Genomic DNA, 144,179 nt, shown 5'->3' on the forward strand with positions numbered 1-144,179 from the left:
CTTATAATTTTTAATTGCTTTGGCAATAAAAGCTATCAGCAATAAAGAGAAGAAGTAAAAAAAAAATCTTTCATCCAGTCTTGAAGTAGAACTGAAAGTTACTGTATTTATTTCAAGATACATACATATATGACCAATCATACGCTGGATTTACCAGGCAATTATAAATAGAAATAACTTCTCTACAATATATTAATTCAATCTTACGGAGTCATTTTGAAGATCGTTGCGAGTTCGAATCTCGTAAGGATGTTTGTAAAGTCTACACCTGAGCTTTGAATTAGTAGAAAGTTCCCATAGTGAAGGTATTTTTTTTTTTAATTGGTTGATAGACGGAAAAATGGGTATATGATTAAGACATACAAATTACTGAAGGTTTTTTTTACAAGATTAATACTGATGAAAATTTTCAGAACAGGTCTGGTGGTGGGAGAACTAGGGAGCCATCCTTGAAAACTGAGCAAGGGTGTTAGAACTAGCTTTTTTGCATAGAGAGTGGTGAATGAATAAAATGGGTGACCAGTCTGTTGTGGATGTCATGATTGTGAATGAGTTCAAAGCAAAGTATGATAGATACTACACAAATGGCAGATAGTGATTAACATAACGTTCAGTGCTTACCTTAAAGAGTGTAAGGACTCCATGGAGTAGCCCGTAATATCACTATCACTTCCCATATAAAAAACTATCCATTTTAAAACTTCCACTGAGAATTTAACATTAATAATACAGATATTTTACTCAGCTTCAATATCCTCACTGTTCACCAATATTCCCTTAAATGACACTTTAAAAAAAAAATTTTTTTCTTCCTGATATTACTGATCTCTTTTCCTTTGCTATCCATTGTGGATATTCTCTTGAAAGCACAAAATGTATAAACAGAGGATACCTTTACGGGTTCTTCCCTCTCATTCCCTCTTGCTAATAAAGAATATTTTGAAAAACAAGCTCTTGACTCAGCCCCTCTCAAACCTTCTATCTGGTTAAGATATGTTGATGTATTCTCCATTTGGTATCATGGCCCAGACACATCAGATTCTTTGCTTTCTCACCTCAATAGTTCTCACCCTAGAATCCAGTTCACCATGGAAAAAGAAACTAATAATAGTTCAGCCTTTCTAGACACCTTAGTAACCTGCCTAAAATTTTCATTGCACAGGAAGCCCAGCCACATAGGCAGATATACATTCACAAACTATTGCATCACAACCCCCCCCCCTTTCCCTTCTCAACAACATGGTATCATTAAAACACTAACCAATAAAGCCTATAACCATTGTTCCAGTGAGTGCTCTCTTACAGCAGAACTTAATCATATGCACCACACCTTATCTATTGGCTACAGTTCCCACAGTATAAAAAAATAATAAAAATTAATAATAACCAATCTTCAACCTTCTCTTCAGAAGGATTTTAGTAATGTTATTATCATTCCATATGTCTAAGATACTTCAGAAAAAATAGCCAGTCTTAAAGAAATACAATCTCTGAAGAGCTTTCAGGCTCCACCGAAAGCTTGCTACCCTTATCCATTCTAATAAAGATCATCTCCCTCCTCTGTGCCTGGAGTATATATATATAAAGTGCCCTGTTCCTGCAAGTTGGTCTACTATGGACAGACAGGAAAAGATCAGTTATCTGCTTTGAAGAATTAAAATATATATATATATACAGTATTTATATATAAAAAAAATAAAGACATCTGCAGTCATTACTATAGTCAATCAGGCCTTGCAGACCTACATACAATTCATAAAATCAACTGGGAAAAGACCAGCATGCTCCATCACAGAATACTTTGAGATCCCAGTTAGCATCCTAGGCTACCAACAGATGCCCAAAGATGGAACTTGTTGGTCACAGGTACCATTTTTCATCCACATGCTTCACTTAGTTTTGTGTTGCCTTTGTGCTGATGATGTCTCAGTGACAGATGAAATATTGGAAGAATTAAATAACATATTTAATCCTTTCTTAGTGCTGTTTCACTCCATTAAGCATCAAACATGTTTCTTATCAATTCCTGTTTTTATACTTTAAATGGATGGACCTGTGATAATACTATTTTGCATAAGTTTACATTATAAACAGCTTCCTGAATTAACAATTTTCTTCCAAATCAATCTGCTATTTATCAGATTTTATATTTGAATGTTTTAAGACATTACTAACTGCATCGATGCACCTAAATGTTAGCTTTTCCCCAAGCTTTATTTTCTGCCATCCCAAATACTTTTTACTGACCTTCTATTGCCCACTCTTTCTGGGTAACTATAGCACTTCAGATTAGCTCTACTTACACATTTTTGCATGCTAATAGTGTCAAATTCCTTTATAATATATTCATTGTTAACATAATTCTACCACTGATACCATCTGTTTGCTTGTCTGTTTGGTCTTAAGTCTTTGATGAACTGTTTTATTTGTAACTCAATTCTTGTATCCAAAAATTAAACCTGGTATGAAGACTACCTTGTATACTGCTAATACAGTGTTTTGGCTAACACCAACTTTCCTTAATATTATCTATTCCCATATTTAATTTCACATCTTCAATAAAAAAATTACCTAAATAATTTACTTGTTCTACAAGTTTTCCCATTGGAAATGTAGTTTGTTTTCCACTATCTATTCATACTTTTTGTCTTTTTATTGCTGATTTTAATATCAAATTTGTAATAGCAGTTATTCTATTTAAAGAGTCTTGAATACTTCTACCAAATTTATTTGCATAAAGTAAAAATGCTATTGCCCTGTATAAAGTAAAGCTAACTCTGCATAGAACCCCCATTTATACTACATAAACTACAAGATTTTGAACTTTTCTCATGGCACCTTACTATGTGCCTAATCCTGACCTACAAAACTCAGATTTTTGTTATATTCCAAGATTTTTAGACTATTAGTTATATCAAAAACACTAACCCTGACTATTTTATCCAAACCTGATTTGCTTTACCCAAGTTTTTTTCAGCCAGTTCTCGCCTTGCTTTCCACAATGAACTGAATGTGTGTAGACTGTTGATATAATGTAGGAAGGTGGCTAGTTAGTTTGCTTTTGGATAGAGGACAAATGGCAAATAAATCATCTACATGGTCCATCCAGAAGGAGAATTGTTGTGCCTGAATGGTGAAAAACAAAGCAGCTTCTAGATACTTTAAATAATAATTAGCTAAAGGTGATAACAGAGGATTCACATGGTTGTATCCTCAATCTATTTATAGATATTTTCCCAGTGTCCTGACTGTGTTGCATATTTAAATATCTTCATAACATTTACAACAGTGTTTTTCAGACTTTTTAACTGCAATAAGAAACATATGACCTAATACAGACACATACCAAATTAAAACAAAAGTTTCCCAAAATTATGTACACCATTACTACATATATACAATAAAGTAAAAATAAAAACATAAAGTTAATGATAAATATGATTCTATTAATATTTAAATACATGCTATTCACACTAGCGCTAGCAAGTAAACAACATTTTTGTAAGCACAGCATCCACTCATATTTTATAGTTAGATTTCAACACTTACACAATATCAAAGAAACATGTTTTAAAGCTATAAAATCTATGAGATCAACCATGATATTTTCTATTCTACATCATTAAAAAAATGCTGTGATACATTAAAAAAATAGGACATTAAAAAAATGTCCTATGATAGCATTAAAAAATGCTATCATAGGACAGTCTCAATACAGTTCACAATGGAATCTGTTAATCACTGGCCTCCAGCCAATGTTTAACAGATTCCTTAAGAGTATAATTTAATACTTTGGACAGATTGGCCTGTCTATGGGAAAAGAATTAGTGGACATCAGTACTCCACTAAGTACATTAAACTTCAAAAAGTGGGTTCTCTCTCTCTCATATATACACACACCGAGACTAAATGCAACATCCACTGAAACAATGCTTTATTCAGTTCATAGAAGCAGTTTTAATATGAATGTCTATGTCTCTTTAAAGTACATATTTGGAGGTCCCTTACACCATTAGAATTTAAATCTGAAAGATTTCCTCTTGATTCCAAAAGTTTGAGAGATGCTCATCTGCAGCAAATATCCAAAATGATTACCTACTACTTGTTTGTCCATTCTGACAATCAGTCCAATTTGTTGATAATTTCAAAAAACTTATGTATTTTACACTGACTAGCAGGTATCATTAAATCTAAGACTTCTTTAATGTTAGAACATGGCATTAGTAATGACTAGCCCACATCTCAAACTCAAATCTAGCAACATACTTTGCTCAAAATTTTCTCCAAATTTGCTACAAACATTTTTATCTGTCTATGAAATTCATTTCATACTAGGCTGCTGTCTCCAACAAGAACTGGCCTTTCCTTTCAGCTGCTCTCTAATGACTCAAAAAAAAAATTCTCAGCCTTCAATACTAGTATCCTCAGTGGGTCCAGAGGCACAAATAAGTTTTCTTTTCCAATTTGTCCACATTGGCACCTGAAACTGCTAAGAAGCTTATCTCTGTATTTAGTGATGAAGAATATAACTACTTCCTTCTTTTCCTATTGCCTGAATAAATCACTTTATATCTCACCTGAACCTAGTCTATCTTAGTAACACCAATACATCATCATAGTATTTTTGCAATTCGCTTGCTTACTCTACCTTTCAATTTTGTTGAGGTTGTTCCATTAGTTGACTTTCAGTGTCCTTCCTAATGAAAACAGCAGGAACCTTATTTAACTAGGCAGCACCTCAAACCAGCACACAACTTTTTGTTGTATTATTATGGACAACAAAAATCTGTGATTAGTCCAATACAAAATATATTTCAGTCAGTTACATTTCAAATTGCCAGCCCATCCTTTCTTATTTGGTATCCAAGTAATACCTAATAACAGGCCACACCATGAGATGATGAGGAATGGACATTGGGTCAGAAGTCTTGGTTGGTTCTCTGCATTCCTTACTATGTGGATAACTCCTTTCAGTTCTCTAAATTTGACATATAAGCAATCCCTTTGATGATGTTCACAGAACTAAATAATCAATAAAAATGCTAAAAAAAATCTTTAAAAAAATATAAGAAAAAAATATATTTAAAAGATGTTTTCAGCACTAGGGTATGCTGGAACCGGACTGCATCTTTGCTCTGCTGCCAATAGGATGGTAGAAAAGTATCATATTGTGGTAGTAAATCCTACCATACCATTTTCTTGTATAACACCCCCACAATCCTGTGTTGGGGGACAAAGTTGCTCGCGTCCATAGTGATCCTAAAGCTATACGTGTCCCCTGGTGGCGCTAAATGAGCAACAGCGATAGGTAGGCAGTCAGTCCGTCCTAAGGATCTCCTGGCCAATTTCATGATGTCTACTGAATTTATTGAATATAGTGACTTGCAGAAACTAGAATTTAGAAACATTGGCCCTACATTACGTATTTGTCAATTAAATATTGAATCTATTAGCAGAGCCAAATGCGATTATTTATCGAAATTATTGTTAACCAACAATGTTGATGCGATTGCTGTCCAGGAAACACGTGCTGCTGATCCTGAACAGCTCCTTAAAAGAGGTCACATTCCAAGTTACACTGCTATTGGTGCAACTTATCATGAAGTATATGGAATAGCAACGTATGTGCGAAATCGTCTTAAAGAAGTTTTTCTTCTATCTCAAAATATTGTAGAAAACATACATACAGTAGTGATAAAAGTTCAAGATATTACAATTACGAATATTTATAAGCCACCTGGATCACCTTGGCCGGAAAAAATTATTCCTATTGCTGAACATCCCGCAATTTATATTGGGGACTTTAATAGTCACCATGAACAGTGGAATTATGCTCGAAACAACGAATGTGGCGAAAAACTTGTTGATTAGATCGAACTAAATAATCTTCACTTAGTCTTTGATGCCAAAGGCACTTTTAGATCTGCAGCCTGGAAAAGAGACTATAACCCTGATTTATGTCTTGTGAGCAAAAATAATTCAGGTCACCCTATGCAAAATCTGAGAAGGGTCTTAACTGACTTTCCTCATAGTCAACATAGACCAGTATTAATTGACATTGGCATTTCCATTCCATTTGTAAGATCAAAGCCTATCCCACGCCGGAATTTTAAAAAGGCTGACTGGAATAAATACGCAAATGAACTTGACAAATGTATTCGCTGGATATCTCCAATAAGTAGTAATTTTTATCGATTTATAAGTGTAGTCCTGCTTGCTGCCAAGAAAAGTATTCCTAGAGGTATTAGACATAACTATATACATGGTTGGAGCGAAGAATGTGAATTACTTTATAATGAATATCAGATAAACAACGACCCAAAAACAGCAAACGAACTCCTAGAAAACTTGAATATATCCTGAAGGAAAAAATGGGTAAATACAGTTGAAGGTATAGACTTTACTCATTCCAGCCGTAAAGCTTGGAGCCTTCTTAGGAAACTAGGTGGTAATGCTCCTTTGATTAAAGAACAACCAAGAATCACCCCAGATCAACTAGCTATACATATTAATATATCACGTATCCCAATCAATAAAAAGCATACAAGATATATAAAGAGAAAATTAAAAGAATTTAGTAAGTCTTCACCTACAACTTCAAATTTTGCACACCTTTCACGCAGCAAGACGTTGAAGCAGCCTTAAAGGAATTAAAGCCGGTAAGGCTCCTGGTTTTGATAACATTCATCCAGAATTTTTGATTAATCAAGGAAGAAATGTAAGATTATGGTTAACAAAGTTCTATACTGACATTCTTAACTGGTAAACTTCCCACTATTTTTAAAAAAGCAAAAGTACTTTCAATTTTAAAGCCTGGTAAGCCTAATCATAAACTGGAAAGTTACCGACCTATTACTCTCCTCAGTTGTTGTTATAAACTCTTTGAAAGGCTTATTTATAATAGAATAAGCTCCACAATTTTTAAAAATGTCCCAATAGAACAAGCTGGCTTCAGACCAAATCGTGGGTGTTGTGACCAGGTTCTCTCTTTGGTGACTCACATAGAAGCTGGTTTTCAAAAAGGTTTAAAAACATCAGCAGCATTTATTGATTTGTCAACAGCCTTCGACACCATTTGGAGACAAGGCCTTCTATATAAATTATATAAAATTATCCCATGTAAAACAATAGTCTACATTATTAACAATATGCTAAGATTTATATTAGAAGATTTATAGTGACTATAGGTAATAAAACTAGCAGTGAAAGGAAGTTAAATAATGGACTGCCACAGGGATCTGTTTTATCTCCGTTATTATTCAATCTGTATATATCTGATCTTCCCATCTCTACATCAAGGAAATTTTGTTATGCCGATGACATAGCGATAACTACACAGCATAAATGCATAAGTCATACAGAAGAAATTCTAAAAGCTGAGTTAACTATTCTGGATGAATATTTTAAAAGATGGAGACTCTGTTTAAATAGGAGCAAAACAGTAATATCTTGTTTTCATCTAAATAATAACTTGGCAAGTGTGAAACTAAAAATTGAATTGAACAACATTATACTTCCATATAATACATTCCCTAAGTACTTGGCAGTCACACTTGGCCGTTCTCTCACTTTCAGGCAACATCTTTCAAACTTAGCATATAAACTAAGGACACATAATAATATCCTACAGAGACTCTGTGGCACTACCTGGGGTTCTAGACCTTCTACTCTTCCGACAACAGCCCTTGCTTTGGTATTCTCAAGTGCTGAATATTGTGCTCCTGTGTGGCTAAATAGCCTTCACACAAGGATTATCAATTCTCAATTGAACAATACCTTAAGATTAATTACAGGCACTATTAGATCGACCCCAACATATTGGTTACCTCTTTTAGCAGGCATTATTCCTACAGAACTACGTAGATTGAATTCTTTAGTCCGTGAATTCCAAAAAATTGCTGGTAATCTGAACCTACCTATTCATCAGAATCTGCCAACTCTTAACGTCAATAGATTGAAATCTTGCCATCCATCACTACAAGCAGCAGAAGAACTAGTGCTAAATAATTTTAATCCTTTATCAAAGTGGGAAGAAACATGGAAGGAAAATATGAAAGAACATTTGCATAACATCTTTAAAGGTGATCAAATCATCACAAGATCAGATCTACCTCGCAAAACATGGATGGTACTAAATAGAATTCAGACAAATCATGGCCTATGTGGAGATACTCTCTATAAATGGAACAGACAAACATCTCCAGAATGTGACTGTGGTGCTCCATGACAGACTATGAAACATATTGTAAAAGAATGCACCTTCCATGCTTATCAGAATGACTGGAATGACTTTTTACAAGCGGCTCATGAAGCTGTGACCTGGATTACGAACATAGATCTGAATTTAGATATGTTTCTTTTCCTTATTATAACATATTAAGACTTTTGCTTTTAACTCTATTTTAATTTTCCAATTTCTTGGATTAGATCTGTGTTTTCCTTCAAAGTTTTAACTTAAAATATTTTAAATTCTTCAATTCTGTTAATATATAATGACATCATGATTCTCTTTTTTAACATCATGTTTTTGTCATGAGCTATGTATGTATGTATGTAATCCTGTGTTGTAGAGCAGTGCTTCCCAAACTTATGGATGTAAAGGTCCCTTGGAAAAATTAAAATATTTCGTGGCCCCCATCGAAAAAATATTCGTAATACAGAGATATATTATTATAATATTTATTCTATTTATATTCAATACAAAACATACACAGCGAATATCGCAAAAATCAAATGCAAATATTACATTTTTAGCATCTTACCTACACATTTGACATGGCACATTTAGTCTTAAAACATTTTAAATTTGTTTTCATTATTTCACGGTCTCCCTCAACAAAACTAACGGCTCCCAAGGGGCCGCAGCCCACAGTTTGGGAAGCACTGACTGTTGTAGAGGACAGAAATAGCATGAAAGCATGTTTAATCTTGCAAAACAGTTACTTCGTTTATTTAATTTGAACCAGCTACAATAGTTATGTGTTGTAGATTTAACTTTCATGGACAAAAGACTGCCACATATAAAATTAAAAAACTGATATACAAAGTCTATTTTAACGGGTGTCCTAAGACATTACGTACAATATCCTGATTTTTGATTTTAACAGCTTTAGTCTCAATAATTTTTAATTATTGAGACTAAACCAAAAGAATATCACAGATATTCTTTTGGTTTCCTGTCCTTTTACTTTCAGATTGAAATACTTATATACATGTTTTGAATATAATGAAAATTGATATCTGCTTGAGTAAAATATTGTTATAAGGATTTGGCTGGAGTTGTTGTTCCTGTGATGTCTTCAAAAGTTGGTGATACTTAAGAAAGATGGATTACTGAAAAGGGTGATTATGTGCAAATAATAAACAAATATTTTTCTTAAGAACATTTTATTTAACATAAAAGTTCTCAGCAACAACCAATAATGACAGACATAAAAAGGCCAAGTAACAAATCTAAGAAGTTCTCATTCCTGTATTTGATAATTAATCCTTGAACTGCAAAAATTTCTTTCAAGAATGTTTATCACTTCCTAAAGGAATTTAGCAATCAGTGCAAATAAAGCAACTTTTATGACAAAATTACCAAAATGCTTAAGAGTTAAAAGAATTTTGTTAACAGTCAAATTGGACATAAGGCAAATGCACTTTCAACTCCATTTAATTAATTATTTTCCTATGCTCATTTCACTGGCTTCATCTGCCATAGTCCATCATTCAAATAATGAACATTTTCGACTCCAATTCCTTTATTTACTTTAGCACTACAGAGAGAGAAAAGAACATGCAACATGTTTCTTGTTAGAAATGAAAGTCTGAGCATTAAAAATATCTACTAGCAAAATTTATAACTATAATTTTATTTTTTTCTTTTGAATTTTTCTTTTCCACACATTTTCTTACTTTAGCCAATTACCTATAGAAATTTATCATAAAAAGTGTTACAAATTTTTTTAGAGAAGCAAAAAAAATTACTGGTGCATACAGATACCACTCAGATTGTAAATAAGAGAACATAATAAAAAAAAGCAGTGATTCAATTCCCATCAAGAAACCCATACTTTCCTAAGCCCAATTTAAAAATTACATTCAAAATGAAATTCAAGTAATTTATTTATTATTTTATTTCAAAGAAAATGCTATTTTTCAATGTAATTTTCAGATTTAAAAAAATACAACAATGCCATATCCAGCTGAAAAGTTTGTTTAAAATGAACATTTTTAAAATGAAATCAAGTTTTTACATTTTTTAAAATTATTTCAACAAATGAAAAAAATAATAATAATAATCATGGGAAAACTGATTTCATTTTGAAAATATTCAATAATTTTTAACAAGTTTTTCAACTAGATATGTCACTGTTACACTGTCTAAATCTCACAGGCATTAGTGAGTGAATGATGCACCAATGTATATGCAAACCCCTAGAATAATCATCAGATATGTCCTCATGCATAATATCCACTAACTCCAGAAGCCTCAGGAATAAAGGTGAAGATTTCTTAGAATTGGTAAGTGTAAGAGACCAAAATTATTAATATTAGTGGGAGTTGGTTCAGTGTATTCAGGGAGGACAGATAACACTGACAGGGCAACAGAGTACTGCTAATGCTTGGCAGTTAAAACCAGAGTAGAAATCTCCAGTGGTAGAAGTAACAAGTTCAAGACTTTGGTATAAGATAGAGGTTAATGAAATAAAATTCTCAACTGTGGGCTGCTATAGACCAGGATTATTTGAAGAGGTCCGTGACGTGAATAAACATAAATTGTATGGATATTAAAAAAAAAAAAAAAAGGATGATCATCAGGGCTTGATTTTGTGATGGCTCACCAGTCAGGCAAATAACTTACTTGTCAGTGATAGCCTAGGTATACTCTATCCACGGTTGCCTAATTATATTATAGTAATGTGTTTATTCCTGGATCTGGTCACGTTACAACCTTCTGTTAATGCTGTGACATATAACTACCAGTGTTGAAGCAAAAATGTTAACTAGTTATGTATTAGTTTAAACGCGTGCATAGGCTTATGTGTTCGTCACACATGTTGAATTGGATTTAAACGGTATTGATGCAAACACAGATTGATAAGAAAATAACTATTTATTAACTTAAAAGCTAATATTTCGTTGGTATTATATCCAGCATCTTCAGAGCACACAAACAAAGTTCATTACAAATGCGAGACAACCACAATTCGATATAACAGTCGGGCTAGTATAAGTAATTGCAGCATGCAACACAAGACTAAAGTCCTAATATGGCGCCATCTAAGTTAAAAAAAAAAAGGTTTTGTAAAAAATATAGTAGTCCAAATAGTAGTCCTTGAAACTTTGGAAAAATAGTAGTCTAAAGTTTGAAAAAAAAAAAATTAAAATAAATAAATTTTGATTTGGTCTTAGGATGACTGTCTTCCAAATCTTTGGTAGATTTATACAGCCATACTTGTTAAGGTTTGGAGTATGTTTTAAGGCTTCTGTTGATTCCAGAACAACCTCTCTGACTTGTAAAAGCATCTTTGCAGTACTTTTTTTTTTTTTTTTTGATCCTGTATGCTGGGGTATCCAAAGCATGGTCTGCCAGACCTGACTTGCCATAACGAAAGTGTCGGATATATTTTTTGTGGTTGATGTCCACAGTTCTTCCTGTCTGTCCATAGTAGGCTTGATGACAAGAACAGGGCACTTCATAGACTCCTGGATGTGATAAAGGAGTGAATGGAAAGGGAAAATATACAAACAATTAGATGGGACGGCTATGGGATCTCCCCCCCCCCTTTCTCCTCCCTTAGCCAACTTCTACATAGAACATCTGGAAAAGCTAGCTATCAACACAGCCACTCTCAAACCTAGTCTCTGGCTACGCTATATTGATGATGTATAATAAATTTAGTTTAATCCTTTATCCCAGTGAGAGCAAACAAAGTTTGCGCCAGAAAATATCTTCAGGACTGAATATAGTGTTGTACTATCTTACTCAGTCCTGAAGATATTTTCAGGCACAAACTTTGTTTGCTCTCACTGGGATAAAGGATTAAACTAAATATATTATAGTCTAACCTAGTGAAAAATAAACTTTCAATATTGATGATGCGTTTGCTATTTGGCCACATGGCCCAGACACATTGAATACATTTTTAGTGCATCTAAATAGCCAGCACCCTAAAATCCACTTCACAACGGAACTAGAAGACAATGACTGCCTACCCTTCCTGGACACACTGATCACACGTCTTCCAGAAGGTTCCTTATCATTTTCGGTTTATAGAGAACCCACATACAGGGAAATATTTACACAAATAATCACACAATCACCCTTCTCAACAATATGGTATCTTAAAAACACTAACCCATAGAGCTAGAGCAATCTGTTCCAATGACATTGCTCTCACTGCTGAACTTTCTCACCTGCACCACACCTTCCTAACCAATGGCTATAATCCCCATAAGATAGATAAATTACTAAATGCTACCCAGAAATCCCCCCCCCCACTATCTACCACAGAAGACTACAACAAAACTATCACCATCCCATACATTAAAGGCACATCTGAAAAGATATCTAGATGCTTAACAAACACCAACTGCACACTGTATTTAAACCTTATGTGAAATTGGCAACTCTCATCCATTCACCTAAGGAAAGATTCACTCCTTTATCATATTCAGGAGTCTATGAAGTGCCCTGTTCTTGTCATTGAGCCTACTACGGACAGACAGGAAGAACTGTGGACATCCACCTCAGCGAACACAAAAAATATATCCGGCACTTTCATTATGGCAAGTCAGGTCTAGCAGACCATGCTTTGGATACCCCAGCACACAGGATCAATTGGAAAAAAACAAAAGTACTGCACAGAAGCTTCTATAAGTCAGAGAGGTTGTTCCTGGAATCAACAGAAGCCTTAAAACATACTCCAAACCTTAACAAGTATGCTGTATAAATCTACCAAAGATTTGGGAGACAGTCATCCTAAGACCAAATTAAAATTTATTTATTTTAATTTTATTTTTTTCAAACTTTGGACTACTATTTTTCAAAAGTTTCAAGTACTATATATTTTTTAAAACTTTGGACTACTGTTTTTTTTTTTTTTTTAAACATATAACTTAGATGGCGCTGTATTAGGACTTTAGTCTTGTGTTGCACGCTGCAATTACTTATACTAGCCCCACTGTTACACCGAATTGTGGTTATCTCGCATTTGTAACAAACTTTGTTTGTGTGCTCTGAAGATGCTGGATATAATACCAGCGAAATGTTAGCTTTTAAGTTAATAAATAGTTATTTTCTTATCAATCTGTGTTTGCATCAATACCGTTTAAATCCAATTCAACATATGTATTAGTTTATCATTTTGTGAAGGAAAAAAATCATGTATTTTATAAGTGATACAAGATCATTTATTATTATTTTATTAATAATACCATTTTCTGCTACACTTTTATTTCTGCCACTGATGTGATTCACTTTTATGGAAAAAGCAAACAATTTCTTCTCTATCATTTGTAATCAAATGTTTAAAACATTTAGTATCCTAAAAACTCTCAATAAAGTAAAACCCTTAGGTGCTACATACATAATTATGTTAGTGTAGTTTTGGATTCTGATTGTACAAGGAATGTCCAAAAAGTAAGTTCCATTTTTAACTATTTTCACTGCAGCGCTGCGATCGCAATGGTGCACGTGTGCTGAGTTTGTTGATTCGTTAGCAAGGTGTTGGTGCCATTTTCAGATATTCTTGCAGTGCATACACTTCTTGGTATGAGTTTATAATGTCTAAGAAAATCGAATAACCTGCCGCATGTGAAATTAGGTCAGTTATCCGTTTCTTGAATGCAAGAAATGTTAAAGCAGCTGAAATTCATTGGCAAATTATTGAGGTTTATGGAGAACACGCAATGAGTGATTCCATGGTATGAAAATGGGTAAGATTTTTTAATGAAGGAAGGACAAGTGTGCATGATGATGAATGGAGTGTGCGACCATCTTTAGTGACTGACTATTTGGTGCATTCAGTTGAAGAGAAGATTCAACAGAATAGGGGATTCACTATGATGTCATTCTCACTGCAATTATCAGAAGTTTCATGTTCATGTCTTCATGAAATTGTGTTGGAGAAACTGAATTATCAGAAATTGTGTGCAAGCTGGGTGCCAAAGTTGCTTACAGAACAACACAAAGTGAATTGGCTGGGCAGTGTATTGGAATTCTTGACACACTACCATGAGGATTTGCTTTCCTGAGCAAACTTGTCACCGGGGACAAGACTTGGGTGTCGCACGCAACCCTTGAATCCAAACAACAGTCCATGGAGTGGAGGCACAGCTCATCACTAGTCAAGATGAAACTGAAGACAACGGTTTCCATTTGGAAAATCATGTACACTGTGTTTTGGGACAGACAAGGAATTTTGCTGGTAGACTTCTCGGGTCAAAGCTCCACAATCAATGCATGTATGTACTGCCAAACCCTTAAGAAACTGTGTTGTGCGATTCAGAATAAACAATGTGGCATGCTTACCAGGGGCATTGATTTGATTCATGATAATGCCTGCCCACACACAGCTTGCATAACACAACGTCTCTCCACCTTCACAACTCTCCACTCTCCACCATATAGTCCTGACCTCGTGGCAAGTGACTTTCACCTGTTCAAACATCTGAAATCTTTCCTTCAAAGAAGCAGTCAATACATGGTTTTTGCATCACAGGCGGCAACCTTCTATGATGAAGGTATACAACTCTTGGTGCCCCATTATGATAAGTGCCTGAACAATGGCGGAAATTATGTAGAAAAGTAGTGAAAGATGTCTACTTTAATTTCCAACAAAGTTTTTTTTGTAAGTATATTTTTGTTTCTCTGACAGCTCATCGGAACTTACTTTCTGGACATCCCTCATACCTGAAACATTGTCAGATGAACAGGACCAGCAAAGTTTTATCATAAAGTGTCAACTCGGAAAATGATTGAAAAACATTTAGGTTAGAAATCAATATAATGAAATATTGTGGGAAAATAAATACTTCTTCTCAACTTTTCAAGTTTTAATATTCACTATTAATGGTTTTTATATTCTGCATATTCCATCACTAGGTAATAAATAAGTTAATTACTGCTCTCTGTTGTGTATCTTTTAAGTTGCCATGTTGCAACAATTAACTGATTATCTCACAGTATGAATGAGTGCTCTCTCTAGAGATAAAATGATGCATGCATATCCTATCCTCTCACTGATTGTATTCAATTATGCTCTTTGTAATGATTAGCATTCTCCAACAGGATGCAATAAGTAAAGTAAAAAAACTATTTACAACATACAACAGAATTGGCATTATGTAAATAAAACTGACAATTAAAACCAAAACTTCTCTTCTGATTTTTTTTTTTTTAGCTCATCAACTAAAAATTCTCACTTGTCATGGATAAATAGACAAAGGCATTTTTCAAGTCCTGACTATTATTAAATGCAAAAATAAATGTTAGATTTAAAAAATTTTCTATCTATACATTTTTTATGGCTAACTATTTTAAAAAATTACTCACCAAGATGAAATAATTTAGTTACTGATTTAAAACATTTTATAAAGTTATTTTTTAATGGCATATAGTACTACATTAGTTCCATGTACATTATATTCCAAATTTACTGCCAAAATTTATGTTGTCTGCTAATTACATAGCATTTTGCTGATCATATCTTGTGCCTCTTTAAAATACTTTATTTTAAAGTATTTTCCCAACCTTTCATCATGAGTAAAAGAATTAGTGAGCAAAAAAGTAGAAGTGTGAAAATGATTCGAAAAGTAATCTCAATGGAAGAAAAACTTCAAATAATAAAGAAAAATGAACAAGGCGAGTCCAGAGAAAAGATAGGAAAAGAACACAAAAATGGGTGAATCAACTATAAGAGCAATTCTAAGCAAAGCTGCAGAATACAGAGAGAGAGGAGTAAGGCTGCTTCAAGTTCATCATGCATGCACTCGAAATCAAAGTATTATAATAATTAAATTATAGAGACTTATTTCTACATGGATCAAAAATTGTAACCAAAAACGGATCCCACTAAGCACTGACCTTGAAAGAAAGGGCTATCGATGATGGAAAAGAAGAATTCCATGCTACTGCTGAGTGGTTTGAGCATCTCAAAAAAGAGAAATAACCTACATAATGTTCATATCACAGGGGAAGATACAAGTGCAGATAAGGTGGTGGCTGCAAATTATCCAAAGATTTTGAAGAAAATTGTGGAAGAAGGGGCTATTATGACCAACAAATATTTAATGTCGATAAAACCGGCCTTTTTTTTGAAGCGAATGCCTTCCAAGACTTTTCTGGCCAAATCAGAGAAATCTCAGCCTGGTTATAAAGTCGAATGCAATTACTGATAGCAATATGCAAGCCATTTGGAAGCACATTCTTCCACATTGTGCAAATGATTTTAGAGGCTTTTTCAAATGAATCTAAGTTAGTTAAATCTCATTCTGAGAAATTAAATGATTCCAACCTGATAAATTTAGATGCACAGCAGGAAGATCCTGAAGAATATGAAGAAAATTTAATCACTGACAAGCCCAAAGAGATTTCACAGAAACAAACTAAAAATATTTTTCGTGCAACAGAAGTTTTTAAGCAGCAATGCTTAGAGGCTGACCCTGGTGAAGAGAGAAGCAGAAAAATTTACAGAAGAGTAGAAGAAGCAATAGGGCCATAGTCTGTTGTATGAAAAAAGAAAAAGAATGCCTACCAAACTACATTAGCTCAATTCTTTGTTAAGAAGCAGAATAATAAACTGATATTCTGAATATGTTTTATTGTCTTTAAGCTTCATGGTTTCCCTTTAATTAGGCCCTGAGACATATCCTAATTCTTTGATAAAAAAAAAATTAAGAGTTAAAAAAGAAATTTGAGGAACGAATTATACTTTTCCCCATAGGTTATTATATTTGATTAATGCGCCCGTTTTAAAGAACGCATTAACCGATACATTATTTGCATGTCAAAGAGGCTTTTGCATAATTTGCTGGACCCAGATTATAAGTGATTTCAATTGGGAGAATATAAACTTGAAGGAGGGAAAATCATGCAAGACAAGGGAAAAAAGAATTTACAGAATCACTAAGGCAGTGGTCGCCAAAGTGGTCGATATCGACCCCCAGGGATCGAATAACATTGTTAGGGGTCGATAGAAAAATATAAGACATCATTGTATGGGTATTATTTAATTCGGTTAACTTGGATTACCTCCATCCTGAATGACAACGCAATTAAGAGTGAATCGTGGGAACAGTGACATGAATAGGACCTGTAAGATGGAGCAAGGTCATGAAAATAGTTACGGAGGCCAATCATGTAGGCCAAAACGACATATTTACCAATAAACGGATGTCCGTGGTTCCCGCCCGTGGTACATCCTATATATACCTATAGGAAGATTGTATTATTATTATTTTGTTATCTAAATTAAATTTTATATTTTATATATTATTTATCCCTCCTATCAAATATGTAATGTTAATAAGGACGTCAAAAACAAAAACGTATCCCTTTGACGTTAAGTCAATCAAACATATAATATACTATATTATACATACGAGAAACACTGTAACTATAAAATAAACAATCTAAAAATTCACATAAGCATCTTTTTTTGCTTGTCCTGTCATAATTATGTAATAGTAAAATAGAGGGGGTCGATAAAAAGTCAAGAAACTCTTGAAGGGGGGGTCGACGGTCAAAGAAGTTTGGCGATCCCTGCACTAAGGGATAACTACCTGAAGTAGCATGTGATGGAAGGTACTTACAGTACAAGAACATCGAATCTTGTATAGTATCTGAGAATCTGTATAAATAAGATGACTGTCATGCCTCCAGTTGGCAAGACTGATCATACAGTTTTGACATGGGAGGTGGCAAAACTGATAATATAGGTTTGACATCAGAGGTGGCAAGACTGATTATACAGTTCTGACATGGAAGGTGACAATGAATGTGAGAGCACTGACTAAGACAAGTAATTTTAATATGAAAGTCTTGGAGGTATTCAAATAATGTTCAAAGGAAGCTATCTGACTGCATTCTTAGAATTAGGAGAATAAATCATATGGGAGTTAAATAATGAATAACAATTTAAAGCAGGAGCATAAAAAGAGAATGTTGTGGATGAGAAGATTAGAAGATGAAAAGAATGATGATGAGACAAGCAATATAAAAGATCAGGTTAGGAAAGTAATGGGGGATGGTGAGGATGATAATACTGGCAATGAAATAAAGTTGGCCAAACAGGCCAAGGTAAATCTAAGAGAATTTTATAACTAAGTAACAAGTAAAAGAAGGAATAGGAAAATGTCAGACACAGAAGAAACAGTTGAGTTATTAAGCAGCAAGTTAGTAAGGTATACCTTCCAGGCAGATCCATTAGCTGTCTGGATGCTGAAAGCAAGATGAAAGAACAAAGGGAGATGAGTCAGAAGTATTAGAGCTATTTGCAAGAGCTTGATTTAAATACTACAGTGGGATTGGATAGCATAGTGGCACTAGTGGTGAAGGAATATGCAAGAAAATTAGAAATTAGCTGACCAGACTGTTCAGCTTGAGTTCAATGTGTATGAGTTAATGAATGGAAGGACAGCAGAGCAGTTTTCCATTATGCAAAGATAGAGCTAGGAGTTATGCAACAAATTATAGACTAATCAGTTTCGCTGCTGTGGTCAGATAGATCCTCTATATATATAGAGAGAGAGAGAGGAAATAACATGGTTTTGTTAATGGCAGGTATTGCTATTCCAGTCAACTCCTGTTCTAAGTTGGATAAGGGGAATGGATGTACTATGATACTTCTGGATTCTGCCAAGGTATTGGACAGGATTCTACATTATAGGTTATTCAAACTCAAAAAGATGGTATTACAAAATAAACATCTGAAACAGATTGGAAAGTAGCTGACTGACAGAAATGAGAAAGTGATGTATGGAGATGCTAAGTCTAAGAGAAGGAAAGGAGAGTGCTAGTAGTGTACCACAGGGTTCTGCAGTGGGGCACTGTTATTTAACTTGTATGATATTGGGGATATCGATATTGATCTAGAAGTGATATTCAGTTATGTGCTGATGATGCTATGCAGAGAGATATCTGTAGAGATGCTGTACACTGACTGAAAAAAAGACTAATTCTGTGGACAGATGTTAATAGGAATTTGCTGCCAGTAGTGAATGAAGCCAGAGCCTCCTTAAAGTTTATGGACTACACCACTAAAATGGTGAACACTGTATTAGATAACTGCTAAATGTTGAAAAGAACACTAACTTTTACACACACACCTTATTTTCCCATTTTACAATGCTTTGTATAAAACTACACGTAGACTGTGTGCAGAAGTTATCTAGTTCCAAGGAGGTGGGAAAATTATTGAAAATGGTATGCAGAAAATTCACTGAAAGACAATTCATCAAAAAAGCAATTAATTGAATAAACAACTAATCAAAAATAATTTGTCAAACAACAGTTAATCAAAAAAGCAATTCATCAAAAAGACAAATCACTGAAAACCAAAATTAATTGAAAAATCACAATTCACTGAAACTACAAATCATTACATGAACATTTAGTTTAATCCTTTATCCAAGTGTAAGCAAAAAGTTTGCACCTGAAAATATCTTCAGGACTGAGGTAAGGTAGTGCAACACCAGGCAACTCCAAGCAAAGGTGGACCAAGCGCTCATCACTCCTTGTCTCAATATCTCCCATAATGCAAAGTACATCTCCTTGCAGACATGTATACTGCTATGCATTAAGGGAAGGGCCACTACCCAGACCAGTTTCAACCTTTATTGAGGTCTCGTCAGTGGGAGGCAGACCCAAATGGAGATACTAAGGCAGAAGCAATAGGAGAAATCTTTTACTTGGTTAGACTATAATAAATTTAGTTTAATCCTTTATCCAAGTGTAAGCAAACAAAGTTTGCACCTGAAAATATCTTCAGGACTGAGGTAAGGTAGTGCAACACCAGGCAACTCCGAGCAAAGGTGGACCAAGCTCTCATCATACACTTGGATAAAGGATTAAACTAAATTTATTATTGTCTAACCAAGTGAAAAATAAACTTCCAACATCTTTCTCTAAATCCAGAGTAATTCAATAATAAGGTGGTACACCTGTTGGCAACTCCTATAGGTAAATATAACCAGGATGAGATTTCTCTGATTTGGTCAGAAAAGTCTTGGAAGGCATTTGCTTCCAAAAAGAACTGGTTTCATCGGCATTAAATATTTGTTGGTCACAATAGCCCCCCCTTGCACAATTTTCTTCAAAAATCTCTGGATAATTTTCAGCCACCTTCTTATCTGCACTTGCTGCTTTGCTTGTGATTCGAACATTTTGTAGGCTATTTCTCTTTTTGAAATGCTTAAACCACCCAGCACTAGCATGGAATTTTTCTTCTTTTCCATCACTTTAAGTCGCAAAGTCGAATGAAATTACTGCTAGCAATATGCGAGCCATTTTTTCACACAGCGAGGAAGCACATTTTTCCTCACTGTGTGAATGATTTTAGAGGCTTTTCAAATGAAATGAATAATGTTGTTGAGGAAATTGCCAACATCGGGCAGGAACTGGGTTTTGATGAGACAGACAATGATAATGTCCCAGAGTTAATTAAATCTCATTCTGAGGAATTGAGTGATTCTGACCTGCTAAATTTAGATGCACAGCGGGAAGATCCTGAAGAATATGAAGAAAATTTAACCACGGATAGTCAGCCAAAAGAGATTTTTCACAGAAACAATTTGAAAATATTTTTTGTACAATCAAAGTTTTTAAGCAGCAATGCTTAGAGGCTGACCCTGATGAAGAGAGAAGCAGTAAAATTTGCAGAAGAGGCAACATAGCCATACCATCAGTTGTATGAAAAAAAGAAACAGAATGCCTGCCAAACTGTGTTAACTCAATTCTTTGTTAAGAAAGAGATTAATAAATTTATATTCTGTATAGGTTTTATTGTCTTTCAGCTTCATGGTTTTCCTTTAACTTGGCCCTGAGACATATCCTAATTCTTTTGTAAAAAAAAGGTCGATTAGTGTGTTTCAATTAATTCGCCCGTTTTAAAGAATGCATTAATCGAGGGATTGCTGTATATTCTTTATATGTATGTATATGTAAGGAAATAAATAAAATCATTCCATTTTGAAAAATATATAACATTTTTCCTCCTCCAGTTTTTTTTTCCTCCTGTGCTTAGAAACTTTGAAATAAAAGAGTACACTTGAAGTCTGCTGGACACAAACGGTTGTTCTGTTACAGTTAATCCGTTAACAGCTAGGCAATTGCTGTGAAGGGAATAAAGGCAAAATGCAGCTCATATTTTGATCCATGATTTTTTTTTTTTTTTTTTTTGAGAGAGAGCAAGAGAGAATTTTTTATTTTTTTTAAATCAAAGTGCCGATGAATCTTGGGATTTGCATTTGCAGTTTAATACTTTTTGTTAGTTTTTCAGTAATGGTGTGAAATGACCTGATGTTTTGCAAATTATTTCATGGGGACACAATGTAGATTTAATCTGCAGATTCATTTTGTCACTTGAGTTTGAAAACAAATAAGTTATATAATAAGGGGCAAAAAGGAAAGAACAGAAGAGAAAATAGTCAGTTATTCATAAATGAAAACAAAAATACTATAAAGCATAAAAGCAACAATATGCCCATACAAAGAACAAACTTTAACCATAACTGGATTTAACTAATGGAAGAAACTAATATGGAAAAGAATTCATTGTGATAAAGCGCTTTTGAGTACAAAACATAGTGCCTTGAAATTTAGGAGTGATTACCATCAGGACATGTTTGACAAATTCATCTTTTTATCCTACACATCAGAATATTAAGATTTGCAATTTGCAGTGTAAATACATTAATAATAATCGATCTAGATGGTCCACTAGCAACAATATATTGGCTTGAATGCCTCATCACATGGAACCCTTAAGTTCTTAATTAAAGATACATAATTAAATAATAATAATAATTATTATTAAGTGATACCTGTATACTAGTTATTATGAGATGAATTTTAAGATCAATAATTTTATGATCTTAATTATAAATAATAATTAAGATTTTAAATACCAAATCAGATGATTTGGTATTTAAAATCCTTACAAAAATTTATCGAACTAAATTTCCGGCCTGGTTAGCCGAGTGGTTAGCATATCCACTCTCCAGTCAAAAGGCTGCAGGTTCGAATCCTGCCGTGGGCATTGATGTTTGTGATTGTATGTGAAAATATAGTGGTGGTTGTGGGCGGTAGATGGCATTGGTGTAGATGGTGATGATGGTAGTTGCAGCTGGTGGAGACAGAGAATTGTATAATAGGTGATCACCTCCCTCGATGAGTCCTTGGACTCCCTGGAGGTGTCATGTAATAATAATAAATTTTCAGTTCAATTATATTCAGTGCCACAAAGGAACAGCATGTCGAAATTATATATTGTAATAACTCTTGATTTAATGGAATCTGATAAACTTCGTGATTTAGGAAACACGCTTGAAGTTACCTGTGCAATTCAGTTTTAGTTACAACTGACTCGCTTTTATTGGAGAATTTTGGGAAAGAAGTTTCAAAATGATATTAATATAACATTTAACAACATTTTTAAGTTAAGATCTATATCAAAAATTATCAGTTTTGATTTTCATTTGGCCATTTTTGGTGTGAAAAAATTAGGTAGGACAAAATTTTTTGTCTACAGATAAATCACCATCTACACAATGAAGTAGCAAGTAAGCTTACAGAATAATGTTGTAAAATACAACAAAATTATTATGTCTCGATGACCACCTACTTAGGTTGTCTGCATCTTGGGTAATTACTGAATTACCCAAGATGCAGACAAGGTAATTACTGAATTACTGAATACTTTAAACAATATTTCTTAAGAGAATTACTCTTTCAATGAATTATGAAGGAATTTATAAAATAATCAGTGAATTGTTTTTCAATCAGCTACTTTTTTGCAATGAATTGTTTATTTAAGGAATTATTTTTTCAATGAACTGTTGTTTGATGAATTGCCATCAGTAAACTGTCTTTCAATTAACTGTTTTTGATGAAAATTCATGGAACTATTGAAAAGATCCAGCAGTAGGTAACCAAGATAAGATGATAAGTGGCCTATGGAATTGCATATAAGACCAGGATAGAAGGCATATGGTTACTTTGAGGAATAAAAAGAAAAGATATGACAGAAGCATAAAAGTTAGTAAGGGGATCTGGATACAAATGAGATTTTGCAGCATATGGCAGATGGGAACCTTGAGGTCATCCCTAGAAGATAACAGTATGGTCAGGAAGTAAGTGAGATCCAGGTTCTTCTCATGGCATGTGGTGAGTGTGTAGAATAGGCTACTATTGGTGGATGTGTGTGTGTTCTTAGTTAATATATTCAAATAAAGATATTATAGGCATTTAGGCATATGTGATTAAAATGACTCTCCTCTCAACGAATCCTTGGACTTCCTAGAAGTGCTATAATGATAAAATTCATGTCTAGTTTCTAATCAACTTCTTTTCAAATCGATCTTTTAAACCACTCCAAGTGCAACAACCAGACTACAGTTTAAAATTCTTCCAAGTCTTTTTGTCCTGATATTTGGTCGAAAATTCCAAGCTTTGCTAATCTTTCACTTACCATTCTGTTTAATCGACTATACCAACTCAGTGCAGCTCTGCTTACATAAGTTTAAATAATGTCAAGTTTTCTTTTCTGATATCTTCATTTTCAAAATGAAGAAGAGAACACAATTTGATGCGAAATGGATGATGCACAATATCATCATCCATTTCGCATGGATGATGATATTGTGCATCATCCATTTCGCATCAAATGGATGATGCACAATATCAAATGGAAACTGCAGGTGAAAAAAAAAAGTCAAGGAGAGGAGTGGAGAGCAGATACATGAAGAATATAAGACTCAAACCAGGAGAGTGACCAGTATGGTACGAAAGCAAAACTTCAATACGAGAAGAGACTGGCCCCAAAACCCAAAGAAAAATCCTAAGGAATTCTTTTATGTGGACAGTAGGAGAAGGAATGGAAGAATGACACAGAGGACATAGTAAAGTTGTTTAATGAACGCTTTACTGGGGTATTTCATTCTGGAGAAGTAGGTTTTAATACTAGAGGGGTGCGATGGGTTTAGAAGTACAAGAGGAGAATGTGGTTCAAATATACTGAGTACTCTGAATGTTAAAGCAATGGAACCGGATGAGATTTTGCCATGGGTTTTGAGGAAATGGACGGAAGAACTGACAGCTCCATTGACTTGGCTTTTCATTGAGTCTGTCTATGGGAAAAGTGCCTGAGGAGTGAAAGGAGGGTAAGACAGTGCCATTGCATAAGGGTGACAGTAGAATGGAAAAGTCAAACTATATACCAGTTTGTATTTCATCAGTAGTTAAGATTTTGGACAAATTAATGAGAGATCATAAAGAGTATTGGGCAGATGGGAGTAATGTTATCTGTGAATGTCAGCATGGATGGATTCTTTAAAGGCCACTAGTGTTTTAGTAATCTGATTGCCTTTTATAATAAAGTATTGAGAGCAGTTGATAAGGGAAAGGCATATGCTGTCTTTTTTTTTTTTAAATTTTACAAAGGCATTTGATAAGGTGACACATAATAAACTGATGTTTAAGTTACAGCACATGGATTTAGATGCCAGGTTAGTGAATTAGATTGATATCCATCAGGCAGTCAATTTCCACCAGAGTTGTGTATGAGGGAGCAGTATCAAGGAAGCAAAAGGTTACAAGTAGGGTCCCACAGAGACCTGTATTATTTAAACTTTATATGAATGACATTGTCAATGGATCGCAGGGAGATATTCAGTTGTTTGCAGATGATGTGAAGTTGGGAAAGGTTATTATTTGAATAAGCCCTTCAGGAGTATTTGAATAAGCCAGACAGATGGGCAAAATGAATGAATGGGATTACAGTTTAATTCAAATAAATGTAGTCAAGTCTTGAAATTTGGGATACATAAATGTAGGCTGAATACTTTGTTGGAGAAACTATACAGGAGAAAGTGTGTGGGGGGGGGGGGCCTAGGGATTTTGGAGTGATGATTGATAGAAACGTGAATTTTTGGGGACATACTGCAAAAATGGTGAAGGTAGCCCAAAGGACTGCTGCAATATTGAGAAGGATGCTGACCAGCAGAGACAGAAGAGTTGTGATTCCATTGTATAAAGCCCCGATCAGACCACACCTGGACTAATGTGTTCAGATTTGGTCTTCAGGATTTGAAGGGGATAAATTAACCTTGGAAAGAGCACAGAGGCAGATAAAAAAATGATATCAGGTTACAATGTGAATTATAAGGACAGAATAAGGGAATGTGGAACTGCTAAGTTTGGTAGATAGAAGGAGAGGTGATATGATTGAGACATTTAAACTGTTGAAAGGTAGTAGTTATTACAGGGTTGACACTGGGGAGTTTGTTTGTAATGAGGGGAAAAGGGGCCATTCCTGAATGCTGCAAAAAGAAATCATGAGCAAGAGGGCAAGGAATGGTTTCTTTGCATGGAGGGTGGCAGAACAGTGAAATGCATTGCCTAATACAGTAGTGAGAGCACAAATGGTGAATGAGTTCAAGGAGTGGTATGATAGACTGTGTTGTCTAGAATGGGCTGCTCACAATAAGTCTTGTGACTCCATGGGGGGGGGGGGGGGACAGGTCCCAAATAATATGTTTCTGGCATTAGTGCATCTGTTTACTCTAATTTCCCTCAGGGATTCCATATCTGTAGTTCTCAGTGATTTAATAAATATTATTTTTTAAATTACTGTGCAAATTAAAATTAGCCCAAAGACTGATTTAACCAACCTTACTCATTATATTAACTATTATCATATTTAATTTTGCCATCTTGACTAAAAATTGTACCTGAATAACAAAAAAATGTGTAACCTGACATTGGTTCACTACTGAAAATATACTTGTTATTTTCTTACTTATTTTCATAATTGCAGACTTTTTTTTACTGAGTTTCTTTCAAAGCAATTAGTCTTCAGCCAAAGTCTTCAAGCGTATTGTAGCACATTTCTTTTAAAGGGATAACCTAATTTGTATAGAGTAGGGTAAAGAACTATGCTTAATATCTTCTATTTGAATATCAGTTTAAAGACTATTTTCTTTAATGATATGGTCCATGTAGATCATAAAGAAGCAGAGAAAAAATTAGAAGCTTTCGAAATATAGACCATCAAAAGAATGTTGAAGATACCATGGACAGAGAAAATAAAAAACGAAGATGTTTTAAAGAAAGTAAAAATGAAAAGAACATTAATGACAATAATTAAAGAATGAAAACTTAAATATTTTGGACATCTAACATTCAGAAATTGATATTAGAAGGGAAACTGGATGAAAAAGAGGGAGAGGTAGACCCAGGAGAATATGGTTTGAAGACATTAAGGACTGGACTGGCTTGAATTACCATAAATGTTCCAGAGCAGCAAAAGAAAGAAAAAGGTTCCGTGACATGGTTGCCAACCTCCTTCTGGGGAGGGATTACATTTGAAGAAGAAGATCATAAACATATGATCTTCTTCAAATGTATTTAACACCAAACCTTCCTTCCTGTATGCACCTTTCAATTCCAAATGGTGATTTACAACTTACTATAGTATAAATTATGTATTGCTCTGTACAGGATTTCATTTATACCATGCATTTAGTGTTCTGAACACCTTTTCCTTGATACATTATTCTTATTATAATCCAGAAATCATCATAATTACTATTATGATTTCTGGAATGCTAGCTCAAGGTAACAATCTAGACCTAGCAACTTTTTGGCCTAAATCCTTGTTTTCTTCACCAATTTGTCTTGGCCTTTTCCAGAGTACACTTGCATAAAGCTGTCCTGGAATACTCAATAAGGATATTGCTCTAAAATTCTCATGTTCTGTTTCCTTTTTCTAAAATGGCATGAAAAGAGAGCTAGTCAAACCTTCTTGATTATGCAGTGCAGCCACTGCAAAACTTTAATACCATGATATTGCCTCGTTTTAAGTTGAATATCATTTACTCCAGCTGCCTTTTCACACTTTGGGTTTCTAATGGCATTTTTTTTTTTTACTACATATACTGATCGATACGTGTACTCCAGATTGTATTCATGCTAGATAATTCCCACAATAACCCAGCCATGCTTAGTGAAAACTTGGCATGCTGGTCCCAAGCCCGGATAAATGGGAAGGGCTGAGCACAGGGCTAGCAACCCGGTCTCAGAAAAGAAAAAAAATTTTGCTATGCAAACTGAAACCTTCCAAAATGTGATACCGGATGAAGAAAATAGAACACGAATTGCCACAAACATGAAGCACCTCTGTGAAAGCCCTTCTGGGGAAGCAGAGGTGCAGAAGAAAGTGACAGACACCTTACCAAAAGACAAGCTTAGACTGGGATGTTGGAATGTTAGAACTATGTTTGAAACTGGGAAGACATACCAAGTCTCGAAAGTTCTACAAAAATACAGATTAAAAATAATGGGATTAAGCGAAACAAGATGAAGAGGAACTGGAAAAATCAAATTAAACTCTGGTCACTACTTAATCTACTCTGGGAACCAAAATACAAATGACCACACACAGGGAGTTGCAATAATGATGACAAAGAAAGCTCATGATGCACTAATGGAATGGAACCCAATCTGAAAGAATACTAAATGCTAGATTTAAAGCCAGCAAGCAGAACATCACAATAATTGCTATATATGCACCAACAAATGATGCAATCCAGGAAGAAAAGGATAATTTTTATAACATTCTACAGAGAAGTATAGAAACAACAAATAAAAAATATATGCAACTTATAATTGGAGACTTTAATGCTAAGGTTGGAAATGATAATACAAATAAAGAAACTGTTATGGGAAAACATGCAGAAGGAGATATAAATGAAAATGGAGAGTAACTTATAGACTTTAGTTAGTATGTTCAATCAGCTTGTAACAGGAGGGAGTGTCTTCCAACATAAAAAATACATAAGTGGATATGGATAGCACCAGAAGTGATCCATCAAGGAATTCACCAGAAGTGAATTCCTTGTTATAAGTACATGGTCTGATGTGAAGCATCAGACCATGTACTTATAACAAGGAATTGGAGGAAATCACTCCTGGATGTCAGAGTTAAAAGAGGAGTCAAGCATATTCAGATCACTTTTTCCTAACAGCTACCATAAAAGTAAAAATATTTTAAAATAAACAAACAGTGCACAATAGGAAGAGGTTTTGAATTGAAAAACTCAAAAACAAAGAATATAATAAATTTAGTTTAATCCTTTATCCAAGTGTGAGCAAACAAAGTTTGTGCCTGAAAGTATCTTCAGGACTGGGGTAAGGTAGTACAACACCGGGCAACTCGTTGCAAAGGTGGAGCAAGCTAACATCACTCCTATCTCAGTATCTCCCATAATGCAAAACACATCTCCTTGCAGATGTGTATAATGTTATGCATTAAGAGAAGGGCCACTATCCAGACTAGTTTCGACCTTTATTGAGGTCTCCTCAGTGGGAGCCAGGCCCAAGTGGAGATACCAGGCAGAAGAATTAGCAAGGTCATCTCTATCTATAGGAGTTGCCAAACGGTGTGCCACCTTTTTATTAAATTACTCTGGATTTAGAGAAAGATGTTGAAAGTTTATTTTTCACTTAGTTAGACTATAATAAATTTAGTTTAATCCTTTATCCAAGTGTGAGCAAACAAAATTTGCACCTGAAAGTATCTTCAGGACTGGGGTAAGGTAGTACAACACCAGGCAACTCGTTGCAAAGGTGGAGCAAGCTAACACCACTCTTATCTCAGTATCTCCCATAATGCAAAACACATCTCCTTGCAGATATGTATAATGTTATGCATTAAGGGAAGGGCCACTACCCAGACTAGTTTCGACCTTTATTGAGGTCTCCTCAGTGGGAGCCAGGCCGGTGGTGCACCATTTGGCAACTCCTATAGGGAGTCTTTGGACTCCCTGGAGGTGTCACATAATAATAATAATAAATAAAAGTTATACAATGGAAAAGTACTGCTTATGGAAGATATTGTTACTTGGGATGCTTGCACACCAAGGTTTGCCCAAGGAAAAATAAGAATGACGCATACTGTCATCAGAAAAACCATGGACAGGATTTAAAGTTGGTGAGAGGTTGTCATTTATGTATAGGAGAAAGAGCAGGAGTAAAATTACAGAGTATTCCAGCACTGATGAGGAAATGTGAAGAAAGGAAGATATCAATCATTACAACAACAACATGTAGTGAATACCCAGAGGAAAAAACTGGTAAGCTCATTCGCAAAAAGTTGAACGAAGGGCATAACATGATAGCTTGGTAAGACGTGTTTCTTCACTCAATTTCATCCCATTTTTTGGAATGAAATGAATATAGGCTTGCTTCTCTTCTATAAGATAAATAGCAAGTGAGTATGAAAGATTGTGAAAAAAATATAGTATAGGCCAGGGATTCTCAACCTATGGTATGCATGTCACTGGTGGTACAAAAACAGAGTATAAAATAAAAGGGTAAATTAACATATTTTTTTTACTTGCAACATGAGTTGAGAATTAAAAATGTATGCACAAATATTTAACAGTTCTACTTAAACTATTTCGTGCAACTAAATGAAAACAATTAGATTTTACATTATCATTAAAAACTTTTGTATAATAATATATAAAAATAATATGGAAGTTCAATTTGAATTTAATATGTATTAATCAAATGACAATGACAGAAAGTAACTTGAATATATTTGATCGGACAACAATGGGAAACAGTTTGTCTGTTGTCGTTTGTTTAGCTGCGAGCTGCAGTTAAGAAAGTAGTGGTGTTAGATTATTGTCATTGAATGCGAGATTTTATTTGTGAAATTGTCATATTTATATGTAGTTTGTGCCAGAGGATAGAAACCAGAACATGAATAAGTGGCTAACAAAGGGGTCCTCAAAAAGATTGAAGGGAGAAATGAGTGTAAACAGGGGAAACAATTCTTCTCTGTCAGAAGCCACTAACTTCATTAATATTACCAGCAGCTACAGATATGGTTATAATAATTTTTTGGCAAAAAGGCAGAAAAACAACTTGAAATGATTCCATTATCCAATGACACCGAATCACGAAGAATTTCAGATTTGTCTTCAAATGTTAAGGAGCAGTTAACAGAAAAAGTTCAGGCTAGTAAATATTTTCCCATACAGTTGGATGAAACTACTGACATTACTAGCATGGCTCATCTTCTTATGTATATATTATATTTATAGATGGGAAAACAGGGAAGGAAGAATTCTTGTTTTGTGAACCACTCCCTGCTCGAACAACCTCAAATGAAATATTTTCAAAATTAGATCAATTTATGAAAATGAATGATATAGAATGGAATAAATGTGTTGGTGTTTGTTCTGATGGAGTATGTGCAATGATTGGGAAACACAGTGGCGTTGTTGCAAAAATTAAAGAAGTAGCTCGACAAGCAAAATTTGTACATTGTAGTATTCATTGTGAGGCTTTAGCCGCAAGAAATATGCCTGTTATGATAACAAGCCAAAAGGCTATTTTACCAGCGACATAATTTAAGTTTAAGGGAGATGGTAAATCCCGTATTATTCTACAGCTGGGTACAAAACTCGGATCGAAATCCTAGAGTTTCATGCCGAAAAAACTATCGGCGAGTGCAAGTGTAAGTAATCACTTGGGTAGTACAACACCAGGGCAACTCGGAGCAAAGGTGGAACAAGCTCCGTCACTATCCTTAATATTCTCTCATAATATTTACATAAGTTTAAGGGAGATGGCAAATCCCGTATTATTCTACAGCCGGGTACGAAACTCGGATTGAAATCCTAGAGTTTCATGCCGAAAAAAACTATTGGCAAGCCCAAGTGTAAGTAATCACTTAGGTAGTACAACACCAGGGTAACTCGGAGCAAAGGTGGAGCAAGCTTCGTCACTATCCTTAATATTCTCTCATAATGTAAAATGCAGCTCCTAGGAGATGTATTACTGTTTTACATTATGAGATGAAGTCACTATCCTTCTTTTTGATGAGACCTCAAAAAGGGTTGAAACCGGTCCGGGTAGTGACCTCTTCTCATAATGTAAAACAGTAATACATCTCCTAGGAGCTGCATTTTACATTATGAGAGAATATTAAGGATAGTGACGGATCTTGCTACACCTTTGCTCCGAGTTGCACTACCCAAGCGATTACTTACACTTGGGGTCAGCGATAGTTTTTTCGGCATGAAACTCTAGGATTTTGATGGATTTCGATCAGAGTTTTGTACCCGGCTGTAGAATAATACGGGATTTACCATCTCCCTTAAACTTATGTTGCCGGTAAAATAGCCCTTGGTTTGTTATTGTAGTAATGACAATATATAAGTACACCAGTTTAGCAATTCGTTAGTAGAGGTATGTGTAAGTTCGGTTCACTTAAAACCTTGATATTCCAGGTCTACCTACTCACTGATGAGATCTCAGAAAAGGTTGAAACCAGTCTGGGTAGTGAACTCTTCTCATAATGTAAAACAGTAAAACATCTCCTAGGAGCTGCGTTTTACATTATGGGATAGTGATGGAACTAGCTCCACCTTTGCTCCGAGTTGCCCCGGTGTTGTACTACCCAAGTGATTACTTACACTTGGGCTCGCCGACAGTTTTTTCGGCATGAAACTCTAGGATTTCGATCAGTTTCGTACCTGGCTGTAGAATAATACGGGATTTACCATCTCCCTTAAACTTAAATATGCCTGTTGTTCTGAAGACAGTTTTGAATGAAAGTGTGAGAATTGTTAACTTCATTAAGTCCAGAACTATGAATTCACGACTAGTTTCCATTTTGTGCAATGAAATGGGTGCTGAACATGATTCTCTTTTACTTCAGATCGAAGTTAGGTGGCTGTCGAGGGGAGATGTATTGAGCCGCCTGTTTGAACTTCGTTCAGAAGTGCAATTTTTTCTCTCTGACAAATCCTCAAACTCAGATTTGAATTATTTCACTGATGAACTGTGGCTTGCCTGCTTGGCTTACTTGGCAGATTTATTTTGCCACCTCAACAAGCTGAACACGAGCTTGCAGGGTGCACGTACTACCTTATTCTTGGTACAGATTAAAACTGCGGCTCTTAAGAAAAAACTTGGCTTCATCATTAAAGACATTAATACTGGAAACACATGCTCCTTTCCACTGTCAGATGCTTTCTTAACTGAGAATGAAATTCTTCTTCATAGTGAACTGGCAGTGAATATAAAGACGTATCTTGGGAGTCTAATCACACAGATTTCAAGGAATACTTCCCTGAAAACCTGGCTTCAGAATTTTGGATTAGAGAGCCGTTTTTCATTGATGATACCTTACCAGAAACATTAACTCCTTCCGAGAAAGATGAACCAATCGAGCTCTCCTGCGACGGAAGTCTCAGGCAAACGATCAAGAGGATGGATTTAACAGACTTCTGGTTGGCAAGAAGAAATGAATATCAAATGATCTCAAAAAAGGCTGTAAAATTTCTGTTGGTGTTTGCAACTACTTACCTTTGTGAATGTGGGTTTTCTTCTCTCATTTATATCAAAAACAAGTACAGGAATAAGTTAAATGTTGAACCCGATTTAAGACTCAAATTAAGTCAATTGAAACGAGACATTAAGAAGCTGTGTTTAGCTAAACAAGAACAACCTTCACACTGAAACAAGAATGTAAGTTCTGTAATTAAAAATGTTACATTTATAGATTCTACTGACTAAGTTTATTTGAGAACTGGAGTAGCATTATCAGGAATATGTGTTTGTAAAAATTTGTTTATGTATTCACTCATTATTATTTTAATTTTTAAAAATTACACATTTTACAGAACAATCCATTGAATAGATATTCAAAGAGTATCTGTTTCTCCAATAAATATCTGAATAAAATAATAAATAACTAAATAAATCACTAGTATTGTAGAGAAATGCTTATTTTGCCCCTGGGACCAACAAATCACGCTTTTCCAGAATAAATTTGCTTACTGGTACATCTAATATCCTGAATTAAATATAGTGGTACACCACTGGAAATTGACAAGTATGTGTGTTGTGAGGTGGGGATGGGGAATACCATCAGGACCAGGGGACTTGTAGTATCCAAGCTGTTCAAGAATTCTTCTGATGTCTTTGTGGTGAAAGAATAGAGACATATGAGTAATGTTCTTGATGAAGAAGGAAGTGATCTCTTGATGATTTATTGCTGCTAAGACTGATGCTAGGAAATTAGCTTTATATGTGAGCGATGATACAATAGCACCATCTGGATGTGAGGTGAAAGGCACAGAAGAATAGCAGCTGCATCCCATACTCTTGGTGAGGGACCAGAAGACTTTACTGCTGCTTGTAAAGCTGAACTTGTCTTGAGCCAAATATTGGAGAACAAAGGGCTGTGGAATGGTTGGGGGGTTGAGTAGAATTATGGGTGAAAGCCTTCATTCCGGAAAGAATTATTTCAGTTATTTGGTGAGAACATTTGAAGCAAGAGAACAGAAACAGTAACTACACTTTGGAAAGGAGTAGAAATCGTGGAAATCTTAGCGGTCATCTCATTGGCCATTGTAGTGCCCAAAGGATACACGAGTGAGAAGAGACTGAGAATGACTGGGTGAAAGCTGTTCCGTCTAAGAGAACAAAGTGAGTTATGGTCAGTTACCTAGAGCTGGCTAACATTCACAGCATATATCACACAGCATGATATCACCACCAAACTTACTGGAGGTCTGCAGGGGTTGAAAAAGTTCATGTTTAGTCTCTAGTGCAGGGTTTCTTGATTATGCAAAAAATAAATAAAAATGTCAACCTGGTTTGCCAAGTGATTAACATGCCCACTCTCCAACCAACAGGTTCAAATCCCACTACGGATGTTTGTGATTGTCTATAAGGTGGGAGATGAAGTTCACTACGTAGTGTGAGACCAGTGTCCAGCTTAGTGGAAGTCCTAAGTAGCTTGAAAAAGTTCCATGTTTGATCTCTAGAGCAGGGTTTTCCAGACTAAGTACAACATAAGAAATACAAAAAATAAATAAAAATAAAATAATTTCATGGATGGAAGGTCTCATCCACAATAAAAAAAAAATTATTTTGTTTTATACCAGACCTACAAACGAAAGGTCACAATCTTACAGCACCTCAATACCATGTGTGAGTAAACTCAGATGGAACTTACCTGGAAAGAGAGAAGTAAGAAGAGGTCCAAGGATTTTAGAGAACGGTGAAGACTATCTAGCATTCCGGTGATAAATGGACAATTTGTGTTAGATCATGCTAAGAGCAAATATCTTGGCATTATTTTCAGTCTTGATCAGACTGGAAATAGAGAAGTGCAGCCAATTTTATTTGAGGACACTGACATTCCCAAGGAAAATGATTTCACTGCTTGGGTATGTGGACTGCATAAAATCAATCTCTTAAGAGAAAGAATGAAAATGGCTAGGGTGGTTATCATTTGTTGTCTGTGTCAAAAAAATTGATAGAGACAACAAACAAAGAAATTTTGAGGGAGTATATGAAAAAGAGGAGATTCTAGGTTTGTCGATTTAACATTATGGAAGTCCTTATTGCAACTTGGATTTGCAAGTTAACACAAATTACAAATAATAAATTATCCTATTGAAACACTGAATCAAACATAGAAATGCATTAGTATGCAAAGAAACTTATTATAAAAAATAAAAAAAAGCATATTCTAAAGAATTACAAGCCTGTTCAATATATTTGTTATGCACAATTAAGAAAATCTTTACTTTAAAAGAAGTCATTCTTTGCACTAGTAGTTTCATATGCAAAATAAAAAATAAAGAACTGTGTGCAACAAAAATGTGTGAACTTAAAAGTATAATATAATCATAATAATATAGTTTAAATATGCTGGTTTCCATAAATTAAGCAACAAAGAGAAAAATCAAGCTAACTTGGGTGGGGTATGAAAGTTAGTACATTATGTAAAGATGTGATGCTGAGTGATTATTGTATACCGTGGACTGACACTATTAGCAGTATATGCAAATAAGCCATGGAATAAAAGCAGGCAATTTGGAGTGGTTTTCCATTTCACACTAGAGTGACAACAAGACATTTTGTGATAGCAAAATTCTTGGATATGGGTGCAAAACATTATTTAATTGATGACTTCAGGTGGCAAGCCACTGTAAGACTAGAGGCAAGCCAAAGTCAAGTGGAGGTAGCCAGATAGTTGCATGAGAGTTATTCAGTGGCTCACAGACTGTGGAACCAATTCCAACAGTCACAAACAGCATCCCAGAGATACAGTGAAGGAAGGCTACTGGCTGCAACCAATGAGTGACTGATATCTCCAATTATCTGCTTGTCAAAACAGGAGTGCTATCACAATTCAGCTACGATCTGACCTCACATGGGCTACAGGAACATTGGTATCTGCTTCCATTGTGTGGAGAAGTTTTCACAAAGGTGGACTATATTCTAAGCAACTGGTAGTCTGCATGCACCTATTCCCATGCCACAGGAGGGAACATTGGAAATTGACTAAGTTCCACATCAACTGGAACCAAGAACAATTAGGGTTGGAACTGTTTACAGACAAGTCCTGATTTGTTCTACAAAGAAATATCAGGTGTGCTATGATGTGGAGAGAACAAGGGACATGTTATCATCCCCTCTAACATCCATGAAAGGGACATTTATGTTGGAGGTAATGTTTGGGAATGCATGACCTTCATTTACTTCCTAGCACAACCACAAATGCTGCAAGTCATAGAGACAAAGTCCTGGACCCCTGTGTTCATCTGCATGCAGGAGTAATAGGAAAGACATTTATCCTACAGAATAATGCTTGTCCTCATCAAGCAAAGCCCGTGGACCAATATCTACAAGAAAATATTAATGCATGTATGAATTGGAAAACCAGGTCTCCTGACCTTACTCCTATCAAGTATGTCTGGGATGCTCTAGGAAGACATTCTGCTACTTTCAATCCCATTTCCCAAAACTTTGAGGGACTTAAGAGAGCTTTGCAGGAGCAATGGTTGTTATTAACAACTAAGCTCCTGGACACCATTATAAACAGTATGAAACATTGTTGTGAGTGCTATACCGCTGTGAGGGGTAAGCACATTCCTTATTGAGGAATGTGACAATCTCATTTTGACCTCTTGTTTTTGACCATTGTCTTCATGTACCCACTTGTTAGTGAATTAAACTATTTGCAATTTTGTGGGTGTTTCTTTCACATGTCATATCATACTGCTTTCCATTGGATTGCATAAAAATTCATCATACAGTTCCCGAGTTATTATGATTTTACTTTGTTCCTTAATTTATGGAAACATGGTTGATATTTTCCTTAACTTTCAAGAGATAAGGAAATTGATTAAAGAATGCTATTTTAACATTCATATTTGCCTGATCCCTAAATCCAGGATATTATTTATTATTATAGCCTCAATTATTTTTTTACATTATTTTTTTTCATATTAAACAAATTTTAAATACATACAAAAACTTCATATAAATACTTACATCTCATCTGTACTCAGTGATGTTATTCCTACTGCTAAAGCATGTTGTTTACCTTCTGCCATAATAGCCTTATCAATATATTAAGGAGCCAAAACTTCAGAACTTCTGATGTAATGAGATATTATTATTATTATTATTATTGCATGAGCATTTCCATGAAGTTTGAAGACTCATACCACTAACTCACTAACTGATAAAGCGCTCACAACTGACTGGCAATCCATTCATCTCATTCACCATTCTCCAAGCAAAAAAAAAACTAGTGCTCCCACCCTTGTTAACCACGCTCTTACTCACCTTCCAGGTGAGACTTTGTTTGCCCTCTCCCATCAGTTCCTGTACATTTGTCACAGCAATAATCTCACATGGATAACAGATACCTGCAAAGTATAGTCAGTAATTCAACTATTTAATCTGATCTGCTTCTGTCACCTCACTACCATCACCACTTGTTAAAATTATCCTTCAATAGTCATTCTTCTTTTACTTGCCACATTTCAAAAGAACTATTTGGAATATCCTTTGGCCTGCTTGGCTAATTTCTTCTCATAATCAGATTTTGGCTTCTCATCATACTGGTCCTTTCTTTCCTAAGCCTCATATACTATACTGATAATGAGTTTGCTAATTTACCCTCGGCAACGTTTTTCTTTTCTTTGTAGCTCCTACTTAATAATACTGCTCATCCATTTAACTCCTACGTGATTTATCTTCCTGACATTGGGTATACAGTCTGATACTGCTTCCTTCAAATACCCCATGACTATCTTCCATATACTGGCATCCCTCCCCTGCAGATTCATATGCCAATGGAACTGTTCCAGCTGTCTCTAAGCTTATCATATCACCAGTGGCCCTGTAGTTCAAACACATCTTCTTAACTGAAAATTCCATGTTTACAGCCTCTCAAGTCAAGACCAAATGATCACTCTCTCCAATTGGAGGCAATAGTCACCTTGGTTATGAACAGGTCATCTAATTTGATGATTAGATCCAACACTATCACATTTCAAGTCCTTTCCATTACATGCTGCTTCAAGTAATTATCTTTTAGTAAGTGTATAAATTCCATTTCCTTCCTACCATACGATCTTTCTTTTCCATCCAATTGATGTCTCTGTAGATGAAGTCCCCATAATTACACAATCTGCACTCGTGCTAATTTACTGGTGCATGTCTTCCACATCATCCCTTACACCACCTCCCCAGTTTATAGTAGCAACCAACTGTGTAGTTTGTCCTACTGGTCTCTACTGCAGAACAAACTCATTTCAGGAAATGTAAAACAAAGAATTGTTTTTCATTAGGGTTCAAATCACAGCAAACAAGTCAGCCACTGATACAACCTTCACAAACTTCGGCATATATGAAGGCTATATATTCAAATCTAGGTTCTAGGTTCAAATCCTGTCTAGGAAGGATCTGTATAATGGCTTTTCAAATGAAAGTGATTGAGCTGGTCTCAAATGGGCAAAGTTCTCCCTCCCAGAAATTCAGGTTTTTCACTTTATAATACAGATACAGACAAACCAGCCAGAAAATTGGACACAATTAAAAGACTAAATACACGGACATCATGTATGCTTTTACTTCAGCCATAATTCCAAACAATAACTTAAGGAATATCAACCGAAAAGGAGGGGTGGGGGAAGGCTTAGTGACGGTTTGGTTCATTTGGAATTATTGCTAATGCAAGCAATAAGGCTGCCAGATGCCTATTAACTGCAAGTGTTCTCCAGGTTTCCATCTTGCCCATTCTACAAATTCCTAAAAACAAGCAGAGGAATTAGAAAATTATTATATTGGCATAATTAGTATTGCATGAAATTAAGACCAAAATGGATAATATCTTTTGAAATAACAGGACTAAATAACAATTCTAGGTAATAAACTTGAACAGAAGAAGAGGCCTGTGTAGTTCTGGAAGTGGCATTTGCATCTGTAGTGCTAGGTGCTGCTGAAGAAAGCCATTCTCAGTCTGAATCTAGTTACTGACTAATGGAACATTTTATAACCATTTCTTCGACTGGTTCTGGAGCTAGACCATCTTGGGCATGGGTAAGCAGTTTTTTTCACCCAGGAACTTGGGTTTTTCATCTCATAAACTCAAGAAATTGACTGTAGAACCTCCCCCCCACTAATAATATAGTGTTAAATTTAACGACGATAAAATGGTGAAACTTGCCTGCCTCTCATCATCGAATGTCATTTATAATTAGTGATTGTATTGGACTAGCTATTTCTGACTGGCTACCAGTGGAGATTGAACTGCCCTGCCAATCCCCAAAAGTTAGAGAGGACACTTACTCCTATAAGGAATAAAAGTTTAGCAGATTTATGTAGACAAATTTCAAAATAGGAAATTATTATTATGCTACATACTCTGATGTTATGATGAGAAAGAAGAAGGAAGGGGATTGCTTCTTTCTTCGATTCTTCTTGCCCACACAGAGAAATCATGTGCTAGGTCTTGTGGCCTTTCATGTGTGGATCAGGTATATATATATATATATATATATATATATATTTATAAAAATAAATTTAACTGACTAGAACCCGAGAAAGTATAACAAAAACCTTTAATACATCACGACTAGTTTCATCGGCGCTCCGACTTCTTCAGGTGAGAAATAAAAAACATAAGACATAAAAATAACAAGGTAAAAAACATGGAATTTTTATGTCTTATGTTTTTTATTTCTCACCTGAAGAAGTCGGAGCACAGATGAAACTAGTCGTGATGTATTAAAGGTTTTTGTTATACTTTCTCGGGTTCTAGTCAGTTAAATTTATTTTTATAAATGTATACATCCCGAGTAAATCCTAATTTTAATAATATATATATATATATATATATATATATATATATATATAAACCATATGCTGTTTTGGGTAATTATCTTTTAGCAGTTGCACAAATTTATTTATTTCCCTCCCTGTGACCATTCCTCCTTACAATCTATGTTCCCATGGTTAAAATCTTATCATAATAATTACTTCACCTACATTCTTGTGCTAATTTGCTAATGCAAGCCATTTACATTCCTCCTTATACAGACTGATTAAAAAAGATGGACTCAATTTTGTAAGTCTATATATCAAACATAAAACAATGATGTAAAGTATATTTGATTATACTCACAATAAAGTTTATAGTTGTTCAATGTGCCCTACCCCCTCTGGCTGCATGGATAACATCAAGACAGTAGCTGAATTCGTCTCATGTTCTCCTCCGATACACAAGGTCTGCACGAGCTTTTTCCCTTACACAGACAACCTGTTTGCTCAAATTGATAATTCTGACAACAAATGCTCTTCCTCATTGGCGGTTTAATGTTGAAACGATGATGAAATGCACACTGCAGCAGTCGCCAACTTGGTTTTAATGAGCTCATGAATGCAAAAAAATTTTGTGCTGCACAGTAGCCATTTTGCTCACAACTGATGCTGCTGCATGACTGCGCTAGGCAAGCACTCTAGCAGTAGTATTTCAAATTATAGGACCTCCTCTTTCAAATGTTATGTAGATCATTCACATAAGAGGTATAGATCAAGAAATATAGCCATAAAAAATTGAGTCCATCTTTTTGAATCACCCTGTATTTCCTAGGCTGCAGCAACCAACGATATATTTCATCCTACAACAACCACTGCAAATTTAAATTCTAATCTCCAAACCATCTTCAATGGAACTCAGATTTGCAGGCGTTGTCGATTTCAATGCCTGCAAAACAAAGTTCGGCCTTATTTCCCACAAAAAACATCCATGTTCTTCCAGCTTTATTACCTTTGACATTCAAATCTCTAAGCAAAATGAGATTTCTCTCCTTGAATAAACACATTAAAACCATTGCCTCCTCGACATCAAAAAAATTAGGATTCCTCCTTCGCCCGAGGAAGTACTTTACCTCTGAACAATTATTAACTCTGTATAAATCACAAATTGAGTACTGCTCATTCAATGGACTGGCTAAGATACTACTCAGACTGGTTTCAACCTTCATTGGGGTGTAATCAGCGACAGCCAGACCAGAAGAAATACCAGGGGTTGAATTAATGCAGAAATCATATTTCCAATATATGTAGTTAAAAGGTGTATCGCCTTATTATTAAAATACTCTGGATCAGAGGAATTGTTGAGAGTTTTTCACTTGGTTAAAAATTAAAGTTGCCAAGAAATTATATTCTTGTTTAAAATTCTTTATCCAAGTGTAATGCACAGCAATATACACTTCTTAAAGGAAGTGTGCTTTACATTACGGGATGTTACAGCAATCGATGTGAAGTCATCAACCTCTATATAAAAATAGCCCAGTCATGAAGATACTTCACATGCAGACTTTGTTTGCTTAGCTTGGATAAAGAATTAAACAAGAATATAACTTCTTGAAAAATTTAATTTCTCACAAAGTGAAAGTACACTTTCAACATCTATATATCAATGGCATTGCGTGCCCATTTAGATTGGGTGTGATGTCATGTGGCTTATGCAATCTATGCTACAAAATTCACATCAGTTTATTATTACATGCAACTCCAAGGAGTCCTTAGACTCATCGAGGGAGGGCCTAAACATCGTGTCAAGAACTATCCAACATTTATGCAATGTCTATCATACTTTGTTTTGAACTCATTCATAGTCATGGCACTTCGCTCGGTCACTAGCTTCATCCTCTCCACCCCTCATCACCAAGAAACCCTGGCACTCCGATTTGCATGCAGCAGTAGTAGTAGTCAAGATGGGGTCTTATCAAGCCTCGATAAAGAGGCTTGATAAGACCCCATAAAATAAGATAAGACATCTCTGCTCGTCAAAGTATTCTTCAGTAACCAAGTGATCTGCTTTAGCCACTTCTGCTATGTGCCCCCTAAACTTTACTCCCTATCCACAAACACTCCCAAGCCTCTGGCTTCATCAATTTCCTGGAGTACAGTTTCACTAATGTGGTATACAGCTGGTAATCTTTTCACCCCAGAATGCATAACCTTACACTTTGCCACATTAAACTGGCATCCATTTTCCTTTGCCCAGTCTGCCAATCTATCCAAATCATCTTGCAAAATTTTGACATCTGTATTAACTATTGTTCTATCCACTTTGCATCATCAGCAAATAACTGAACAGTTTCTTTTAGATCCTTTCTTATATTGTTAATGAACAAATTAAACAGTAGCGATCCAAGAACAGAACCCTGTGGCACACCACTAGTCACAGGCCTTCTTTTGGATTCTACTAATGAATAAACTACTCTCTGATATCTCTCCATCATCCACCCTCCTATCCATCTTGTCAACCATATATCCATCCCCAATGTACTGCAGTTAATTGATTAGAATTTCACATGGTATCCTGTCAAAGGCCTTTTGCAAAGTCCAGCAGTATTTTATAATACAGCTGTCACTGTATTATAAAATGTGAGCAAGTTACTGAGGCATGACCTACCCTTTACAAAATAATTTGACCATATGATTGCATTTTTACTGATGTATGAAAGTTTTAAGAGTGCATAGTGCATCAGCACTCGTCTTAATTGGTCCAATGAAATTAATTATAGGATAACTTTAAATACTTTAATTTATCAATTCATATAATTTTAAATATGGAAAGCATAAAGGTCAAATGAACAATAGCTATGCTTCATGCAAGTCGTTGATGTAAGAAGCACAAAGAATTCGGCTTTGTGGTGAGATTAGATTATCACTGGCAAATATTAGAGCGAGACACAGATAATTTGAATTTTGACACAATTTTTAAATAGCAATATAACATGCACAGAAATCAGAAAAAGTAATTGCTTGTGAAATTATTATTTTTCTGGATTGAACCAAAGAAAGGCTGAAATAACTTGTTTTACTTATTTATACACAAGTTCTAACCTCCTTCGACTATTATCATACAATCCGTGAAGGCTATGGCAGAAAACAGGACATTCAGTAGATCATTGATACTGTTTCCCACTATAAATATGGGCAAAAAAAGTTATAAATTATTTATTCTATAAATAGAAAATTACTTGTCTATATCAGTGTCCTAAACATGTCAGTTTATATTCACACATGAAAAAAAGATGAAACTCAGAAAACAACAGCAATTAATGACAAATGACAATGTTCAAGTGGATTGGTTGGCACAATAACCAATCCACAAAAACCACTGGAATGCTAAGAATTTGACCTACAGCAGCATCTATACATCTGTTTAAAGGGATCAAACATGTCCATATTTGTGACCGCACACGAGGGCTATTAACCTGAATGCGATGCAATGTTTGCATGTCAAAAAGTGTCCGCTTCATGAAGCATTAGTATAGTATATTGTGTTTAGGAAGCGTGCAAAGCCAAGAAACAATTAGGGGAGTCTTTAACAGGAATAAATGCAAAAATATAATATCAGTGATATCGCTATTTAGTGGGTGTGCACTGCACACCTAAGATACCCTGAATATATGCCCCTGATACATATAAATACACACACACACACATACATATCAGTGGCGTCGTGTGCTCATTTCAGTTGGGGGGTGCTATTATGTGGGTTATGCAACCCGCGCTACAAATTTCACATCAATTTGACCGTAAGCATGGCCGTACATCTGCAGAAAATTTTCCAGGGGAGGGGAAGCTTGGAGACAAATAATTACATCAATAAATTTTTATAATTATTGATTTAATTAAATAATTATATCAATATACGTCCTTTAGCTTTTTTTGATATAATTATTTGTCGATGTAAACTATAAATACATTATTTTCATTTTGCATCGATTTTAATGATCTTTAATTCTTGGGAAAAAAAAGTATTCAGAATTAATAGTTTTTGGCACAATTTCATATATTAAAAATTGACGGCATATTTTATTAAAAATCAACTAATTAATTAATCATAAATTATTTCAGTTTAAAAGCAAAAAAAATCATAAAACTAACAAGTAAAATAATGTTAAATTACATACACTTATTAAATTTACAATCCACACTTCACTCTGTAACTCACTAGACACAGAAGGCAAACTAACCGGTCACTGTTCACAAATTAGAAAAAGATGAACCAAAAACAGGAAGACGTGTTTTATTGCTGCAATAAAGCACGTGTTCTATGGCTACCCCGCAACAGGCCAACCCATAATAAAATTTTAACACAGACAAACATTCCCAGGGTTGAGGGTGTAAGATTGCATATCTCAATCAATTTTACGATTATAATTTGTGGAAATTTTTAATCGATTATGATGGAAATGTCCCCCCGCAGACGCCCATAAATGTGTGATTGCATTTTATCGATGTATGAAAGTTTTGAGAGGGCATAGCACATCAGCAATCATCCAATGCAATTAACTGCAGGATAACTTTGAATACTTCTGCATAGAGTGGGGGAACAATCTGTTTTAGGATTGATTAGAAAACAACAATGAAGGAGAATGCTATATTTGGTTAGTATATTTGAAATACTCAAAGATGAAAATATGTGAACCATCATTCATAAGACATGTGAGAATAGGAAAGAATAAGTGTGAGTAGAAACACTTTCATTAATGGTAAAGAATAATTAATAATTATCATTTGTGATATGTGTGTCCTATAAGTTGCTGGATAGAGCGAATAACATGATCGTATAAATTCTAAACATGAATAACTGAATTTATTATGGCATAATTTAAAAACAAAACTTATGAGAGAGAGAGTATTGCAGGAATAAATATGGTTTGATGGAGTAGCAAATCATCTCATAAAATTTGTTGCACATGTTATGTGTACTTCTCTGGTTTGTGTATATTTCGCTCCGTTTTCCAAGAATTTTATTTTGTTTACTGAGACTTAGTATGCATAACATCCGATCATTATCGGAATTATCCATACTTTCGGGAATCCTAAATTCATTATTTTTTATTTTATTTTAGTATCATCGGTTCTTCTGTCTTATCAATCTCACACATGCTGGTATTTTGTGGTAGATAATAACATCTTATAACACACAGAATATTCATTTTTATTCAGGAATAGATATTTTTTACTGTTTGTTGTTTCTGAAGACTAGAATAAAAATGTCTCTATACCATTAAAAAAACTTTGCAACCTCAACAGATGTTCTACTGCACAAGCAAAAGAAAAAACAATTAGCATTTTTCTCCTAACATCCACTTTCAAATTTTCAGTTCCAGAGTGTAACATTTGTTCGTAATAAAGCCATCAGATATAGTAAGTGACAAGTGACAACATTCGATTGGATTGGTTGACACAATAACCAATCACAGCCGCTAGGTGCTGAGTGAGCTCAAAATGTTGGCTCACCTAGACACGCCTTCTCAGCAGTTTAAAAATAACACAATGCTAAGAATTTGACATGCTGCATCCTCTTTACATCTTTTCGAATGGCTCAAAGGTGTATGCATTTTGAAAGCACACCCGGGCTATTAATGTGAATGTGACACAATGTTTACATGGCAAAAAAGCGCCTTCTTCATGAAGCATTAGTACAGTATATTGTGTTAAATTTTAGGAATCATGCAAAGTCTGCAAACAATTGGGGGAGTCTTTAATGGGAATAAATGCAAAAATATAATATTGGTGATACTGATATTTTGGATGAGCACCGCACACCTAGCACACCCGGAATATTCACTCCTGATACATATGTATATATAAAATTATAATCCATATGGGTTACATTAAGGAAAGAGGTATTAAATCAGATATTCAAACATGAGATATTAAAATTAAACTCTTTTGCAAAGAGACTTAAATCAACCTAGGGCAGCAACAGCATGAACTCCACAAATTACCAAAATTCATATATTCAGAACAAACACTGGTTGTTGTTATTTGTGATTATGGTCAAACCAAGATTATGAAGTTATATTTAGAATTGGAGTGCACATTTAACTACTATTTTATGAGATAAGGTGGTATATTTCTGGCTCTGATGTCTGCTACCTCAGGATGAGAATTACTTAGAAGAAAGAAGCTTCTACAGAGAAATCCAAATGGGTGAACAAATTAGAGATGTCTAGATAAACAGAGTACATAAATCAGATGTAGCTTCCCACACAACCAGGTCTTATATCTTGCAGGAAGCTTCTGAAATTATTAGTTCAATGTAATAATACAATGAAATAAGAATCAAGGTTTGATACTGACCCATACTTAATAGACAGTTAAACTTAGCATGGATGGAAAATGAAATGCAATGTGTCAGTTATATCAACTAGGTCACTGGCATTTGACATCACACACAGGAAGTTTAACTGCCATGTTTTACACCACTTGACTACAAATCCACTACAGTTTTGCTAATACTGTAGTTCCTCCCCATCTATGGTTTCAGATATCTGTGGTCAACCCCAGTAATTTTACATTGACAAAGTGAAGCCATATAGCTCTTTCTTATGAATTTCTATTAGTAAAGTAATAGAAATTCATAAGTTTTAAATTGAGTGCCATTCTGAGTAGTTCTCAATTATCAGATCAACTGTTGTGATCTCGCAGTACTTGTTCAAGTAACCCTTATTTTACTTGATAATGGCCCCAAAGTGCAAGAGTAGTGATGCTGACAATTCGGATATGCCAAAGAGAAGCCGTAAAGTGCTTCCTTATAAGTGAAAAAGGTAAAAGTTCTCAACTTCACAAAATAATAATAAATACGTATGCTGAGGTTGAAAAGATTCCATTCAGATAACTTTTATTTGAGTATGTTGTTATAATTGTTCTATTTTATTATAAATTATTGTAGTTAATCTCTCTATGTTAGAAGTTTTTCCACTTGGTTATATTATAAATTAAAGATACCAAGAATTTATATACTTGATTTAATCCTTTATCCAAGTGTAAGCAAACAAAGTTTGCGCCTGAAATATAATAGGACAGGGTAACTCGTATCGCGAAGTCAGTAGCTTCTATATATGAGTTGCCCTGTCCTGATTATATTTCAGGAGCAAACTTTGTTTGCTTACACTTGGATAAAGGATTAAACCAAGTTAAACTTCCAAGTATATAAATTCTTGGTATCTTTAATCTCTCAATGTGCCTAATTTATAAATTAAACTTTATTATAAGTATATATGTATAGGAAAAAATCTAGTATATATTTAAGGTTTGGTACTATCTGCGGTTTCAGGTATCTGTCGGGTGTCTTGGAACATACCCCCCCCCATGGATAAAGAATTACTGTAGTACACTATTCCCCCTGTTTCCTTTGTCAATAGACAAATCAACCAAACTTTCAAAGCATCAGCTCCTATAATCCTAAATTCTGATCTCCATTCTTCAATGGAACTCTGATGACCTTGTTAATTTTAATGCTAGTAAAACCCAATCCTGTTTTATACCATTTTCTCAGCTTTCTTTTACCAACACCCAAATCTCTAGACAAGATGGAATTACTCGAAATTAAAATCTCTCTTGGATGCTGAGGAGGCAATATGTTAATGAGGTTTTTCCTTTCACTCAAAGCACTACCATACCTCTGAACTATGCTCTCTGTACAAATCCACCCAACCACCAAATACAGTTCTCACATATGGATATAGTTCTAAGAACTTCCCAAAAGTACTCGACTCAGTACAAAAGAATGTAATCAGAATGAATAATAGCCCATCTACTAATTCACTCCACTATTTCATGCGGATGTTCAGCTTCTGTTGTTTGCATTTTCTATAAATATTTCCGTTTTCCATAAATATTCAACAGCCTTTCAAAACCTTTCTGGTTTTCAATTTCAAAATCATAGAACAAATTTTTCTTCATCTTTATTAATTCCTTTGATTGCTATTTCTGGAACACTCTTCCCTCTTATGTATTTCCTAAATAATACAATCTACAGGTCTTCAAAATCCAATGTTAACATATTCTTTCTTCTCACCTTTCTATCCCATCCACAAGAGGTTGTACAACCTAGTACATTAAGACTGTGAATAGATAGAAAGATAGATACCATTAAAAAAAATAGATAAAAAAATCCTTCATGTTTGCATTATTAACTAGCATTATATTGAGAATTTCTTCCAAATTTTATATGTGAAGTGTCCAATACTATCAAAACTAACATTTCCATCTTCTAAGGCACTATTAACAATATCAATGCACCTAGATCTTGGTCATTCACCACAACAGATTAGCTCTATCCACACATTCTTGAATCACAGGTTCATTTAATAATATATTCAGTTTTAATGATTCTGCTACCAAAGACCACCTATTCCTTCCTTTAATTTTTGTCATTAGTCTCATATCTGCAGGTTCCAGTTCTTTATCAACTAACCTAACTCTCAGATCCATAAGTTAATACTGGTTATAATACTATTTTGAGTACTGCCAATTTAGTGTTTTGGATAACTTTCTCTCCTATTCCAAATATATTTATTCAGCTACCCACTATTCCAGCTATGCTTATTCTATTATCTGTTTTCAAAAAACAATGTGTCACCTTCACTAAAAACTGTGCCTAAATAACTGAAATATTTTACTTCCATAATGTTCTCTACTAAGAATGTAGTTGATATTTTCGATGTTCCTATCAATTTTCATAGGTGTATAATAACATCTGTATACAGTAAAAGGCTGAACTGAATATCTCTTATTTTGATGGCTTAATGCAACTTTTATTCATAATGTGATCTGTGTAGATCATAAATAGCAGTAGAAATGGCATGCACCTTTGCCCTAATCCTACCAAATTTTACATCAAAGTAGAGGCTACTCGTTTTATTTCCAAAGCTGGGAATGATGATACAATGCCCTATAGTTGGAAAGAAAGGAGTTCGAATTCCATACAGGATGTGAAGAACCTTCATAAGATCTTTTCATTGGAAGGTGAATATATATGGTGTCATATGGAGGCAGTTAGAGTAACTTGGGTTTTTCCATCCTTACAAATATGCAAACTGAGGAGAAAATAACACAAACTTATAGCCAGGGCATTCCATTAGATGCAAGACTATTTTGTCACTGCTTATTTTATTTAAAATCTTTAGATTAATTACTCCAGGCATCTAGGATATCATTATCTTCAATTTTTATGCCCTTTATCATCTCAGATTAACATCGCAGTATTCTTTCCTCCATTTCTAAGATTTTTTTTTTTTAACAGATTCCAGAATATTTTGCTGTCTTCATGTGGATGAAATATTGCCTCCCTCAATTAGTCTTTCACTCCCTGGAGATTTCAGATAATAATATTTATTTCCAATTCTTATCACAGCCTTTCTATTATTTTGAATTAGCTACTTTTATTTGTAGAAAGTTTTTTTCATTGGTTACAAAGTAAATTACACTTACCAAGAAATTATATTCTTGTTTAATCCTTTACTTACATCCTTTCTTTCATGCTTACACAGTGATCAGAATACATCATGAAAATTATGGAAACTACCACATTAGAGTCAAACTTTAGTTTAATATAAAACTAAATAAACACTCAACATTTATTTTGGCAGAAACGTCAAAATATTGATGTTTCTGCCCTTTTCATAAATGTCCCAATCAGTGACAATTCTTCTCCTACAGAACAACTTTCTACCTGACATTATGGCTCTCTTCGTCCATGTACTACGTTCCGGTTACTTCATGTGGCAAAATAATTTTTACTAACAAAAAGAAGGTACAGCCATGGGCTCACCACTACCCCCCCCCCCCCAATTGCTAACTTTTATATGGAAGCTTTTGAGTAACATGCTCCCGATCCCTTTACTTTAAAATCTGCAGTTTGGCTTAGATACGTTGACAATGTTTGTGTTACCTGGCCACATAATGGCTATAACAAACGTTAAACACATTCCTTAGCCATCTGAACAAACAACATGAGCGCATACAATTTACTATTTAAACTGAAGATCAGAACTCGCTTCCTTTCCTGGATACACTAGTCACACGTTTTCCTCAGGCAGTCTATCTTTCAATGTTTACCACAAGCCTACAAATACTGGCCGTTATATACATGGTAGCTCATATCACCACCCTTTGCAAAATCGTAAGTCATTAACACTCTAAAAGCAGAGCTATAACAATTTGCTCTAATGAACAAGCTCTTAAACAAGAATTAAAAATAATTAGCAATACATTTATAAATAATGGCTATAACAAAAATACTATTAATAAAGTTCTTCATAAAACTTCATCAAAAAAAAATATAGATTACAGTAAAACCATAGCTATCCCACACATTAAAGGGTTATCAGAAAAAATTAAATTATAGAATTCTGTACCATTATAATCTTAATGCCACTTTTAAACCACCTTTGAAATTAAAAACATATTCAACTCCTCTAAGGATCCCCATTAGCGCAACCTGGAGTCTATTGCACCTGTAACTTACCTTATATTGGGGAAATTGGACGTTCAATCCCTATTGAGTCTCAGAACAAGGAATATTCTGCAGGAATAGCAGGAATGTGTGGTAATTCCACTGCACAAGGGTGATGCAAAGACCAATGTATTCAATTATCGACCAATTGGTATCTCAAGAGTGGTGATAAAGATTTTGAGAAAATTGGTTAGGGCTTGCATTCAGAAATGGGTTGACAGTGAATCTCTACTTTGCAATGAACAACATGGATTTACTAAGGGAAGGTCATGTTTTAGCAACTTGACAAGGGGAATGGATACACCATGATACTTTTGATTTTGGCTAAGGCTTTTGACAGAATACAGCATGGCAGACTACTGCATAAATTAGAGAAAATGGGTCTAGTTTATAGAATATTAGCATGGATAAGAGAATGGCTAACTGACAGATATCAAAAAGTGGTATACGGTGGATGTGAGTCTGCAAGATGTAAGAACTGAGCGCGTCAAAGCATGTTGGACTGCCGAAGAAGAAAAAATCCTCGCCGCTCATGAGATCAAGTTGACGGCTCAAGGGATAAAGAACATCAATGAGGCTTTATTTAGGGTGTTCCCGTTAAGATCTTTGGATGCCATCAAATGTCATAGATGGAAAGTCTTAGTTCAAGAATTGGCAGCCCATCCGTCACAGGTAGGGACAGGTAATATATCTCTGTATCTCCTGTCCCTGCCTCTCCATCTTCCAGCTACCATCCTGCTGTTGAAGAAGAGGCTTCGATTCTCAGACTGACATCATCTCTAGATAATCCTCTGTTCTGGAATATAACCATCAAATTCTTTAATCTCTCATCCGGACTCACCTTCTGGGAATGGATATCATAGATCAGTTAAATGACTACCTCCATGCTGAATTCTCGAAAACACTTGATGCCTCTTCAACATCAGCCTACGTCTCATTCTACAATGAATTTGTCAAATAGGAAGCAGAGGCAGAAGGCCTATGCAGCGATGCAGGCCCTCTATAAAAAGAATAGAGGGCAATGTGCCAAGACCATCCTTGACATTGCATCCCCTCCATCTCTGCCAGACTTCCATGATGATTTTGTTAAATTCTGGAGTACAGTCTTTTCTGCTCCACCTCCACACTTCACTGATGATGACCAATCTAAGATACTGAGGACCATTCCTGCCCTTCAAATATACCAGCCTGTCTCCATCCAGGAGATCAAAGCAACTCTTCCATCCAATTTCTCCGCCTCTGGACTTGATTGCTTTCCTGCAGCTAGGCTTCGGAAGGTGCCATTGAAGATTCTTCAAGACTTATTGGAGACGTTCTCCTTTCCAGTAAAGCAATACCATCAAATCTACACGCTTCAAGAACTATCTTCATTCCGAAGAAAGAAACTTCAAGCCATGCATCAGACTTTAGACCTATTACGATCTCCCCTGTGATACTTAGACTATCATAAAATCTCAGTTAAACGACTTCAGCAACATATACAGCATGATTATAGACAGAGCTTTTGTCCCTTCAGACGGCTGTGCGGAGAATATATATCTTCTTTCTTCTCTCTCTCTCTGATTCCCGATGCCACCATAAACCTCTATATATGGCATCGCTGGACCTCCAAGAGGCCTTTGATAACATCTCCCTTCCTGCTCTCCTTTGGGTGCTGTCTATTGCTGGATGTCCAGAACCCTTTCTTTCCTATGTTATGGAGCTATACTTGGGTAGCTCTATCACTATTGGGTCCCATTCTACTTCTATTCCCTCAGTGCAGAGTGTTCGCCAGGATGATCCTCTATCTCTCCTCTTCTTTAACTGCATCATAGATTAGTTTCTTCACTCTCTTCCATATAGGCTACTCTCTAGGCCAGTGGTCGCCAAAGTGGTCGATAGAAAAATATAAGATATCATTGTACGGGTAATATTTAATTCAGTTAACTTGGATTACCTCCATCCTGAATGACAACGCAATTAAGAGTGAATCGTAGGAACAGTGACATAAATAGGACCTGTAAGATGGAGCAAGGTCATGAAAATAGTTACGGAGGCCAATCAAGTAGGCCAAAATGACGTATTTACCAATAAACGGATGTCTGTGGTTCCCACCCGTCCGGCCGGCGCGGCAGGAGCGAGATTGCAACATGTGCATGGTTGCTTCTTTATTCGAACCCAGTCTCATTTTTGCACATCGACATATAAGTGAGCATTAATGTTCTAAAATTCATCAACATGCATATTAGGTAATATTAAAATTACGTAATAGTAAAATAGAGGGGGTCGATAAAAAGTCAAGAAACTCTTGAAATGGTCAACAGTCAAAGAAGTTTGATGACCCCTGCTCTAGGCACTTCTTCCTTTAATGCTATGGTCTTTGTGGGCGATCTTATTCTCGTAGCCTCTGCTAAGGTAGGCTTGCAGGAACTCCTTGACCGGGCAGTTGACTTTTTCTCTATTTACGGCCTTTCTATTAATGTAGAGAAGTCCTGCTCTTTAGCTCTTATCCCTTCTGGTCGTGACAAGAAGCTTAAAGTCAAGACTATAGAGTTTTCCCTGCATGGGAGGCCATTGCATGCTTTGCCCATCCTGGAAGAGTGGAGATACCTCGGTATCATGTTCATCCCAAAGGGAAGGTCTTCTGTCCCTTCTTTCCTAGAAGCTGGGATCGCTTCTTTGAGGAAAGCTCCTCTCAAGCCCCAGCAAAAACTGTTTCTCCTTTCCCACTATCTCCTGCCTCACTCTTACCACAAGTTGGTGCTTGGTAAGACATATATCTCGGTACTGTCCCGAGTGGACAGGGCTATCTGTTCAGCTATGAGATCATGGCTCTGACTGCCACCTGACACCCCTACTGCATATTTCCAAGCAAGGGTGAAGGACGGCAGGCTCAGGGCTCCATTACTTAGATGGCTGATCCCACACCTGCGACTGTCCATAATCGCGAAGTTAGAACTATCTTCTTCCCCTATCTGCAGGGAGGCTTTCTATAGCCCATTAAAATACAAGAAGACTTTAGGAAGGCTAAAGGCTGATCCCTTATGCCTATCAAGGTACCTTAACTGAGTCGGCACCTGCAGAACACAAGAGATGGGCATCTCTGCTGCACTACTCTGTAGATGGTGCTCCTTTAAAAGTCATATCTGTGCCTCCCCCAGAATGATTGGTAAGGGATGGCACCAGACTCCTCCCTGGGTTTGAGTATATTGACCTTATCAGGACGAGGATCAATGCCTGCCCACTTGAGCCCGCACAGCTCGATGGGGTAGTGGCGACTCAAACTGTAGGGCTGGCTGCCACAGTAAGACATTGTCTCATATAGCCCAGTGTTGCTTCCGCACCCATGGGGTCTGAGTGCAGAGGCATGACGCCATGGTCTCCATTCTGAACAACCGCTTTAAGAACAAAGGTTAGGAGACTGCAGTGGAACCACATTATAGGACCTCCGCAGGTTTGCAACCTGCGGAGGTCCTATAATGTGGTTCCTATAAGCCAGACTTAGCGATTAAAAGATATGGTGACATTTGGGTAGTTGATGCCTGGTGGGAACAGGGCGCCCACTAGCCTATAGTCATAATAATAAGGTAAACTATTATAAGAATAACCAAGATCTAGTTTGTAAGATTACGGGAGGAGTATGGGGTAACTCCGAGGTTACTAGCTCCAAAATCTCTTTACATGACGTATGGAGCGCAGATAGCTATAAAGACTTAAAACAGCTTGGACTTATGCAGAAAGATATAAAAGTTCTTTCCTTGAGGGTGCTATAGGCACACCGGTGGCATCGCATTGCCACCAGAGAATGACTACAATGATAACTAGAACAGGTATAGGGTAAAACACTTGTAAAGGTTTAGGCCTATATCAAGTCTGAAATGAGATGTCTGGACGTGATGTAAGGGTAGTACTGCCCATAACCAGTAGAGAGATTAATAAAAACTAGTGGTGTACCACAAGATCAGTGCTTGGTCTACTGATCCTTGTGGTCCACTTATTCAATCTGTACATTAATGATATTGGGAAGGACTTGACAAGCGACATACAGCTATTTGCTGATGATGCAAAGATAGGTAGGGTAATCAGGAATGCTGCTGATATATTCAAATCATTCTGCAGTACTTGCAGAATGATCTGAATAGAATGTAATTGTGGGCATGGGAAAATGAGTGTCAATTCAATGTCAGTAAATGTAAAGTCATTTGCTTCAGCGTGATTAGATATCCCATGTCGTATTATATTGGTGGGATTAGGCTAGAAGAAACTGATGAGGCTAGGGATCTTGGGGTGTTAATGGATAGGAAGTTGAAGTTCAGGGGTCATGTGGCAAAGATTGCAAATACAACTCAAAAGATAACTGCAATGCTGAAACAAACATTCACATGTAAAGATAAGGATGTTATTTTACCTCTTTACAAGGCCTTGATAAGACCTCACTTGGACTATTGTACGCAGGTCTAGTCTCCTGGTTTCCATTGTGATTCTAATATACTGGAGGGAGAGAAAGTACAAAGGAGAGTGTTAAAAATGATATCAGGATTGTGGAATACTGAGTATAAAGACGGATTGAGAATTTGTAGACTGCAGACAGGAGAAAGAGGGGAGATATGATTGAGACTTATAAACTTCTGAAAGGGTCATACAGGATTTCAATTGATGAAATGTTTCAATTTATGGAGGGTGGGGAAAGGATGAGAAGGCATCCTTGGAAGCCGAGAATGAAGGCCGCTAAGGAGGAGGGTGAGGACTAGATTTTTCTCTCACAGGATGGTGCATGATTTGAATGGATTGCCATTGGATGTCGCGAGTGCAAGCCGTGTGAATGAATTCAAGAATAAGTATGATAGCTGGTGTGTGTGGTAGTATGTGGCCTCCCTCGATGAGTCTCTGACTCCCTGGAGGTCTCTCTTAATAATAATAATAATAACAACAGGACTCTAGCTTGGATGTAGCAAGGTTTTTTTTCTTTCCACTACAGGTCAAGCCAGTAGTTTTAACGGTTGATCGGTAACTTTAGTATACCATGTAGATTGTAGTGCAGATTGTTTCTTTGTATATATATGTGTATACTCCAAATGATGACCTTAACGTGAAAGTCTAAACGCTGAGCATTTATTTTGGTTTATATTTAACTAACGTTTTACTCTAACATGGTAGTTGTTCCATCATTTTCATGATGTACCTTTACCACTGCTTATTTCATATCCTCTGTGAAATCTAACATCTAACGAAAACTTTGATGTCTTTTCATTTAAGATAAAATAATCTAATATTGTTTTCCATCCTCTTGCTGCGCAAGTATATTTATGTATGTCTTTATGCTTATAGAAAGAATTCATTATTTTTAGGTTATTATAAACTACAAAGTCAATCAATTTTTTACCATTCCTATTTAGAGTATGTTCTCCATATATTCCTATGTTATTATTAATTTTCATGTTTCCAATTCTTGCATTTAAGTCTCCTGCTAAAATTACATAATCATTTTTATTTATTTTATTATATATATTTTGTAGCTGATTATAAAATTCAATATTATCCTATTCTCTTCCTTCTTCTGGGGCATATCAATCAATTATTGTTAAATAGCCTCTATCTATTTTTATTCTAGCTTCTATTATTCTTTCATTCCATAATTTATAATGTTTTAACTGTTTTGAAAGGGAATTATGAATCCAAATCATGACTCCTGCTTGTGCTCTTTGGTCTCTCTCAACTCCACTGTATATCACATTAAAATTTTCAGTTCTCATGGTTCCTTTTAATTTCTTTTTTTGTTTCAGTGATTACTGCTATTTTAAAATTTCTTTCATTTAATATTTAGTCTAATTCTATTTCTTTATATGCTATTCCTCTTACATTCCAGTTTGCTACATGTATTATATTTTGTCGTTTCCATTTTTGTTTTACCTTTTCCATTCCAGGGTCATTTTCCATAGATTCATTCCGATTACTTTTTTCTGTCAGCTTAAAAGTAGAATTATGTTTTCCATATTAGGTGACTAGCCTGATGATGGAATAGTTCAGTGGTAGGGCTGCTACCTTAAGGCTTCTGAACTAGCCTTCTTCCAAATTTAAACCCATAAGAGGAATAGGGTATATTGAAGGGGAAAGAGTAGATTATAGGAGAATAGAGTAGAATTATAATAAAGGTTTATAGAGGGGACATAGTTTTAAGGCCAGAAATGGAAAGACCCCATGGCCCTCGAGTATTCTAATAGCATAATTTCTTTATATGCTATTCCTCTTACATTCCAGTTTGCTACATGTATTATATTTTGTCGTTTCCATTTTTGTTTTACCTTTTCCATTCCAGGGTCGTTTTCCATAGATTCATTCCGATTACTTTTTTCTGTCAGCTTAAAAGTAGAATTATGTTTTCCATATTAGGTGACTAGCCTGATGATGGAATAGTTCAGTGGTAGGGCTGCTACCTTAAGGCTTCTGAACTAGCCTTCTTCCAAATTTAAACCCATAAGAGGAATAGGGTATATTGAAGGGGAAAGAGTAGATTATAGGAGAATAGAGTAGAATTATAATAAAGGTTTATAGAGGGGACATAGTTTTAAGGCCAGAAATGGAAAGACCCCATGGCCCTCGAGTATTCTAATAGCATAAGGGTCATAAAATAAGAAGAGTTGGCTGAATAGGCCTTATAGGAAAGATTAAAGTGAGTGGATCTTCCTCAAAGTAGAAGAAGAGGATAGATCCAGCTAGGGGTCCATGGGAGTGCTACTCCCTTACAATCAAGATGATTGCCCCTTATGGCCCTGTTGGTTCACGAGTCCTTATTCAGTATATTTGGACCACCCCACCATATACACACACACACACATGGTGAGCTCCCCTATCCGCCACCCAGGGAACACACTCTCTAGGGGTTATAGGATCCCCCCCCCCCCCCCCCCCCCCGAGAGCCTTAAAGTACAAGCCATTAGGAAAAAGAAAACCAGGACGTCCTCTTAAACAATTCAACGATGACTTCTAAGGCCAGAACAGGCCACACTAGGCCTAAATCCTTGATACGCATGATCAGGGGGTTGGCAACGTGTGGCTCCGCAGCCGCATACGGCTCTTTGAATGAATAATTGTGGCTCTTTTCGTTATTAAACAATCTATTTTTTAATAATGCAAAATGAATGTTATTTATTAAATTAGAAACTAAAAACCTTAAATATAGCATTTGCAATAAATTCAGGACATTTTACATTTAATCAAGGACATTTTACATTAAGTCAAAGATATTTTACAATTGAATACATGCGATGTTGTAAAATTTAATACTTTCATGTTTGAACTCTTTGAAATCATACGCGATAATCCTTCTTTACATTTGTCTTTGATTATCATGGATAATGCAAGAATTCATAAACCCACTGATTTGTCAAATATTTGTTTTAATTATTCATGCTAATTAAAATTACTTAAGTTATGTTTTATGTTGTTTTAATTTATTAAACCAAATACGTCACGCTAGGCTAGCACATGTAGCGCTTGTCTGTCTGAACACGCCCATTGTCTTCGCATATAGTACAGGTGTGGTCTGTAAATCTGCTCACTTTGTTAAAATAAGTAAAAGTTTTGTAGTGGACGTTGCAGTGCTTTCATTTACTGGTGATTGTGTTAGGTAACATGAATATTGTAACATCAAATTAAATATTAACAAAATAAAAATATTTTTATAGTATTTAAAACATCAGCAAAGAAGAAAAAGATAGAACAAGAAAATTGGGAGTTTAAAAGTGAATGGACCGAAACCTACGCATTTGTAGCAAATACAGCAGGATTTCTGATGTGTTTAATTTGCCATGAAAAGCTTTTGAACAATAAAAAATCAAATATACTAAGACATTTTTTAAATAAACACGATACATTTGACAAAGCATATCCACTGGGAGATGAAAGAAAAAAGGCAGTAGAAGAGCTGCAACACAAAGTAAACCTAACTAAATGTTCATTTTCCAAATGGATAAAAGCATCAAGAAATACAACTATTGCTAGTTTTATGGCCGCTCAAGAAGTTGTTAAACGAGGAAAACCTTTTACGGATGGCAAATATGTGAAAGAATGTTTTATTAAAATGTCTGAATTTCTCTTTTGCGAGTTTAAAAACAAAGCGGAAATAATTACAAAAATAAAAGACATGCCATTATCTGCTAAGATTGTAAGGGACAGAACTATACGAATGGCAGAAGATATAACAAATCAGCAGATTACAGATCTAAATTTAACACCAGGATTCCCCATTGCCTGTGACGAATCATGTGATGTGGATGACATTGCACAGATTGTACTTATTTGTAGATACGTAAACTCTCAGGAACCTCAGGAAGAATTACTCAATATACTGCCACTTACAGGACAAACTCGTGGAGAAGACATTGAATCTGTTGTTACCACTTGCTTGAAAAGTAAGGGTGTTAATATTAACAAAATAATATCTATTGCGACCGATGAGGTGCTGAGCATGAAAGGTACAAATAAAGGCTTTGTTTCTTTATTTAAAAAACAAATTTTGCATGACGTGTTTTCCATTCACTGCATAATCCATCAAGAGATACTTTGTGCACAAACTTTTCCAAAAGAGATAACAGTAGTGATGAATTTGGTTGTAGAAACTGTTAACAAAATAATGGCAAGACCGCTACATCATCGGCAATTTTGTGAACTTCTTAAAGAAATCAATTGCGAATATTCCGATCTTCTTTTGCATAACAGAATAAGATGGCTTTCCAGAGGTGCTGTGTTGATGCAATTTGCCACCTACCTTGGAGAGGTTAAGTTGTTTCTAAGAAAAAAAAGGACCTTGAATATGCACAGTTAGAAGATACTCATTGGTTACAAATATTCTACTTTATGGTGGATATGACTTCCCATTTAAACACACTAAATAAGAAACTACAGGGAAAGGGAAATACAGCAGTTTTGCTTTTAGAAGGGATTTGCACAAAATTATATTTGTCTGCGACAGACTTAGAGAAAGGCACATTATTACATTTTCTTACGTTGAAGAAATATCAACAAGAACAAGCTGATAATAATTCCATAAATTTAACCTTTTTCAAAGAAATTGTGATAAATATGTGATCTGAATTTAATGGGAGATTTGAGGAGTTTAGAAAGAACAAGGCAATTATGTCATTTTTATTGTGCCCACTTGAAATTAATCCTGCCAATTTAAATTTTTCACCTTTTGCTGGAAATGATGAGGCTGCATTTCAACTTCAGTTAGAGGACCTGAAAACTAAGGATTTCTGGAATTCAAAATTTAGAAATCGTGAAGCTGACCTGGAGGAGTTGGAAAGACAAAAATCTACCCTTGCAATACAACAGAAATGGTCTGAAATAGAAGATCTTAAAAAGCAAGATCAGATTGTATTTGACCCATGGAATTGTTTACTGGACACTTACATTCAGTTAAAAACATACTCGTTTGGACTTCTATCGATTTTCAGATCGACATATTTCTGTGAGCAAATATTTTCTAATATGAATTTTATTTAAGTAAGTTGAGATTGCTATAAGTAAGATGAGAAACCAGCTAAACAACTTGAGTCTTTCGTTATGTTTGAAAATGAAAATTACGGCTTATTCGCCATATATTGAGAAACTATCCCAAGAAGTTCAACAGCAAAAGTCGCACTAAGAAGATATTTTAAATTAAAAAAATTAAAGAAATAGGTATGTTATTGGATTTTATATATATGCTTTTGTAAGGAGGAGGAAATCTTTGATTGGGAAAACTTGAGAGCGCCGCATGCAGCCAGCAGACCATTGGTTGCTCATCAATGTGTGCGGCTCCCTAATTTTTATTATTTAATATTTAAAAATATCATAATAATCTCGTGCGACTTGCCACCCCTGTGTTTTACAAGTATGATAACGTGTTACCATAAAAAAAAACTGAATAAATAATTTAATTATAATATTTTTCAATGTAGTTTCTAAATTTAAAGCAGTAATGAGTAATTAAATAGTAAATCAAATACTCGGTTCGATCCGCATAAAGAATATTTTCTTTTTCTTTGATAAGAAAGTATTAATTTATTTTCCATTATTTAGGTATATTTTAATTTTTTAACCTGCACAAATAAATCCACATTCATAAAATAGATTTTTAATTAAAATATACTAATTCTGCCATACAAACGAACACCGTGGACCGCACGAAAAACCTGAGAGGGCCGCATGCAGCCTGCAGACCATTGGTTGCTCATCACTGTGTGCAGCTCCCTAATTTTTTTTTTAACAGATATAATTTTAAAAATGGCTCTTCACTCCAAAAAGGTTGCCGACCTTTTTGGAGTGAAGCCTCATGATGATGATGACCTTTACCCACATGTGAGCAAGATATGACTTCTGCATTAATTCAACCCTGGAATCTTTCTAGGGTCTGGCTACCACTGATGAGACCTCCACAGAGATCAAAACAAGTCTGGTTAGTGACCTATCCAATAATGCATAGTAATATACCATTCCTGAAAGGATGTATGCTTTACATTATTGGATAATGAGGCAAATGATGTAAAGTCAATAGCCTCTATATACAAGTAGCCTTAGTCATGAAGATACTTCACATGCAAACTTTGTTTGCTTACACTTTGGTAAAGGATTAAACACAAGTATAATTTCTTGGCGTGTATAACTTAGCTGGCTTTTAGCCAGCTTTCTTATAATTTTTCTTATTCCTTTCACAAACCTGCTGGTTTGATTGAGGAAGTCCTGGAACTTTCAACATGATTTATTTTCTTTTAGAGGACTTCCTCTTTGTAGAAAATTTTGCCTTGTCTCCCTGGTTGAATTAATATTTTCTACAGATTTTTAGCTCACTAAGATTTGGGGATTTATTTTCAAACTGTTATTTTTCCTCCAGTAATAATCTGCCATAAACAATCACACCACCTCCACACTTCCCAACAGCATGACATCCTCAAAACACTTACTCACTGAGCCAGGACTATTTATTCAAATGACACAACCCATGAAACTGAGCTCAGGGACCTCTGCAACACCATTTTAGCCAATAACTACAACTCATATAAAATAAATAAAAAATATTACATTCACCCCCCCATCCCTCCTACACCCAATACACAAAATCAGAGCAAAACCATTCCCAACCCATATGTTAAGAAAAAAAATAACCAAAGTTCTCTACAAATATGATCTCCATACTACTTTACTACTTTCAAACCTTTTATTCAGTTAGCCATGTTCATGCAGTCTCCTAAAGATCAACTACATCCTCTTAAACATTCCGGAATGTATAAAGTTGTTTGTGCCTGCAGTTTAGCCTAATTTGGACAACTGGCAGATCAGTTAACATCCGCCTTGAAGAACACAAAAATTACATCCGAGTTCATCTGTATACAAGGTGAGACTGACAGACCATGCTCTTGATACTCCTTTACATAGGATTAGATGGAGAAAAATACCTGGAAAAGGAAAATAACAATAGTTTACCATTCATAGACACCTTAGTAGCATGCCTTCCTAATGGTAACCTTTCCTTCACTGAATATAGAAAACCTACTCACATAGGCAGATACATTCACAAACTCTCCCACCGCCACTCCTCAACAATATGGCAGTATTAAAATTGTAACCAATAGCGCCCACAATCTTTGTTCCAGTGAAACCTCCCTTTCAACTGAACTCAACCACATACATAACACCTTCCTTTCCAATGGCTATAGCGATTACAGAATTAAATTATAAAATAACTAGTTTATAAAAAAGTACAACCTCCACACAGCTTTTAAGCCCCACCGTAACTTGCTACCCTTATCTGTTCTACCAAAGATCAGCTCCCTCCTTTCTCAGTGACTGGAGTTGCAGGAATAGTACTCTTTTTTCCTGCAAGCTGGCTTACTTCGGACAGACAGGTAGATCAGCAATCATCCGTACAGAAGAACACAAAGCATACATTTGCAATCATGACTATGGTGAATCTGGCCTTGCAGACCATGTTTTGGATACAACCCACAGGATCTCCTGGAGAAAAAAACACCATGCTCCACCATCGTAAATTAAAAAAAAGAAAGACCGTTTTTAGAACTCAGAAATCAACTGAATTTATATATATACAGTTGCTTTCCCCAAGTCTTTTCGTGCCTACTGGCACATAAAGCTGCAATGCTGGTTTTCCATCTGCCCCTGTCTCTCGCAGTTGCTTCTGCCCAACTCGCCCATCTTGCCTCCTTCATTTCGGATTCCATCATTCTTCTCCAAGTTAATTTTGGATGACCTCTAGAGCATCTCCCTTCTGGAGCCAAACTCAGTGCTACTTGGGGAATTCTGTTTATCACCATGGAAGAACATGTCTGGTCCATTTCCATCTTCTTAGGCAAATCTTCTCATCTATTGACTTGGAGAAAGTTTTCTTTCTAACTTGTTATTGTCCATTTCATTTGTTACCTGCCTAGTTTTTCCTACCAGGTACAGTGTTCTGACATTCCATGATCCAATCTTTAAAATTTTTTGTGGTTTCATAAGTGACTCTTTCAACAACAAAGGTTCCGAAAGGCTTTCCTTTTGGTGTGTCATATATACGTTATCCACATCAGACCAGGCTAGATAACAGTTTTCCGGGGTCTCACAAGTTATGTCTGTTGCCAGGAGCATTTGTTCATCCAGATTTGCAGTTTCCGTAATCAGATAATTTTTACAGGGAGGGGGTAATTAGCCCTTCGCCCAACCCCTGAAGGGGATCCAGCTAGACCCCTGGGGACTGTGTCTCCATTTATCGCCTCTTACGATACGCAGGAGTGCGGTTGGGGGGTGGGGGGTATTCTACTAGCCACTCCAACACAGGGAAAGGTGATGAGTACTATTTTTTTTTTTTTTCCTTATCACCTAGCAAAAGAAATATGGTTAAAAATGGAAAAAATTTTTCTATTTTTAACCATTTTCTCTACAAAATCCTGATGATATGCAATTATATTGCCTGTATAGCTAAGTTACTGTTATAAAAATAAAAATATATATATACTATTATGTTTTATTTTACAGGGTGGTCATAAATTAACTTTCCCTCTTTGGAGGTATCTGTAGCTAAAACTAATACACGGAATGGGACCACATTTTATATTGAGACTTTCGAAGGCATGCGGAGATGAATTCCGCAAAAAAGAGATTTAGTACCAAAAGTCGCCAATAGGGGAAATTTTGGCGCTGGCAGAGCTGAAAGCAGTCAAATTTTTGCAGTAAATGCAGATAAAAAGGATTATGCAAATTTTACTGTGCATACGTTCCAAGCAGTGCCACCAATTCCACTTAAAAAGGGATTGGTAACATTCGGGCAGTTATTCGAATGACTGACGAATTGTGCTCAATATGCATCCTACCTTGCCACAGCGTGCTTTACTTGTTAAGTTGTTTTACCTTAAACAGTGCAATGCTGTAGTGGCCCTTCGGGAATTTAGAAGGCTTCATAACCTGCATACAGGTCCTATGTCAGCTGTCACTGAGAGCTATGATTAAAAAAGTTTGAAGAAACTGGATCACTAGGAGTTCAGTCGTGTGCAAGCACTAACTACCGCAGATTATGATAAGCACATGACCTTCGCACTAACGTTTCTTGTCCAAATGGAGGTCAACAATGACTGGCCTTGCAGAATATTGTGGGGTGATGAGGCTCATTTTTATATGAATGGGTCAGTCAACACTGACAACTGCAGAATTTGGGCATCTGAACATCCCCAAGCGATCCAGCAATTACCACGGCATTCTCCAAAACTAACTGTGATGTGGCTTCACAGCCGATTTCATAATAGGACCATACTTTTTTCAGCATATTACTCCCTACAGGTCCTGTAACCTGCTCCATTACTGGAGAGATTTATCGACGAATGCTGGAAAATTTTGTCATTCCTGCAAAGACACTGTTTGGACTCCCTAATTTTTTTGCAAGATGGAGCACGGCCGCACATTGAACGTTCATTACAGTGCCTTTTATGTCAGTATTTCAGTAATGAGAGGGTTATCGGTCATTTCTTTCTGACGGCATGGCTGCCTCGATCCCCGGACATCACTGCACGTGACTTTTGGCTGTGGGAGTATTTGAAATCCGTTGTGTATGTTGGTGGCATTCCCAACTTGCATGTCTTGAAAGAGAACATAAAACAGGCTGTTATGAACATCCAATCTTTATCTCAGCTGTAGAGCATGTCGCACACTGGATGCAATTTGTTGTACACAAGAAAGGTCAGCACATTGAAAATCGTTTATGTTAATGTTGGTGATATATAAAAACTCTCAACATGTAATTCGCTTACTCAGAAGGTCCTAAAAAATGTCTTGATAAGCAGATGTAATAAATATGCTCAAAGATGAAATAAAAAATTGCAGTTTTCTTCATTTTCTAAAGGTTGTCTAAGCTGAAACGATGAAAATGACAGAATGGAACAAATTTTTGCTTTATAGTCACCTATCAAGAGTATCTCTCATAAAAATTCTTACTTGGTCCCCCATATAAACTTTTCAGACTTCACAAAGTGTCAAGTTTGTCCTTTTTTCTTTGAGACATTTTCTTTCATAGACCTTAATCAAGGTGTTTTTGAGCATACATATTCCACTATACATAAAAATGTAACACACATACATTCAAAATCAGGAAATCACAAATATATATATATATATATATATATATATATATATATATATATATATATATATATATATAGATATCACGGACGTATACTCAGGGTGGGCTAGGTGTGCAGTGCACACCCACAGAATAGCAATAGCATTTGTTCCTGTTAAAGATTCCCCTAGTTGTTTCATGGCTTTTGAGTGATTCCTAAAATTAAACACAATATACTAATTCTTTATGAGGAGAGAACTTTATGATGCATAAACATTTCATCACAGTCGCATTAAGAGCCCAGTTGCGCAGTCACAAATACAGACACCTCTGAGACCTTTGAACAGACATACAGATGGCACCATGCGTCAAATTCTTAGCATTCAATTTTAACCACCCAGAAGGCAAGGCAGGATGTGCACTGTGAGTCAACCAATCCACTTGAATGTTGTCATTTGTCATGAGTTACTGTTTTCATCTGTTTTGCATGCATGAAGTGTGCAGTGACAGGTTTAGGACACCGACATAGACAACTTATTAATATATAATTTTTTATAAATAATTTATAACTTTTTTGCCCATATTTACAATGGGAAACAGTGTTGACAATCTGCTGAACGTCCCATTTTTCTGTCAGAGCTTTTCTGAACTGTATGATTATAGTCAAAGGAAATAAGCCTCATCCTCCTCTTCCAAATTTACTAATATATTTACACCTTTGAGTAATTTAAATATACCAACCAAATATAGCATTCTCCATCATTATAGTTTTCCAAATATATCTTAAAACAACACATTGTCCTACACTCCAAGCAGATTTGGTTACAATGAATTGATAATTTAAAGTATTTAAATATATCCTACAATTAATTGCATTGAAGGCCTACTGAAAATTTTGGAAATGGAGAAAAGAGTATTGTAAAAGGAATTGAAGACGATAAAGGAGACATGAAAACTGAAAATAAGACTATACTAAATGTCTGGAGCAATGAATTTAAAAGACTCAAATGAAATAAACAGTGACAGAATAGTAGTAGAAAATTTTCAAGAGGAATGCAAACAGTAGTAGATATCAATACCTGAGGTAGAAAAAGTTATCAACATCTTCAAATTTGGAAGGGAGGCTGTAGTGCAGCCACTATACTAAAAAATTGAGGGGGAGCCTGGTCAGAATATAAAAAAAGGGAATAAAGCCAAAGTCTGCGTGGTTAGCTGCCTAGTGGCTGTGTGCTTCACAACCATATGCCTGGGGAAGGAGTGTCCTAGGTTCGATTCCCGTCGGTGATGTCAGGAGCTGAAGGCTCTTCCTCAGCCATAGCCAAGTTAGCCAGTCTTGGGTGTGGACAGTAGGGTTTTTCCCCCAGTTTATACTGTGGTTTTTCTTCCCGCAAAGCAGACAAACCAGCCTCGAGAACTCAACACTACAGGACATAAGATACACTAGGGGTGTAGGGCTGACCACCTTATCCTGTGAACAATTTGAGGTCCGATGATTAATAAACCCTCGACACCGCAAGGTAAAAGAAGGTATAAAGAAGATGAGATGAGATAAAGCCGAATGTAAGAATTACAGAGGTATTTCTCTACTGAGTGTTCCAGATAAGATTTATGCAAGGATTCTTGAAAAGAGTTGAGAAAGATTACAGAAGAGAAACCTGGAGAAGAGCAAGATCAGTTTCAGTCCAAATGGAGGTTGTCAAGATCAGATTTTCACTTTACAAGAAATAGTTCTGAAATTATGGGGAATATGACAATGATTTGTATTTAAGTTTTGTAGATCTGGAAAAGCCATAGAGCAAGGTACCTAGAGAAAAGCTTTCAAAACACTACAATTGCATGAGGTCAATAGAACATTATATCAGGTAACCAAAAAAAAAGTTTTTGCAGTAGAGTTTGCTGCAATGACTTGTTTTATTTTGTAGTGGTTTGCAGAGTGCAATTTTTTACGTGCATCATAAGGAACAGGTATGCATAAGTCAATTGGTGTAATCTATCTTGGAGTGTACTCTTTTTCTGTGACTTTGAACCCTTTTAAAATGTCAGTTGAACCTGGTGTAATTAGGGCTTGTTTGCTTTATGAATTTAAACTCTGTTCTGTGTAAAGAAGCATCCTGTAAGATATGTGTAGCATTTGAAAAAATGTGGTAACAGAACGTACTGTGTAGAAATGGTTTAAAAAAGTTGTTTCTGGTAATGAATCACTTGAAATGCACCACATTCAGCAAGACCCTCCATTATTGATAATGAAGAATTATGTGACACTGTTGAAAATAATTCTAGGTTAACATGTCAAGAATTTTCACAAATGTTTAACGCGAGTGGTGAAACAATTCATTTACACTTGCATCAACTAGTAAAATCATGGAAGCTAAGCAAATGAGTCCCATATGTATTATCAGATGACAATAAACTTCGAAGATTATTAATTTTTTCTTCACTTCTTTCATGTCATAAAAACGAGCCATTTTTGTTCGACTTGCTCACTTGTGATGAAAAATGGATCTTCTTCTCTAGAACAAAATCCATTTTGCACAGAAGCAAACTTATCATTGGTCAGTAGTGCACACTTCAAAGGCACTGCTTCATCCCCAGAAGATTATGCTTTCGGGGATTGTCCACTACAAATTTCTTTCTGCCCAAGACCTAGTCAATGCAACTCAAGAGTGTACAGGATGCATTGCTTCAGAAACAGCCAGGACTAGTTAATTAGAAGAAAGTGCTATTCTTACAGGATAATGCAAAACTTACTAATGGAAAATTTGTGCTTTAGGATGGGAGATACTCCCTCATCCTTCATATTCTCCTGACATCACTGGCCTGGTTGGCCAAGTGGTTAGCGTATCTGCTTTCCTGCCAAGGGCATGGATGTTTGTGATTGCGAAAATACTAGTGGTGGGCGGCAGATGGCATTGGTGTAGATGATGGTAATTGCAGTTTGTTGTAGATGGTGGATAGAGTGGTGAAGGCAATGAGTTGTAGAGTAGGTGCCCTCCCTTGATGAGTCTTTGGACTCCCTGGAGGTGTCACGTAATAATAATAATAATAACAATTTCTCACAGCAATTATCACCTTTTTTTGGTGCTAGACCCTCACATGCAGAATAGACCGTTCTACAATAAAACAGAGAACGAAGTGGAGGTTTCTAGGTTTATTACTTCTAAATAAAAACGGAATTTACAAACTTATATCTCATTGGGAAAGAGTTGTTGATTGTGAAAGAGCTTATTTTAATTAATAAAACATTTTATGAAAATTCTGCAGTTGTTTAATTTTTATTATGAAAAACCGCACAAACTTTTTTGGTTACCTGATGCAAAATAATAAAGTCTAAATTTAACTTGAAAGTCAGCAGTTAGAATTGATGGAAATACAGGAAATGGGTCGATATAAAATCAGGGGTAAGACAAAGATGCACATTATCTCTACTCTTACTCATCATCGACTAGATGGATTGCATTATGAAAGAAAGTGGTATTGAACCTGATATTGAAATTGGAAATATCAGATAATATGCTCTTAAATACATCCAGGAAAAGTCTCAGGATTAACTCTAACTAAATTGCATAACAGCTGTAACAAATATGGCATAAAAATCATCATTAAAAAGACCAAAAATAGGAAAATAGGCAAGAACATAAAAAAACTTCAGGTGCATTCTCAGTGGAGAAACTATAGAATAAGTATAATATTTCAGCTATTTAGGCAGAGGTTTTTAGTGAAGATGGCAAATTAAATTTGGAGATAGACAGAATAAGCAAAGGTGGTGTGGTGGAGAGCAGTTGAATAAATTTATAAGGAATAAGAGAGAAATTAGCCAAAACATGAAACTAGCATGTTTCATGTTTTGGTATACAATACAGCATTCAAACCAGTTTTAAGTTATGGATCTGAGAGATGTATTATAAACAAAGCACTTGATCCAAGATTAGAGACCAGAGATATGAAAGTTCTGAGACAAATTAAGGGAGAGAAGAGATGGCAGAATTTTATTAAAAATGAAGATATCAAAAAGGAACGAGTTGTTTCCATTCAAGAATATGTGAGCAGAGCTCATCTAAAATGGCATAATTTCTTAAACAAAATGGGAGAAGAAAGGCTAACAAAACCAGTGTTTGATTACAAGATTTGTTATTTTTATTTGATTTTTATGGCGCAAAGACATCAAGGGTCATATTGCATTAGGACACAGGTCACAGCAGTACATACGGTAATTAGTTAGTAGGACAATCACAAACATCCAGGCCCTTGGCAGGATTCAAACCTACAGCCTCTTGGCAGGAGAGCAGATACGCTAACCACTTGACCAACCAGGCTGGCATTGATCTCAAGAATAGCATGGAAGAGCAGAGACCCAGAGGAAGACCAAGATCTAGGTGGATTGATTCAGTCAAAAGTAACTTAGAAGAACAAAATGTTATATACGACAATATTGGACAAATAATGGACTAATTTGGAAGAAAATTGTTGATAGGAGATGAATGATAATGTAAATATAATCATGTAGTGCTGTCCTAGTAGCCTGAACACCCCTTGAGAGTACATATCAGGAAATTGATGATGATGCAGCAATTAGATGGGACTGCCACAAGTTACTATTCCTCCTTTTAGCCAATTTCTATATAGAGTTAGAGACCAAATCCTCAAAACAGTGATATCCAAACCTGTAGTCAGGCTGCATCATGCTGATGTGTTGGCTATTTGGACATGTGACACATACACATATATAGATTATTAGTGTATATAAACAACCAGTAAATATAATTCATTATAAAAAAACAATCATACAACTGTCTGACTTCCATTAGTTAACTGCATCTTTTGACAGATTTATGCAAATCACTTTCATTTGCTGTTCTACTGTTTCTAGGAAACACAGTGGGAAAAACTAAGTTGAGTGGTAAGAGCTATGTCATGGCATCATCACTCAGCCAAACAATACTGGAGATAGATGTAAAAACACTAACATGACATCTCTTACCACTAATGACCAACCACTTCTAATACAGCTCTTACCAATGACCTCAATTTCGTTGGGATTACAGCCAGTGGTGAGCTATGGAAATTTAAACAAAGGGCTCACATTGTTGAGCAAAAAAAAAAAAGTATTTCACACAAAAACTTTTATTAGTACAGCTTGTGTACAAATGCCAATCAAAAAGTATGAGAGGATAATCAACCTGTAAAGGTTATCATTTGTAAACAAATATTTCATGATCTAAACATGAAATATTTGCACACAATCATCTGTGTTAATTTATCTTATAAGAAAAACATTTTTTAACTATCAAAATATAATACGAATGACATCTTTTATAATCGCACATATGCAATAGTCCAGGGAAGAAGAGCTTGAAACCGGGACTTGTAAGACAAGAACTACTAAGGTAGTGTATGAAGATAATATCCCAAACCCTCAAGGGAGGATATTCTCAGATGTCCCTTGTCTGAAAACCAGGAGCAATCTCTTGAAAATAGTAACATGGAACGTCAGAACACTCTACGAGGCAGGCAAATTAGATAACCTACTCCAGGAATTAGAAGTGATGAAGGCCGATATTGCAGGTATCAGTGAAGTGAGGTGGACAGATACAGGCATAATAAGAAGAAAAAATCACATTATAATCTACTCTAGTAGTGACTTACACCTTAATGGAGTAGCGCTTGTCCTAAATATTTTAGAATTGTGAAATCTCTACAGGGATATTGGCCCATAAATGACAGAATCATAACAGCCAAAATAACTGCACAACCATTCAACCTGTATATTATCCAAGCATATGCACCAACCCAAGATCACCTAGATGAAGAGTTGGAACAATTTTATGAAGACATCCAAACTGCAATCTCCAGTGCTAAGTCAGATGATATTATTATAATGATGGGCAACCTAAATGCAAAAGTGGGCTCAGAAAAAAAATCTCATTTTGCATGGGAAACCAAGGGCTTGGAATCAGAAATGAAAGAGGTGAAAGATTAATTCAATTCTGTGAAACCAATGACCTAATAATTGCCAACATACTGTTTAAACATCCTCCCAGAAGACTATATACCTGGAAAAGTCCTGGGGACATCTATAGAAACTAAATTGACTATATAATAATAAGCAAAAGATTCCGAAATGCAATAACACAAACAAAAACATATCCTGGAGCAGACATAGGATCGAACTACAACCCAGTGATTGCAAAAATCAAAATAAAACTTAAGATACTAAGTCAACCATTCATAAGAGAAACTTATAATTCAGACTCACTTAACAACCAAGAAGTTAAAGACTGCTTTATAAAATAATTCACAAAATCCCTTAACAAGTCTGACACCACAACTCACACAGAAAATAGAACACCAGCTGATGAAATTAACATGAACTGACAAACATTCAAGAATAGCATCAATGAAGCAGCCAAAAATACACTCCCACAATTAAAAAGGAAAAGGAATAAACCTTGGATGAATGAAAAAATACTGACGTTGATGGAACAAAGAAAAAAGTTAAAGAACAAACCTGAATATAAAAGCATGAATAAAGAAATAAAAAAAGAATGCAGGAAAGCCAAAGAGGATGGATTAAATAGAAATGTATAGCAAACCATGCAAGTGTCATTAGAGATTCAAGAGACCATATTCTAATGGATAAAAAAGAAATCATGGAAAGATGGACTGAATACACAAGGAAATTATATGAACAACAAAGAAATGATATGAACAACAAAGAAATGATATTCCTGAACAGACTGATTTAGAAGGACCATCCATTTTACACTATGAAGTTGAAAATGCCGTCAGAAAACTAAAACCACATAAAGCTGCAGGAATAGATAACATCTTGGCAGAATGGTTGAGGACTCTCGATGAAGGAGGACTGAAATTTCTAATAAAATTATGCAATAAAATATATGAGACTGGATTTCTACCCAAAGATATTAATCACTCAATTTTCGTTCCAATTCCCAAAAAAACAAAAGCTACACGATGTGAAGAGTTCAGGACAATCAGCCTCATCAGTCAAGTATCAAAAGTCCTCCTATACGTTATTCTTAAAAGAAATAAAAGAAAAATAAACATAGAAATAAATGACACACAAAGTGGCTTCAAGGAAAATGTAGGTACAAGAGAAGGTATTTTCAACGTCAGAACCATCATAGAAAGATATCTAGAAAAACAAAAAGATGTGTACCTCTGCTTCATAGATTACAAAAAGGCATTCGACAATGTCCAACATGAACAATTAATTGAAATCCTTTCAAAAATAGGCATGGATGGAAAAGACATTAGGCTATTAACTAATCTTTACTGGGAATAGACTGCATCTTTGAGAATAAATAGAGAGACCTCAGAAGAATTCCCAGTTCAGAAAGGTGCGAGACAAGGCTGTGTCTTTTCTCCGATTCTCTTTAACCTGTAATAATCTAAGATGACACGGTTCTTCTAGCTGAAAACAAATATGCCTCAAAACTCTTATAGATGAAGCCTTCAAGTATAGCGAACAGTATGGCCTCAGTTTCAACTTTAAAAAGACAAAAATCATGATAATTTCAAGAGAAAAGAAAATACCAAAAATATGCATCAATATAAAAGGAAATAAAATAGAACAGGTGCAAAAATACATATACCTCGGACACTTGATCACAGAGAATGCCAGGACAGAAGATGAAATTAGAAAAAGGGTTGAAATTGCAAGGTCAACTTTCAACAGGATGAAAAATCTACTAACATCTAGAGAATTAAATCTGAAAACAAGACTAAGAATCTCCAAATGCTACATATGGTCTACATTATTATATGGAGTAGAGACATGGACACTCTCCAATCTGAGTGTGAAAAAACTGGAGGCCTTTGAAATGTGGATGCTGCGAAGAATTATGAGAATATCATGGAAAGACAAAATGACAAATGAAGAGGTACTACAGATGGTAGGCGTAAACAGGAGCCTGGTGAAAGAAATTAAAAAGAGAAAACTCAGATATTTTGGACATATTCTGAGACATAACTGCCTACAGAGGACACTTCTCGAAGGAACTATTGAGGGAAAGAGACAGAGAGGAAGACAAAGACTGGCATGGATGAAAAATATAGAAGACTGGACCTATCTCTCATATGAGGAATGCAGCAGAGAGGCGCAGAATAGGACATGGTGGAGACACATGGTAGTCAATTTCCTGGAGGGAGAAGACACCTGACAAGCCAGGACATGATGCAATAGTCAACATTTTTTATAAACAAAATAAATTTGTTTTGTTTGCGATAGAAGTTTTTATGACAATCAATCTATAAATAATTAATAAATGTTATCTAAAAACAATCATATTGAAATACATTATATTTCTCTTTCGTTTTTATACTTGAAGTGATAATCAACAGTTTTACCATACGACTGGCTACCAGATGGGAGAAGGGTAAAAGATAGCGCATGCGCCTTATTTTATTTTCAAAATTGGGCGTATTCGTTATAGAAGAGTTGAAACAATAATTCCAAAGAATCTATACATGCCGAATAGACTAATTTTTGTTAGATTACCATATGAGTTTGTTGCTTAATATATTTTAAAAAATTATGTTTTTTTTTGTTGTTTTTTTTTGAAAAAATAAAAAAGTAAAAGGAGAACATGGGGATCGCAAATTTGAGAAAAATTTAACAAAGGGCTGGCGCAAGCCCCTTGTAGCTCACCACTGATTACAGCCATTGGCTAAAAGCAGCACACTGTTTTTAGCCAATGGTTATAATCCCTAAAAATAAATAGAATGCTATATGCCCCCATCCCATAACACAAAATCTTAGCATATCTATTCCCATCCCCTATATCTCAAAGCACAGTTAAAATCCTATATAAATATGTTCTTCATACTACATTTAAAACACATGAAACTGAAACAATCCTTATCTGTTCTACAGAGACAAAACCATCCTTTAACATGTCCAGAATGTATAGTGTCATATGAATGAAACGATTCTAATATGAAGAGTGAGAAAGAACTGTTAACCTCCACCTTGAAAAACATTAGTAATATGTTGCAAGTTTTTCTACTTGGTTATACTATAAATTAAAGATGCCAGGAAATTATATTCTTAGTTTAATCCTTTATCCAAGTGTAAGCAAACAAAGTATGCACCTGAAGTAACTTCAAGACTGGGCAACTCATATATAGAGGCTAATGACTTCACATCACTTGCAGGCATCTTCCAATTTCCTGGCATCTTTAATTTATAGTATAACCAAGTGGAAAAACTTCCAACATCTATCTCTAATCCAGAGAATTTTAATAATAAGGCACCTTTTGGTTATTCATATATGGAAATATGACTTGTGCATTACTTCAACCTTGGTATCACTTCTGGTCTGGCTTCCACTGATGAGACCTAAATAAAGGTTGAAAGCAGTCTGGGTGGTGACCCTTCCCCATAATGCATAGCATTATACATGTCCATAAGGATATGTGCTTTGCATTATGGGACACTAAGGCAAGTGATGTGAAATCATTAGCTTCTATATACGAGTTGCCAGTCCTGAAGTTACTTCAGGTGCAAACTTTGTTTGCTTACACTTGGATAAAGGATTAAAAAAAGAATATAATTTCCTGGCATCTGTAATTTACATTAGTAATATGTTCAAAGGTGGAGAACATAAGCAATATATATATCCACCAACATTATTATGACAAGTGAGAACTAACAGACCATGCAGCGAATAACCCTTAAATGCTGGATTAAATTGAAGAAAATGAAGGCACTAGATAAAAACCATTACTAAAATGGCTATTTTTGGAGGTCAGCATCAGCAATGAAGCACTCCCATAATTTCATCATATGGCTGTATTAAGTTTCATAAAATGCATGCCAGGACTCTTTCCTTAATTCTGAGTTGTTTCCACTGTCATTTAATTGCAGCATCTTGCGATATGTGACAAATACTTCAGACACTAGTCTGAAACCAGAAAATATCAGCAGCTTAATTTCATACTGCACAGTGATCAGCATTCATTTTTGATAAATATGGAGACTGCTACCATGTTAAGAATGATTACTTCAATTTCTCAATATTTTGACCTTCATATGAAGGTCAAAATGTTGACCGTCATATCCGGAGCACACATGCAAGCATAGAAAGAGGGACAAACAGTATTCTAAAGTGACAATGATTTGATCAATCATTATTCTACTGGCCTTATCTCTAGTGAAAAACTTACATCAAAGTTATTATTATTATTATACAAGTACCTCCATGGAGTCCAAAGACTCATCACGGAAGACCCAATCTATCCACATAATCTATCATATTTCCTTGAACCTATTAACAGAAAAAGGGCTCATAACTGAATCTGGAAACCCATTCCAATCATTCACCACTCTCTAAGCAAAAAATCTAGTCCTCACATGCCTACTGACCACAGCTTTATTCAACTTCCAGGGATGACCCCTTGTTCTGGTCCCTCTAGCCAAATGCTGAAACATGTCCCCTACATCTATCCTATAAAACCCTTTAAGCAATTTAAATGTTTCTATCATATCTCCTCTTTTTCTCCTATCAACCAACTTCTGCAATCTATCCTCATAGGGCACCTTCCGCAGGCCACTTACCTCTGAATCCTCTCCACTGCTTCCACATCTCCAAGAAACCCAGGGGACTAGACTTGAGCACAGTAATCCAGGTGTGGACATATCAAGGCATAATTTGAGCACAGTAATCCAGATGGCATATTATAAAGAAGAATAACAGCTTTTTTATCTCTACTTGTTAATGTGTTCTTCATTAGTCAAGTGATCTCATGTGCTACCTTAGCAATATGTCCTCTAAACTTTAACTCTCTGTCTACCACCACTCCTAAATCTCTAGTTTTGTCTATTTCCTGGAGTGCAGTGCCATTAATGTAATAAGCAGCTTGTAATCTATTTATCCCAAAGTGCAAAACTTGACATTTCTCAACATTAAACTGACACCCATTAACTTTTGCCCATACTGACAGCCTATTTAAATTGATTAACCAATACTACCTAATTTTGTATCATCAGCAAACAACTGAATATTTCCTTTCAGGATATTTCCTATTTATATTATTTCCAAGTTATATCCTATTTATAACATGGTCAGAGAGCAAATTCATATTAATACTTTTAGTACAGTGATTATGGTGACCTAATCAATAATTTAACCTAAGTGTTTGTTATATTATCATCATCATCAAATTACTGACATGTACCCTCAAGGGGTGTACAGGATATGATAGTACTACATGAAAAATTTACATCATTACTAACTTCCTATCCACAATTTTCCTCCAAATCAGTCTGTTACTTGTCAAGACTCCAACATTATCAGATCTTATATTACTATCGTCTAAGGCACTTTGTACCATATCAGTCCACCTATATCTTGGTCTTCCTCTGGGTCGTTTTCCTGCCAACCTGGCAGAGAACGCTTGTTTTGCTAATCTTTCCTCGCCCATTCTGTTTAAGTGACCATATCACCTGAGATTAGCTCTGCTAACACACTCCTGGATCCGACAATGTCAAGTTCTTTCCTAATATCCTCGTTTTTAATATGATATTGCCATTGATGCCATCTGTTCACTCCTCTAATCTTTCTCAGGACTCTCATATCAGCGGTCTCTAGTCTTTGGTCAAGTGTTTTACTTCTGACCCAGCTCTCAGATCCATAAGTTAAAACTGGTTCGAACACTGTCTTGTATACAGCTAATTTAGTGTTCCGACTAATTTCTCTCTTATTCCATATGAATTTATTCAATTGACTTCCTACCATACCAGCTTTGTTGATTCTGTTGTCTATTTTCATATTTAATTTACCATCTTCACTAAAAATCATGCCTAAGTAGCTGAAATGTTTTACTTGTTCCACTGGTTCTCCGTTCAAAACACAGTTGACATTTTCAATAATTCTACCTATTTTCATTGTCTTTGTCTTTTTATTACTGACCTTCATACCATATCTATTACAACAGTTATTCAATTTAGTCAGAGAATCTTGCAAATTTGTAGCGGATTTATTTAGAAGTATAACATCGTCCGCATAAAGCAAAGAGCTGACATTAACATCTCCAATTCTGATATCATGTTTAATACCACTTTCCTTCATAATGTGATCGACATAGATAATGAATAACAGAGGGAATAATGTACATCCTTGTCTCACACCAGATTTAACATTAAACCATCTTCCTGTACTTCCTTCAATTCTAACTGCTGACTTGCAACTCAAATAAAGACTAAGTATTGTTTGATATAATGCCCCATTGACAACATATAACTGTAGCGTATATTGAATAGCTTCTCTCTTGACACCTTGTCATATGCCTTTTCCAGATCGACAAAACTTAAATATCTTTGTTATATTCCAATGCTTTTTCAACTATTTGTCATAAAATGAAGATCAAGGCATCTGTAACTTGCCTATTTAAGGCAAGTTACAGGTGCATTGAATACAGTATACTCCAGGGCAGGTCTGGGGGAGGAAGGGGATCCTCAGAGGAGTTCAATAAGTTCTTTAATTTTGCAGGTTAAAAAGGAACATAAATGACACGTTAAATTTAATAACTATTGTAAATCTGGACTTTCTGATTATGCCCTGAAAACTTTACACAGAATTGACTGGAAAGGCACCTGTTCATTACATTGTTGTGTCGGAAAAAGATGATGAGTCATCCTTTTTCCCACCCAACACTAAGTTACCTCATAAGGACATGCTTATGCCTCCAGACAGAGAATGTGCCTTTTTACAATCAAGTACATGTAAATATCCAAATGTGTAAGCTCTAAACAATGTTAAAATAACCCATGAGTTTAATAGAGAATAATTCTAAATGAATTAAAATATAAAATCATGTATAAATTGCCAAGTAAATGTGTATAAGCTAGAGCAAACTTTAAGCCATGTAAAAGCAGTTCGTAGCCACGCCGTCCAATCAGCAGCCGCCGTATGCGTGACGACACCGCCGAGTGAGGGAGCTGTTCTGAGGTATAAAGGTTTCGGCGGGGATTCGAATCGTTCTCTTCTCTCGTCTCCGGGTTTCGTCGGCACCTAGTCCTGTCGGAGAGCTGTGTAGAGCTTGCCGCCACGTGTAGCAAGAATCCCCCCCTTGCTATGTGTGCTACGTGGGCCAAGGCTGCAACTACAATGTATTCAGATCCATAAGAAGAAAGAGCCACTGATAAAGTCAACGTCAGTATTCAAATCTGTGTATGAGTGTTTTTCGGTTCGTATGGAAACAAAGGAATAGCAAGACCGCCATCAGTGAAGGTACAGTAAGCCGCCCAAAGTATCCAGTTCAAGGCAAGAACGGTAAGCGGAAGATTTTCTTATGTTAAATGTTGAATTAAAGTAACCGAAGAGTAGGGAAACAGAAGTTAAGGAAGCATACTATTTCTGTGTAGTGTTATAGGAACAGTCTGCGATTTGGACACTTTTGTTTACAGTTGAGAAGGAAGCATATTAGGCTCCAGCTGAACAGGAGGCCAAGGTCCGAACTGTTTGTGTGATTTAAGAACAGTAATGTTATATGGTCAGAACGTAACTAATTGTTAACTAAAATTTTGGAGGGGGGATTAAGTAAGATTAAGAAGTATTATCCTAGAAAAATTCATGTCAGAAGTAATGAGTTGTCTTGTGCATATATGAAATATTACATGTGTGATAATATTAGGTAACTTAGTTATAAGAGTCTGAGAACAGATGTACGTTTAGAAGTGAGGAATTTATGTCAAGTAAGGGACTATAGTATAGAAGTTTTGTTTGTGATTAATTAAGTAAAGGGAACCCAGACTCTTTTAAGATTAAGGATTTGATTAACAATGTATACTTGTCTTTGTGCAATAATAAATGTGTTTCTTAAAATATAATCAAATGAGTTTGTCATCCTTTCTGCGGATTTGAGCTACCGTTTGGAAAATTTTGTACGTGCATTTAAGGGGAAACCATTAGCGATAGAAGAATTGGGACCACGACTGCATGCCTCATGATCCCTACATTTTCTTTAAGTATTCTTGGATAATGTATCAGAGTTTAGTTGCCGGCTGGCGCAGTCTTTAATTAATACAAATTTGTCGGCAAACGAATATCTGATATTAAGTGATACAAAAATTTATGTTAACTGTAAGGCTAAAGAAAAGGACAGTTAGAGATATAACAATAAGGCAGTCACATAGTCACACAGACATCCATAATATAACAACATCACACCAAAATGCAGTATGAGCAGGAATTTAAAGAACCAGCCTAATCTTAACAATAATGATGGTAAAATCCCAAGAATATGGATAACATATATTCTACTTACATAACGTTTTGTTATAAGAATTCATTATAATTAGGACTGCAGTATTTATTCCAGGTAGAGTCTTAGCCTTAGTTTGTACTTAATATAACATTGCACTTAATATAACAAACGCTTACATTAAATTATTGATTAGGCCACCATTATTGCTGTATTTAAAGTATTAATATGAATTTGTTCTCTAAACATGTTATAAATAGAATATAGCTTTGATGTAAGTTTTTTTTCACTAGAGGTTAGTCCAGTAGAATAGCAGTTGATCAAATCATTGTCACTCTGGCATACTGTTTGAAATGTATATACAGAGACAAGGTACATTACATGTGTATACTTCAGATGATGATGATCTTAATATGAAGGTTGAAATTTCAGGAAATTAAAATAATTATTCTTAACATAGCAGTAGACCCCATAACTTATCATTAATAAATTATTTCATCTATTTTGTTTTTATATGGCATTGTGAGTTAAGTCCATGTTCCAATAGTGGACAGAGCATCCCACCATCTATCCACTATCCAAATCCACCGAGCAGTGCCCCTCATGACATCATGAGTGAAGATGAATGAGGTGCATTGTGCAGTACCGCTTATATCGGAACTCTACCTAGTTAGTCGCTTCTACATTTGTAACTCAGGTAATCGTGTTCAGGTGTTCCAAAAGCTTTTTGAAATCAGGTGTATACTTCTTAAACTTATTAATACATTTTTTCAACATAATTAAGGATACAACAACAGTTTCTTTTGGTACCGAAGTCATTTTGGCTCCAGGAGAGGTCAAACCTGGGCACATGATATTAGCTCCACTAAGCACAAATCGAATAGCACCTTTATCAACCTGTTCCCAAGGACAGATAAAAGGATCTGAAAAAATAAAAAATATTTGAAACCTGTTAAGCAAAATTTTTTTTTTATATTTATAAGTTTTATTGTATTTGAAGTAATCGAAATACAAATATTCAGTATAGTCCAGAAACTCTAAGAATGTATTTTTATACATTCTTGGATATAACTGAAAATGTAACTCTTTTTTAAAAAGATAACAGTTTTTATATAAAAAAGAAAAGAAAAACACTCCTCCAACCACAGAAGTGATTCTCTGGACAACCATCAAGATCATCTGAGTATGTTTCTTCTTAGAAAAGGTGATTTAGGATATTGCCAAGAATAAACCAAAGAGCATGAAATCTACAAATACCATTCAATAATAGTAAATTAAACTTACAATAAACAGTTTTAATTTGAAATGTTAAGCCAATATTTCACCTTTGTCACCAAGCCATTTTCATAGATACAAAAATAAGAATTTGCATATGTGTATTTTTACTGAAGGCCTGAAGTGGCTTGAAAAATTCCAGGTTTGTATTCTAAAGCAAGGTTTCTAAATTATGTAAAAAAAAAAAAAAAAAAAAAAATCTTACTGCATCCATGCTACTAATGCACTAGAAGCTGACAACCTTTTATGGATAGAAGTCACATAAAAAAATGCATGCATGCATGAAAGTAAGAACAATAGCGTCTTAAATGATAGTTAAGATCGATATATTGGGCTAACACTCTCCTAATAAGACTCCCAGATTTTTTGTAAGATTAGAAATTGCTGAAGAGTGTGAAGGAATCTAAAAACAGTCTCAGATTTAAATCTGCATCTGTATTATGAATAAAGAGAGTTCTCCCTCCATCCCACACATGCAATGAATGCGATTATCTGGGAGAACTCTCTTTATTCATATTTACACAGTAGCCACCTCCTGAATATTGGACATATTTTTAAATTGCTCTATACAAGTGTTGGCAGCTCTTCCAGTTTAATCAAAATATGCCAATTTACAGGAACAGGGAATACTATAGATGCCAAGATGAAAATTTAAGTAATAGAGAGAATCTTTTGGTAGAGTAATCTTTCATAATGCATTAGTACCATGGGCACACAACCTTGGGGGGGGGGGGGTATTGAGGTGCACTAAAAATGTTTCAGACATATGTAGCAGATAAGGGTAGCTAATTTTTAATAATGTTTGAAAGTGTCTGAATATTACGAGGGACGTACAGAAAGTAAATTCCATTTTTAAATATTTTCACTGCAGCGCTGCAATTGCAACGGTGCACATACGTGCTGAGTTTGTTGATTCGTTAGCATCCCGTTAGTGCCATTTTCAGACATTCTCGCAGTGTGTATGCTTCTTGGTATGTGTTTATAAAGAAAATCGAATAGCACACCGCATGCAAAATCGAATCGCCCACTCCTGAATCCAAACAACAGTCCATGGAGTGGAGGCACACCTCATCACCAGTCAAGACGAAATTGAAGAAAATGGTTTCCACTCATAAAATCATGTGCACTGTGTTTTGGGACAGACAAGAAATTTTGCTGGTAGACTTCTTGGGTCAAGGCTTCAAGGCTCCACAATCAACGCGAGTATGTACTGCTAAACCCTTAAGAAACTGCGTCGTGCGATCCAGAATAAACAACATGGCATGCTTACCAGGGGGCGTTGTTTTGATTCATAATAAGCCTGCCCACACACAGCCGCTATAACACAACTTCTCGCCACCTTCAGCTGGGAACAATTCCATCATCCCCTATATAGTCTTGACCTCGTGCCAAGTGACTTTCACTTATTCAACCATCTGAAATCTTTCCTTGGTGGCCAACGGTTTCAAGAAGAAGCAGTCAATATGTGGTTTGCATCACAGCCAGCAACCTTCTATGACGAAGGTATACAACTCTTGGTGCCCGTTATGATAAGTGCCTGAACAATGCCGGAAATTATGTGGAAAAGCAGCTTTAATTTTCAGTAAAAATTTTTTTTGTAAGTATATTTTTGTTTCTCTCACAGTCCATTGGAGCTTACTTTCTCGGTGTCCCTCGTACATTCCTGAAGAACTAGAGATTATCATTATTTATTTTTTACCTGATGCACCCTGGAAGTAAGGGATGGTAATGGATTTTTTTTTTTTTTTTAAATAAAATAGCTAAAATAAATACATGGTGGGCAACAATAACAGCTTATTTCTTACCCAGTAATGGAATGTGCAGAATTACTTAATGGTGGATAGTAAAACTTGAAAGCCGAGAAAAAAGTATTTATTTTCTCCAAATATTTCTTTATATTAATTCCAACTTAAATGTTTGATCGTTTTCTGAGTTGCCACTGTGTCACATGACATCACTGCCCTCTTCATCCAACAGCGTTTCAAGACCACTCAAAATTCAAAAATGCATTAATGTAGTTATATATATATATATATATATATATATATATATATATATATATATATATATATATAGACATAAGGATTTTATATTATTGAGATTTCATGAAAAACAGATGGAAAGAATACTATGAAGACTGTACAGCAAAGAAAGAGCCCTCTCACCATGAAAATTTTGATTTGGAACCTCCTCCACTTAGGTATGAGGTTGAAAGAGCAGTTAAGACCATGGGTGCAGATGGAATTCCAGCAGAGATAAGGCCACAGGGGATGGAGGGAAAAGAGTGTTTCATAGATTGATTACGAGGATATGGGAGACAGGATCATGGCTGAGCGACTGGAAGAAGTCTGTTTTCAAACCACTACATAAGAAGGGAAATATGAAGGATTGCAAAAACTAAAGAACTATTAGTTTAATCTCTCATGCAAGCAAGATTTTATTAAAGATCATTCTAAATAGGATTGAGGCCAAAGTTGAGGCAGAGATGCCTGAGGAACAAGCAGGTTTTAGGAAAAGGTAAGGGTACCAGAGATCAGATCCTTTGCCTTTGACAGATCATAGAAAAATATAAAGCATTTAGATTACCTATGGTAATGTGTTTCAGACTACTCTAAAGCTTTTCAATGTGTTCAGCATATGAAATTGTGAAAGTAGAAAATAATGGGTTTTCCTCAACACATTATCATGTTGATAGCTATCTTGTACAGTGAGCAAGAAGCCACAGTAAGAACATGTATTGGCTTCAGATTGGAAAGGGAGTTATGCAAGGATGTCTACTTTCTTCTCACCTGTTTAGTATCTACACTATCTACCAATAACTGTCCAGACACTTTAGCAATTTACAATTGATACCAGCAGGCGAACCCTAAGGTATGTCCACCTTTGTCTTTAATCACCTCCTGCACCCTTTGAGGAAGACATCAGATGGAATTTGTCTCCATTCCTCCATCAAAGCAGCACTGAGTTCAGCGACAGATCGAAGACATGCTGCTCTGGGTCTCAACCGCTGCTCCAGTTCATCCCATAGGTGTTCAATGGGGTTGAGGTCAGGACTCTGTTCAGGCCAGGGCAGTAGTTTAATACCCATCTCTTCATACTATTCCATAACAGTTGCAGCTTTGTGACATGGGTCAAATAAAAAAAAAATACTGGATGCAGATGGAAATAAGAAACCATATGTGCTCCAGAAACCAGAAAGTCTATGAAGACACACATCTTTAGTAGTTATTTTTTGAATTTTATTTATTTATTCATTTATGTGTGTGTGTTTGAGTTCAAAATGAATAATTATACTGATCTAACAGATGACTAGGTTCCTGAATCTGTATAGTAGTGAGAAATGAAAGTGCCTGCTTTGTGTGTTAAAGAGCAGTTCCTTAACTGGTACAAGTGAGAGGAAGCACAGCAAAGTTGTTGCCAAGATAGAAGATACTGTAGGCAGACAGAATGATTAATATAATGCCAAGAACTTGTATAACCTCTCTATGCATACCACAGAGACAAATGGAAGAAACTTTGGAAAACCATATTGATCACCTGACCACCCTAGGCCAAGAAAGGATTTTATTTTTAGATAAACGAAATTTTTAGAGTGCACTTAAATGACAGAAGTTGCTAAAGGGGCAAAGTAAGCTGAAAGAAAATCTCCACATAATTCTCATGAAATGTGGAGAAGAGACTAAACTTCTGACTCTATGTCCACTCTTTACTTCCTAATGGCATTCTATTTCCACTGTTATTCATCTTTGAAACACATCACGAAGAAATCAAGTATTACACCAGGCATCAAAATCAGAGATATTTTTAAGCAGATGTTATACTCTGAATAACTTGTATAAAGACATCAAAGGTTATACTGTGCTAAGACACAGGTTACAGCAGTACATGTGGTAAACGGTTAGTAGGACAATCACAAACATCCATACCCCTGGCAGGATTCAAACCCACAGCCTCTCGGCTGAAGAGAAGAGGTGCTAACTACTTGGCCAACCAGACCAGTGATCTTATAGAGACAATTAGTGAGTTGTTCTTCTCTTAAAACCACTTTATCTTGAAAATAACTGTAGATTTCCTATTCTTAGTTAGTGATGCGAAAAGTTCAGACTTGCCAATAAATAAAATCTTCAAATTCAAACACTGTCTAGCATTCCTCATTTAATGCCTTCTAGAAAAATCCCACAAAAAAAGTTTCTTCTTTCTACTGTCATCTTCAAGAACTTTTTCCTCTTCTGTATAAGTGATTACTAAGAAAAATGACTGAACACTCAAGTATCAACTTGTTTTATCCTTCGAAACAACCATTAAAATATTACTGCACTGATGGAACCTAATATCTGATAAACATTTCTCTTCCTATATGAGAAACTTTATTTATCTAGTTCTAAAATTCCTATATTCTTCCACAACTGTTATTCCATTTACTTCTATAATATAATAACAGCTCAACAAACAAGCTTTCAAACCATCTTTCTTTCTGAAAGACCACTACTAAAGGAACTTTTTTCTCATTTGTTCCAGATACAGATATGTGTCTGTATGTCTTTCTCACTACTGCAGCTCTATCCAGCTGTTTACTCATATTCTTTTCACTCGTAAATGATCCAGTGTGCACGATACTTCCTGTTCTGTTTCAGTCATGAGAGAAGTTGTTGCCATTACACATTATCTTTATGCTGCTTTGCTTGAAAGCAGTAAAAACTCAGAGTTTAGACCAACTAAGTAAGTCTTTTTTAACTTATGTATTTTAAACATAGCTAAACTTTAAATTATAATTCTATTTTTGGATACAGTATATAAGCAAATCTTCTACTACATATACTTCATAAAATGCTAAACAAGCAATTAATCATACAGTTCTCACAAAATAAGTGCATTAACAACCGAAAATGGTAATCTGAAACAGAATATTTAAGTTTACACTAATTTACACAAACAAAAGTCTGCAGCACATCTGTATGGATATACTGATAGTCTATAGCAGGGGTTGGCAACCTTTTCGGATTGAAGAGCCATTTTTGAAATTATATCTGTTAAAAAAAAATTTAGGGAGCCACACGCAGTGATGAGTAACCAATGGTCCACGGGTTGCATGCGGCCCTCTCAGGTTTTTTGTGTGGTCCACAGTGTCCGTTTTGTACGGCAGAATTATCATCATCATCATCATCATCAAATTCCTGCCATGTACCCTCAAGGGGTGTACAGGATATGACAGTACTACATGAAAAAATTTACATCATTACTAACTTACTATCTACAATTTTCCTCCAAATCAGTCTGTTACTTGTCAAGACTCCAACTTCATCAGATCTTATATTTCTATCGTCTAAGGCACTTTGTACCGTATCAATCCACCTATATCTTGGTCTTCCTTTGGGTCGTTTTCCTGCCAACCTGGCAGAGAACACTTGTTTTGCTAATCTTTCATCTCCCATTCTATTTAAGTGACCATACCATCTGAGATTAGCTCTGCTAACGCATTCCTGGATGCTGACAATGTCAAGTTCTTTCCTAATATCCTCATTTTTAATATGATATTGCCATTGATGCCATCTGTTCACGCCTCTAATCTTTCTCAGGACTCTCATATCTGCGGTCTCTAGTCTTTTGTCAAGTGTTTTACTTCTGACCCAGCTCTCAGATCCATAAGTTAAAATTGGTTTGAACACAGTCTTGTATACAGCTAATTTAGTGTTCCGACTAATTTCTTTCTTATTCCATATGAATTTATTCAATTGACTTCCCACGATACCAGCTTTGCTGATTCTGTTGTCTATTTCTATATTTAGTTTACCATTTTCAGTAAAAATTGTGCCTAAGTAGCTGAAATGTTTTACTTGTTCCACAGGTTCTCCATTCACAACACAGTTGACATTTTCAATGATTCTGCCTATTTTCATTGTCTTTGTCTTTTTATTGCTGACCTTCATACCATATCTATTACAACAGCTATTCAATTTAGTCAGAGAAGCTTGCAGACTTGTAGCGGATTTATTTAGAAGTATAACATCATCTGCATAAAGCAAAGAGCTGACATTAACATCTCCAATTTTGATATCAGGTTTAATACCACATTCCTTCATAATGTGATCCATATAGATAATGAATAACAGAGGGGATAATGTACATCCTTGTCTCACACCAGATTTAACATTAAACCATCTTCCTGTACTTCCTTCAATTCTAACTGCTGACTCACAACTCAAATAAAGACTAAGTATTGCTTGATATAATGCCCCATTGACACCATATAACTGCAGCGTATTGAATAGCTTCTCTCTTGGCACCTTGTCATATGCCTTTTCCAAATCGACAAAACTTAAATACAGATCTTTGTTATATTCCCATGCTTTCTCGACTATTTGTCGTAAAGTGAAGATCTGATCCTGACAGCCTCTATTTGGCCTGAATCCAGCTTGTTCTTCACCAAGCTTTTCTTCCACAATTCTTCTCAACCGTTTCTCAAGTATACTTGCATAGATCTTGCCAGGAACACTCAGTAGGGAAATACCTCTGTAATTCTCACATTCAGTTTTATTTCCCTTTTTATATATGGGTACTATGAGAGCTCTACTCCAATCATCGGGAATTCGTCCCTCTGTCCAGGCTTTCTGAACTATGCAGTGCAGCCACTGTAAGACTCTTATACCACCATACTTCAGCATTTCTAGTCGAATATCATCTACTCCTGCTGCCTTTCCACATTTCAAGCCTTTGATGGCTTTTTCTACTTCAAGTATGGATATGTATTCCTGACTGCATGCCTGGTCAGTGTTTTTTATCACTGTGCTGTCATCACTGCTTGTTTCATTTAGCAGTTTTTCAAAGTAATTACTCCATACTTCAAGGATATCTTTTTCTCCTGTTTTCATTTCACCTTTATCATCTCTAATTCCTTTTACAGCACTCTTTCCTCCATTCTTAAGCTTCTTCAACAACCTCCAGAATATTTTGCCACCTTCTTGATATTTATTTTCTATATTCTTGCCAAAGTCCTCCCATGACTTTTGTTTAGCTAGTTTTACACACTGTTTAGCTTTCTTACATTTGTCTCTGTATTCTGTAAGAGTAAAAGCTGACTTATTTGCCAGGAACTTTTGATATGCTTTCTTCTTTTCCTTCACTGCCTCTTTAACTTCCTGTGTCCACCAGGGAGTTCTGATTTTTTTATCTTTGCACACAACCTCACCACATGCCTCTCTGGCAGAATCAATCAATGTTTCCTTCAGAGTTTGCCACTGAATCTCCAAGGTTTGATTCCTGTTCTCAAACTCTTTCATTTTCTTTTCAATAATATTTCTGTATTTTAGTCTACAGTTTACATCTGAGAGCTGCTCAACTTTTATTCGCTTTAAAACTTTCTTACATGTTATTCTTTTCAATATGAAATTCAATTTTATCCTGCTCAAGATTAAATAGTGATCACTTCCAATTTCAAATCCTCTGTACACTCTGGTGTCCTGCACCAGGGAGAAAACATCACTATCAACAATAACATAGTTAATGAGACTTTTCTTATTCCTAGCCTCTTCTCTCCATGTGAATTTGTGCACATTTTTATGTTGGAACATGGTGTTAGTAATAACCAGTCCATGTCCTGAGCAGAAATCCAACAGATATTTGCCATTATTATTAGCTTTGCTCTTTTCTCCAAATTTTCCCAAAATATTTTTGTATGTCTCACAATCATTTCCTACTCTACTATTTAGATCCCCAACAAGGACCAACTTTTCTTTTTTCATTGTGTCAGTTGCTTTTTCTAAAGCCTCAAAAAATTCCTCCACTTCTACCTTAGTAGAACCTTCTGTGGGACCATAGGCACAAATAAGTCTCATTGTCCAGTTCCCCATTCTCATATTTGCCCACATTACTCTACTTGAGACTGACTGCCATTCAAGAAGATTAGCCTCGTATTTTGTGTTGAATACTATGGCTACTCCTTCTTTTCCTTGATTGTTATTGCCTGAATATAACATTTTGTATTTATTGCTCAGAAAGATCTCACCAGTTTTGGTCTTTTTTGTTTCAGTCACCCCTATTATGTCGATCTGGTACTTATCTAATTCCTCAGCTAGCTCCATTTCTTTGCCATTCAGGCTTCTTACGTTGATAGTACCGATCTTTAACTCTGGTGATGTTGAGTTGGGGTTTGTTTTCAGATTTGTTCCAGTAGCTGACTTTTCGCTGTTCGCCCTGGTTCCCTGGCGAAAACAACGGGGGCCTTGTTTAACCGGGCGACGCCCCAGCCGGCATGAAATTTTGTCATGTTGTACCATCATTTTTTATTTTGGTTTAACCAATAAGAATACAATTTGGTCGGCTAAATCCCAAATTGCCAGCCCATCCTCGTTCGTTCAGTATCAAAGTAGATACCCAACAGGATGCACCACGAGAAGGTGAGGATTGGACATTAGGTCAGAAGCCCTGGTCGGTTCTCCGCATTCCTTTAAAGGCTATGTGGAGGTCTCCTCTCAGTTATACAGCTTTGACCCTTAAGCACCCCTCAGCAGAATTAGTATATTTTAATTAAAAATCTATTTTATGAATGTTGATTTTTACATGTGGATTTATTTGTGCAGGTTAAAAAATTAAAATATAGCTAAATAATGGAAAATAAATTAATACTTTCTTATCAAAGAAAAAGAAAATATTCTTTATGTGGATCGAACCGAGTATTTGATTTACTGTTTAATTGCTCATCACTGCTTTAAATTTAGAAACTACATTGAAAAATATTATAATTAAATTATTTATTATTTTTTACAGTTACATGTTATCATACTTGTAAAACACAGGGGTGGCATGTCGCATGAAATTATATGATATTTTTAAATATTAAATAATAAAACAAAGATTTGCTCCTCCTTACAAAAACATATGTATAAAATCCAATAACATATCTATTTCTTTAATTTTTTTAAATTTAAAATATCTTAGTATGACTTCTGCTGTTGAACTGCTTGGGATAGTTTCTCAATATGCAGCGAATATGCCATAATTTTCATTTTCAAACATGATGAAAGACTCATTTTGTTTAGTAGGTTTCTCAACTTACTTTTAATAAAATTCATATTAGAAAATATTTGCTCACAGAAATATGTCGATCTGAAAATCGATAGAAGTCCAAATGCATATGTTTGAAATCACTGAATGTAAGTGTCCAGTAAACAATTCCACGTATCAAATACAATCTAATCTTGCTTTTTAAGATCTTCTATTTCAGACCATTTTTTTTTTTTTTTGTATTGCAAGTCTTTCCAACTCCTCCAGGTCAACTTTAAGATTTCTAAATTTTGAATTCCACAAATCCTGAGTTTTCAGGTCGTCTAACTGAAGTTGAAATGCAGCCTCATCAATTCCAGCAAAAGGTGAAAAATTTAATTCGGCAGGATTAATTTCAAGTGGTTGCAATAAAAATGACATAGTTGCCTTGTTCTTTCTAAATTCCTCAAATCTCCCATTAAATGCAGATCGCATATTTACCACAATTTCTTTGAAAAAGGTTACATTTATGGAATTATTATCAGCTTGTTATTGTTGATATTTCTTCAACGTAGGAAAATGTAATAATGTGCCTTTCTCTAAGTCTGTCGCAAACAAATATAATTTTTGTTCAAATGAAATCACTTCTTCTAAAAGCAAAACTGCTGTATTTTCCTTTCCCTGTAGTTTCTTATTTAGTGCATTTCAATGGGAAGTCATATCCACCATAAAGTAGAATTTTTGTACAATGTAAAGAAGGATTATCACATGTGATTTCATGAGTACGGGATAAGCATTCATCACCGTATGCTTTGTGAAGCATTTCGGTAAAACTTTTACCAAGTTTAACACAAAAGTCAATCACAGTTCTCTGTTTGAAATTCATTTTCCGACTGTTCTTCAAAACACACTGTCACTCTTGGCACCATAACTTGGCTTCTAATGAAACAAATGTCATAAACAGTTGACACAATACTAATGAAGGTAGCCACTTTCGACAACAAAAAGATAGAACAGGTGGCACCACTAGTTCCTTCTATTTTCGAAAAGTTCGGTTTCATTTTAGACATAGGGTGTATATTCTTAATTAGTTCAAAAATGTTTTTTTTTTGTGTTGGTATTATAATTTTTCTAATTTTTAAGGCTATGTCTTAACTACTGTCTTCATTCAAATGCTGTAGTGAAATTGATAAAACACATATCGAGAGGTCTGTTGTAGTCTAATGATTTCTCTATTATTTGCTTTAATATAAATACTAGAACCATTGATGGAATCTATGGTTCTATTTTTCAAAAATCCTTGTTGCTCATTAATAATTCAATCAAATTAGTATATATATATTTCCAATTGTTTGTGCATAATTTTAATGTTATTGCTGGTGCTATCTGTTAGGTGCTTCTGCTAGTCATTGGTATTTTTCTTTATGTACTGTATTTAGAATATCACATAATTCTCTGACTAATTGTTTCCCTCCATATTTTACAGTTCATTCTGTATCTTATCTATTCCGGCTTATTTTCTATTTTTTAGTTCTCTAAGAGTTTGGTCATTATCTTTTTCCATTATTTCAAAAGTTACCTCCTCGTAAACAACATTATCTTTTATTCTTTTCAGTGTATATATTTTGAAAATATTCTTTCCATTTTTTTTTTTTTTTGCTAATTGGGTTTTTTGCCTAATACTTTTTCTGCTGCTGTATGTATATTTAAAAGCTATTCTTTTTTTTTTTTTTTTTACTTTTTTTTTTTTGTTTTTGTCTTATTATTCCTTCCATTTTATGTAATAATCTTTTCCGGTATAGTTCTGCTCTGTACATTGTGTTATGTTTTATTCTTTGATGTCTTTACTGATGTTAGAACTCTTATATCAATAATTTTTTGGCATGATTTCTCTATTAGTTAGAATACATTTAATATTTGCCCTCTTGTATGTATTATTTATCTTAGTCCATTATTCATACAAAACTACAACAAATTTATTCCATTTTCATTAAATGGTCACTATCTTTTTCCATTATTTCAAAAGTTACCTCCTCATAAACATCATTATCTTTTATTCTTTTCAGTGTATATATTTTGAAAATATTGTTTCCATTTTTTTTTAATTGGGTTTTTTGCCTAATCTTTGGCATATGCCTCAAATAGCCACATTGCCAATTATTGCATTTAAATCTCCAACTATTATTACATATTTTTTTATTATTATTTATTTTATCTATTACATTTTGAAGTAATAACCTTACAATCCTAAAACTACATTTTGAAGATCTTCATAAAATTCTTCTATTTCTAGTTTTGGTTTCCCTGTCTCTGGAGTATATACACTAATGATATTTAATAACTTTATTTTCTTATATCCTTAAGTATCATTATCCCAACTCCTTTAGTTGTTTTTTCATGTTTTTCTACTTCATTATGTTTTAACAGATAGTTATTCAACTTGCTTTATCCCTTTGTCTTTTTTTCTTTGTCTCTGATGCTGCATGAAGTTTAATGTTATCATTTTCAAGTTTCTTTAATTAATTCTTCTTTTCCTGTCAGCGATCTTATATTCCAAGTGCCAATTCTCATTATTTCCTCTTTTCATTTTACTTTCCATATTCTGTTCTGGATCAGTTCTGATATAGCCATTCTGTCTTTTAAACTCTTATTTCTTTCAACAACTGTTTTTTTTCAAGCATTCTCTAGTGAGCTACTAACCAACACAAGAGAACATCTCCTGTGTTGGCTGGGTATATCGATATAACCTTCATACCTAGGGTGGCCTTTCTGGAGGCATACACTTCTCGTATACTTTGTCAACTCACCCATTTGCCTCCAAGCCATGTGAGGTAGGATAAGTGGAGGTTAAATGTGAGATGAACACTAGAAACAGACAAAATCTAAAATGAAAATAAATTTTTGTTTATAGTTTGTTGCGATTAACTTTCTTCCTGCCAATTATCAGAAATAGTTTATCAATATTGTCAAGAAGTATGCTTTTCTCTCTTATTGGCTTATTTAAGCCATTACACCATTTTTTTTTTTTTACTAATAATTTCTGAGGTTATAGTATGCACGAGGGTGTGCTGAAAAGTTGTGATAATCACTATGAAAGAATTGCGGTAGAACCATAACTTACATTCTACATATTCCCCACAAAGTGTTATACACTTCTTATAATGCTCCTGCATCATTTGCAATCCTTTGAGAAAAAAAGTCTTTCCCTTGTTACACAAACCAGTTCTCAGCTGCAGATTTTGTTCCTTTCAAGTGTTTCTTTAAATCTGGAAACAGGAAATAGTCAGATAGGACCAGGTCTGGCAAATAAGGTGGGTGAGGCAGACATTGAAAGCTCAAGTTGTGTATTGTCTGTTGGGTTTCATGAGCAATGCAAGCAAGTGCATTGTCCTGCAAAAAGTAACGTGCCTCTGCCAGTTTCCCCACAGCATTTTTCCTTCAGTACCTCCTTCAATTCCTTCAGAGCTGTTGAATAAGCTGCTGCTGTAACAGTTTCACCATTTTTGGGGTACATAGTAAGGATTACACCATCCATATCCCAAAAGACAATGGCAAGAATCTTCCCTGCTGAATTTTGGATTCAGAACTTATTTGGCCGTGGAGAACCTTTGTGTCTCCACTCCATTCACTGTTGTTTGGTCTCTGGATCATAGTGATGAAGCTATGTTTCATCAACAATCACAATATGAGAAAAAAAATTTGCACCTGATTTCTCAAAAATGACCCAAAATTCCTTCAGATGACAACAAACGTTGTCTCTTTTGGTCAGCATTCAAACATTTGAGGATCCACTTTGCTGAGAACTTCTGCATGTCCAGATATCCACAGAGTCTTTGCAATGTTTTTGGCTAGTATTTGTCTATCATGGTATGCACTGCATCGATGTTTTCGGCTGTGATTGCTGTGAAAGGTCTTTCTGACCTGGGGGGAATCTGTTATCTCAGAATACTCAGTTTTAAACTTAGCTATCCATCTGGCAACTGTTGGATATACTGGGGCACAGTCTCTCGCACAAAGTTTGGCGAATCTCAGTTGTGAACTTTTCTTGCAACACGAAAAATTTGATGATGGCCTGCACCTCTGTCTTCGAATTTCTTCAAAACCTCAGAAATGTCTTCTTATATATCCTAAAAGAAAAAGAACAAATTATTACAATTTGATGAAACATTGGGGTTAAAGGATTTTAAGATATGTTCTTTCTTGTGGTTATATCAGTTGCTTTAATATCATTTTTGTTCTAGCAGTTTATCAAAACTTTCAGCTCTCCCTCCTATTACTGTTATCAATAATAAAACTGATTAAATGTTCCAGTGATTATATTTTAAAATTTATTAACAATAAAATGAAATAATAATCATATGGCATTATTTGCATTATTTTTTTCATGCAGCATTACTTCAATCCAGCAACTCTATGATAATATGATAAAAAATCTATTTCCCAGCAATAGCAAAAGCAGCAGATCTAAACACAAACAATAGTCCTCAGATACATGATCTGAACTGTGTCTACATTTCTGTCAACACAATAGTCCAAAACAAGGACTGGTAAAAATCCTAAAAACAGGATCACTGCTTTTAGAGGTGGCCCAATTGAAAGGTACTTTAGAAGAGGAGAAAGATGTATCAAGTTCTAAAGAGATCCAATAAAAGCTTACTGCAGAGAAGAAAAACAGTGGGAGTTACCCAAGCAAATGTCAGTACATTAGAGGGTACTTATTCTAGAGTAGTAGTCTGGGGAAGATGATCCCCCCCCCCCAAAAAAAAAGTCTGTCATGCTTCGACAAGCTATTCTCTTTGGTCTCTACAGAGAATAGCTTGTTGAAGCATGACAAGCTATTCTCTTTGGTCTCTACAGGTTTATACTATAGTGTGAATTTAGCAGAAAAAAAATTCTCCAGAAAGTCTTCTATCAGTACAGAAAGACATTTCTGTTATTGATAGAAGGCACTTCTATTATCAAACACAACAGAGGTGCTTTTTTTTTTGTGTGTGCTAATATAGTAATCAGATTAAGAGTAAAGAAAACAGCATCAGTATTTTGAAAGGCTAATAAAGATCAGAACAAAGAAATCTCCAGAAAACAGTATTTTTGCATTATTTTATAAAGATTTCATTCTAATATATATTTTAATGAAAGCAATTAAAATGGACACAATTTCCAACAGTTCCGATGTTCATACTCACATTTATGAAGAAGCCTTAATGTAGGAAGATACAGTCCTTCTCTCTGCCGAAAAAACAAGAGCTCCCCATTGGCCCCAACAAGGATTTCTATGTGATCATGGCTGTATTGAAAAATAACAAGTAATGATAATGTTTGAGAATCAAGTTAAAAATATTAAATGAAATGCTAAAAAAAAATTCAGTGGTGTAAAGATTATAAAATATCTGTATCTAATGTCGCTTTATTATTTAACAATGACGATTGCAGATGACATCTGTAATCTACAATCAGTGTAGATTACAGATAAAATTTCCTTTGAATCCTTTCATTTCTTCTTCTATGATTAGTAAGAGGAGAAAGATTATACACGAATGACCTTGCTAGATGAAGGCATCAGATTGACTGGTCCAGATGACACAGAGCTGGTTAGTGATCACTTCAAGATATTTCATTCTGGTGAAACAGGTTGTCATTTTCACATCAAGGAGAAGGCTTGAGTAAGTGAAAGTGACTGAAATTTGGAATACAGTATAGTGTTTGTTTAGTCATCTCTATACTGTATTCCAAATTTCAGTATGTTAGAGGGTGCTTATTCCAGAAAAGTAGTCTGGGGAAGATGATTCCCCCCCCCCAAAAAAAAGTCTGTCATGCTTCAACAAACTATTCTCTTTGGTCTCTACAGGTTCATACTGTAGTGTAAATTTAGCAGAAAAAAAATACTCCAGAAATTCTAATACCCACAGTAATAAGTTTTAATAAGTAAATATTTCGATGGAAAGGATTGACTTCAATTGGGTTTATATAGGTTAAATTTATTTGAAACTAAGTAAGAAATACCTACAAGTTTTGCCATTTAGCTGTTTGGCTTCTTCAGGGTAAAAAATAATAGATACAAAACAACTTAAACACTAAAACTGTTCATGATGAGAAGAACCAAATACAACTGACAGTTTTAGTGTTTAAGTTGTTTTGTATCTATTATTTTTTACCCTGAAGAAGCCAAACAGCCAAGTTTGCGAAACTTGTTGGTATTTCTTACTTAGTTTCAAATAAATTTGACTATATAAACCCAATTGAAGTCAATCCTTTCCATAGTTCTTTTGGTCAAAAATAACTTAATCATTAAATAAATATTTCATCCCAAGTATCTTAGGACATCATCAGTACAGTTAATTCAAACAATACTAGGAATAACATACAGTTAGGACACATGATTACAATGGAATCCCAATATGCGTGCAGTAGCGTGTTATAGAATTAAATTAAAATATATCTGGAGAAATAAAAAAAAACATTAAAATACGATAACATATATAAAATTTATTTTATACATACAAAATTGTGTAAAATAATTTTTATATATGTTATCTTATTTTAATGTTTTTTTTTCTCCATATATATTTTAATTTAATTCTATAACATGCTACTGCACACATATTGGGATTCCATTGTAATCATGCGCCCTAACTGTAATTTATTCCTAGTATTGTTTGAATTAACTGTACTGATGATGTCCTAAGATACTTAGGATGAAATATTTACTTATTAAAACTTATTGCTGTGGTTATTACGTGTATTTGTTTAGTCATGAATTCTCCACAGGTTTCATTGTATAATACAGTATAGAGATGTTAAATAAAACAATGGGGACTGGGTGAAATCGCACTCTGAGCTATGGAACTGACAGCACTACTGACCTGCCTGTTTATCTCAAATGTTGTAACTAGAAGAGTTAATCTGTTAATCATAAATCTGTTTATATTTTTTGTGGCAGTTAATATTTAGGAAAAATGAATTAAGGGCTTGCATACAGATGGGATGAGTATCTGCATAGAAGATAGCATGGATCTGTTTAAGGCCCGTCTAATTTTAGTTGTTAACATTTTAAAATCATTGTAAAAAAGAATGATTGATGGGAAGAATGCATAAACTATGGATTATACAAAAGTATTTTGACAGGATGCCATATGACAAGTTGATTTTTTAAGCTGCAGTGAATAGATTTAGATAATCAGCCAGCAGATTGGCAATCTGATATATCAAATAGCAAGCAATAATAAGGAGGAGAAATGTGACAACTGGAGATGCCCTAAGATGCAGTAGCAGAGCCATTACTCTTAATGGTTTTATGTTAACAATACTGTGAACAGATTGCAGGGGAGATATTCAGTTGTTTGCATATCTGAATCTGAAGAAAATTATTAGGAATGGTACTAATATTCTAGCTTTTCACAAGGATCTGAATAGAATGAAGAGTGGACAAATTAGTAGGGATCACAGTTTAATACAGTAGGGGGGAGGTGTTTTAAACTTGGTGATTCAGAGATGGGGCATGTATATTCTACTGGCAAGGCACACAGCAAGTACAGTGGTATGATTATACTGGAAGAAGCAGAGGCAGCAAGACATCTTGAAAGACAACAGAAAGATGAAGTTCAGGAGACACTGAACTGCAAAGTGGTCTAAGACAGCAAAACAAATACTGAGACAAATCCTGATCACACAATGTACAGAACTGGTCACTAGATTTTTTGAGGAGATGAGGAAATTCAAGGCAGAAGTAAGCAGAAAGATGTCAGTATACTATTCAATATCAGCTATGAGAATAGACTATGTAATCTGCAGATTTCTGGTGAAGAAGAGAAGGAAGAAAGCATGTAATGATAGAGTGAGACATGTCAAAAAATACTAGATAGATACTTAAGGGGACATTGCAAAGGGTGGAACAAAAAGAAGAGGCAAGAGGCCATTCCTGAATGAAATGCACTTGCCTAACAAAGACTGATAGAACGCAAACCTCCCATCTCAAAGTGGACAGATACAATGGATCATATCTGTTTATGGCAATGCAACGGAACACATTTATCAATGCAAATTTTGCAGAACTAGTAATGTAGGTTGTGTTTTGTAGAATCTGCTGGTCACTGGAATGAGCATTGAAAATATTCCTCATCAAGTAAGTCTGCTCACAAAGAAAAGTAATAATGATTAAAGGTACACTCACTGTAAGCCTGACCTAGATATGTGACAAATAATGATAGATCTAAACAATCTCATTATACAGGTCATGCACATCGGAGGATAAAATTAAATGTAATTTAATGCTTTCACTATTTCATCTATCACAGAGATATTCAGGGATTGGAAGCAATTAGACAGCACAAAGAAAGTGGTGTATGTACACTACACAATGTATCACCACTAATGTTGTTGTCATCGTCATCATTTTCCTGATATGTACCCAAGAGTGTTCAGTTTACAATGAGAGCACTACATGATTAAGTTTACATTATTATAAATCTCCTATCAACAATTTTCCTCAAAATCAATCCATTACTTGTGAGCACTCCAATACTGTCATATCTAACATTCCATGCATCAAAGGCACTTCTGATTGAATTAATCGACCTTGGTTTTTCTCCGAGTCTCTTTCCTGCCATCTTGGCATCAAACACCTGTTTTGCTAACCTTTCTTCACTCATTCTATTTAAGTAGCCCTACCACCTTAGATTAGCTCTGCTGACACATTCTTGAATGCTAGCAATATCAAGTTCCTTCCTAATATTTTCATTTTTAACATGATTCTGCTATTGATGTCATCAGTTCACTCCCCTAATTTTTCTCGAAACCTTCATATCTGTGGTCTCCAGTTTTTGATCAGGCTTTTACCTGATCAAAAACTAGGCAGCACTGCCAGTACAAACTCCAACACAATTTTTCTATTTGAGACCGTCCTCTTCAATGAAACCATTTAAAACTTTGAAAATTTCACTGCTGGTAGTGTGCGTAGGTAATTCAGAAACACTTAAAATGTCTTTCTTCATGTCACTTTCATTATGATTAATATATTGTATATACATAAGAAAAATGCTGTTGTTCTGAATATCTGTTGATTCATCCAGTTGTAATGCAAACAATTTCGATTTTTTAATTTTTTAAACGATTGCGTTTCTGTATCTTCTGCCATATCAGATATCTGCTTTTCAACTGTATCATTTGACAATAGGTTGTCTTTTATTTTACTTGCCGCAGACTGGCCTAATACTTCATTAAAAGAAGCAATCAAAGAAGGCTTAATGAGTTATTTTGCCAGTGGAATGCGGTTTTTTACATTTAGCTATCTGTAATGAAATTAAATAGGATGCCATCAAAAGTGAGGTGGCAGTGATTGAAGTTTGGGAAATAATATTCTTTTCAATTTTAAGTGCATCTCTTTTATGCATAAAGAACTCAATGGGTTTGTTGACTAGATCAGAATGTTTCTGTGTCAAGATGTCGGGTAAGTCGCAATGGCTTCATAGCTTCATTTCCCAGAACAGTAGCAGAAATGACACGTTGAGGTCATGGCAATTGGTCAGTGTCAGAGCATTGTATGAAACCAAATTTTAAATAGCTGTCCATGTACTTACGAGTGAATGCAGACTTTTTTTTATTCTGTGTGCTGGTAGTTTTCCTCTCCTTTTGTACATCCTGGTGATCGCTCTGTAGGCTTGAGGTGGATGAATCACTATTTGTTACATCACAAGCATCTTCAATACAAGATTTCTTAACACCAAAATTAAACAAAGTCCCTTATCTCTTATTCAACTTAAAATTTAAATCTGTAGGCCTATTACTTTCAAAAAATCACGGCATTCTGGTTTCGAAACAAGCACTTACATGCTGCAATATGAACTTTCAAAGAAACAGAATTCAGTATTACTAAATTTGAGAACAGGATACAGACTACCTTGATCTTCAATTTCAGTGGAAAAATTTTGTTTATACTTCCTTGCTGATTAGTCACTGACATTTGCAAAACAAATGTTATTTTGTTCAGTTTTGAGAACAGAGGATACGTCGCCTATTGTTGTAATCAGCTTGCAGGCAATTTTTATGACCAGTCATAAACAGTGGTATTCCCTTTCCGGAATGTTGAAAGATTTCAATGTGTGAAAATTAACGATAATTCATGAAACTGCCATGTTTAAAAATACGTGGCTTGGTCACTAACATTTGCTACACAGATGTTATTTAGGCATTTTGGGTCTGAGCTTTTCAACACATTCATGAATATTATTCTCCTCAGAATATTTCCACTATAAAATAGTTATTCATGAAAAATGCTTAGAAAACTAAAATGATAAATTGCAGGATGCCAGGGCCCAGTACTGGGCCACGGCCAAGCAGTTGAGAAACACTGATCTATAAGGTTAGTGTGCCAATTTCAACTCTCTGCCTGCGTTATTCAGTTGGAGGCACCCGTTTGACTAAGACGTGGTGGCACGTTAAGTGGGTGTAATGTTAAAAATTGAGTACTGCGCTGTGATAAAGTTTTTCACCAAAACTTTATGTTTATGATGTTTATGGGGAAGCTTCTTCTTCATATTCTACCATGAAGGAATGGGCTAAACATTTTGCCTAGGAAGAGAGAGCATCAAAATGAGCCTTGTGATGGTCGGTGGCCTGTGGAAGTGATGACTGAGGAAAATGTCTCTCTAGTTGAGGAGGAACTGCTCAATGACAGATGGATGAAGCTCAACGAAATCTGTTAGGGATTTCTATAACAACTGTCTTTTGCATTCTTCACATGATGAAGGTTAGTACAAAGTGAGTGCCCTGACTTCTCTCTTCAATTCAGAAGGAGCATTGTGTGACCTGTTCTCCCAAGTTTTTTGAGTTTTTTCAAGGGAATCAGAGAGAAGTGCTGGAATCCATTGTCACCGGGGGATGGAACCATGGTCCTTTATTATGATCCTCTTTCCAAAAAGGGAATCAATGGAGTGGCAAACCAAGCAAAGCACTACCAAGAAAAGCCGAGGTCACTCAGTCCACTAAGAGGATCATAACAATAATCTTTTGGGATTACTGGGGAAATATTATGCTTCACTCCTGCACAAACTGCATGACATAAAGAAGAGATGAGGAATGTTGAGTCATGGTATTTGCCTGCTTCACGACAATGCTCCAGTTCATATGGCTACTGATGCAAATGCTGCAGTGAAGGATGTGGCTTCCAGGAGATCGAATACCCATCCAACAGCCTAGATCTAGCACCCAATGACTACTAACTCTTCACGAAACTGAAAAAAGGCCTTTGAGTAAGGAAATTTGCAGATAACAATGAGGCGAAAGATGCAGTTTTAGGCAATTTTGCAGACAAAAGTACAGATTATTTTTTCAAGGGCAGAAATTTTAATTCAAAGATGTGAAAAGCATGTTGAAGTAAAGGTAGATTATGCTGAAAAGTGACACAGATGTTTTCTTTCCATCACTTCTAAAAGTCATTCAGGCAGGATACTTATGGAACCACCCTCGTATCTTCATACTGGTTCAGGATAATACAAGAGAGTACAGAGGATTTGATACTGGAAGTGACCAAAACAGAATAAAAATGAACATTACACTGAAAACAATACAACGTAAGAAAGTTTTAAAAAGAATTCAAGTTGAGCCGCTTTTACAGGTAAGATGTGGACTCGACTATACAAACATTATTGAAGAAGAAAATGAAACAGATTGAAAATAAAAACCAAAACTCAGAGTCTCAGTGGCAAACTCTGAAGAAAACATTGAAAACATTGATACTCTTACTAAACAAAGTCATGTTCCCATGACTTTGTTTAGTAAGAGTATGTAAAATAAATATCAGGAAGATGGCAAAATGTTCTGGAGGCTATTGAAAAAGCTCAGAAAATAGAGGAAAGAAAGGAATCAAAGATGATAATGGTGACAGGAAAACTAAAGATAAGGATATCATAGATATCCGGATTAATTACTTTGAAAGATTGTTAAATGAAACAAAAAGTGACAGAACCGTACTACAAAATGTTCAAGAGGAATGCAAAGAGGAGTACATATCAATATAGAAAAAGTTATCAAAAACTAGAAATGTAGAAAGGCAGCTGAGGTAGATGATATTTGACCAGAAATATCATCTATATAACAGAGGAGGTATGAAGGTATAAAAGTTTTGCAGTGGCCACATTGCGTAATTCAGAGGGCCTGGTCAGGACTAGAGCTCTCACAGTTCCTAAAAAAGAGAATAAATTTGTATGTGAGAGTCACAGAGGAATTTCTCTACTAAGTGTTCCAGATAAGATTTATGTAAACATACTTGAAAAGAATTTGAGAAAGATTACAGAAGAGAAACTTGGACAAGAACAAGATGGATTCAGGTGAAATAGAGATCGTCAAGATCAGATTTTCACTTTACAACATATAGTTGAGAAATCATGGGAATGTGACAAGGATCTGTACTTAAGTTTTGTAGATCTGGAAAAGGCATATTACAAGGATCCAGAGAAAAGCTTTTCAAAACAGTAAAATTATATGGAGTGAATGGAACATTATATGGAGCAATACAGTCTATATTTAAGTTGTCAGTCAGCAGTTAGAATTGAAGGAAATACAGATGCATGATTTGATGTACAATCAGGGGTAAGAGAAGGATGCACATTATTTCCTCTTATTTATCTTCTATATGAATCACATTATGAAAGAAAGTGACATTAGGCCTGATATTAGAACCAGTGATATCAAAATCAGCTCTTTGCTTCATGTAGATGATGGTACTTCTAAAGTCTCCAGAATTCTCTAACTAAATTGAATAACAGCTGTAACAAATTTGACATGTAAATCAGCAATAAAAAACCAAAACTATGAAAATAGGCAGAAACATAGAAAACTTCAGCTGCATTCTGATTAGAGATCCTACACAACAAGTAAAATATTGCAGCTATTTACGTGCACACATTTTAGTGAAAATGGCAGGTTAAGTCTGGAAATAGACAACAGAATAAGCAAAGCTGATATGGTGGGCAGCCAACAGAATAAATTTATATGGAATAAGAGAGTAATTATAAAAAACACCAAACTAGCGGTATACAAAACAGTGTTTAAACCAGTTTTAAGTTATGGATCTGAGAGTTAGGTTAGAAATAAAGCACTTTAATTTTGTAGGATGTTTAAAGGTAGTTTTTATGTTGTACTTCCTTAGATTTCTGCCTTTTTTTTCCCAACAGACCTTTAATATAAGAGAAACATATAGCTTTGCTGATATAATTTTTGTTTTGGTGTGTTATCTTCTTGTCCGACCACAGAAGTGAGAGCTCAAGTTGGCAGACTGCCAAGAAGAGTCAATTCATGTTGAAGGGGAGAAAGAAATAAGGCGATGTATGAATTGGTCACCAACACGCAAAATCACGTGCTTTATATGTAAATGCCAACTGTTATACAAGCAAAATAGTTACCACTTTAAAAACTACAATGATCATTAAAGAGAAGTTAATTTTCTGGCATGTAATAATAAACACTCACCCCACAGTATGGATTGATTACCCTATTATTGGAATAGATTCTCCTTCTTTTGACATGTGCAGAAGCATGGAAGGATCTCCTATCTGTGGGCGTACTATATAATGACAATTTTCTTTTTATTATATCGATTTTTTTTTTTTTTTTAGATCAGTATCATTTGAGCACATTGTTACCACTCACTTTTTTGGAGGATATTTATAATCCCTAGTTTTTGCATGTGGTGAGAGGAGTTTATATGCACAAACTATACTTTCTGATCAGTAGATATCAGGAAAAAAAACAAAAAAACACGAACTATATCTGTCTAATCCAACATGAGAAAAACAGGTCTTTTTTCCAACCATGCACCAGACACCCCCCCCCCCAATAAAAACTGATTAGAAAGCCACACAACATTTTAATTACACAAGAATCTGGTACAAAAGAAAATTTAAAAAGGCCTGTGACCTTTGACAATCACATTTAAACAAAAAATGATGGTGTTATAATCACCAAGTTTTAGTCCACATATATACAACCCTGACAAGAATGCATATTCTCAGATTGCCTAGCCTCAGAGTACCACACTGAAGTTAACACTTATAACACTTTGGTGTGTTATCTTCTGTAAAAATAAACTGTAAAAACTTCTGTTTTATAAACTGTAAAAATAATAATAATGATAAATAAATAAATAATAGCATCAGCTAATGGCTACTTGAAAGTCGAAGTAGCTTTAATAAAGAAAATCAGCTGGTCGAACTAGTGCAGTTTTAAGGACTTGAGGCTAAATACAACACCAACCGTTGACTGAATGCAGTAATATAAAGTATCAAGACTAAAAGTAACATAAGCAAATATCAAAAATAAAAATTTTCTGATTGGCTGATATAATTATTTATTAATTAATTTGATGTTGAGTTTTGGTTTATTTCATTTATTATTTTTATTAAAACTAATTAAACCACTTAGCCTGACCACAAGAGGTCAGGCTAAGTGGTTTAATTAGTTTCAGACTTTATGTAGCTATGGTGCTAGTAAGTCCTTGATGTACACTTATTCGAGTTACACAGATTTATGGATATGCAGCTGTAATACTTCACCTTAGACTACCAATGCCATCTATCAAGCGTTAACAGATGAATTTCTTGGTAAGATGATGTGCAGCCGAATCATAGCCATTGACATTCTGTTTCTACCTTGAGTGCCTTGTCAGTGAACCTATGCAAGTATTAACTGAAAACAAAATATAAACTCTAAATATGCCTGAGAAATGTAAAAGTGATGAGAATATAAATACATGCATTCATGGTAAGAAGAGGTGCATGGTAACAATGGAGACTAAAGTGGATTTTATTAAATGACATGAAAAAGATAAGTTTGCAGACATTGCATGCACTTATGAATTGAACAAACTGACTATTAGAGCTATTATGAAAGATAGTCTGCACTGGCACATACAACAAACATGTCAATGCAATATCGCAATCACTTTCAAAAAAAAAATAATAAAATCATCTTAATAGAAGAAATGAAAATAATAAAGGTGATCTAGATTGAAGACATCATCAACAGACCTACATAGAAATCAAGAGACTATCATGGGAGATCCTACTCTCACATGTACAGTTCATTGTACCTTAACTTAAATCCATTCACCACATTCTCAGGCAATGCATTCCGATCACCTGCCACTCTTCATGCAAAAAAATCTACTCCTCATCCCCTTGCTCTCACACATACCTTATACAGCTTCCAGGGATGGCCTCTCATTCTTACAGTCTCTAGATATTTTATGAAAAATCTCATCCATGCTAATCTGGTAATTATCCCTCATCAACTTATACATCTCGATCATGTCACCCCCCCTCTTCCTTCTATCTGCTAGGCTCTGAACTTTGCATTCTCTCAATCTGTTCTTATTCCACATTCTAAGAAACCAACTTAGTCAATCATCAGTGTTGTCTGTGAACCCTCTCCAACATCTCATCATTCTTTTGAAAACCTGGGAACCAAATCCGAGCATAGTAATCCATTTGTATCCTAATCAGTCTTGTACAATGGAATCAAAGCATCCTTACTTCTACATGTCAGTGTTCTCCTCATCATTCCCATAACCCAGTGCCATTCTCACAATTTCAGCAAAATTCCCACGAAATTTCAAGTCGTTCTGCCACAACCCCCCCCCCCCCCAAATCCTTCACCTCCTCCAAAATATCCCCCACCAATCCTGTACTCTGCATCCCAAATTTTAAAACCCTACACTTTTGCAACATTAAACTGATCCCCCCCCTGCCAAACACACTCACCCATTCAGACAGTCTATTTAGGTCATCTTGCAAAGTACAACATCTGCTCTACTTCTCATAACTTTCCCCAACTTTATATCATCTGCAAACAACTGTATGTGTGTATATATATATATATATATATACAGGGTGTTCGGGATAAATTTGACAGTTTCGTAAGGAAAAAGAAAATCTTCTTTGTATCTATTAAATTTAATGAATTGACAAAAAAACATTACAGGCAGAGTTAATTACAATACTATCAACAAGATTTACTCAAAATAACCACCATTAGCATCGATCACAGCTTCAATTCTGCTTCGGAACCTCGAACAAGCTGATGCTACAGTCTCCCTGGGAAGGGCCGCAAAAACTGTTTTAATTTTATCCATTAACTGGGCTTTTGTATTACTGGAAGTGCGATTGGTGTCTTTTTCAACTGCGCCCCATACAAAATAATCCATGGGGTTAAGGTCTGGGGAGTTTGGAGGCCAAACATTTGGACTGGTGAAGTCGTAGAAATTTTCAGACAACCATTTTTGACTTTTCCCAGAGGTGTGGCAAGGGGCCGAATCCTGCTGCCATACATACGGCCTACCATTGGCTACCCTTGTTATCCAGGGCTTGACTACAGTTAGCAACTCCACGAACAAAGCCCGAATTCCAATGCCAGGGTTCTTCAACACCTGTTCCTGCAGATTTGCGAGGAATTCTGCTGTACGAACGCAATCAGATCGTCTGCTAGGGATCTTTCTTCTTGCTACATCCTCGTAGTCACCATTGCAAGTCTCTAGTTCATGCCTGATTGTTTTTACTGTATTCAGGGAGCATTGGGCAGCAGTCGTAATATCCTTATTTTGATGGCGGGCACGAATCATCATGATACAAGTTATTCTCTTCCATGATTCAGGTGGGTTCCAGCTATCCATCCTTTCTGACATCCTGTATATGAATGAAGAAGGGTCCAAACTTTTAAATGAAGAGAAGTGTGTGTTAATACATGTAACTTACGGAAAAATATAATTAATTATAAATATGTCAAATTTATCCCGAACACCCTGTATATATATATATATATATATCCATTTAAATCCTTTACAATGTTATTCATGTACAAATATCTTAATATCTCCATGTACCCATTCCTAAATTCTGATCTTAACTAACCTTCCAGACTTTAAATGCTCCTAACTGACCAATTTTAACTGGCCTGTAATCTGCTGCCAGCATTTTTGGCATCATCCTTATGCAATGGAATATACTGATATACCATTCATTGCTATTGTGTATTTTCATGAGCCTTTGCAACATCTATAAGACCTCCAAGTTTATCCACTTCCATTCTTTCATTTATTCTTTCCTCATTTCTGCATGGATAATATACAGGGTGGTCCAAATTGTACCTACCAAATTCAATGCTGTATTTTTCTGAACGAGGAGGCATACGAATCTCATCCAAAGTGTATTAAGGTTTACATTTTATGCCATTTATATTACATGTTCAACATGTTTACCTTCAACCTAGACGATCTTATGCAATCATATCACAAAATTGTACATCTTGTGGAGGACGTCTGTTGGAATAGCCAAGGTATCACGCTTGATAGATGACTTTAGCTCCTCCAAAGTCTTTGGATTGTTCTGATACATGAGATGTCCCCCACTAAAAAAAAAAAAAATCCAAAGGTGAATAAGGTGGCCAGTCAATTCCGCTTTCGTACTGCTTTGATATTCCAAAGCAATGACATTCCCATGGAAATGTTCATTCAGAAGCTGGAAAATGGATTCAATGCGATGGGGACAAGCACCACCTTGCATGAAAAAGTGACCTGTGAGGACAAGAACCATAGAAGCCCAGAAGAAAAGGAATGCAATTGTTTTCAAGGCCAAGGATATTTAGCTGCTCGAATTGTAAACAGTCTGTATTTGTTGGAGGTTGAGTCCATGGGGATCCAGATCGAGAATTATTATATGATTCAGGTGGTGATACTTGAGGAGAAGATGACTTGGAAGACATAGAGGATGTCTGAGATGTAGCACCAGCTGGCCACCTGTTCTGAGCAGAAGAAATACTGTTGTTCTGCTTTGCATTAAATGGCACATTCCTGTTATTACGAGTAAAACACCGTTCTTCAGAGGATGCAGTAGAGTTCACAGCTACTTGAGAATTGCAAAGATTCAGAAGATGCCATGGAAGACTGTTAACTGATGTATTACAGTATAAGGTACTTGGAGTAGTGGTCCTGCCAACTAATACAGGAGGTGGACGACCACCGGACAAAGGCTGGAAGAAAGTAAACACCAAATTGCTATTCAAGATGTGAAGTGGCAAATGATGAACCAGATTCTTTACGTATTCTGCCATCTGGGTTGTTTGATCTTTGGCAATTTCTCCACGACTATTATTACCTGCTGTGAAACTTGGCAATGAAGGAATATACTTGTCAGGCATGTTACCTCTTGCTTCTTCTGGAGATAAATGTGCTAACCTTCTGTGAAAATTACTCATCTCCTTGTATGTTTTCTGCACTTCAGCCTGTTTTCCATTAGACCAAACTACCTGTATTCTATATGACCTCTTCTTAGATGTTCCTTTCGGCTCCAAATCAACAATTTTTGGTCTTTCTGAACTTTTTACACCTGAATCTCCTTGTTGATGATGCGATGTAGTTGTGGTAGGTGTAATGGCAACAGTTGTTGCTATAGATGCTTGTGTTACCAGTTTAGGCAATGAAGCTGCTGAAGGTATAGTTGATGTAGACAATGAGTTTCCACATTTGTTTTGCAGAAGTCCATCAGGTATTACCTGTTTCTCTAGTTGTGGAGGAGTGGGTGGTGTATTTTTAAGTTGTTCCATCGTATTAACACGATTACTTAAGGTTGCTTTCTGTTCAAATGTAAAGGCCGGATGACGAATAACCATTGAAAATAAAATAAGTATTTCACTTATCATCTTTTCATCAGCCAAAGTACAAAAGTATCGCAAATTTTCTACTTCAGTTGCATCCATTAAAATTTTGTATATTGCATTAGAACATTCGCGATTTTGCGCCCGCAGCAAAGCTACCGATACGATCAATTTACTTCTGCGTACAGTGTCTCTGATATCAGTTAATTTGGAAACATGTCTCTGTTATTGTGTCTTGTGTGTTAACGTTTAAGTAGGTTTAGAATCGAAATTAGTTCCAAAGTAAGTAGAGATACCCTCTATGAATGTGTGAATGCTACATTAGAGAATTCACAGAAGAGGCCAAGAAAGTTTGTTGAGACTGCTGAATTACAGATTGCACTTAAAAACTATGATCCTCAAAAAGATAAAAGATTTTCTGGCACTGTAAAACTAAAGAATATACCACGACCGAAGTTCACAGTTTGCATTCTGGGTGATCAACAACACTGTGATGAAGCTAAAGCTAATAACTTGCAGTTCATAGATGCTGAAGCTCTAAAAAAGTTAAACAAGAATAAAAAGCTTGTAAAAAAGTTAGCAAAAAAGTACGATGCATTTTTGGCATCTGAATCTTTGATTAAACAGATACCTAGGCTTCTTGGACCAGGTCTCAACAAAGCAGGCAAATTTCCAACTCTTCTTACCCACAATGAATCCATGATGTCTAAGATAGATGAAGTGAAAGATACAATTAAGTTTCAGATGAAAAAAGTTCTTTGCCTTGCTGTAGCTGTGGGTCATGTGAAAATGTCTCCAGATGAGTTGGCACATAATATTAATTTGGCTATCAATTTCTTGGTCTCTCTTCTGAAGAAGAACTGGCAGAATATTCGATCACTTCATATCAAGAGTACAATGGGCTCTCCTCAGCGACTGTATTGAGATGTAATTGTTTTCAAGTAAGTTTCAATATCTCAGTGCAGATACAGTCCCCTAAGTAAAAACAGGTCCAAAAATGCCAACTTTTGACCAGGCACACCACACAGTCACACATTTTAGGTAAAGACTTGAGGTAACAGAAACATGTAGATTTTCTGATCCCCATATTCGCCCGTTCTGCCTGTTCACAAACCCATCAAGCCAAAAGTGTGCCTCATCTGAAAACCAGATGAGACCAAGGTCAATTTCTTGGTTTACAATTCTTCTGATCATTGCATTAGCAATGTCCAATCTTGCTGCCATGTTTGTCTCTGTGAGCAGCTGTTGGGTCTGGGTTTTATAGGGAAACAAATGAAGATCTTCCTTGAGAATTTGCTGAAGACAGGTGCTGATCTCTAACACCTGAGACGCTCTCCTGGTAGATTTTTCGGTCTTCTTTCAAATGTTTTCTGAACTTTTTTTCGCTGTTTCTTGCTGTTGAAGGCCTGCCACTTTTAGAGTAATCGTCTAACACTTACCCAGTCTTGCAAAATTTCTTGACAAGGTTTGATATTGTGTTCTGGTCCAACTTTGACACCAAACTTTACCTGAAATGCTTTTCTAACCTTTGCGAGACTTTCTGATGATCGAATGTACTCTTTGATGATGAATATCTGCTGGGCAGCAGTGTAGGCTGACATTTTTCATACCCTGCAAAATGAAAAGAAAACACAAATAAAACATAAATGGCTTTAATGAAACACAAATGGCTATAATGTGTTGATAAAGTTTTTTTTCTAATTATGCCAGCTAACTGCAGAGTGTTGCGACGTTTCTTATAATATTTATCTCTCTACTTATTTGTTATATTACGTTTGTACTCTAATCGTTTAGATTAACTTCTATTGTTTTATATCTTTCCTTGATCCTACCAGCTACGCCATTTATGTTGTTGACTTTTTCTTATCTTGTTTGCTTTTTCTTTACTCAATTAGTTATTTACCCTTTATCTACCCTTTCTTAACTAATCCAACAACCTATCTTTCTTAAATTCAAAACTCGTCTAACACTGTACCTTACTTATACACATTTATCCCTTATAATTTAAACTCTACAATCAAATATTCTCTCCTTCAGTGCTTTGCAGTCCTATTGGCCTCTCTATGTCCTACACAAACAATCTGAAGAAGTTCACCCTATAAGCATTAACACATTTATATTTATGCTATGCCAGCTAATACCTAGGTAGAAAGGATTCTTGTTCAGGGTGACTCCTTTAGAGAGTTAATGATTATTTGATCAAGCATAAATTTATCTCCCCCTCGCTTGTCCTTTTCTTTCTTACAGTCGCGGCTTACTTATTGCATTGGTATTCATGGGTTTATCCCGCTTGGTTCGTTGTTATTTTTATGAGCGGTAGTTTTGAATTCATATAATATAGGCAGATCAGGCAAGTACATGAATGAAACAATTTAATTAGCTTTAAGGTGATACACTATAATACATTTCAAAGCAGGATAATATGGTTGCACTCAACTCAGATCAAAAGCTCTAATTAATTTGTACTTATCACACATACTAAATCTTAATAACCTTAAATACAATCATAAAATACAATTCATACATTATCATTAAGCCATTCGGATACACATGGCTATCAGTGAACACATCAGCACAATTACACTTTTAGTTTAACATGATCTTGTATCTATTCGGCCTCTTGGGCAAACAATTCTTAACACTGTCTCGGACACGTATCTAGTTGTAGGCTACTCTTACAGTTCTTTAAGTTCAGTCCAATTTAAACGTTCACACAGAAAATTCACTCTCTTCTTACAACTGGAATTAGTATTTCAAAAATCTACATTACCATTTCTGTCCTTGAACTCTTAAAACTTGTTCCTGCCGTGTCTAATCATCAAGGCCTTCAAATGTAATCGCTTTGGAGGATATCTTCCGTAGATCTGTGCGAGTAGAATCTCCGAGGGAAACATGGGAGGTGGCACGGTAACGTCGCCTTGAATGGACGGCTCAATTTAGTCCCTCCGTCGTACGACAACATCACAGCTATCCTAGAACACGGACATAGCGTGGCCCAATATGAACGCTACGACGGATGAACTAAGTGCCTTCCGTGACTGGCCAGGGACTTCCCTCCTACGACGAGCAGGACCACTCCAAGAGATCAGGAATCAAGGAAAAAAAAGATCTCAAATCTTCATGCAAGGCCTTTTTGTTTCATTTTCTCCTTTCGTTAAATCTCGATATTTGCGACACGCACCAACTCGGTCACGTGTGTCCACGTCAATCTCATTAGCTCCCTCTATTAATTTTTCACACATGTGTCTGCCTCCTATTCCTGGAAGACGCTTAGGTTTCCCTTTCCAATACTTTCATAATGCAGGACGGTAAAAGTGACCTTTGAACCCTGACTCACAGGCTTTACTATTTCAGTGCAAGAGGCTGGTTTTCCAAACGGATTTTGCCAGCTTACATGGATTTCTATTATCAGGTCCACACTTAATACAGATTATATTTAAACACTTTATACAATTCCTTAAACTTTATCTTGACTTGTGTTCACAAACAATTTATTTTTTCTATTGCCAACATTCCATGTTCTCTGCCTGAGTAGAATTAATGTTGTGACCTGAATATTTTAATATAAACATTTCGTAGCTTATTCAGGACACAACAAGAGAAAATTGGATTTAAACTTGGTAGTTAAATTTTGGGCAATCCTGTACAACGACAAAGTGGCTGTTAAATAATTCAACTATTACTACTATGGTCACTTTCTTGCCAGCTGCATTCAAATTTATTCTTCTATCATCATTTTTCCTTTTATTTTCCACATAATGAAACAACGCTTTAAGATGTTGGAAGTTTATTTTTCACTTGGTTAGACTATAATAAATTTAGTTTAATCCTTTATCCAAGTGTAAGCAAACAAAGTTTGCGCCTGAAAATATCTTCAGGACTGAGGTAAGGTAGTGCAACACCAGGCAACTCCGAGCAAAGGTGGACCAAGTTCTCATCACTCCTTGTCTCAGTATCTTCCATAATGCAAAGCACATCTCCTTGCGGACATGTATACTGCTGTGCATTAAGGAAAGGGCCACTACCCAAACCGGTTTCAACCTTTATTCAGGTCTTGTCAGTGGGAGGCAGACCCAAACATGGAGATACTAAGGCAGAAGCAATAGGAGAGGTCATATTTACCTATAGGAGTTGCCAACAGGTGTACCACCTTATTATTGAATTACTCTGGATTTAGAGAAAGATGTTGGAAGTTTATTGGTTAGACTATAATAAATTTAGTTTAATCCTTTATCCAAGTGTAAGCAAACATAGTTTGTACCTGAAAATATCTTCATGACTGAGGTAAGGTAGTGCAACACCAGATATTTTCAGGTGCAAACTATGTTTGCTTACACTTGGATAAAGGATTAAACTAAATTTATTATAGTCTAACCAATAAATTTCCAACATCTTTCTCTAAACCCAGAGTAATTCAATAATAAGGTGGTACACCTGCTGGAAACTCCTATAGGTAAATATGACCTCTCCTATCTCCATGTATGGATCTGCCTCTCACTGACAAGACCTGAATAAAGGTTGAAACCGGTCTGGGTAGTGGCCCTTCCCTTAATGCATAGCAGTATACATGTCCGCAAGGAGATGTGCTTTGCATTATGAGCGATACTGAGACAAGGAGTGATGAGAGCTTGGTCCACCTTTGCTCGGAGTTGCACTACCTTACCTCAGTCCTGAAGATATTTTCAGGTGCAAACTTTGTTTGCTTACACTTGGATAAAGAATTAAACTAAATTTATTAAACTCTTTAGGATTTCCACTAGACTGCTCAGCTAGTTTCTTTTAATTTGAATTCTCTTTCCTTACTAAAGTTGTTATCTTTCTAGCCTACATTGCTTCTTTTTATGTAGTTCCTTCTTAATGATATTCATTCAACTAACTTAATTCCCCCCTTCTAACTCTGAGAACGCAGTCTAGCATACCTGTTTTTCAAATATCTTCGACTGTTTCTCATAAGTTATTCATGTCATTTCTTTGCAGTTCTTCCTCATGGAATTGCTTCAAGCTTCATTTCAAAGCTTCTTAATTTCTGCACTTAGTAAAAAAACCCTACATGACTGACCAGTTCTCATATTGCAAATGCATGGTTGCTCACTATCCAACTCAAGTAGGATGTCCAATACATTTACAGTCAAATCCTTTAATGTCATCACAAGATCCAAAAACTTTTTCTTTCCCTTCTCAAGTCCCATCTTTTTACTGCTGTTGAGAATAATTAACCCTTTGTAACTCTATAATTTTTTTTAATCTCATATGCTGTTTCTTTCTTCCATTCTCTGTTCCTAGAATTAATCTCCCATAATGATTACTTGACTGGAGATGCTGTGTTCATTTCATGATACATCTCCTATTCATCTTCTGTATTCACAGGCCTTGTTCTGTTGGCTTCTACCTCACAAACAGGCTCAAAACACTGCTTGAAACTTTACTTCTGAAAGATTCAATTAGTCTATCATCAATAACATTTCATCACCTCCTGTCGTCTGGCTTATCAAAAAACAGCATACCTTCGCATTCTAATTCATACCTTCATACCGCCCAGAAACTAGAAATTTCTGGGCAATATGCACTAAACTAACTAATGCCACAAATTCATTTCATTTGTTTATACCATTTTGAACATTAGCAACCAAAAATAAGAAACAGTCCCTAAGTTTGTAGGTATCCTATTCAGTGACTTTTCATATAACACTGATTCCCTTCCCTCAGCAACTGCCACTTCTGGTATAAAAAGTAACTAAATGCTCAGTCTTATTCTCCATGCATAAAAAAAAATAAAAAATAAAATAAAACAATGCTTCTGGCAACGATTACAGAACCAAATGGTTTGACTCAAAGATTTCCAGATAACTATCCTTTAAAGATGTTGATTCTAGATGTTTAAGTTACTGTCAATGGAAGAGTATTTTAAATACTCAATTTAATCCACAATCTATTTTATATATCCAGTGTCAACTGGAAATATTTAACATGGCGCCAAAATCAAACTGGACATTTTGATTTTTTGCTTTGTGCGCATTACTTTTTTTTTTCAAATGTGATTGAGTAATAATTTTATCATGACATCCAGAAATTTCTGCCATAATAAAGCATAACTGGAATAAAGAAACTAATCTGAGAGCAAAATTTACTAGAATTTTTGACGGTATTTTTCAATATTACTTACCACTTAACTACTCTCAATGACTCTTTCTTTGGCAAAATTTGTGAAATATAATCTTCTAAATAAGGAAACTGCTCTACAAGCTTGGCCTTGATTACCTTCTGGACAGATGATTTCAACTGAGTAACACCTGACACATGTTCTTTCTCATCAAATCTATGATCATAAAATATATTTATGAAGAATTTTTTTAATCATTTGCCATTTTCTAGTTCCAAACTGTACAGTAGAAAATCATTTAAGACATGAATGAATTATCAGTGCTTTAAGAATTACTGACATGAATAGTCATTCATGTCACCCCCCCCTCCCCATTCTGAAGGAAATTACCATGAATCAGTTTATTATTTAAGATTGTTACAAGTTTTGTGTAAGTACCATAGTACAGAAAACAGAACATTTCATAAACTGGAAGACTGAAACATATCAATGTCAGTTAACTGGGGAAAGCATCATCATCAGGATGTATAACTAAAAAAAAATCTTAGAAGACTAACAGAAAACAGTCACATTTTGAAATAAATAGCATTTCAACATATTATACAGATATGATTTATTCATACAGATTTATAGTAATTTATAAACTGTTGTATACAGAGAACTCTCCCCATCATATTCCATCACACATCTCAGATATAAAGACTTCATTTCTTTACCATACTTCAGTGGGATTTCACGATGTATAATCCTATACTAAAAGATATAGCTCTGTCTCCTTTAAAACCAGGTTCAGACACCTCAAAGCATTTTATGATTGTTAAAAGACAGTATTCCTTTTGAGAAATATCCTGAGACAAAGCTTGCATGGATCAGACTGAGAGAAGTTCAAAATTCAGGAAAGCGAACAGCATAGTGATAACATCTGATAAACTAAGATTCATTATGCATTTGTGCATAATTTCATGAAATAGACTGGTCAGTGGCTTTGATGCCTTGTCTCAAAAATAATCCCCTATCTTTTCAAGAAGTCCAGTGACATAGGCATTCACATAGCATAGCAGTCTGAAAGGAACCAGGATTTCATTCTGCATGATACAGTCTCATAAAAGGTGGAAGTACTTCCTCTTTTCAGGATGTTCATACTGTAAAACAGATTGAAAAGAACCCAAGCAATTTACAGACATAATACATAAGTCTCAGTTTTAGTTGCTTTGGACATAATTCAAAACAAATGAACTCTTTATGACATTTAGAAACTATAACTCATCCATTCTTGCAATATATCAGATCTTTCCTATGTCCAATGATCAGCAACAAGCACTATATTTACAAAAATAGTCACCCTCATGTATATCTTGAACCCCTGATTTTACTTTATGAAAAAAAGAAATCAAAAAGTTTCGCATATACCTTGCACATGAAAAAGCTTAAAACTTTAAGAAATAGATACTGAATGTTGTTACGGAGGTTTCATATATTTTGGAATTCAGTTGAAGAGAATCAGCATTTCAACTCAACAATTGTTGGCTTGCCTTTTGTCAATGAGTCACACAATCTTTTGTTAATACTGCACCAATCATATGCAGAGATGGAATCAAACAGTAGAGGAAATATGAGAATTGACTTGTACTCGATCTTGGCCGGGAGTCTTATTCCTGTGTGGGATAGTTTCCATGGACACTTAGGATCTGAAATAGTAAAACAATATCAGTCTTCAGATTTGAAGACTGATATTACCATTATTCCTCGTGGTCTTACACCTTGTCTACAGTATCAATGTAAACAAGGTGCAATGGATGTATCAATCAACAAACTATTAAAGGACTACACACGAAAAATGTACATAGAGAATGTATGGCTGCCAGTGGCTATGACCTGACTCCAGCAGAGAAGATTAAGAGACCATCATTAGAACTGTTGTGCAATTGGATTTTAAGAGCTTGGACATGATTTTGCCGCTATTTGGGTAGATGACCTTGACAATGAACACGAGGAAACTACTCTCAAGACAAGAAGTAGCGATAGCAAATAACAGATTCTTGGTAAGTCATACCCATTTTCAATTTTTTTAAATCATGGGGATCTTGTGATTCCAAAATAATAAAAGGAAATAATTTAATTACAGAAGCTTTGTAGCTAAAGATTAAAATATATCGTGGAATGAAGGTAAATGGCCGATCGCGTAAATAACATTGATAATTAGAATTTAAATGCATTCATTTTATAAATAATGTGAGCAATTATAAATTATAATGAATACTGAGGATTTAATTATAAACGTAAATTTAATTTTTCCCTAAAAAAACTTTAGTTTCCAAAAATTCCCGCATATATCTTGCACCACGATTTTTTAACTTTAATTTTTGGAGAAAAAATGAGTTATATTTGAGTAAATATGGTATACCAAATGAACTGCATATAACAGAAGTATCAAATACATCATGTGAATGATGTTGGCTCTTTTCTCTGAAACGAGTTTCACGTTTAAAAACATAACTATTTGACACAAGTCATCTAACTTCTTTTTTTCACTCTTTTTCTATTTATCTATCCTTGTAATGCTGCCAGATAGCAAAGCATGCTAGTGTTCCATCTGAATATATTCTAATGAGAGTATTTCTAGTGTACCACTGTTTTATGATCACTCATGTTTCTAAATCATTATTTAGACCAAAGTCTAAGTGGGCTGATTCAAGTCAGAAGAACATTTTGGAGTAACTGTCAAATAATGCCAGTCTGGTTGGGCGAGTGGTTAGCATTTCCGCTCTCCAGCCAAAAGGCTGTGGATTTTAATCCCACCATGGGAATGGATGTTTGTGAAATTGTCTGTGAAAATACTAGTGGTAGGCGATAGATGTCTTTGGTATATAATGTGAGCAATTATAAATTATAATGAATACTGAGGATGATGATGTAGTTGCGGTTTGTTGTTGGTGTAGCTGGTGGAGAGAGAGAGAGAGAGAGAGTTGTAGAGTAGGTGCCCTCCCTCGATGGGTCTATGGACTCCCTGGAGGTGTCACATAATAATAATAATAGACTAATTTGGAGGAAAATTGTTGATAGGCAATTTTTAATAATGTAGTGCTGTTATAGCAGCCAGAATATCCCTTGAGGGTACATATCAGGAAATTGAATAATCAATGAATGAAGAATTATCATTAGGCACGTGTTTTCTTCTCTAAACAACTAACAATTAGGGGAATGATTTTGCTGGGCAAACAAAAATTATTCTTCCTTTATTTGTTTGATGTTCTCACTGTAGAATTTCACAAGTAAAAGCTGGAGATTTTTTGTCCCATAAGAAAGATGGACAGCAAAATGTAACATTCAGAAGGATATCACTAAATTCATCTGCACAACATGTGAGGCAGTAAACATTAGCAAGGTGTAGAACTATTAACAGAAATGCTAGGAATACTTTATCTTTACTTTTTTAACCAGCTGCAAAACATTCAGCAGTTTTAAGAAAAGTTGACAAGTTATTTTGGTGGATTTTAATACAAATGTTGGCAATGATTCCAACTACCGATTGTTGTTGAAGAGCTTCTAGATATGACCGTGGATTTGTAGAACTGCTTTGGCAATCTGTTGAACTTATGGAGTAGAGCTTTTCTCTAGGGTTATTGTAAATTTTCTGTAGAGCAGCAGCAATTGCTGGACAAGAATAAATATGGATAGGTGGTAGTTCAACTCCTGGGCAGTTTTTGCATGCTTCATAGCTCCTACTATCATCTGGCTGAATTTTCATGCCTTCAAAATGTTCTGTCCTTAGTCTGGTGATGATTGTGATTATTTCTCTATTTTCATTCTTCTTCTTCTTGATAGTTTGTTTTACCAATCTTATTTTGGCGATGATAGCATCAATTAGTGATAGTGAGTAATTTTTGAGGTAAGTATCTTGCTTCTTTGGCTAGTCTGTCTGCTCTTTCACTGCCTTCAATATTTACATAGGCTGGTATCCATTGCAGTGTGCAGTTCTTATTTTTCAAATTTAAGGTAGTTAGTAGTTAATGAATTTCCTGTGTGAGATTTTTTTTTCCATTTTTTAATGCCTCAAGTTCAGATTTTGAGTCACTGTAGATGGTTATTCCTTCTGTAATGTTTATTACTGAATTTGATGAGAGCTGTTTGTATGGCTGTTTGTATAACTTCACGTGTGAATATAATTCACGCGTGAAGTTTGAAGCTATTTTTCCAGCTGTGGTTTTGATTTGCATTTCCTCGCCTCCAGGTAGAATTAGAAAAATCCCTGAACCTCCTTGGTTGAATGCTTCATCAGATGATCCATCAGTGTAGGCAATGACATGGTTTGGACTGTTTAAGTGATGTATAGTGTCAAGTTCTTTTCTTTTATTTTCTTGCTGTGAATCCTTTTTTTGAACAAGATTCAAAAAGCTTTAAGTTTATCATTGTGTTTTTTGGTAGAATAGTGGAAAAGAATGGCTGCTTGCTTATTTTGATGGATAGGTGCTCTAAGTCAATCTGTTTTCTAATTTTGTGATCATATTGTAACGTAGATGATCTCTCTACGTTACAATAGAAACCAGTAGACAATTCAGATAGAGACAATTTAAATAGAGACCAGTAGATGAACTACTGGTCTCTATCTGAATATATTGGAATAACAATTCGTTATGTCATGTAAGCTAAATGGACTGAGAATAACTATTTGTGAGTGCAAATTTATTTTTTAACTCTGCTCATGAAATGTTCAAACCTATAACACATTAATATTGAGAATGAGTTAAGAATTTTTTCAATTTTTATTATTTTATATATAATTTCTGTATTTTTTCCTTTTAGATAATCCAGAAACCCTGACTTAGAGACCAAACATGGAACTTTTTCAAGCCACTTTAGGGTTGCAATAAGTGGGATAGTGGTCTTACACTGTGTGATAAAATTCATCTCCCACCTAAAGACAACCACATAACATCCACAAACATTCATTTATGAAGTCTTAATATATTTATAGTCAGTATAACCTCAGATAAGATGGCATCACTAATAAGACTGATATCAAATGATATCAATCCTATTATTGAAACAAGCCTTAAAGTGTTCATTAAGTATGATTAGGTCATATTGTTTAAAAAATTATCAGAATGATCTATCCATCTTCACATGATGGTATCTGTCTCTTCAACTGTGTTTTTATTATGATTTCACTCCACTTTCTCTCTTCCTGTATAACTAATTAATAACTTCGTATATTCCTTTGCGTTTTTTTGCCTTTTTTTTTCCAAATGACACTTTTACTTGTTTCCTTAGTTTATTCTAATTATTTGGATGCTGCTCTAGCCTCTTCCTGCATTCTCTTCTTTCAGCAATTAACTTTATTACTGTTCAGATATTTCTGCTTTTGCTTCTCGCAAGCCCATTAAACTGATTGACTAGTTTCATTCACAACCTTCTTGAAATCATTCCATACACTTCCTTTATTATGATCGTATAGGCTATTTTTCATTATATCTGAGCAGTTCATCCTAGTAAATTCTAGTAGTATCAGAATTGCTCAATACTTCATTGTTAATAGTGATAGTGGTAAACATGATAAATGAGAAAGTTTGACAAGTTGCCATAAGGTATGACCCAAATGTTTTCTTGCCTAATTGGCCAAGTTAATGTATTTGCTCTCCAACTTACTGGCTGTGAATCTCACTAGTTGGAGAGCAAATGTGAAGTATTCAACTGGTTGGAATATCTTAGAGAAGATGGGGATGAAGGATCTGGGAGTGATTGTGGACAAGCTAAAATTTTGGGGGAACTTTGCTAAAATTGTGAAGACAGTACACAACAGATTATGGCAATGATGTAGAGAACACAGACTTGTAGAGGTAAGGATGTTATGATTCTACTGTATATTGGTAAAAGTCCAGAGATGACTAAGGTTAAATGATTGATAAGAGGAGGGAAGAGGGGATATGATTGAGACATAAATTGCTAAGGGGTTATTACTAGATTAATGCAGAAGTTTTAAACAGAATGGAAGACAGTAAAACAAGAAACCAACTAATCCTTGGAAGCTGTATAAGGAGGGTGTGAACATGGGGATGAAGAGCAAGTTTTTTTTTTTGCATGGAGTGTCGCAGGTGATTGGAATGTATTGTCCAACAGTGTGGCGAGTGCAGAGACAGTAAATGCATTTAAGTCAAAGTAAGATAAGCTGTGCATATGAGAATGGAACCTCTCACAATGAGTCTCTTGACTCCATGCAGGTCTGATAATAAACACAGTAACTCAGTAAACTTCAGAGATATTGCATGATGGAGAAATAAGTTTGTTTTTTTCAATCTACTTATTATAATAAGATATTTTTTTTCCCCAGATGCAGCATAGTACAGATTAAAAGCAATGCATGTTTGAAAACAAAACAAAAAAAAAAAAAAACGGAAAATGTGTGATTAAAATGTACAGCATACGGGATGGATAAAATGAACATCAGTAACACAAAATAATCCACATTAATGCTTCGAACGTCACTTCCATCCCGACAAAGAGCTTAATAAACCTACGCCTATCCCACATAGTTCTGCTCCTACAAATAGCCAACTTGTGGACAAACTAAGTCCCAGGGCGAATACACATCCGCTGAAATTTTGCTTTGAAAGTAGTTACTGCAAAGAACGTGACAACCAGGGTTCAACTTCGCCGGCTATAGCAGAGCCTTTTTGATCACGCTTGCTACGTAAAACTGACAAACAGAAACCCATTTGTTATATATATATACACATGATTTACAAATACTGACGTTATATGCTTACTTTTTAAACATTTCTCTTCCTACAAAACACAACAGACACAGAGATAGGACCACTATAGCACAATCTCCTAGAAATCTTATACGTAAATAAAAAAAAAAAGATTAAACAACAAGCCCCCTAACGTTTTATAAGAAATCAAATTATCCGTATATCTGTTTATAAAGAATGTCAAATAATCGAAATTTCAATCCTTTTAAATGGCACAATGCATACAACATATTTAAATTATATTGTACGTTAGCATTTCAAACTTTTAAACATCACACACACTTAAACTATATATCCCGATACACAACGTACTTTCTTACTAGCAAAGATTCCAATTTGTATGTCCCCAAGGGGAAACTCTCTAACTTCGAGATGCCCTTTGGCTGAAAGACTTTTTTTTTGCTTGCAGGGTTCTGAATTTGTTGATCTTCAGCACACAAATGAGACTTTTCCTTCGGAAAGAAACTAAGGCTACCCCATCTCAGACGGTTTAGAAAATATTACTAGTTAGCATTAAGAACACGATATGACATACTTATCTAACGTATTCTCCCAGCACTTTATCTCTCTCTAAGGGAAATAACTGTACAGGTCATAAAATAACAACGAAAATGAAGACGGAATTCTTATAACCTTAAATTTTGGAAATCCGAAGACAACCAGTTTCCACCCTCCTTAGCCGTTCACCGATAGCTCAGTTTACAACTACCAATGATTTAAAAGTGCACAGCAACTGTAGCCATATTGTGATCCTAAACCCTAACTGGTATATTAAATTTGAAAGAGTGTGGGATTTATGATAGATTATTCTGAGTCACTTGGTTAAAAACAAAATTTTTGTGAACTAAAAAAAAACAAACTGCTTAACTGTGAAAAGTTCGAATAAATAGGAATCGAATGGATTCCCTGGTAATTATTAGAATCGTTGACGGTCTGGCATTATAGAATCAGTGGGATGTTGCCACAAGGTTACATACACAGCCTCTTCTTATTAATTATTATAATTACGGCTAATTTGCCTGCTGCAGTTTAGGAGTGCCCCTGTTTAAATGTCATTGGCTATTTACTCATGGATTCTTAGGGCATTATAGATGTAAATTTACCAAAAAAGTATATGTAGCATAAGGAAGAGAAATTTACACATACCTTTTTCGGGTGTTGCGGCTTTTCTTCTTTCTGCGATGTTCGAAAACTACTGAGTGTTTGGAAGGGGGGTAGGCAATTTGGGAGAATTAAATTCTTATTAATTTAAAATTAAAATCGCATACCCAACATTTTTTATTAGAATTCTTTTCTTGCCTTAACTTAAGATAATTTGTGTTCGATTTTCTGGAACTGGAGCCTGTGTAGTGGTGGAAGTGGAAGTGGTGGTGTTTACACTCCTCAGTGCTAAACCATCCAAAGAAAGAGTGTCATGAGTTCGATTCTAGTCGCCCACTAGAAAAATTTTTTCTAAGCCGTTTTTCGACCGGTTCCCGAGTTACTTGATCCCTGGCAAGGGCAAGCAGGTTTTTTCTCCTGGAAACTCGGGTTTTTCTTCCCGTAAACTGAAGAAAATCGACCGTAGAACCTACACTATTTTCAGACATTAAAAATATTGTGTAAAGGTTAGGTACCACGAGATGGTGGCACTTGTTATCCCTCTCTTCACTGTGTACCACTTAATTAGTGATAGTCTTGGCCAGCTATCTCTGATTGACTACTAGTGGAGATTGAATTGCCAACTCATTTTCCAATAGCTAGATAGGGCTAAAACGGCCTCGGTTATTCTAAATATGAGAATAAAAGTCGTGGGCCGAATTTTTCCGGAACTTAAGAAAAAAGCCGCAAATGAGTGTTTTATATGAGCCCTTGTTTTGTAATGGAAAGCACTTTCTTTTGTTTTATTACTTTTGACAACGCCTTACTATGATGGTAATTTCAAGGAAACAAACTTTGAAATGACAATCAACGTGGTCTTAGACCAGTGTTTCTCAACGTTTTTTGGATCATGCCTCACCTCAACGTCTCAAAGATTTTGATACCCCCCGCCTCTAGCATAATAGTCAGTCATGTTCTTAAAAAGTATAATATAAATATGTATAAATATATACATGTACATTTTCTAATCGCTTCCCAAAATATTCAAGTTACCCCTTGTGGGGCGTATGCTCCACGTTGAGAAACACTGTCTTAGACCATGCATTTACCGCATTTGCACGTCTGCAAGTAGTAAGCAACAATCATTAACTTCGCGCAAACAGTAGCTCTCCCTCTATTTTATTTATATTTACTTAGCATATCATTTAATGCTTTTATATGTACAGCAAACTGTAAGATTCTTCATTTGTTTTGTAGTGTCAGACAGTTTTTCTTAGAAACTTTATTACTGCAGTTTGGATTCGTTTTTCAATTTGTGTGTTGTATGTGTGTACATTTTCTAATTCCCCCCCCCCCCAGTGGAGAGTGAAGTGAGATGGTCACTGCAACATATATCCAGTAAGAAAGCAGTAGGAGGAAATGAAATACCCATTGAGCTTTTCAAAGCCCTGGGAGAAGAGGCAGTTAAAATTTTAACAGTTCTATGTCAGCAAATTTGGATCACAACTACATGGCCTATAGAATGGAAAAAATCAGTTTATATACCTTTATTGAAGAAAGGCGATGCAAGAGAGTGCGAAAATTACAGAAATATAGCATTGATTTCTCATGATGCAAGTAAAGCCTTACTTAAGATCATTCAGAAAAGACTGGAGCCATTCATGAAGATAGAAATGCCAGATGAACAGGCAGGATTTCGAAAAGGCAGAGTTACAAGAGATCAAATTGCCAATGTGAGATGGATAATAGAAAGATCACAGGAATATCACAAGAATGTCTACCTTTAATAAATTAAAGACTTAATTCTGTATGTTAGTCAAGTAGATAATAGTTTAATATCCGACGTTTCACTGACTGATATCTGTCAGCATTTTCAAAGGATACACTGGTAAGCAATAGAAAGAAACAAAAACTAGGACACTAACCGACAATTCTAAAAATTATATAAAGTTATCACTGTGCGTGATACAATGATATAATACGGGTGTCGCAAGTACAACGTTTTATTTGTTGAGAAATTTATTGTAATTTTCATGAAAGTTCATTTCTTTTTGGTTAAGTGATCTGATTACAGTTTTCCATATATCTGGTAACATTAGGCCTTGATTCTTATTTAAGTTACTTGTTGAACGGGCGACTGTAGCAGCTTCTTTAAATGTTCTGGAATGGTAGTTCTCTTCTATGTAGGACATATGGCTCATATCCCATTCAAAATCATGGTTGGCAGAGCAAAGTGTGAAGAAAGGCCTAATATATCCTGTCTGTTGTTCCTTACATAGCCTAGGTGTTCCTTCTTTCTTGTTTCAAAAGTTCTAGATGTCTGTCCGATGTAATTAATACCGCATGAACAGGGTATGCTATAAACTCCAGAGTATTTGTACAAAGGATGGCTATCTTTCGGTGTTCTTATAAACTTTTGAATGGTCTCAATAGGTTTGAAGGTTACTCTGATATTATATGGTTTTAGAAGAAGAGCTAATTTTTTGGATATAGTACTAACAAATGGATTTGTTATAGAGATGATGTATTGGGTTTCATCTCGTTGTCTTTGCTGTATGTCAGTGAAGAGAATCTCGTTGATGATTCTTGTAGGGTAGCGATTTAGGGATAGATCTCTGGATATTTTCATTAATTCTTCTTGTAAGTCGCCAGGGTTAATACACTGTATAGCTCTATTTTTTTGAGCATATGGATAATGCCAAGTTTCTGGGATATGTAGTGAGACGAGTCGAAATGGAAGTAGCATCCTGTGTTAGTGGGTTTTCTATATACCGACAGGTTGATGCTATTGTCAGTTTGTTTCTTAATAAGGACGTCTAGGAATGGAACTTTATTATCTTTTTCTAGTTCCAAAGTGAACTTGATAGTGTTGTGGAAGCAATTAATTTTGTTTAGGCAATCTATTAGTTCCTCTTTTTTTGTGATTCCAAATGATGAAGATGTCGTCAACATACCTAAACCATGTAGTTGGTTTAGGGATAAAATTTGAGTTCCCAGATTTTCTAAGAATAGGTCAGCACAACAAGGAGAGAAAGACAGAGTGCTAGCCATAGCTAATCCATTAAGTTGTTTGTAGTATGTTTTTTGCAAGGTAAAATAGTTCGAAGTTAAGCAATGCTTGAACAACTTGGTGATGTTTGGTGGGAACAGGTTTTCTAAGATGTCGATGACTTCTAAAACTGTGATATTTGTGAACAGAGATGTGACATCCACGCTAGCCATAATATTATCTTCAGAGATATGGATGTTTTTTAATTTTTTCAAGAAATGTTCGGAGTTCTTGATATATGAATCCGTGTTATGAATGTGTTCTTGTAACATTTTGGCTAGATATTTTGATAGTCTGTAAGTAGGTGGATGGATACCATCTACTATTGGACGTAATGGTGTACCTTCTTTATGGAATTTGGGAACACCTTGACTATAGCAAGGCTTTTGACTCTACAGATCATGTAAAACTGTGTGGAATGTTAAGAAAAATGGGAGTTCCAGAGCATTTCATTATCCTTCTGAGGAATTTTTATTATGGACAAGAAACTACTGTTCCAACAGATCTTGGAGAAACTAAGTATTTCACAATAGGTAAAGGGGTGCAACAAGTATTTTATCTCCATACCTGTTTAACTTGAACAGCGAATACATTTTAAGAATGGCAGGGCTGGAGGAGTCTTCAGTTGGAATTAAAATTGTTGGCAAAATATTAATAATTTGAGGTATGCAGATGATACCACCTTGCTAGCAGAATGCAAAGAAGATTTGAAGGAACTTATTATGAAAGTTAAAGAAAAAAGTGCTAAATGTGGTCTTAAACTTAACCTCAAAAAGAAAAAACTTATGGCAACATGTGAACTTAATGATTTTGAAGTAAATGGGGCGAAAATGGAAGCAGTTAACAGTTTTGTGTTCCTAAGATCCAGAATTTGTATTTTTTTTTAGGATCCCGAATTGATAAAGATGGTTAATGTACTGAAGAAGTTAGAAGAAGATTATTACTCAGAAAAAAAGCAATGTTAAGTTGTCATACTTCAGACATAATATGTCTGAAGTATGACAATTTTTGCTTGATGATCATAGCTTCAAGCTGGCTTTATTCTCTTTATCACTGATTTATTGGTTTGCTCTGCAGTGCATGGTATTCTTAGTAAGGGTCTCCAAGTCCATAATTAAAATGCATTTATCTTTCTTCTTTCACTTTTTCTCAGGGTCTAACTTTCACATCCATATAGCTTCACAGGAAATACCATTGCTTTCACGATTCTGATTTTTGTTGTGAGGCTAAGATCTTTAAAGATAAAGATATTAGCCTCACAACAAAAATCAGAATCGTGAAAGCAATGGTATTTCCTGTGAAGCTATATGGATGTGAAAGTTAGACCCTGAGAAAAAGTGAAAGAAGAAAGATAAATGCATTTTAATTATGGACTTGGAGACCCTTACTAAGAATACCATGCACTGCAGAGCAAACCAATAAATCAGTGATAAAGAGAATAAAGCCAGCTTGAAGCTATGATCATCAAGCAAAAATTGTCATACTTCAGACATATTATGCGAGCAAATGGCAGTCTGTAGAAGATGATGATGCTTGCTAAAGTTGGTGGAAGCAGAAGAAGTGGAAGACCAAGAATTAGATGGGTGGATGGAATTAAAGAAGCAACTGGAGTTCGCTTGGAGGTTCTGAAAGTTATAGTCAGGGACAAAACGGAATGAGAGTGTATGTTCGTGGAGACGCCAGGAGTCGGAAACGACTCGATGGATCATAACACATTATGTGTTATGATCTATAGAAATAGTGTTTGTATCCAGAGTACAAAGTCATCTGAAGACAGACAATTCCGACTTCGATTTTAATCGCTGATTATAGGAACTTTTTTTAAGCCTTTCTTCGATCCTTTCCCCACTTAGTCGATCTCGAGCACTTGCAACTCGTTTTCCAGTCTAAAAATTCTAGGTTTAAACCTATCTCTAGAAAATCTATCATATAAAATCAAACTATTCCGTCTACTGTACAGCTCTCCGTCATCGCTACTACACAACGAACTCTACTACCAATCATCTATACGACATCTATTGCACACCAACACAACTAGTATTTTTTTGTCTGTAAATTGCGTGTGATCTGAAGGGCCGATTTGTCTGTATACTGGATGAAAAACCCGAGTTTCCGGGAGAAAAAACCTGCTACCGCCGTATGAGATCAGCTAACTCACCTACGATTAAACAAGTCCATATAAAGATTCCTCCCGCCACGACGACAATCGAACTTAGGCCTTTTCTAGTCGAAGGGCGCAATGTACCGTCGTTCTTCGAATTGCGCTATGGAGGAGCTTACGAGGACATATATGCGAGGACACACTAAAATATACTAAAATTAGGCATCATCAGCTAATGCCTATTTGTTCCCGTATATAGAGCAGGCGGGTCAGTGTTTAACCTAGGCATAGAATTCTTTAAAATGCATTACCAACAAAATATATCACAACAAAATACAAGTAAAATACTAGAGCACGTTACAAACCATTTACCACTAGCTAGATAGATCCATTCTCAGATGGTATATCTCTGCTATAGTACTTCACTGCAATGTTATTGAGGAAATCTGATGAACTGCAGCCAAGGAGAATTGAAGTTGTATTGCAGGATAGCGAATTTGAGGCTATTTGGTGTAAGATTGAGACTGGCAGAACAAAATATACGGTTTGGTGCTTCTATAGACCAGGTGATGGAATAGATGGTGGAGATAGTATGCATAAACAAATTGATGAAATGAGTGGAAGGAGGGTAATTATTATGGGGGATTTCAACTATGGTCACATTGATTGGAAGGAGGAGAGGACACATGTGAGGAAGGAAATGGATTTTATTCAATTGTTAAGGGATAATTATCTGAGACAGCATGTAATTAAAAATACTAGGGGTTTGAGAGTGCTTGACCTGGTAATAGCATCTAAGAATCTGACTACAATGAATATGACCATGTTGCCACCTATTGGTGAGAGTGATCATGAGGTCTTGACCTAGGAGGTGGCTAAAGGTGGGAATTTTCCATTAAGACAGGGTATATGAGGAATCACTGTGCTGGCAATTATGACAAGCTAGGAGATTGCTTGGTTCAGTGCCATGGCATGTAAACCTGCAAGGGATGGATGTCGATAGAGCATGGGAAGTGGTCGAGGAGCATTTACAGGAGGTTATGGCTGATTGTATACCTACGGTTCGAATACTAAAACAAGTAGGGGTTAAATGGGTGAATAACACCATTAAGCTTGAGCTGCAAAAAAAGAAACAACTGCGGAGGGAATTTAAAGAGAAAGGTGACCTGCAGGCACACAAACGGTATAAAGCGCAGGCCAGAATGGTAAAGAGTGTGGTAAAAAAAAAGCAAAAGTGCATTAAAAAGGAAACTAGCTATGCAAGCTAAAGTGAATCCCAAACAGTTCTTTCAATATGCTGCAAGCAAAAAAAAAAAAAAAATTTTACATGGCAGAATGATTTTAAGGAATGGCGATGGTAGGAGGTCACTGAATCAGTCGATATAGTGGAATTACTGAGCGAGCACTTTGCAAGAGTATATCATCCAGGTGGTAACATTGACAGAATGAAGGAACCATTAGTTTATACGGGAATTGTGATGAATAATGTGGAGGTGAATAGTATATTACAGAACCTTAATATGAATACATCAGTGGGATTGGACGGTATACCGGCACGGGTTTTACGTGAAGCGACTAAAGAATTATCAGTGCCCTTGACCATGTTGTTTAATCTGAGTCTGAGGTCTGGTTTAGTCCCGAAGATGTGGAAAGAGGAGAATATAGTTCCACTACATAAAGGAGGATCCAAGACTACTGTTACAAATTACCGACCGATCAGCATATCAGGAGTCGTCGTCAAGGTCTTGGAAAAAGTAGTCAAGGGGAAAATACAGGAATGGATTGATGAAAATGAGATACTGTATAGGGGACAGCATGACTTTGTGAAGGGTAGACTATGCCTCAGTAACTTGCTCAAGTTTTATAACACAGTGACGGCTGAACAGGATAAGGATAATGGCTTTACAGTGATAATCCATCAACCATTCATCTATCCACCTCACCAACCCTATATCCATTCCCATATGTTGCAGTTTACAAATTAGAATTCCATGTGATATCCTGTCAAATGCCTTAGCCAGGTCCAGTTGACTGGATACCACATGGAATTCAAATTCGTAATCTGCAACATACGGGAATGGATACAGGGTTGGTGAGATGGATAGGTGGGTGGTTGATGGAGAGATATCAGAGATTAATTTATTCAGGAGTATAGTTCAAAAGACGGCCTGTGACAAGTGGTGTGCCTCAGGGTTCTGTTCTTGAACTACTACTGTACTGATAGAGGAACAGTTCATTTGTTCGCTGATGATACAAAGTTGGGTAGGGCAATAGTGAATACAGGAGATGTCAAAACCTTGCACGATGATTTGGATAGATTGGAGTTCTGGACTAAGCAGAATGGATGTCAATTTAATGTGAAAAAATGTAAGGTTATGCATTTTGGGGTGAAAAGATTAGCAGCAGTATACCACATTGGTGGAACTGTACTCCAGGAGATTGATGAAGCCAGGGACTTGGGAGTGTTGGTGGAGAGGGAGATGATGTTTAAGGGGCACATTGCAAATGTGGCTAAATCAGCTCATCAACTGATTTGGTTGTTGAAAAATAGTTTGACGAGCAGAGACAAGCAAGTTATTGTTCCTCTATACTGAGCCTTGATAAGACCTCATCTCGACCGCTGTGCCCAGATTTGGTCACCTAAGTTTCTTCTTGATGGGGAAGAGGTGGAGTGGATCGAGAGAAGAGTGACCAAAATGATAGCAGGTCTATGGAATGAACCTAATGAGAACATGTTGAAGATTTGTGGGTTGCAGAAATTGGTTGATAGGCGGAAAAGGGGAGGTATGATTGAGACATTCTAATTGCTGAGACATTCTAAGAAATTCTAATAAAAGGGTTTCTGTAGGATTAATTCAGAGGATATTTTTGAGATCAGGACTGGTGGTGGGAGAACTAGGGGACATCTATGGAAGCTGGGCAAGAGAGTTAGAGCTGGGTTCTTTACTTAGGTACACGACAACTGGGCGACCGAATAAAAGATCGAATATGCAATTCTATTCTGCTAATCTATTACCAGGTAAATTTAAATAATATTTTTTTGAGAAATGAGTTAAAAGAACAGTATTATTATTATTATTATTATTCCTGATACCTCCAAGGAGTCCGAAGACTCATCGCGGGTGGACACCTACAACTGTCTCAACCACTACACCACACCTCTACTACGAATCATCTCCATCAACGCCATCTACCGCCCACCTCCACTAAAACTAGTATTTTTTTGTCTGTAAATTGCGTGTGTTCTGAAGGGCTGATTTGTCTGTATGCGGGATGAAAAACCCGAGTTTCCGATAGAAAAAACCCTGCTACCACCGTAAGATCAGCTAACTCACCTTCGATTGAAATCGTCCAGATAAAGACTCCTCCCATCGCAACGAGAATCGAACTTAAGCCTATTCCAATCGAAGGGCGCAATGTACTGTCGTTCTTCCAATTGCGGTACGGAAAATTTGAAAAATCTCACTTATAATTAAATTTAATTTTATTGTGTAGAATTACGAATTGTATAGAAGTTACATTGAAATTTCCCATACAAAAAAATGAGTCAGCTAGTTAATAAATATTTTATATTATATATTTTCGTTTATATCATATATCAAAATTTGTAGGATCGTTTAAGAAAGAGATGGTTAAAAAGAGTGGTCCGAATATGATTAAAAAATGAAAAGGTATAATTGCACAGTATTAAAATAAAGGGGGAAAAATTTTTTAATTAATTTATTAATATTATTTTGTAATCAATAAATATATTTACAAATGTTACATATATATACACTAAAACAAAAAAGTATTTGAAATTCAAAACAACTGTTTTGAATTTATGAATTGATATTATATTTATATGCAATACCACGTAAATATTCTATTAGATTTTCCCTACGTAATTAATAATTAATAACTACTTTCCCTAAGTAATTAATAACTTTTTTCAAAATTCTTTGGTCAACTACACCGTAACGTCTACGTTTGTGCTCATGTTGAAAACCTGCTACTGCTCTTTCATAATCAACATCATATGTTTTTTGAATATTTTTGTAGTCCATTTATAAAAATCCATAAATTTGGATGACTTGCGCTGCTGCCATAGCTCAATTGCAGTTTTCGATGACAGGCTTCCGCAAAATTATTTGTCCTATCGGTTCCATTTATTGTTCTTTGGTACACAGACCAAACGTTTGAGGGGAAAATCGGTGGAGCCCTGGTTCTGTTATTCCTTAGACGACCATTGTATGTGTTCATAAACCATTCTAAAATTGGTTCAAATTCATTGGATAAATGATTTTCAAGTTCAGAAATAGCGTAAATAATATCTTGTTCTGGAACGAAAGCAAGCGAAGTGTTCATTTTTGAATTTAAAGCGAATTGCGCATCAGAATTATATCTGATGCGCAATTCTAATGCGGAATTCGCAATATCTTCATGCAGTCTTTTAAGACTGCATGAAGATAAATGCTTATGAAGATTTTGTACGAGATGAAAAAAAGCAACCGTTTATATTAGTTTGTGTAAATACTATACGTAACGCTTGATGAATGGCAATTTCAAAATCAACATTTATATTTTCGGGATCTAGTAATGGCCACATTTCATGTATCATATAAAATAATTTTGTGTATGTTTCAAGAGTCTTATTAGGTAATAAACAATATAAAACAGGGAAAACAGGAGCCAAAATAACAACCATTTATGCAAAAAGCATAAATGACAACAATTTGAGCAAAAAGAGGGGGAGAAAGTAAAAATGTGCCATCCATGAATAATCCATTCATGCTTTGGCTCCACACAGCATGGCTTTCACCACCAAAAATTAATATTCTCATGGGGTTGACCTGTTCTGATCCAGAATCAGCCAATAAAAAACGTTCAAATTGTGATGGACTGAATTCATAATTTAAATATTCCTCAGGAATAATTAATGTTTCCCTATATTCAGGATTAATTGGGGCTTTTAAATTTTCAAATCTTCTTTGAATATTTCTCACAGACTGCTATGATTTGAAAGCATTCCTTCTACCGCAGAAGAAACATTTTGTAGAACTTGAGTTCTGATTTGTGATGGGTTGCTCATTGTCGTATCCGCTAATTTTTTGGCAATTGTACTAACTTCTTGCGTTGTTACTCTGGTCGCATTTCCAGCACTGCTACATGGGTGTTCCTGTTTTTCAGAAATTAGTGATCCATCATTGACACTTGTCCAGATTCTACCTTTGCATCCTTTGTTTTTATTTTCACATCGTCAAATTGAATTGAACCTTTCTTATCAATCTTGTCTTTAACATAAAGATACCCATTCCAAGCATATTTTTCTTTGTCTCTTTGACTTAATATTCTTGAATTATCCATTTCTGAAGAATAGAAACAAGAAATATAAATATAAAAATAAAATTTAAAAAAGTTTTCACTATTGATATAATTAAGAATTTTTTCAGTAATTTTCAGAAATTCTTAATTATATCAATAGTGAAATATTTCTATACTTCTATATAATTGTACTTAGCAATTTGTTTCATTTGAGAGATAATCAGAAGTTTGAAATTTATTTAAATTAATTTATATGTCACGTATACAATTTAGTTTACGATTAAGATTATAAATTTTGAATACATACCCTTTATTTACTGAAACTTGTTCATTGCACGTGGTAACTGTAACGTTGACACAAATATCGGAAACGATGTAATAAACAAACAAACTAGTCTTGCTGTTTAATAGCAGTCAAAATATCTTGCGCATGCGTATTAAATTGAATAACCGCACACAAAACACCCAAATGATAAATTGCCAAACAAGACACCTTACACAGTGAAGCTGAGAAATAAAAATTATAAGCAAGATTTTTCAATTTTTTTGTTTATACCGTTCTTTTAACTCATTTTTACCTGGTAATAGATCAACAGAATGGAATTGCACATTTCATCTTTTATTCCGTCGCCCAGTTGACCGTGTCCCTCCGGGAGAGAGATAGAACAAAACAGAACCTGTAGGACTCATGGATGCAAAGACTAGAAAACATGCTTGGAGTGGAGATGATGCTGCAGTTGAATATGTTAAAGCAGCAGCAAACAGAATTTGATGGTGTTATTTCTGCTAATACATAGGATGAGAGGATGTTAAATCTGGTGTCATGGAAAGCCTCTCTCTCTCTCTCTCTCTCTGTGTGTGTTTGTGTGTGTGAAGATGTAGAAACCTCCTTAACACGTTCATTGCCAATCACGCGATATCGCGCGACGGGAGGTCTCACCAAACGGCCGATCACGCGTTATCGCGTGGACGTCGTTAACTAAATAAAAAAAATAAAAAAAGTTGGCCACCACACGAAATTAAAATTTTCAGCTTGGCAATGAACGATATCGCGCGATCACGCGATGCGAGTTCTCACCAAACGGCCGATCACGCGTAATCGCGTGGACGTCGTTAACTAAATGAAAAAATAAAAAAAAATTGGCCACCACACGAAATTCCAATTTTCAGCTTGGCAATGAAAGTGTTAAAGAGCCATAAAACATGTAGAGGACGATCCGAGAGAGTCCCAGCAGGCATGGACGATTAGCAGAGATAGAAAATTTCTTTCTTACCTTCCGGATGTGACATTTCAGTTCATTAATTATGAACACCAGTATCTTCTGCCTGTTGTTACTGGTTGAGTGAACTGCAGGGAGATGACTTGTTTCTGCCGTAGGAGGGGGGGAGGGGATGCGGAGCACGTCGCTTAGTCTCCTCCAAATGAAGTTGAATATAGAACACGTGTAAAAAGCGTGTTCTACGCTTCCACGGCTCCGGCAGAAGTCACAAAGCGAGTTTCTGATGCTGTTGAACCACCATATGTTGACTTTGACTGGAAGGTGTCTGTAAGCTATCCTGCATGCCAGGTCCTTTCTCGACGGGTAGCTTCGATGTTTGGAGAGGTGGCAGAACAGGATACTGCTGTTAGATACAAGATTGGATAGAAATAATACAAGATTGGATAGAAGAAAATGGGATACTGTATCGGGGATAGCATGGTTTTGTGAAGGGTAGGTCATGCCTCAGTAACTTGCTCACGTATTATAACACAGTGACGGCTGGACTGGATAAGGGTAATGGGTTTACGGTGATTTTACTGGACCTTGCCAAGGCCTTTGACAGGATACCACATGGAATTCTAATCAGTAAATTGCAGCATATGGGGATGGACATAGGGTTGGTGAGATGGATAGGAGGGTGGTTGACGGAGAGATATCAGAGAGTGGTTTACTCAGGAGTAGAGTCCACAAGACGGCCTGTGACTAGTGGTGTGCCACAAGGATCTGTTCTTGGACCACTGCTGTTTAATTTGTTCATAAATGATATAGGAAAGGTTCTGAGAGGAACAGTTCATTTGTTTGCGGATGATGCGAAGTTGGGTAGGGCAATAGTGAATGCAGATGACGTCAAAATTTTGCAGGATGATTTGGATAGATTGGAGGTCTGGGCTAAGGAGAATGGATGTCAGTTTAATGTGGCAAAATGTAAGATTATGCATTTTGGGGTGAAAAGATTGGCGGCAGTTTACTGCATTGGTGGAACCGTGCTCCAGGAAATTGATGAGGCACGAGATTTAGGAGTGTTGGTAGATAAGGAATTGAAATTTAGGGGACACATTGCAAAAGTGGCCAAATCAGCTCATCAAATCACTTGGTTGCTGAAGAATACGTTGACAAGCAGAGACAAGCAGGTTATTGTTCCGCTGTATCGAGCCTTGATAAGACCCCAACTAGACTACTGTGCTCAGATTTGGTCACCTAGGTTTCTTCTTGATGGGGAGGAGGTGGAGAGGATCCAGAGGCGAGTGACCAAGATGATAGCAGGTCTGTGGAATGAACCGTATGAGAACAGGTTGAGGATTTGTTGGTTGCAAAAATTGGTTGATAGGCGGAGGAGGGGAGATATGATTGAGACATTCAAATTACTGAAGGGTTTCTATAAAATTAATTCAGAAGATATTTTTGAGAACAAGGCTGGTTGTGGGAGGACTAGGGTAAATCCATGGAAACTGGGCAAAAGTGTGGTTAGTAAAGGTGTTAGAGCTGGGTTCTTTACTTTTAGAGTAGTGAATGAGTGGAATGCGCTCCCTGAGTCTGTGGTGGATGCTGTGACAGTGAATGAGTTTAAGGCGGGGTATGATAGATACTGTATGAATGTCAAATAGTTGTGATGAATATGATTTGGGGCCTCCCTCGATGAGTCTAATGACTCCCTGGAGTTGCCCGTAATAATAGTAATAATAGTAATAGATCGAAACTCTGGAGTACCAAGCAGGGGTCCTCCTTAGAAATGCTCTTCTTTTATGTTGGTCACTTTCCCCCACTTGCTGAACATTTGAATGAGCAAGTCATCTCCGGCTTCTCAGTACTCCACGGGAAAGCGCTCGTTTTTTAGTTGTTTCAGTTGTGATCCCCCACCATGGTTGGGATTACCTGCTTTCCCTGAACAGAGAAGCCCTCTAAAAGTTTATCACTCTAAGATACATTTTTCACAACAATCAAAAATCGTCCCCACCGTAGGTGGGTGAAGGAATTGATGCTTTGGTCTCCTACTAACTCTAAGGATTTTAGTGAGGACTCTGGGATCCTCCAATCCTGCAATCTCGACTCCGAGAGTCCTTTTCCTTGGAGAGACGGGAATCATTTTACTCATGCTTTTTTTGTCTCTGCGCCTATATAAAAAAAAGAAAAGAAAAGAAATTAAGAGTCCTGCGACTCAGATCCCGTAAAGTGCAGGACACGCTACCAGCAGATAGTAATTTTAATATAACAAAAAATAACAACTACAAGTAAAACAATCAGTATAATAATGTTAGTAGTCAAATGGTAAACAAAATCTACTAAAGCAATCGCAAGTAGAATGATAACAACGGAAGAGAGAATTCCGCTACGGCCATCGAATTTTCACTGTTGCACTGTTACTGCCTACTTGTCATTTCAAGACTTATTTATACTCCCAGAAACATTTTCAGAACACTCGAGACTTCCCGTGATGAAATCGCGAATGTTTCCCGAAAGGCCAATACAATTAAATGGTCTGTGCAGTGATGCCAGTTCTATACAGTTTTCGAAATATTTCATGACGTATTTAAATTTGTATGAATTCATTCATTCATTCATTCATCTTCAAGGTCCAGCTATCCTAACTGGGTTATCGGGAGGCAGAAGCTGCAAGAGGAACTTCCAAGGTCACGATCCTCCGCTACCAAGCTCAGGTGTTCTGGCGGGACTCCAAAACGTGTCCACCCAAGGTTTTGGATATAATCTATCCCACGAGTCCTTGGCTTTCCACATAGCCTCCCACCTGCTGGCTTAGCAGAGAGGGCCTGTTGGGGAAGCCTCTCTTGTGCTATTCTGACCAGGTTTCCGTACCAAAGTAACTGTGATCTCTCAACACGGAGAAGCAACGGTTGAGTATTGAGGATTCCCCGAATTGCATAGCTTCTGATCCTGTCGAGTCTTGTCATCCCTGCAACCTCTCGAAGAAACCTCATTTCAGCAGCTTGGATTCGTATCCGCATTCTTTCGGTCATTACCCAACTCTCATGACCATAGGTAAGGATGTGGACATAGACTGTGTTGAAGACAGCCAGCTTTGCCTTCTGGCTTAACTCCTGCTTCAATACTACCGAACGGCCAAGCTCCCGCAATATTGCGCTTTCTGATCCTAGACGAAGAACTAGGTCATCTAGCTCTTCATCCCACTTTCTCAGGATACCAGACGTCCTGCAAAATACGGAATCGTCCCGTTTTTGTCTAATGCGTCCCGTTGTCCCGAGAAAAATCTTCAGGGCTGCTTTTGGTCCTGTATTTTAGAGTTCAAGACTGAATAACAAAATCGATGAGTTACACTTTCTATTTTATTTCAAACTTCGCTCTCGGTCATTATAGGAAATTGTAGACGCGATGTTATTTTCTCAAGGCGAGTGATGGCAACACTGCAACAAGGATAAGTTCGTTAGAACTGTGCGCAAGTGCATTGACTTACTATTTGTTTACTTATACTTAGTAAAGTGTGTGCATAGTAAATCTTACCACGCACACACTTGGAAAGTTAGAATCATTTTGCAAGATTGGCATATGTGATGGGTGCGCATACTAAACTTTCATCCTTGGTCGTAAGTGTCCCGTATTTTCTTGCAATGTATTGGGATCCCTACGGCTTTCTATCACTCGTAAATATGGACCCAAGGTATTTAAATTTCTCCACCTGCCTCAGCGGGACTCCACTCACCTGTAGAGTGCACTGGGATGGTTGTCTTGAGACAACCATCCCAGTGCATGCAATAATTTCAACCCTGAGTTCCTCCCAACTACACCCCTCCACGTCTGGTGGTCTCTTCCAACATGTGCATTGAATTCACCCATTAGCAGGACTGATTCCAAATCTACCACCCTGTCAAAAGCAGCATCCACTTCCTCTAGTAAGTCAGAGTATTCTAACTCCAGATTAGGGTGCATAGGCTTGCATCACAGCCAAGTCGTGGTTTTTCATCTGGTGCCTTAACACACATACCCATTCTCCCTTTAATTAATTCATAGTTTGTTTGTTTTTTTTGCTAACTTTTATGAGTTTTGTCAGTGTTGCAACACAAGAATTGCAATGGGGATAGGTGGGAGGGACGCCGCAAAAACTAATATTAAAAAATGGGGCACACATGAAAGCAAGTTACGAAACACTGCTCTAAGGAAATAAAATGAGTTAGCTGATTTATTTATTTATATCTCTCTCAAGTTTTATAAAGAAAAATCATGTTGACTTCATGTGAAACCAGACAACCCATCTTCTCTTGAAATGATATGATAAAACTGTTCCCATTCTACATGGGTGTTCTTAACTTTGTTCCTTCTAACGAAGAGCATGCTCGGTATCGACTGAGCCGTCGAAGTTCATTTTTAAATATATATATAATACAGCCTCAGGGGCTCAGCTTAGTGAGTACGGGCGTGACAAACCAGAGGTGCCTGATGCTGGACCATGCCTTACATCATGTAATATACATTTTTATATTATCTGTAGACTGGTCCCTCCTCTTCCTCCCTTGCTTCTTTCTTTCTTTCTTCTCTTCTTGCTCTTTCCCCCGAATGCTATTAAAGTATTCCAGGGGAATCTTTCCTATTCTGCTGTGTCATTTCGTTTTGTACTAACAGGGCATTATCAAATACTGTAACATGATCAAGCCATCAAAAAATGTTCATACCGCATCGTCCGTCGCTCGGGTTACCAAGGGACGTGTTCGGGTTTTCGGCAGAGGGACCCCGTTCGAAAAATATGTTGCATTCTCCCTTAGACACCACTCCTGAGCACTTTGCTAGGGGAAAACTCCATCAATGGGCCCGCTACCCATTTGGGGAGGTGTTTAGGGGCAGCGCAATGAAATGGTTCTGCAAAAGGACAAAAATGGCAACGACAACGGCACCAGACTCTGACTTTAGGCGACTAGAACATCTTCTCTCTGACAGGGAAGGAGTTGGTACTGGTCGAGGAAACCAAGCGATACCGGCTAGATTTAGTCGGGCTTTCTTCGACCAAGAGGAGAGGCTCTGGAACTCTCGACCTGGATAAGGGTGTGGAAGCTTTGCTACTCTGGTGCGAGCCCGACAATGTCTGCTCAGGCAGGTGTAGGGATACTCACAAGCCCCAAGCTGTCACACTGTGTTGCTGAGTCGATCCCATTGGGGGAACGGGTATGTGTGTTAAGGCTTCAGATGAAAAACCATGATTTGGCTGTGGTACAAGCCTATGCACCTAATCTGGAGTCAGAATACTCTGCCTTCCTAGAGGAAGTGGATGCTGCTTTTGACAGGGTGGCAGACATGGGATCAATCCTGCTAATGGATGACTTCAATGCACATGTTGGAACAGATGACCAGACATTGAGGGGCGTGGTTGGGAGGAACGGCGCCCCTGACCTTAACGCGAATGGGTTGAAATTATTGCACTTCTGCTGTACTAACAGCTTGTCCATAATGAATACCGTCTTCCAGCACCGAGAAGTCCATAAGTATACCTGGCACAGGGATACACTTGGACAAAGGTCTCTGATTGACTTCTTTATAGTCTCAGCAGACCTATTTTCCTCAGTGCTGGATGTTTTTGTGAGAAGAGGGGGGGGGGGGGAAGAACTCTCAACTGACCACTACTTTGTTGTGTGCACTCTACGGCTTCAGAAACCAGATGCTACCATCAACGCTGGTAGGCCTAAGCTGCTATACCACGTGAAATGGGAGACATTGGAAAATGAGGCTGTGCGGAAGAATTTTGCAGATGACATTTTCTCCATATTCAAAGATATTCCCAAGCATACTGCAGATGTTGAGGAGGAATGGAAGCTGTTTAGAACAGCTGTCACTGCCTCTGCACTCTCATGCGTGGCAGAAATCGGCTCGGCGTGGCAACGGGTAGTGAGAAAAAGACACCTTGTTGGAATCAAGAAATCCAAATAGCTGTCCGGGGGAAAAAGCAGACCTATCTAACATGGCTTAGGGTCAGGTCACCTGAGATTCGTTTGCGGTATGCTGAAGCACGAAATGCTACCGCTGAGACGGTAAAGATACCAAAGCAGAAGGCTGGGAATCCTTTGAAGAAAGATTAGACTCATCCTATGCAAATGCAAACAAAGTATTCCGGCAGACCATCCGCCGCCTTCGAGGGAAGAAATCGTGCACAACAAGGGTAATTAAGGCCTCTGATGGTGCACTTTTAACAACCGAGAAGGATATCCTCCACAGATCGAGGGAATACTTTGAAAGCCTTCTTAACCCGGGTGGCCGAGCAGTTGTGGACATCCAAGAGGTGCAGATCAGGGCAATGACTAGTCTCACAGAAGAAGAGGTCCATTTAGCAATAAAATCGCTAAAATCGGGCAAGGCTGCTGGCGATGATGAAATTCGGCCAGAAATGCTAAAAGCCTTAATTCGAGACGGTGGTTCTCTGGCTGACTCGAGCGTGGCAGGCTGCTTGGGTATCTAGGCGAGCACCAAAGCTCATGACAGGCATAATAATACTAGTCTTCAAGAAGGGAGACCAGAAAGATTGCAGTGACTATCGTGGCAACTCTCTTCTCACCCTGCCTGGGAAGGTGTATGCTAGGTGCTTGGAAAGGCAGTACAGGAGCATAGTTGAGTCAAAGTTCCAGGAAGAATAATGTGGCTTTCATCCTCATAGAAGCACACATGACCAAATCTCCACTTTAGGACAAGTCTTTGAGAAATCTTGGGAATATGCCAAGAATGTCTACACATGTTTTGTGGACTTGGAGTAGGCATATGACCAGGTTCTTCGGGATAAGCTTTGGCAAGTAGTACAGGAGTATGGAGTGGATGGCCAACTATTAGCTGCCATCAAGTCTCTGTATGAATGCCCAGAGTTTTTTGTCAGGGTAAACAGCACAAAGTTTGAACCTTTCGCAATCTCCGTTGGCCTCCGCCAATGGTGTGTTCTGTCACCGCTCCTTTTCATAATATTTATGGACTGGATTGATAGGTACAGCCGAGGCAGTGAGTGTGTCAGAATTGGAAGATGTAGCATTGGACGTCTGCTTTTTGCAGATGACCTAGTTCTGCTTAGCTCTTCCACAGATGACCTCCATCGAACCCTGGATAGGTTTGTAGCTGTATGTGCAGATGCCAGAATGAAGATCAGTGTGGCCAAAACCGAAACATTTGTGGTCTCATGACAACCATCTCAGTGCACTTTACATGTAAGTGGAGTCCCAATGAGGCAGGTGGAGAAGTTTAAATACCTTGGGTCCATATTCACGAATGATGGAAAATGGGACGTAGAGCTAGATACTCGAATTGGCTTAGCAAGCTCAATATTGGCAATTCGGTAGTACTGAAGCAGGAGTTAAGCCAGAAGGCAAAGCTGGCTGTCTTCAATAGAGTCTATGTCTTCATCCTCACCTATGGTCATGAGAGTTGGGTAATGAACGGAAGAATGTGGACACGAATCCAAGTGACTGAAATGAGGTTCCTTCCAGGGGTTGCAGGGCTGACAAATCTCGACAGGGTCAGAAGCTCTGCAATTCGGGAAACCCTCAATACTCAACCGCTGCTTCTCCGTGTTGAGAGATCACAGTTACGTTGGTACGGTCTCCTGGTCAGAATGCCACAAGATAGGCTCCCTCAGCAGGCCCTCTTTGCCAAGCCAGAGGATGGGAGGCCATGTGGAAGGTCGAGGACTCGCTGGATAGATTATATCCAAAACCTTAGGTGGACACGTTTGGGAATCCCACCAGAACACCTGAGCTTGGTGGCAGAGGATCGTGACCATTGGAAGTACCCCTTGCAGCTGTTGTCCCCACAACCCAATTAGGAATGGTGGGCCCTGAAGACGTGTGTATGTATGTATGTATGTAATAATAAATGTCTGCCTCGCCCACACCATTTTGGGAATAAAATGCGTTAGTGAATTTATTTATTTTAATAGGGAATTCAAGATAAATAATTATTGTAAGAAGAATCTAAGGAAAGGAAGTAGATTTGTCAAATATACTGTAGTGTAAAATCTATATAACTTTGTTATGGAATCAAAGAAAGGAAAAATGGGTGAGATACTTTGAAGTTCCAATTAGCTGTAGCAACAAATTTCTGAAAAGGCTGTTTGTTCCAGTTAGACAGATATGTTATTGCCTTATTTCTGGAACTGTAAAATCAACCCCAACCTACTGGCTTCCAGTGCTAAGGAACATTCCGCCTCCACACATCCGCAGATCCAACTTTCTTCTACATGAATACAGCAAAATCATGGAAATTCAAAACATTCCAATCCATGAAGACATCCCACCCCTAGAAATAAACAGGCTAAATTCAAGGCACCCTCCCATCTTACCAGCAAAAAATCTTGCATAGACAAGTTTCAACATGAACGAGAAGTAGAAAGAGTCCTGTTGTAACACTCCAACAGGGGGACATCCATGAATTAATGGACCCAAGACAGATACCTTCGGGTTAAGGGCAGACCAAGTTTTCCTACCTCGGAAAACTTGGTCTGTCCTTAACCGAATCCGCACCAAACATGGCAGATGTGCAGACCACCTTTACAAATGGGGCATGATTGCCTCACCCAGGTGGGACTGTGGATCACCCCGCCAGACAATTAATCATATTACAGCAGAATGTGTCCAACGTGCATACAGTGGAAACCTGACAGACTTCATCCTTGCTACACCAAGTGCAGTTGACAGGATAATCAACCTAGACATTCAGTTGTAGCCTATTCTTGTCTCTTTTCTGACTGTATTATGTCTTATTATTGACATATGTCTGTTACTATGTCCTTATATATTAAGGAGTAATGTAATGTAATTTTTCATGTGTGAGCCATACGCTAAATAAATATATAAATAAGTTGAGGGAAATATTAGAGTGGTAACTTAATATTAAAACTAATGTTGGCAATGATCCTACGTTAAGTTCTGTAAAAGAAGAAGTGAGTCATTTAAGGAGGCAGCTGACATAAAAGAACAGAAGAGTTGCTCCTTGATGGAAATTGAAGTCCCAGAATAGGACATGAACACCAGACATAGAAATGGGTTTGAAAAATTTAGAAAACAATCTGCAAAGTTAATAATAACTATAAGTACCAGAGGGATTTCTGTGGAGTATATAATGTAATCTTTACCAATAACATATTTCAACTTACAAGAAATGTGCACAAATTTACATGAAGAAGAAAACCAAGGTATATGAAACGTTACATTTACTATGTTATTGCTAATAACGATATCATTGTTTATTTTTTCAAAATAAAACACTATACAGGTGATTTGAAATAAGATGTAATCACCATTTAGATTTGAGTAGGAAGAACCTAAATATCTTATAAGGAAAAAAAAGAAAAAAAAGAAAGGTGTAAAAAGAATCAAAGTTCTGTAGTTTTCATAGGAGAATTGTAAAAGCAAAGAGAAATATTATTCAAGTAACATAGCAATGGTAATAACAGGAACGAAACCTTGTTGTCATATTGGCAGACACCAAAATATTAATTGAATTAGAGAGCAGGTATCCTGTGAAATTTTCCACAAGAAAATTTCCTGGAAGAAAAGAGAAATGGAAAATTCCTAGGAAGTAAGCTAGAATGGGCTCTGAAAGAGAACAGAGAAAAATGTCGGAAAGCAATGTTTAAAACTCACAGCAGCGTCTTCAACTATCTAAACATGAGTCATAGAAAACTTTTCTAAAAACACCGTGAATCAATTTCACAAAAATATTCTAGAGCAGCGATTTTCAACCGGTGTGCCGCGAGGGATCTTCAGATGCACCGCGAGATTTATGAAAATAAATTAATTGAAAGAAATAATGTCGTAATTTGCGCATTTATTTATTAGTGTCTTGTCTTTCCTCTTCTTGTGTGTGAAAATCAATCAAAATTATGCCTATGTTTTGCCAGATCATCAAAAAAAAAAATTAAAAGAATATATTTTTAGTGTGGCGCAGAATTTTAATAATCAGTTTAAAAGTTATAGGTATGCCGTATTGTGGAAAAGGTTGAAAATCACTGTTTTAGAGGATACTGAAATAATTTAAAATGAAAGAAAGAATAGCATAAAACGAATCAAATACGACAAAGAAAAGGTAAAAATTCAAGCTAAAGATAAATATGGTGAGGAAAATCAAAGTACCCTGTTTAACCCGGCGTTAGTGAGGTGGGAAAATATAACAAAAGTGGTAAGGTGGGTCCTACAGACCCAACAAATAATGTAGTGCATTATAGAAATCCATATCTTTTTAATCAATATTAGTGGATTCTCTGTGGATTCTTCCTCTGAAGATTCTTCCTTACAGTCTTGTTCTGTATCAGACTCATGGTTACTGAGTAATTCTAAATCAGTTTCACTATCATCACCTCCGCTAAATGGCTCCTTGTCTGTCAAAGCGTCATCTATAAGTTGATGTAACCTCTGTTCTTCCTGCTCGTAACTCATCTGGTAAAAAAAAAAAAAAAAAAAAAAGATATTATTCTTAAAATACCTTCTAAATATTTACGAAAACGTATTTGCTTATAGTTGATATGTAAAAATATAGAAGACACAGCAGTAACGATAATATTTTAGTAGAATATACATGAAAACAACTTATGTTTCGGAAGTAAATATAGTCACACTTTTGGTAAGGTGGGATCTGGTGGACCCCAGCACACTTTACACCTGCACACTAAACTTGCTTGTGTGCAACAGTCTGTCGTCTATGGCGTCGAGTAGCAGGTTGCGGGAGGGGAAGCTATACTGAGGCATCACTCACTGCCACGCGTTATTAAAAAGTTATAGTCAGTTTAAAATCTTTGGGGGTCTGTGACACCCCATCTTACTAACTCCAGGTTAAGTCTAAGTCTTTAAAGAGCGACAAGTGATTTAATTGCTGAAACTTTGAAGGAATTAATTCTGCGTCTTGCGGAAGCAATACCCGAGGGAAAAAAAAAAGAGTTTAAAAAATCACCACCAGGGGGCACTGTATGATGAATCAAATGAAGATATAGTAATATTACTGTGAGAGAAGGTGGGGGTGTAAGAAGGAGAAAAGCGATAGAAGCATAAATACA

General features: G+C 36.0%; 2 protein-coding genes and 1 pseudogene across 2 annotated transcripts; 1 reads left to right on the forward strand and 2 right to left on the reverse strand.

Moving 5' to 3' along the window:
- Positions 1-9,370: 9,370 nt before the first annotated feature.
- Positions 9,371-120,507, reverse strand: MCTS1 (malignant T-cell-amplified sequence 1 homolog). Its single transcript, XM_090395929.1, has 6 exons — positions 120,415-120,507; positions 113,714-113,866; positions 94,098-94,198; positions 79,447-79,580; positions 36,578-36,645; positions 9,371-9,761 (listed from the first exon to the last, which is right to left on the reverse strand). The coding sequence occupies exons 1-6, from the start codon at positions 120,423-120,425 to the stop codon at positions 9,680-9,682; spliced, it is 549 nt and encodes a 182-aa protein (XP_090252055.1). The 5' UTR covers positions 120,426-120,507; the 3' UTR covers positions 9,371-9,679.
- Positions 106,429-107,763, reverse strand: LOC150104749 (zinc finger CCHC domain-containing protein 2-like; the record flags this gene model as incomplete). Its single annotated transcript, XM_090395549.1, has 1 exon — positions 106,429-107,763. A coding segment is annotated over one exon (1,335 nt), but the record flags the coding sequence as incomplete, so codon positions are not given.
- Positions 107,767-108,479, forward strand: LOC150104750 (large ribosomal subunit protein uL1 pseudogene; annotated as a pseudogene).
- Positions 120,508-144,179: the final 23,672 nt, after the last annotated feature.

The sequence above is a fragment of the Typopeltis vanoorti genome, chromosome 7 (assembly GCF_054136105.1).
Source record: "Typopeltis vanoorti isolate ZY-2024b chromosome 7, IOZ_Tvanoo_1.0, whole genome shotgun sequence".
Classification (NCBI taxonomy): domain Eukaryota; kingdom Metazoa; phylum Arthropoda; class Arachnida; order Uropygi; family Thelyphonidae; genus Typopeltis; species Typopeltis vanoorti.

Bases quoted from the DNA above. Each gene is read 5' to 3' on its own strand.
- MCTS1 (XM_090395929.1), bottom strand. The intron at 94,199-113,713 runs GTAAGTAATATT...TTTTCAATACAG, and splicing joins TCATTGAGAGTAGTTAAGTG to CCATGATCACATAGAAATCC. The intron at 9,762-36,577 runs GTAAGTATTTAT...CTCTCTCTGTAG, and splicing joins TCACTGAGTACAGATGAGAT to TGCTAAAGTAAATAAAGGAA.